Genomic DNA, 123387 nt, shown 5'->3' with positions numbered 1-123387 from the left:
CCGGCCCCGCCGAGGGGGGGTCGGGCCAGGGGGCAGCGGACACGGGCGAGCGGCAGCTCCCCGAGAAGAGGGGATGGCGTTCTGGGGGGAGGATGGCCGGGTTCGGGCGGAGAGGGCGGCAGCGTCCCCGCGCAGGTGACAGCCCCGGCGTGGGGACCTCGGGGGGCAGGGATGGCCCTTTGATGGGGACACTCAGACCAGAACTGCCACCGAGCTCCGTGCCCCGGTGCTGTTTGATTTGGGGGGTTTTAGGAGCAGGGCAAACCTCCCTTGTGGGGAAAGGCGGATCTGGAGTGTGTGACAGCACCAGGCTGCAGCTCTGAGACCCCATCATTCTGTTTTCTTTCGCGGGGGCACAGTCACGACCCACGATGTGGCTCCCCAAAGTCCCCCAGCTATTCCAGGGTGATGCCAAAAGGACCAGGGCGGTGTCCTTGGGAAGACAAAGAAAGGGCCGTGAGGCAGGAGAAGCAGTGCTGAGCTCAGCAGAGGTGTTTCCTATTCTCCTGTGAAAGGTGACAAGCACAAAAAGCCTCCAAAAAGTTGGGGCTTAAAGGAGCCAAGTGTGGACGGAGCCCAGAGACGCCCATTTCCAAGGGCAGCCAGGATGGGTGCACCCCACTGGGGGTGAGGGAAGGGATGCAGCACCCCAGGGTGGCTGAGCCCAGAATGGCTGGAAGGACAACGCTGTCCCCCATGTGCACTCTTGGCCAGGCTACAGGACAGGGCCAGCCTGTGGTGCCAGCAGGGTCCCCTCATGCCACGCTGGCCCCATGGCTGGCTGTCCCTCTTTGCACTGGATACCACCATGGGTACCATAAAACAGGGTGACACTGGGGAACAGCTGTCCCTTGCCTTCCCCATGGTGGGATGCTCTCCCCTCAGCTTTTCTCCATCCCATCTTCCTCCAGAGAGAGAAACCTCCCTCCAGCCCCACCTGCCTGGCCTGGCTTAGTGATCTGCTCCTCAAGTGCTGAGCAATTCCAGCACCAGCCACTCACCCCTCCACAAACTAACCTGGAATGTGCACTATCCCAGGGTGTTCCCGTGGGGCTGATGAAGAGGAAGATGCTGCATTTCCACAGCATCCCAGATGTTCAAACTTCTTCCTTCTGCCCAGTGGAAACCAGGAGTGGCCTTGGTCAGCAAAGCTCCAGGGACCATAAGCTGCAACAGCACCAGCCACAAGCGAGCTCAGAGACAGCAGCTGGAAATCTACCCCAAACCAGAGTTTTTCCTCATAAAACAGCACTTTTTTTCCAAGCAGAAGTGACAGGCAAAACGATAATCTCCAGGACTTCTTAAATGCAGAAAGATTTTTGTGTTCATCCACACTTTTCATGGGCAGGTGACAGGGAAGGAGTCATTGGCACACCAGGCCTGAGGAGGATCACAGCAGGATGTGGCAGACAGATGCACAGACAGGATTTTGCAGGAACTGTGGCTCAGGAGCAGCAGTCAGAGCTGTCAAGCCAAACCCTCAGGTCATCTTGGCAAGGACACCCTGCTCTGAAGCCCATCCAGTGGGGGCCTCATGGACACAGCCAGGCAGCCCCAGTGCATGGACAGACCCCAAACAGCAGCTGGGTGCTCAGTCCCTGCTATTTTAGGTGCAGCTGAGAGCATCTGAAAAAAATCCCCTGGTGTTCTTCACCTGGCCATTGGGCAAGGAGGGGAGCAGCAGCCTAGTGAAGGTGCTCTGGTGACCCTGCTACCCCCATTTCCTGCCTGCTCACTCCATTCCCAGCTCCTGCTGCTCTGACAGCAATTCTTAGTCCTCACCTGAGCTGTAAAACCACCTCAAAATCTGGTGCTGCCCTCCAGAGCCTGGCTCCAGCCGGCAGCAGGAGGCAGAGCCCTTCATTCCAAAAACTTCTATCCAAGATCAGCTCAGCTCCACGGGGCTGGAAACCTTCCTAATGCACACAAACACTGCGTGCAGTGGGTGCTGCAGCAGCCAAGCCTGGTGTGTGCCAGGATCCAGCTGTGCCTTCCCTAGAGCCTGGGAGGGACAGGGAACCACCCCAGAGCAGAGCAGGGGGAGCAGAATCCACTGAGGGGTGAATTCTGTGGGATGGGACCCTCTGACCTGCACAAGGATAACACCAAGGTCCTTCTGTGCATCCCACAAACTCTGGGTTGTGCCAATCCAGCTCTTCCCTGAGGCCAGTGGCAGAGGCTTCCCAGCAGGAAAAGTCTGGGCTGTGGCAAGGCACCACACATTAATTATTTAACAATTAAGGGTGAGTGACATTGAGGGGGAAGGGACCAGGGCAGAGATGGTGCGTTCCCATTCCTCCTTCCAGAGCTGATCCTGGGCTGGAAAATGCCCCTAAGGGATTTGGCTGTTTCTTGGGCAGGTAAAAGGCAGCTCAGCCACCTTGGCTTCCTCCAGGTGCCTCTCGCAGCACTGACTAGGAAATTTAAATTAAATTAAATTAAATTAAAGTATAAATATATAAAATAAATTATAAATTATAAATTATAAATTATAAATTATAAATTATAAATTATAAATTATACATTATACATTATACATTAAAATGAAATGAAATGAAATGAAATAATAAAAAAAAAAATAAAATAAAATAAAATAAAATAAAATAAAATAAAATAAAATAAAATAAAATAAAATAAAATAAAATAAAATAAAATAAAATAAAATAAAATCAAATAAAATCTAGAAATCTGCTCTTGTCAATCTCCATGCCCATCCTGGCAGGGTGCTGGGGTCAGCAGGGAGCAACAGTCAGAGTTAATTCTGTCACTCCCAGTTCCCACCAGGATCAGCCATGCAGGATCCATCACCCCAGGGATGGGAATGTGGCATTCCCCACCCCCCGGGGCCCTCATCCCCGAGGAGAATTGCTGCAGCAGCCAGTCCTTTCCCTGTGTTGCTGCTTGAAACAAAAGCTTAATTAACTACCAGCTCACTGTCTGTTTAGAGGGATAAATGTGAAATCCAAGGATGGTAATAATGCAGTGAATTATCTTCTTCGGCAGCTGAGAAGCAATAGCCCCAAAAATCAATATTCTGAAGTTATACTGCACACACACACACACACACGTTTTTTGTTATTCCAAATTCAGCAGCAGCAAGGAATTGAGAGAACCAACTCAGCAGCCAGCTGGCCCAAAGGAAATCAGTTTTGCACGAGTTGGAGCCCCTGCCCAGCCAGAGGCAGACCTGGAGCATCTCCAGGGCAGGTTCCAGGCTGCCCCTCCACAGCTCTGCCTGTAACTGGGGCAGGGCCAAAGTTCCAGCTCTGACACCAAAGCATCCTCTGGGAGATGGGACTCACTCTGCACCACTGGCCCAGGGTCCTGGTTTAGGGCAAATTTGGGAGGAATCCTCCGAATGGGGTCCCTCTAGAAAGCAAATTCAAGTGGCCCCTCCCCCTCACCACTTTGGGAGACATAAACCTGAGAGAAGAGTGGAAAAAACTGTTTATTTAACAAGCAAAGTACTCACAAAGATGGAAATTGAATAATTTTAAACAATGGAAGATCTTGTTGTTCTGAAGAGATGGCAAATTCAGAAAGTCCTTGTCGTGGGGTGTGGCTCGGATTGTTCAGTCTCTCTCAGTCCCTCCTGAGCTGGAAAATGTGTGTGCCACAGGGGTGAGCTCCCAGAGTTTCCTGGGTTTTCAGTCCAGAGCAGGGCTGATCAGTTCCAATAAAAAGAAATGTCACAGTCCAGAAAACTTCTCTGCTTCAGCTAGCTAAAAAAAAAAAACCTACCTAAAGCAAAGGTGAGCTCTGTCCTGCTGTCTGTCCATGCTGCAGACAGCACAGCCTGGGAGCAGGAATGTGGGGGAGCCAGGGCAGCTTCTTCAGCCCCCCTTTGGTCTCAGAACCAGTCCTAAAGGTGCAGAACTCAATATCCAGCTTAAACAGAGCAGATAATTTGGGATACAAGCAACATAAAGTCACCCCAGGACACCCAGCAAAAGACCTTGGGCATTTTCAACTCATCCTTGGTGGCTGTGCTACCCTGAAGTTCCCTTCCCAGCCATGGCTGCACAGAATGTCATGGTTTGGGTCACCACAGCTCCAGGAAAGGGGCTATGAATGCAGAGGGGCTGTAATCCACCAGAAATAAAGTTTAAAATACATTCCTGCAAAGGTCACAGACAAACACTCATCACTGCTCAGCCTCCAGACAAGCCACAGTGACAGGGTTTGTGCTGGCTTTTGGTGAGCAGTGCCTGTGTGCTGGGGGTCCAAAAGCACCCCAGGACCCTCCAGAGTCCCCACTCCAGCCCAGGACCCTCCTTCAGTGCTTTCCAGAGCCTGGGGGTTGGATCTGCCCATGTTTCATCTTGATCCTCAAGCTACTGGGTCTTCATGAGAAAATAATGATCCCAGAGGGGGAGAAGGGCAGCAAACCGTGGAGCTGAAATGGGCCATGACAAGCCACTTCCTTAAGCTCTCCCCCAGCACAGTGTTGCCCCCGAGATAAGAGAGATAATTTGATTGCAGGAGCTGCAATGCCCAAATGCTTTGGGCATTAGGATCACTTAGTCACCGTAACCTCTCTGTCCCCGCCCCGGCGACACTGGGGACAGGGAGCTCTTTTATTGACATGAAACAACTCTGCTCCACCGCTGGCTCAGCCTCGATTGCTGCATTCACGCCTCTGCCCATCTCTGTAGCAACAAGGCAGAAAGGGCCCGACCTCCTGTGCCTCAGCATCACCAGCCAGGGGCAGCAAAACAAACCCTAAATTTGCTCCTCTGCTGGTGTTTGGAGAGAACACTGGGCAAAGAGCAGGGAGGGGATGGCAGTGTCCTAAAGCCACCTTTGTACACCCAGGCACGGGATGCTCAGGAGCTCCCTGAGGCTGCTGAAAGGGACCAAGAAAGGAACCAGCAAACACCCTGGGCACGTGTTGCTGCCAGAGCAATGTGGGTGCTGAAGATCCATCCACCAGCTTAAAGTCCCTGCAGCCTGCAGAAGGTGCAACATTTCCCTTCCACACTTGAATTCCAGAAACACTGCTCAGCTGACAGGCAGCAGTGAGAGGGCACCTGACACTGCCCCGGGGGGATTTACCAATCATGAGGGTCCCAGAATCTGCTCTCTGCTCCATGGGGCTGCTCTCTGTTCCCCGGGTCTGTTCTCTGGGGCAGTTCTCCACTTCACAGGGCTGTTCTTTGGTCCCTGGAGGTGTTCTCAATGTTTTCTGGTCCCTGGGGATGTTCTCTGGTCCCCAGAGCTGTTCTCTGGTCTCTGGATCTGCTCACTGGTGCTGTTCTCTGCTCCCTGGAGCTCTTCTCTGGTCTCTGGATCTGTTCTTTGGTCCCTGGAGCTGTTCTCAATGTTTTCTGGTCCCTGGGGATATTCTCTGTTCCCTGGAGCTGTTTTCTGGAGCTGTTCTCTGTTCCCTGGAGCTATCTGCATGGCTGAGGTCCCAGTGGGGTGCAAGGTGCCACCAGGCAGACACTGATGTCTGTCCCCTCCTGCCCTGGGACTGGGAGCAGCTGGGAGCAGCTGCAGCCCCCAGTGCTGGCAGTGCAGCCCAGCACACTCAGGTTCCTGCCGGAGGTGCACAGCCAGGTGAGGTGTGAGGTGTAAAATACGGGATTCTCCAGCACAGGGCTGTCAGCTCTGCCTTGCACGGGGACTTTGGGAAGCTCCAGCTCTTCCAGCCTGTCAGCACTGTGAACCCTTCACTTCCATTAGCTGCTAATTCTCTAATTCAGCACAGGAAAATAATCGATGTACGGATCACTCCTCAGCTCCCAATAGGATTATATGTTCTGAGAGCAGCGGGGAAGCTGAATTTCCCTTTCTCTTCCTGCTTAAATAAACTCGTGCATTTTTCTTACTATGTTAATTAAACCCAGCAACGACCCCGGCTTCACCGAGAAGCAAACACAAAAGGTGAAAGGAAAACCTGAACCAGCTTTATCGGTCACGAAGGGCTCCTGGCTGCCCGGCTGCAAAGGGAGATGCCCAGAGGAAACACAAGCAGCAATTAAAAATTAAAGAGAGGGGAAGATGAGTGCAGCAGAGAAGGGAGGTGCGTTTGGATCGCTGCAGCTCCTGAATTCCCTCACGGGGCAGCTCTGCCCAGCTCCATCCAGGCAGGGGAGAGGAAACAAAGAAGGGAGCGAGCCTAGAGTGAAGGAGAGCAGCAGGGCAGGGTGCGAAATGCTGGACCACTGCTCCCGCAGGGGAGAGAGCATCCTTCCTCCATTTGGGTGAGGTTATTTGAGGCTAAACACCCCAGAGAGCCCTCACCGGGAAGGGGGCCAGGAAAAAAGTCAGGGAAAGAGTGAGCCCCGAGGGCTGGATCTGTCCCTTTGCCGGGCAGGCTTCTCCCAGCTGCCAGTTCAGGTTTGCCTCCCCCCGTGCCTCTGTCACACTCAGCTGTGCACATTTCCCAGCCCGGTGCGGTCCCGGGAGGACAATACATTGCTCAGCCATCGGATTAGCACCGAAAGGACAAGAAAAATCCTCTGGAGGAGCCTCCCAGGCTTGTTAGCACGTTATCCTGAGCTCCTGCAGCAAGTGCTGCCTCCCTGGCCCGGGGGAGTCCAGGAGCTCCCCCCCAGCCATGGCAGAGGATGAGGATGGATTTCATCCCCTGTGGAACACGCCTGGTGGCATCACCGTGCACAGGGTGGAGACGTGCTGGAGCTCAAGGTGCTGGGAAGAAGGACTGACCCAGGGCTCACAGCAACATCCCAAAATGAGCCCAGCAGGGCACTCACACCCCTGCAAGGGCCTGGGGAATGCCAGAGCTGGGAGTCACTGCAGTGAGCAGCGAGGTGCTGGAGCACGAGGAAGGTTCAGCCAAATTAAGAGGGACAAGATATATCAAGTTTCGGCTGTAATTAAAGGAAATCAAGTCAGGGGTGAGAAGAGTAAGAGGTCTCCAGCCTTTTAATTAGTGAGGGAGAGGCAAGGCTGCTGCTCAGTGCTCACAGCCCTTCCTGGCAGGGTTTGTGAGGAGTTTGTGCCTCTGCCCTGTGCTTGTCTGTGCTCAGTCAGGACCTGAGCCTCAGCTCCCTGGCTCACCTGCCTTTTGGGGACTCTGGGGACACCTCTGAGGACACACTGGGCACGGCAGGGTCAGACCCCAGGCTGTGTTTGGACACAGCCAGGAGAAGAACAGGGGAGCCCAGCAAAGGCCAGGGCTGCTGTGAGGATATTGAGAGGCATCCCTGCCTCCTGCTGGGCTCCCTGCAGCCACCCCTGGCACAGAGCCCTGCCCTGCTCTGGGTGATGCCCAGCCCAGCTGGTGGAACAGATACAGGACCTGGGCACAGGTGGCTTTTGTTACCGAGATCCTGGGAGCCTCCAGCATCTTCCTCACCCTGCCAGCCCCATCCAGAAGGTGATGGCAGCTCCAGGTACAGCCCCAGGAGTTGGTGGTGCTGGGGATTACTGGAGGATGGAGCTACTGGGGGCTGAGGAGGAGACACCAAACCACAGAGCTCTCCAGCTCAAAGCAATTCCTTTGGCTGCCCACCATCCCCAGCTGTGTTAAAAGTTGCTGTATCAGGAGGCTGAAACTGGGAGAAGTCTCATTTTGCAGCCCCATCTCTCCCAAGAGACTTCAAAATTAATCCAGGAAATCCTAAACTATCCTGAGTTATGCAAATTCATGATGAAACAAATGGAAAGCCCCCAGCTATGGGGATCATGAAATTAGACTGTTAGAAAATAAACCTCTGAAACCCTCAGACGTTCAAACCTGAGAGATTACATGAAGAAAAATGTTCACTTTTCACATACAATGAGTGGAAATAATTTTAGATTTTTATTATTATTATTATTATTTTAGAAAGGAAATAAGCATATTTCAATCCAGTCAAGAGTGAAATTGAGTTTAACAACAAAGCAATTTCTATTAGTGGAGACAGAGGGGAAAAATATGGATAAATTGGAAACTCACAAAGAAATGTGTCAGACAATGATGGAATTAGGAATTAAGAGACTGCTTTAGTGCTGATAATATAAGCACATAATGATCTACCTCATCCCTAATGTGCTCCCTTCCTGTAAGAACACTGTAAAATCACAACAGTGGAAAAGATTGGGATTTAATTCAGCCCTCCATCCAGCAGGGGAGGGAAAGGGGTGCTGTGCTTTGTGATCCCCATTAGGGCTGGTCCCCTTCTCCTAAAGAACGGCTCCTCTTCCCATCCTGTTCCTTTTCACCTTCTCCACTCACTGCTGGTGCTTTTGGGGACAAGCAGCATCCAGCTGTCCCCTGTCCCTCCTGAGGGTCCCCATCCCAGACCACAAAGCCACAGCTTGGGTTCTCTCCCACTGCTCCTCATCTGGAATCGTCTCCATTGCCAAGGATCCAGGTCCTTTGGTTAAAAATTTAAAGTTTGAATAGTCTTAACCATCAAATATTAAAGCAATTGCACTGCCCTAAATCTTTATTGGCTTTCAAGATTAACTTTTCATCTCCAACAAGGCAGCTCCACTTGTTCCTGCTCAGCAGGATCACAATTTGAATATGGAGACAAAGGAATATTGATCACACCGTTATATTGCTAAATGGAATTTTTGGTACCTCTTTCCTTCATTTTTCTTTCTTTTCTATAGTTCTCCTACAGACAAACCAGTGAAGGTGAACTGCTGCAGGAGCTGAGGCTGGAGCTGCCAGGTGCTCTGTCACAGAGGCAGGGAGGAATGCAGAACTCAATTTCCAGCAAGTCCTGTTCCCTTTGAAATCAATTAGGCAGCTCCTGAGGCCCTGGGTTGAAAAGAGATGGAAGGAGGCAATCAAGGGGAGCAACAATTGAGTAAAAGAACAGTAAAAGCATCCATCCATCATCCATCCATCATCCATCCATCCATCCATCATCCATCCATCCATCGTCCATCATCCATCCATCATCCATCCATCCATCATCCATCCATCATCCATCCATCCATCCATCATCCATCCATCCATCATCCATCCATCATCCATCATCCATCCATCATCCATCCATCATCCATCATCCATCATCCATCCATCATCATCCATCATCCATCCATCCATCCATCATCATCCATCATCCATCCATCCATCATCCATCCATCATCCATCCATCCATCATCCATCCATCATCCATCCATCATCCATCCATCCATCCATCCATCATCCATCATCCATCCATCCATCCATCATCCATCCATCATCCATCCATGCTGGATCTGCTCTGGTTGACCCCTCAGGAAGAAGAAAACCTCTCCTCCTTGGAGAACCCCCTGTTCCAATGGGGTTTTCCTGACACAGGGTGCTCTGGATGGGACAACCCTAATTACAGGCAGGGACACAAGGGACACTCTTCCCCTGATGGAGCCATTCCCTGAAATGCTGCTCATCCAGAGAGTCTGTGAAGGAAGCCAGGATTTGAACAGCTGGTTTTGTACCAACCCTCCTTCCCAGGGCTGGGACACACTGCCAAAGCCACCCCAGTGCCCTGGGACAGCTGTGACACACGTGGTGGGTTTTCCCTGGGTGGGATCCAGCCCTGGGTTAGGGACCCAGATGTGTCCATTAGGGACCAGACCTCGTTCCCAAAGGACATTTGGTTCCATCATGGGCGATTCCACTCCTTCAGGCTCAGCATCCCCCTGGCACAACAGACATCCAGAAAGTGGCACCACAAGGAGCACATGGTGGCATTTGTGTGACACAGAGGGACCCTGGCAGGGGGAAAAGCCAACAGAGGACAAGCAGTTCCTCAGGGAAGGATGGTTTGGGGTTCTCCCTCTCCATTTCCTTGCTCAGGAGAGAAAAGCACGCTGCTGGCAGAGCTTGTTCCCACATTTACCCACATCAAAGCTCTCAGAGCCTCTGTCTTCTGAATTTCCAAAAGGAAAAGGAGAAAATCAGAATCAGCACACTGAGGAGCAGTTGGAGCTGCACTTGGTCTTAAAGAGGATTGATAAGTCTCCTCCACACCAGTAAATAACCAGACTTTGCTCCTAGCCTAGAGGTGGGAGCATCTCCTCTCCAAACACCTGCAATAAGACACTTGCAATTACTGCTTTGTCTCCTGGAAACTAGTAAATAATTCAAACAACCCTGCTTTTTTTTTTCCTTTCCTTTTGTTTTTCATTTTAATTAATCCACATAGAATTTTGTCCTCCAAATACAATCACAGCAGCCCAGGAACAGCCAGCAGAGGATCTCATTACGCAGCTTCCCAGCCAGATCCTGCAGCCATTATTAATAGAGACTTCACCAAGCAAGGAATTAATAAACCCTGATAGCGAGGGGGAAGGGAAGCACTCCTGGAGCACATCAGCCTCTCCACCTTGTGGCTGGGATGGCTGCTGGGAGGTGCCAGGGGGCTGCCATGCTTTAGGGACAGCCAAATCCTGCCTCCTGCAGCAAAGTGCCACCATCCTCTGTCAGAGCTGGTGGCTCAGGAGATGTTGGGTTCAAACCAAGTGAAGGAGGCAGGAAAGCTGGCACAAGTCACTGCACAGCCTGGTGTGCAGCTGGCAGAGTGCAAGGGTGTGTTTTCACAGAGCTCTGCTAATCCTTCCTCTCTCTGCTCACACCAGGAGCAGCCTGGAATGCTGCCTGGGGAATTGCTCTCACCTGGGGTGGCTTTATGGAGTGCAGACACACAGCCCCCTCCAATCCCTGCCCTGGGAAGACAGAGCAGGATTGTGCCCCCCAGCACCCCAGTGTGGGGTAAAAAAAACCCTATGTCCAGCTGATTTTGGGGGTTTGGATCCTGCCTCAGTGCTCAAATTCACATGGTCCCTGTGCTCATGAGTGTCCTGTGGTGAGCATCCATCCATCCATCCATCCATCCATCCATCCATCCATCCATCCATCCATCCATCCATCCATCCATCCATCCATCCATCCATCCATGCTGGATCTGCTCTGGTTGACCCCTCAGGAAAAAGAAAACCTCTCCTCCTTGGAGAACCCCCTGTTCCAATGGGGTGTTCTTGACACAGGGTGGTCTGGATGGGGCATCACTAATTTAGTTAGGGACACAAAAGGAAACCCTTCTCCTGAGGGTTGCTCCTGTAGGAAAATGCCAGCATCACCTGGAGTAACTCACACAGAGACCAGGCCCAGCCACAGCCTTGTTCTGCTCTGATTTTCCCTATCTGGATTTTTGTGTCCTTGTCCCCCAGCCCCAGGAAGTGCCGTGCTGGCTGTGCAGGCTGCAGGAGGGTGAGATTCACTTCGGCTCCACAGCTTCTCTGCCTTGATCAGCTGCACTTAGATAAACAGCAGTACATCAATAAGCAGCTCTAATTAGAGGTGTTAATAGCACTGGGAGCTGGGGGAAAGCACTTCGAGGCAGGAGGGAGAGCAGTTGGCAATTCGAGGAGAGCAAGGGGAGGAGCTGGGAGACCTGGGATGCTCAGGACTTTCCCTTTCTGCCTTAGGGGGGCTTGGCACACACCCTGCAGGTGAGACAATCAAGCTCCAGGAGCCCCCATGAAATTGCCAGGGAAATATCCCCCATCCTGATTATCTTGAATAATTTATGCAGATGTTGTCATGCATTCATATTTTATGGAAGTCTTGGATATTCACAACCATTCACTTGCTTCTAGAAATGTCTGTCAGTGAGGGGTGCAGGGAGCTGGGGTGGAAATTAAGCCTCAGGGACCTCAGCTCCCTGTGGCACTGGGGACAGGGCACGGAGCTGATCAGGGCAGCCACATTCCCAAGGCTGGGTTGTGCCCCTCCATCCCAGCATCCATCCCCCAGTGCCTCCTGGGGACAACCACCCCAGGACAGAGGGGACAGGGGACACTGGCACGGCAGCACAGCTCCCACCATGACCCCACTGCTGCACCACCACCACCACACTGCCCTCCCCAGCCCTGATTCCCCAAAGCAAAGAGAGACTTGGGAAAGGGTCAGTTCCCACAGCAGCATTCCCTGTGCCCAGGAAGCTGCCACACCGTTTTACTGAGCAGGACAAACGAGCAGGAGCTGCTCCCAGGGGTCCCTCTGTCCCCTGATGGGTGGGATACAGGTGGGGCAGAGGGGCCCCCTTGGCTGCCACTACCTGATGGTGGGCTGGGCATTCCTGCCAGCTCCAGCACTTCCAGTGCCTCCCCAGCTGCTGTCTCCCTGGAAACTGGAAGCAGGAAAGGGCATCACTTCCCTTCAGGAAAAGTGGGTGGACAAGCTGTGCAGCAATTCCTTCCAGGAAGGGGGGTGGATGAGAGGCTGTGGATGCCCAGCTCTGGGTGTGTCAGGCAGGATCTTTCCTGCCCAGGGACCCTCCAGACTGTGGAGGGGCAGGAGCCATTCCCACATCTCCATCTGCTTTGGGGTCAGGAAGGATCAGTGGCTGGATTCAGGGCCACATGGGGGGCTGACAGTCACTGCAAGAAAAGCAAAGGACTTCGTGGAGAGCCAACAGAGCAGGAGGAAGAAGGAGCAGGTGGTGGATAGGGAGGAGAAGAACAGATGGGAGTAAGGGGAAAATTTGAGGAAACCAAGAAGAGGTGTTCAGAATGTGCTGGAGGAGGATGTGGCCTCATGGGAGCCTGCCAGGACCCAGCAGAGCAGAAAGACAATGATATTAAAGCAAAGACGCTGGATATTTTCATTCCCTGCAGCTCCTGCTCCTCAGAGGAGAGAGAGGATATCTGAAACACAGGCAGAAATTCAACCAGAGGCACTTCAGCCTGCTTGTTCAGCCTGTAAAACACTGGGGAGCAGAGCAGAGACATGGCTCAGAGGGGACAGAAGGGACTGGCCCGTGTCCCCAGGCAGCCCCTGTGTCACACACCCCCACGCTCTGGTTGCTTTCCCTTCGGGGACACCCCAGGAAACATTTGCTCAAGCCCAGCTGCCTCTGCCTGCAGCAACTCCCATCTCTCTCAATTAGTGAACTTTCCCCAAAAGTGGAGCAGAGGCCTCAGCTCCTGTGACAAACAGCCCCTGGCAGGCTCGGGGCAGCTGCTCTGAGCCTCATCCATCACTGACCGTGGGCAGGTCCAGCTAAATCAGGTTTGGCCTCTGCCAGCAGCATCTCAGCCCAGGGAAGGAGCAGGCAGCAAATGCAAAGGCAAGCAGGAGCCTGGGGGCTCACCCAGAGCCCAGCTCCCTCCAGGAGTCACACCCAGCTCAGTTAGAGCACTGGTGAATTATCAGGAGAGCTCCTCCTGGGAGCAGCTGTGAGGTGCAGAACAGGCATCTGCTGCACCAGGAGATTTTGGGGCACAAGCTGCTGGTTTAGCTCTGGGTGTTCAGCACAGGGTCACTCTCAGGACTGCAAAGGAGGCTGCAAGCCCTGCTGGTGAGAAACAGGGGTAGGGAGACCACAGCTCAGCTCCAAACCCACAAATGAGCCTCTCTTTTTTATTCTTTTCCAGGGAAATGGTTTCTCCAGTTTTTGTCTGGAACAGCCAATCAAACCCAAGGAGTTGCATCCAACTGTGAGGGGAAAAAAGAAATCCAGGTCTATTAAAATTATGAAAGACACCTTGACAGTGTCCCTTTAATGTAATTAAAAACCTATTTAAAGGCATGCCAAATGTTTACTAATTAAACAAGCACTTCATTCTGTAGCCATAATGAAAAAAGTAATTGGGATACTTTGAGCAAATCCCAGGTTTTTAAAGAAATAATTACTTTATAGAAAATTAGTTACTAAATTAAACCATTCTTTACCTGCTGTTACTTTGGCTCTTTTTCTCATTTCTGTGCGGTTGAATCCTGAAATTACCTGGGACAGATTTTTATCCTGAATAATGAATATTTCAAAGGACACAGGAAAAAAGAGGAAAAGTAGGAAATGCTAGCTAAATGTTAATATGGGGCTGGTGGACAAAGCATGGCTTGGTTGGCACAGACTGAAAGGTGCCCTGGTGGCAGATTTCCATCCCACTGCCACCAAGGCCAGCCAGGGCCACCAGCTCGGGTACAAACATGGGCCAGCCCCTGAATGGAGTGAACCCAACCCCTGAGGGGACAGAGGAGGTGTTTGCCATCCTTGGAGATGTCTAAAATGCAGCTGGAATAGTCCTGGGACTCCTGCTGGCCTTGCTGGAGCAGGGGGGTGGAGCAGCAACACCCAGAGCTCCTTTCCAACCTCAGCCCCTCTGGGGTGTCCAGCCTGAGGAGCAGGAGGGATGGAGGGAATGAAAATATCCAGTGTTTGCTTTAATATCACTGAGGGATGGAGGGTTGGTGTTGTAGGACCACAGCACAGCAAACCTGGGCTCCATGCTCAGGTGCCATCCGCAGTCAGGTCACATCTTTGTGCCCTCCTTGCAAAGAAGGGTCCCCAGCCTAGATCACAGACTCCTCCAAGGCAGGACTGTCCCCGTGGTGCCCACCTGCACACCTGGCACACATCCTGAGGGTGTGCATTCCCCAGATAGTGCCGTTCCCAGGGCTCCTCTGTGGACAGACCTGAGGTCAGTGTCCCGGGACAGACTGGCTGGGGCCCTGCCCATGGCAGGAATGAGATGATCTTTAAGGTTCCTTCCAACCCAAATCATTCTGTGATTCAGAGGCAGGGGGAGGAAAACCAAGCACTCCCACCTGTGTCCTTGTTAAAGTTCCATCACAGGACAGGTTCTTTCTGTCTCCTCCTCCTCCTGCAGATTCTCTCCAACACAATCCTGCCCAAGACAAGGCCCTCATTTCCACACTGCAGCACACAGCAATACATTTATTTTATCCATGAACCACCCAGCTCTTGTTTTCCAGCCAAGGTGTGCCTGCCTCAGCCTGCCAGCTTTACCTGGCTCTTCCCAGGGCAGGCACAGGCTCTGAGCATGAGCCCACTAATCTGAGGTGACACCAGGCTGAATGCAGAGAGAGGCACACAGTGACCAAACATCTGTGCAGGAGGCAGCAGGGGCTGGCTCCCAGTTGTGGGGCTGCAGGGGCCTGGAATAGCAGATGGAGAGTCTGATTGCATTTGCTGATAATGGATTAGGAGGCTTTTCTCGGATCTCCACTTTCTCCTGGTTAGCCAGTTCCTTGAGGGGCTCTGCAGGGAGGTGTTGTAAGAGATTTATTAACAAGATGAAGTGCAATGCCAGGAAAAGCTATTCCTGCAGAATGCACTTTCCCTCTCACAGGCTGAAAGCCACCCCATGTGAGAGCACTCAGCATCCTTCCTCCTCCAGCAGATCTGCTCCTTCCCTCCCAGCTGCTGTTTCACCAGAGCGATGGGACAATGCTGCTGTCCTTCCTCAGCCACCCAACAGCCTCCAAAATGTCCTTATGTGCCAACAACAGCAAATATAAGCGCCTCAAAAGCAAGGAAAAAGAACCTGTGGGAGGTGCAGCTTGTCCCCAGGGTGCCCAGCACTGTCACAGCCTTTCCCCAGGGCCAAACTCCTCTTGGCTGCTCTGGCAACAGGGCACAGGCTCCCAGCTCTTCCCAGGGCTGGGGAAGAGACAGTAGCTCCAAAGGAGTCTGTGTAAGGGGAAAGACAGGGTTTGACACCCCCAGGGAGGTGCTGGGGACTGGGTCTGGCTGGCAGGCCAGCCTTTGGCACAGCTTCTGGAGAGGAAATGGATGCTCCCCATTTACCTGACAGCCTCCCCAAATAACTGAGAGCTTCCAGCAGCATGGTCTGCTCCCAGCTGGTCTTCAGGCACAGACACACAGTCCCCTCCTGGTGCAAGGCAGATTATTTGGGCTGCCTGGAGCCAGGGGGCACATCTGGAAGCTCTACCTGGCCCCCAGTAAATCCATCTGCAGCCTAAAGCTGGGCTGCTCCTGCAGGGATCACTCCCAGCCCAGGGAAGGTAAAGGTACTGAAACTGAAGGTACCCATTGCTGGCCAGCAAGTCTGAGTAATCCATTTTTACCTGTTTGCCTTTGGACCTGATCCACCTCACACTGCCCCACACAGGGGCTGTTTTAGCAACAATCCCACCCTGCATGTGGGAGCCAAAACCTGTCCTAAGGCACCTAAGGCCAGCAAAGGAGCCAGGATTAGAAATTCAAAGCTCAGCTCACCTGGACCACACATGGACAGGTGACACTGCTGAGGCCCAAGGTGACACTGCTGAACCTTTGAGCAGAGGTGACCACAGCTCCCTGGCAAGCAGGAGCTACAGGGGAAGGAAGGGTGAGGAAAAAAGAGAGAAACTGAAAGAGGAGGCAGACAAGAAGCAAGGAAAATAAAGGAGAGAGAGAGTAAAGCAGGTGAGCACAGGGGTACAGGAACAGGAGCCTCCTGGTGCATGGTTATGCTTCATTACAAGTGAAATAAATTCGCTTTTTCTGAGAGGAAGGATACAGAGCACAGCATCACCATGTGTGGGAGCCTGGCAGCTCAGAACCCATATCCAGGGACAGCTGAGAGATTCACCAAGTGCTAGGTCAGATCAGAGCAGCTCCCTGAGAACGAACCCCTTGTCTTGTACCCTTATCTCCCTGAGGAGTGGTGTTGGACTGTCTGGTCCCTGCATGCCACTGCCAAACCCCAGCACAGGCAATCCCCAGGAACAGAGCCCAGCCAGCCCTGGATCTCCATCAGCTCATGGGATATCTGCAACAAATGAGGCTGCAGATGGAGGAGTTACACCAGGCTGCACAGGAGCTCTTCCTGTGTCTGCTGTCAGACCTGAGAATGAAAAATGAATTTGGAAACTAAGCCACAATTCATCTCAGCTGGCTGAGGCTGCCTTTGCAGCCCAGATCCAGGCACAGGCACCACTTAGCCTGGCCAATTTCCTGTGCTGATGCTTCACTGAGACCCTGGCAGGGCAGAGCCATTAATTAGAGAGGCTGGAAATGTCTTTCCTGTAGATAAGGGGGAACCAAAGGCAGGTCAGGAGCTGTACGTGCCCAACAGGGGAATGAACTCTGCCAGCAAGTGCTGCTAAAGCCACGGGGTGACACCAGTGCTGTGTGCTCAGCCAGCCCAGCCGTGCTGGGGTCACACCAGTGCCCTGTGCTCAGCCAGCCCAGCCAGGGTCTGCCTTGGCTGGAATACAATTCCTTGGGGAGCAGAGATGCTGCCACACTCAGGATTTAATTGCCAGGAGTAGCCAGTGAGAAGAGGCTTCCCTGCTCTCCCCAGCTCTCTGGAGCTGCTGATCCCCACCCACTCAGCTGCAGGTGCTTTGCAAAGGAGGTGAGGAGCTCCAGAGGCTGGGTGTCCACAGTCAGCCAGCAGTCACAGGGACAGGATCAATGCCCACTGTGCAGCTGTGACATCCCCAAGCAGGGCAGGGAGCTGGGACCTCACCTCCTGCATCCAGGGCCCAGCAGGGCCACTGGAACTCCCTTGCTGCTGTGCTGGCTGTGCATCACACTGGGAGGGTCAAAGGGACACAGAGGTCACACACAATAACCCCAGCCAGGCTTCTGATGATTCACTTAAATACAAAAATAGCACAAAGTGCCTCGTGTTCCACCCAATATCCTCAGAGGATAATGCTTAAGAGACTCACCTTCCTGCACCAGCAGCATGAAGCTGCCACACCACAAAGAGAGGAATTTTCCAGGATGAGCCTCATCCTCAAATGCCCAATCAGACCAGTATTGTGCCCACCTCCCAGCTAGCCATGAACTTCTCACCAGAGCCACAACATCTCCCCATCCTTTCCTGTGTTCTTCTTACACTTCCCCTCTCCACACATGTCCTGCAGAGCTGGGAGGATTTGCTCCAAACTCCAGTCCTTCCCAGCAGAGAGCAGGTCAGCCCCACAGCTCTTCCAGCTCCTCCCTTGGTTTCCCACCCCAGCTGACCCCAAACCCAGGACCTGCAGACCCCACAACCATTCAGCAGCTCTTAGCTGGAGCAAGGAGTTACCTTCACACACCTGGCTGCTGCTGCAGCTGCATTTGCTCCTCACAGAGGCTCCAGCTCCTCTCCCAGCCCAGCAGCAATTCCTGGTCTGAGTCCTGTCACTGTCCTGTTCACACTTAGTGCCTCAAAGCAAACAACATCACTCCTTTCCTTTTGCTCTGTACAAAACACACTACAGAGGGCTCAATTATAAACTAAACCCATTTTCCATCTCTGCTGTGCAACACCAAACAACTTATTAATGAAGAACAACTATCATTATTGACACAGAGGTGACTTCAGAAGTGCCACCAGAGCAGCTCATATTTGGGAGCAGCTGTATCCCACAAAACATCCCACTCTGGGCACTTCAGGAGGATGCAAGACACCCTTTGCACACACACAGGACAACCTGCCTTCACTCAATCCTCTTCTGGTTTCCTGTACCAAGGAATTGGCTCACATCCCTCAGCACAAGGTCTAAGAGCCCTTCTGCTATTTCTGTGGTCGTTAATTATGACAACTGGGTCTCTATCAGGGTTTTACAAGCTGGAAGGTACAACAGCTAATTAACATTGTGCTCTTGGTCCCCACAACCTCCCAGCTGAGCCACAGCTCTGCCAAGAGACTTGCTGGAGAGAGAGGAAAAAAAATATAAAGAAAGACAGAAAATCATCTTGGCTCCCAGCCCAAACCTTTCTGTTTTTAAGATGCATTTCAAGAATCTGCTGGCTGGTAACCTCCCCGAGTTACAAGGGAGGCTGCTTGTCAAGAGCTGACCTGAGCTGGATTTAATTGGGAGCCAGCTGGAACGAGATCCAAAGGGCACCTTGGGGAGGCTCCGTGGAGGGTGGAGAGGATGGGAACAGCCCCCACACGAGCAGAGAGCACCCTCTGCAGCCACAGCCACAGCCTGGAGCTGCTCTGGGCTCGGGCTGGAGAGCCCCGGGCTGTTCACAGCTCCCAGGACAGCGGTGCTGAGTGGGGATTTACAAACTGGATTAGCTGGGAGCAAGCAGATGCTCATCCCAGCTCCTCCTCTGAGGCTGCCTGTTGCCTTAGGCACAACCACTGCCTCCATGCTTGAAAATTCTCCTGTTCTGCAATATTTATTTCCTGCATGAAGTTGTTTTTTGGGGGGAATATATTAATAGAGGAAAAACAAATCAAATATTCTACAGCAGTACTTTCCAGTAGAAAATATTGACTAGTTTCCACATCTAAGTATTATCAATACTCTAAGCCTTTAATTCCACCAGAAACAAAACAAGTCCATTAGAGAGTTTCAGTCAATGACTCGGGAACATTATCATTCTTGCTAAATGTAGCCCCTCAGGAAAATATTGACAATCAAACTGCACTTTCAGCTGTTTAAAACTACCCAGGGCATTCCCACTTCTTTATTCCACAGCCTGAGCACCTGCCACCTTACAGCTTTGTCACCAGCTGAAAAGAAGTTTAATTTTTAATGGAGCAACATGACCTTTCTTTCCCCTCCAAATGAAGTGACACATGTTCACACAGAGGAAAACCAAACCACGACACGCTGTGAGTTCAAAAGGCAGTGAAGACCCAGAGAGCTCTTGGTGTGCTCTGCACAGGGCTGGCTCACAGGTTCATCCTCACAGACAGGCAGAGCCCGAGCTTTGCTGATCCCTCAGTGTTGTTACCTATCAACACATCATCATTTCAGAACTCCTGGCTGCCTGAATATGAAAAATAATCCTCTTGTTTTCCTCCTACATATTTTAGCACTCCCTTCTGCTTCCCACCTGGCTTGTTACCAGCCCCTCCTGACCACATGTTGCTACAGCTTTTGGCTCCCTCACAAACTGAAATTTTTGGCTTTGATCCTGCAGTGAATCCAGACCCAGTGGGGGTGAGCTAGCGTTGGAAAGCCAAGAAAGACCATGTGTATAATTTTTCCCCCACAGTTCAGATTGGGGTGTGTAAAACTGCCCAGTTTATGTCCTCAGAACCTTTTCACCAGCCCAGTCAGCAATGCCAAGCAAAACTTGCCCTGCCTGGTGAAAGAAAAAGCTCCTAGGAGTGGGTAAAAAAAGGGTCTGGTTGTCCATGGCCTCGTGTGAGCCCCAGGAATGCATCCATCAGCCTGGAGTTCCATCCACAGCACAACCTCTGGGCTCCCCAAGCACACCTGGTCACCAAGCCTGAGGCAGTGCCACCCCCAAACAAGCACCTCCACCAACACCATCACAAACACGCCAGGATGGCCCTCAGCACAAAGGTGTTTTATCCAGGAAAGAAGTCTTGAACATGAACTTTTCAGCCTTGAAGCATTTCAAGCCATCCTCCCCTTGCAATCCCTGCCGTGGGTGGTTTCCTGCACAACACCATAAACATTTCCACCAGCTAGCAAACTTAAAATCCAATTGCTTTCTGCATGAAGTGAAGCCCAGTGTGCAGAATTCCCTCTCCCTCCCTTGGAGTCGTTTTCCTTGCCATGTCTGTGGGGCTGGGAGCGTGGGCAGGTGCAGTCCCACGCTGATCCCACGGGGGCTCAGCCCTGTCCCTGCCTGTCCCTGCCAAGGGCAGCGCTTCATGTCTCACTGACACCTCTGAGAATCAGCAGAATTAAGCTCTTGTGAAGCATAATTATTGTAATTATTCATAAATGTCACCAAGACGTGCCTGTGATCGCTGCTCTCTTTCACTTTGCAGAGGGGTAAGGGTGGCAGATGAATGCAAACAATGGAACACTCATTTCTCAGCCTCACTCGTGTCCTATTTTCCCCAGGACTTTCAATTACAGCACAGGTGCCTGTTGAATCCCAGCAGGGAGGAAGAGCAGCCACTTCCATGGCTGGGTCACCTACACACAGAGAAAACTCTGCAATGGAAGCAGCAGCTGAACGTGCTGGGTTTGTCCCGTGTCGAGCTGGGCACAGGAACACACCACAGTGCTCACTTGTATCCTGTACAGATTATTTTATAGGAATAGGTATAATGGGAAGAAAAGCAGTTTAAGAAGTTTCAAATTTTCAATGAGCATTTGGAGAAATTCCAGTGAGGGAAAAGGCAGGGCACTCCCTGCTGTCCTCCACCTGTGCTTTCCTCCATCAGTCACACGTTGGGAACAGAGCAGGGACATTCCAGCAGCTTCTGATTCTCTCCACTGCCTCTGCTTTCAGCCCCCAGAGCTCAGCTCAGAGTATTTCCAAGTGAGGAAATACCTCCTCAGCACCATCACTCAGCTCTGAAGCTGTGAAACACATGCTCTGTCAGCCACGATTTTGTGAGCACAAAACAAATAATGATGTATGGTGGCAAAGCTCCTTTCAACAGCTGATTACACAGATAATAACCTGTTTGGTTTTAGGTGTTTTAGGGGTTTTTTACACAGATTATGAATCATAAACTCAGCAGGTCAGGCATTAGCACAAGATGAGTGGCTCTGACAACAAGCACTGCATTTAAAAAGGATGCTTAATTGAAGCTAATTTCACTAAGTGACCTTAAATAGCAATTTCCTTTTCATATGACAGAATGACTAATTTTATTTTTTTTTTCATTTAAGACACAAACCTTCTATTTTTTCCTCCCCTCATGATTAACTTTGAAGTGCAAACTCCTGCATGTCCTTTTATCCAGGACTCAAAGGACTGTGCACAGCAAGTTAACCTGCAAGGTTCTTTTCCATTTTTTCACACAAAGGATTGTACAGTCAAGTATTGAATACAGATTCTTTCCCTCAGAAATCAGAATGCCAAGGCCATCCAAAGATCACACTGGTGAAATCATAGTGGATTTTGGCCCATCTGCAAATTACTGAATCACGAGTGGAAAATGCAGCAGGCAGAATTCATCTGTGCTATTGTTACCCTGAGAATCTTCACCTCTGCAATTGACTTATTTCATGTATTATCCAGCCAAGTGAGAGGCAGCAGAGCTGCTCCCTCCATTCCCCTCAGCTGCAGGATGGAGCCTGCAGGGAATCCTGACTTTTAGCCCTCCACAGCCACATTTAAATTTAGATAAACAGGACACAAGCACTCCACGATTCTGATTGATTTTTCTGGAGTCTTTCAGAGAAGATCAGTTGAGTTGAAAGGAAAGTAACTGAAATTGTGGGAAAGGATCCTGACAAAGGAAAGCAACAAAAAGCCCCAAACCAATATTTAGACACTTCTCCCAACAACAGCATCGGTTTCCTCAAGGTGGGCTCTCAGACAGGACAAGGGAACAAGCAAAGGCTGGAGCAGACCCCGATTTCCCTGTGACACTTCACTGGTGTGAGTCTAAACCAGAATGAAGCATTTCCAAAGGATTACTTACCTTAAACCAAACGCTTCCATTTCCCTAAGCCGGCTCTTAGAAAGCATTTCCATCAGTTCAGACAGTGCCTCCCTCTCCCAAAACAGTGACAAAGAGCAATCCCGACACCTTAACGAGCCTATTAACAAAAACAATGCCTGTAATTCGCTTTTATTTGCATGGCTGTGAGCATGAAAGGAAGAGTCAGTAAACTCACTTGAAATCAGTTTCCATTAGGGATAATCATTATGGGAGCCTGCTCTCAATTACCACTAATTCCAACCCAAGGACACCTTTTAAAGGTAAAAAAGTTTCCATCATTTAGACTTCTGCAGAGTGTCAAAATGTAAAAAAAAAAAAGAGAAAGGAGAGCTTGGAGGAAGACTTTCAACAGCTGAGATAATCAATTTAACAGAGGCAGTATGAACTAAACATAAATCTCAATTTCCAATGCACAAACTCAACAAAGCACCCCTTTCATGTGCCCACTGAGACTAATTCTCACTTCCAGATTTGCTCTTTATTGCATTTTAAGGATGTTTTCCTCACTCTTATTGGTGCTTCTCCGTGGTACTAACATGACTTCTGAAAAGAAATTTATTCTCAATTTATCCATGAAAACGACAACAGTCTCAATCTTGCTTTTGAACCAGCATGGTCATATCAGAAGGTCAAAGTCCTTGGAAAGCAGCAAACTTCCCAGTTCAGCTCCATCTCTAAATTATCCCATCTTTTATTATTTCTGCCTGCATGTTAGACAGGGATCAAAGAAAACATGGTTATTAACTGCTGCTGCCATTCAATTAACATGTGTGGGTCTACAAGGGAAATAGAGGTGTGGATAAAGCCTTCAAACACACATTTCCCCAGGAAAATTAATGGTTGTATTAATGATTGTAAGGTCGTGCCTTGACTAACACACTTGCCCAATTTGGGTCCAAGGTGGGTACTGTGGCTCCTGACATGATGCTGAACATTGCATTTCCTATTTATACTCAGAGCAAACAATTAATGTTTGTCCTAAAATACAGAATATAGTGCTCTGTTCACACACCTCTCTGTGCATTCTTTACTGGCACTTAGGTTGGAGTGCAGGGAACCACATTCATCAGCTGAAAGAAACTTGAGGAATTCCAAGAAGGTCCAGAGGAATTTTGTCTGCTTAACTGACACGTGGTCCTGAATTTATGCTCTTCCACACTTAAATTATTCTTCCATAAAGTCACAGCAAACCCCACCAGGAAGTTCTCTCTCCAGTATATTTTGAAATGGTCACAAACATTCGAAGATCTTACCAGCACAAGATTTCTTTTTTTTCATAACTGTACCACAGAAGGGTTTCTGCTAAGAAAGGGACCTTGGTTAAGGATTTTTAGGGGTTCTGGTTGTTTGGGACTTTTTTTTTTTAACATCCCTTAAGAGTTTAGCTGTACCTGCAGAAAATTATAGATTTTAATGATTTTTAATTTTTTTTTAATAAATTGTTCTCTTCCTTATTTCAACTCTCTAACATAGATTGTACCTAATTAAATTAACATAATAGAAGTAAAACCACATCATTAATTAGGAAGGAAGTTCACAATTGTAGAAATTCCCAGTTCATGCATCCACGTATCAAAATGAAAACCAACTGGCAAGACAAAATACAGATATGTTTATATGAGATTCATTAAAGACTAATTTGTAGCAGCTTATTTGGCACTCTGTTGACAAGAAAAGCAGTTTTCATTTCCTGTTTAGCATTTGTTTGAGAAGCTTGAGGATGTGGTATGTCAAGATATTAAACCATAGTAACACCCTAAAAGAATGAGGGGAAAGAAATGAAAGAGGAATTTTTAATAAACCAAAGCAATTTCATGTATAATTTTGCTTATAAAGATGAAGAATCGAATATAAAACAAACCCACAGATAAAGCAAAAGCCTTTTTTTTTTCAAATCCCTCTTAATTTAACAATGAGCTTCCAATTCAGATTAACATGAAATTGTTCAAAGGCCACCGAGGTGAAATGAAGGGAGTGCAGCCTCATGGCTGGTAAATGCTGATTAACAGATTAAGAGATGGAATCATAAATGGATGTCAGTGTTACTGTTCTTTATACTGCCACACCGAAAATTTCAACCAAATGAACAACTGTGTACATTGGAGAGGATTTTTCACCTCTTGGCATATTAAAGAAATATGAATAAGTGAAAAGCAATCATATTTCACAGCAGCCTGAATAACAGAGGTCTCTCTCTTCAGATCAAATGTCAAATGCAATACTTATTTAGTTAATAGTAAAAAAGAGTAGCTATCCATGATGCAGCTTGGAGAATGTCATGATTTCTTGTTAAACTTGTCACAGAGCAATACTAATTCCCTTTAATGACCCTATAAATAGTTCTGAGCAGCCTTCTAAGATTATCTGATACTGAGTCAGACCGGAACAGAGAAAAAGAAAAAAAAAGTAAAGCATCAGATTCACAGAGGTGCTGAAAACCCACAAGTCCTTGTTCATTAGTATCCCTCTGAGTTGGTTTCAAAATGCTTTTTGAAACTACATAAACTTAGCACTTTTAATTTCTAATAAAATAGTTCATATAATTCTTATATGATAAATGAACATCACAGAAGTTCATCATTAAAAGGGATCAATTTAAAAAGCAATCTCATGAGAGCCATAACCTACTTACAATTAAATGACATTGTTTAAAAAGCACTTACAAGTTACTCATCACAAGACCCAAGAACGATTTTTTCCCCAAATACACTGTAAGAAAAAACTGCTCCTTGTGAACTTTCAAGTCGTTCTGCTCTCATTAATGTGATGGGGAAAACAGGGCCCCCAAAGGGTTTGGAGGAAAAAAAAAATAATCAGTAATTCCCTATCTGGAATAAAAAGCTCTTTATCCCTTTTGGTACTCTGGAGAAAATAAAAATGTGTAGCATCAAGAGAATTTTAATCACTGGCAGCACCTTTTAATGCACATCTTTGTAGTGCACAGTTTATAAAAGTTGTATGCTTCAAATTGCAGGATAACAGGAGTGGGTGAGAGAGAGGCTTTGCAGTGCTGCTGGTCCCATTAATCACTTATTGATTGAACACTGAATGCTTTTTCAGGCTGCCTGACAGATTGGAATGGCTCTGGTAACTCCTCACTCAAACACATGTTCAGCCTCATTCTCTTTTACATCATTCATTAAATCACCTGGGAATACACACGAGGCTCTCTCTCCAGGTTGTCCTCACAGATTTCTCAGCCTGCTGGATGTTCAGGTGCCCTCTCATCCCCCCATTAACACCTTGCTGATCTCACAGCAAAAACCTGCCCTGAATTTAAAAACCCCTTTCTCTCTCCCCGTAAAAAGATCACCCTGGGCTGTTTGGCTGTGCTCAACCAGGGCTGTGCTCCACGGGAGTTGTGACACTGCTCCTGGAGAGCAAAAGTGACAACAAATGTCACAGGAGATGCCACCCTCCCTCCCCAGGGTCAACTTTGGGAACTCCTACACGGTTACAACACGAGGGAGCTACTGACACGTCACCAGTGGAGTCTTCTTTAACTTGTCTTTAAAGACATTAATATTCTGACTGGGCATAAAAGAAGGTTGGTGAACGGTACTTTTCTAAAAATAGCTCCATGGGGTGTCTAAAAATACCTTCTGTGTTCCATGCCTGCTCTCTGCCCACCAGACAAACACAACTGCAAGTACTTCAGAGTTTTATGCAAGCAAATAAAGTCACTGCCTGTTACTTCATCTATAACAGTTCTGGATTAAAATTTAATTACTATGCCAGTAACCTTGCTTTTCTATTTGTAAAGAGTAAGATTACAGTGATTTTCCCAAAACAGACTGAATAAAACAACTCGGGACAAGTGTTTCAGGTTATGCAGTAGAATAAACACTGCAATATTATTCTGACAGTTCACATTCTGAGACTACTTCTTTCAAAAGTTGTCTTATTCTCCCATCACAGATTTTCATCATTTTATGATGAAAATGTCACTGAACTCAAAAGAGCTATTTGGGATTCTGGGAGGGAAGCCATGGATTATGGTCCTTCATAAAGCACTACCCTGAGGAAGGTTCAGCACCTTTCCCAACACAGTTCAATTCTGAGATGCTGAGCCAGAAGCTGTTTTCCACCATCAATATTTCATAGGCCTTGGGATCCCATTCTTTAGATGGCCAAGGGTGATTTCTTCAAATTCTTGTAAAATCTATCATAAAACAATATAACTTAATTGACTTCCTTACCAAAAAAAAAAAATTAAAAACACCAAACCCAAAAAAGCCCAAAACAGAAAAAAAAAAAACCCCAACCAAACAAAAAACCCCCACGGATCTGACAACTTAAGCACATGGAACGGATTAATAAACAAATGGTTGGGAAACAAGGAGCTGAGGTTTACAGAATAAGGCAACATTTCCCACAGAAATACTTCCTCACATCTAATTGTTGAAAAATTCAATGCCAAATTGATTTCTCAGCTGTGCAGACACGATCTGCAATATAATACACCTTATAAAAATATCACTCATTCAATACAGGAATTCAAATGTCTGTAGAACTAGAATATAGGAAAAATAATTTAAGGGAAAAAACCTCAAACTAATTCTGTAGTGCATGGTAGAGTGAAATTAGGCAATTACATTCTGAAAAGGACATCTCAGAAGAGAATTGTTCAATACATGGGTCCCTACATTTCCTTCCATTTCCAATACCAGATTTTTAACAACACAATACCACGCTCAGATGATCAAAGCAAGGAAAAAAAGCCTTTCAAATGTGACATTTTTTTCCCTCCTGTTTCACATTCAGTTGGACTGAAGTAGCAGCTTCCTCCACCTCAACCTCTGCAGCAATTCGACCTCTTTCACCTTTTCACACCTCCCAAAAAGCATTCCTGTGCTGCTCCTCCTGGCAGAGCAGGGCTGGCACAGGGGTCAGATGCTGCTGTAGTCTGAGCCACGGGCAGCAAGGGCTGCTGCTGCTCCCCACTCCACCGTGAAGAAGGTGATTGTTCCAAAAAAGCCCACGAGCACCATGATCAGCAGCTGCCACTGCAGCACGAAGTAGTTGCTGTAGAAATAGGCAACTGCAGCACAGATGGACTGAGAGGAAAATCAAAGTGAAAAAAGATTATCAGTGGAGATTTCCAGGCTGGTGCTGTTACAGAAGGATTATCAAACTGACACAGACACAGTTTAATATGAAGCTCTCAGAATGCTTTTGTAGTAGACAGAGAATCTCGAGGCTTCATTATACCTCAACATATGTCTTGGCATGTCCCACAACAGATTTCGTTTTTACTTGTTATTTAAACAGCATTCAAGTGTAGAAAATGAAAACACCAAACTCCAAAGTGTTTGTAGCATTGCAAGCTGGTATTTCTAACTGGTAAAAACACTACCAAAATCTCTGGTATTTCAAACCACTTTGTCTAGAAACAACGCAGACAAAGCTTTAAGATCACAGTCCAGGAAACTGTTTCCAGCTTCACAAAATTACTTTCCACCAAAATTCAACATGAAATAATTTGCAGAAACATTTTTCTCAGCTCATTAAAAAGCCCAACCCAGCATTTCAGTAATATCCCAACAATCCTACTTCCAAAAGGCTGTGTTAGGCAATACCTGAACAAACTTAAAGATGGCAAAGGCAGGAGCACTGTCCTCTGAATACAGGAATCCCAAAATACTGAGGAGCTGGGTGTTGAAGCAGCTGTCCCCCAGCCCCAGCAGGAAGCTGCAGAGCATGGCCACCTCTTTGCTGAAGGAGAAAGCAATTCCAATTTAAAAACCATTCATTTAAACAGCTCACACATCTATAAACTGTTTCTGGCAGATTTATTTGGAAACTGCAAATAGAAGAAAGTTATCACACTTTTTATTTCCCTAGAAAAGAACTGGGAATGCCTGACTTGGCAAAAGGAGTCATTTCATCAGCTTTAATTTCTTGAATGCCAAGACTTCTGTTACTGTTACCTGCAGTCAACTCTATACTGAATTAGAATCACTAAAATATCTCATTTTAGTGCTTGGAGCTACAAAACCTACACAGCAGTGATTAAAAGCTGAGGCACATGGTGAGTTCACAAAATCTGCAGGAATGTTAGAGAAATACCAATTCACTTGGCAGAAAAATACTCCAGCTAAGACCAGTCACCTGCACAGGCACAAATGCTTGGAATTGCAAGTTAGCAGCTGGGTCTGCAAAACTGACAGTACAGGATTTTCACACAAACTGGTAAAAATTCAGCCCAAAAGAAAGTTGTAAGGATGAGATAAGAAAGCTTTCTATATTCTTCCCCCTAATACTGAGTGCTGCAAGGGGCAGGCTGCAGTCAGAGCAAGTGGAATTTGACAATCAGCACTGGAAGGCTTTGGAAACCACTGCAACAGGGCAAGGCTGGTGCTCCCTGGTGTAAAACTGAGCACAAGACTGTTTTAAAATAAACTGAATTTTTAACAGCTACTACAATAGATGGTGGTCTTGCAATTGTGCTACATGTCAGAAACATCAGTTGTCAAGTGACACAACTGCCATTATTCATCCCCAGGCTTTTTATTCTTATGCCATTCAAGCTCCTAAATTGAGTGCACACTGGTGGAATATCTACCTTTAATAAAAACAGAATTCCTGAAAGCTTTTCCTAGGGAGTTAGTCACCACACAGAAAGAAAACTCAAGAAATTTTCTGTAGAGAAACAAGCTGTTTATGCACATCCTGAGCTACAGCAGCCAAAGGCAAAAAAATCCCACATACCTTGGAATCATATAAGCAACTTGATCTGTTCCTTCCATGGGAGCAATGGGGGCATCATTTGGCATGTTGAAAAAAATTAAATAAAAGGCTATAAAGTGTACAAGGATGCCCAGCATCACCACTGGGTTCCTGCCAGAGCGACTCTTCTTGCTCAGCAAGCCAAAGATTCCTCCCCCTGCAGGAGCAGGAAAGAGGAGAGAATTGAATTAAAAGTGAAGATTTCAATACTGACAATTTAAATTATAAACGTTCTCACACTGGATAACAAAGATTGACTGACATGCAAACAGCCCCAAGGAGTTTGCCAGGGAAATGGGGCAGGAGATTGATCAGATGGCTGCTGATGAACATATTTCACCTTTTGGCAAGTCTTTAAGCAGCAGCCAGTTTCCTTCAGTATTGCAACAGCACTAAGTGAAAATGGACAGCCTTGTGCTTAGCTCTTAATTGTAAAAACATGCAACTCAACGGATCTGAGCTGCTAATGAATAGTGGTTTTTTGTTAAACACCTCAGTACTTGAGTCTACAGAAAAAAGGAAATATTTACTTAATGAATATTAACTGTATCCAAATTTATTCAAATATCACATCTCATTTAACACAAGCAAACTTTTTAAAGAAAGAAATCCTTAATGTAAGCATTGATTCAAAAATTTTAAAATTATATCACTCAGGAAGTAATAAAAATGCAAACATAATATTGTTTCAAAATAGCATTTAGAATAGTAAAATGGTGCCAATTCCCTAATAACACTGCAGCCCACTGCTTCTCACATTTGAAGTCTGTGTATTCCTCCACATTAATCCAAAGAGAATGCAGAATATTAGAATTGGTCTACATCCCCTTCACACACTGTAAGGTATAACTCACAGTGCAGTAAGGAACCACAGTGCCCATTATATTGCTACTATTGCATTTTGTGTTCACATTGTTATAGCTGGAAGCTCAAAACACACTATTGAGTTAAACACAAAAAAATCATTTTGAATAACTACATCCCCCTCATCCTTTCTGTTGTCAAAAGGTAGCAAATTTAGACTCACCCAAGATTTCTCCAACACCAATAAAAATACCAGAGAGACCAATCAGGCTTTTCTCTTCACTGCCAAACCGATTCACAGCACCAATGCACGTCCCATACACTCCAGAAAAGAATGTTAACACCAAACCTTGGAAGGAAACCAAACAGAACTGATAGATGCACTCTCATAAAAGTAATGAAAAAAATCTTTATGTCCAAAGGCTGTTTTCCCCTCAGGTATCTTTCCAATCATATATTTAAATGAGATGTGGGTAATAAAAGCAAAGAGGGAATTTTAAACTATGTAATTATTATATTCTTCTATACCAAAAGCCACACTAACTGGTGTCACAGGCACTCAGGTTCAGTGCTGCTACTCTTGACCCAACACCTAAATACACAGTTTATATTTCTATTTCTCAAGAACTTTGGAATTTCATCAAATGAAAAATGCCACGTCAAATAACTCAAAGCAACTGAAGAAATAAAGCACGATTTCATTTAAGGATTCCCCCCTCTTCAAGTTATGGCATTCCTAAAAGTCCCTGCAGCCCCAAATAACAATAAGGAGCAAAGAATCCTAAAATGAACTTTCTTATATATACATAATGAATTTAAGCTGAGAAAGAACAGCTGCTATTTGTTTTAAATCCTCTTTCTTTCTATTGCCATTAGTGTGAGGAAAGGTAACACCACTGGCCCAGCTAATCCGACCATGAGCAACCATTAGTATAAAAATATCAATAAAAAAGTGTACTGTAAACAACACAAAATGTTATTCCTAAACAGGGAAAAACAGCTTAAAATAAAACTTTCTAATTTATATCCTTTGCTTTTTGGCTGCAGCCAAACCCTGGTACAGCACACCCTGCCCTGGATGAACTTCAAAAACAGGCTGGACTTGGAGCATCTTAACCTGACCAGCAATTTTGGAATAAAAGCCCTTGTTGGCCTTAAGGAATTTTCTGTTTTCCTACTGAAAGTAGCAACACCAACCCAGATCCAGAAGATGGCAGCAGATATTTTTTTCCCCAGTCTAGACTGATTTATTTTCATGCCACCTGTAAACCCAAATTTCAGGATATTCAGGCAAAACCTGACTGACTCCCTTCCCTTGTTACCTTGCTCCACATTCCCAGCCCCAGAGGAATTCCTGTGAGTTAATCTGGGTTAACACAACACTGGAGATGCTGTGGTGTAATTTGTAACTCAGATTAGTGGCTGGAGCAACCCAACTCCAGAGCTACTTGGGCTATTTCTCTATCAGGAGCTGCTCTAAACTGCAATGTTTATATTTTGTTTACAGCTATTTTTTTCTTTTCACATAACAATAATTTTTCCTAACGGTCACTCAGAGCTTAGGTTCTGAAAGTGCATCTATTTTATAAAAAAACCTAATTTGATCATGAACAAAACTACATCTGAAGCCAAATAAGGAGCAAGAAACCCCTCAAAAAACAACTCAAGCATTTTATAGGGCTTTTTTTTGTGGAAGAATCACTAAAATGACAAAAATATATTTTTATAACTCATACATTGGTCTCAAGGATGGCAGACCAAGTTTACCTAAAAGTTGTTAAAAAGAGTGAGAACCCTTGCCACAGCAAATCCTATTGATAAAAACAGTTGAAAATTACTAAGCTGGCTCCTAATAAAACCAAGACTAAAATGAAGAGCATGAGGAACCTCCCACACCTTAATGAAGGTGTGATGTACAAACATTCCTTTAATTCAAATGCAATACAACTGCATTAAACAATCTCCAAATTATTGATAGTGCAATATCAAACCCCATAAAAGCCAGCTCTGTAAATTTTGCACTTGCAGATTTGGATGCACCTCTCCTCCTGTACAGAAACACTTCCCAGGACACAGAAACATCACGAGTAACCCAAAATTAATTAATTAAAATATCCAAATAATGGTTGCAGAGATATGGGTTAAAATTCCAGTCTGGGGTTAAAATTCCAAACAATGCCCTGCCCCTGCTCCATGGTGAAACTCTGCTGGCTCCATACCTGTGTAGGCTGTGGTAACACTGAGAAGCAGCATCTCTTTGGTAAAGCTCAGTGTAATAGATTTCTCTGTAAAGAAATAAAAAAGAAAATCAATAAAATTTCTGGAAATACTACTAAGATAATCTACACTTACTTTTGCTCTTTGCTTAAAGCAAAAATTGGTTATTAAACAAACTGTTTATAATAACAGTTAAAGTTTTATTTACTGTTTATTACAGCAGAGTGCTAAATAAACCAACCTTGACCTGCCATCTAGGAGAAACGTGCCATCCAAAAATTGTATTTTTTAAGAAGTGCAGTGGGGGAAATATTAAAGAGGAGATGCACAGTTTTCAATTATCAGACAATTTTCTGCTCTATTTTTGTACTCTCAGTTCATGGCAATTGTCTCTTGAAAGGATAAACAGATTTTGAGAAGATCCCCAAATCCTCACAACAAACTTAACAGTCTCAGGCAGAACACATCAAGCTTCAAAGTGGACTGCAGATGCTTCAGTTCTAAATGGTTAACTAGGTGACAATATCAAACAGCCTATGACTTCTTTTTATCTTCATTTGTTTGTTGATTTTTCTTTTTCAATCCCACTGCCTTTCCCAGGTAGTAACCTGCTCCTTTTGTGCTCATCTGTCCAAGGACGCTGTTGTAAAGCAGTTTGGATGTGAAATCACATCAAAGGAGGAACACTCCAAGTCTCTCCTGGACTACTCAGGTATGTGATTGAAGTGGTTTGTACATGATCATATCATCAGCACCAACACAGGGAGCTGGCAAGGAGATGGCAGGTTTTGCTGAAGCAACTCTGATGTGAAATTGTACTTACTGAAGGCAGCCACTGCTCTCATCATTTTGTTTCGTGCAGACCTGGATAAACAAATTACTTGGTCAAATTGGAAGAGAATAACCACATTTTATTGCTGTGCTGGAAGGCACCTTCATCTTTCAAACCTTCTGTACATTTTCTAGCCCTGCACTATATATTGGAATATGCCAGTGTATTTTTAAAAGTTTCTGAGATCTAAAGTAACCGCAAAATCTATCTGCTGCCTGCACTAGTGAATGCTTGCTTAACAGAACCGTTCTTTTGAACATTTTAAGCTTTCAACATTTTTTCCACAGGCATACTCACTGATGTTTTTCTAACATTTTCATTGTTCTTTAAATAAAGCAAAAATATTTAAGCTGATGCCTCAGGCAAAACCGCACTGAATCAGTGTAACTGTGCATTTCTAATGTATTTATCAGGGTGGCAGACATATTTAGAGAAGACAGGAAAAACATGTTCCAGTTTGTAAAACAATCTATAAAAAATGAGTATTTTCTGTTTATTTCAGCCTTTCAAATGGGCTGATGAGGGCAAGATAAAACATTAAAGTATTTAATAACAATCACTGGAGAAGAGGTGAAGGGCATCTTTTGCAAGGCACTTGCTTATCAAAGGAAAAACTTCATGTGCAGTACTGAACTTCACCCTTGAGAATATTCCATATCAAGAACATTATTTCTCATATATTCTCATTGTTAAAATACAGACACTTTTCTGTTAAATCTGTGAATCCTCCAGGTTGCTGATAACATTCACGTTTCCAGCACAGAGGGAAGTGAATGCACAATGCTCCTGTGCAACAAGGAGATGTGACAATATGTTATTGCCATCAACACTTACGAGCTTTCCCCCAGGATTTCATTAGTGGAATCATCATCCCCTGGAGCTTTTGTGTCCTCTTGTTTCCTAATCAGAAAGAACAGAACTGTGCCCACAAGACTGATAACAGTCAGAGCAATGAAGACAGTTCTGCGATCGCTCTCTGTGGAAAAACAAACAAGAGCCATGACCAGATGTGCAGAAGAGATTCAAACCAATCCAGCTACCTTCAAACAACTAACACACACATGCTACAGTGTTGAACACAAACTAATTTTCTAGCTTACCTTCCACATGGAGCTGCTGGCAAACTCCTGTCTCAGTTTTATGGTGCTAATAAAATATCGGCAAATTAAAGAGGTCCCTCGCATTCTCTGCCATGCAAAGGCTTTGACCAAGGAGCAGCCAATTAAAGGAAGTGCATAAATTATTAGCAGAAGGAAGTACATCTTGGAAGACTTATATAATTCAGAGTGGACACAAACTGCCCCAAACCCCTTGAGATTTCTAAGAGAATCTCTTGACCAGCATCAGAACCACGAGCACCATGAGATCATAAACTGTAGGCTGGGGAACTACAAAGGCATTAAAGCCACCAAAACCTCAGTAACTGTCACAGCAGCTGGAGGGGGCAACTCTGCTGAACCAGCTGGGTACTGCAGCAGAGCACAGACACATCCAACACAAAAGCCACTCCCATTTACCAGTACTAAGCAGGGAAAAAAGTAACAGCAAACAGTTATGACTGAACTAATGCATGACCCTGAGGATATTACCCATGCTTGTATTTACTTCCCCCTTAGCTCAACAACAAATGCAAACTTGTCTTAAAAATAACTCGTGCACCATCACAGATCCAAAAAGAGATGTGCTTCACAGCTTGAAATGCTTGTGCTATTTCTATATAGGTAGTAAAATAAGATTTGATTTTTAAATGCTGTTATGGTTTGATATAAAATTTTGTAATAAAGAGGAATCTCAAGACATTTAAGATGGAGGGAAATGTAACAGCAGAACTGCCTCACAGTTAATTGCTCTATTCTGTGGTTAGCAGAGCAGTGATATTTGGAATGCACAGAATTTGAGACTCCCCCCAGGTTCAAAGTGTCTCAAATATTTCCAATAACACTCAAACCTTTGTGTTACAGGTGAGGGAATGCAGAAAATGACCTTTAAATTTAGCCAGTGTTTCATTACCAAACCTGATCTGTGGTTTGAGAACCTGAAAAAATGGAGCTAACAGAAACAAGAAGTGAACTGTTCCTTCTGCTCTGTTATTTCTGAAGCCTGATAATTATAATTTAAAAGACAACATCTTATTCCTGATTGACTAGAGCAGCATTAAATCATCTGTTAAAGGTTAAAAGAATTGACCATTCTAGTAGATATTCTAAATAAGGAAAATTATCAGCAATTATAGAGCAGGAAAATCAAACTTATCTGTTTACAGAGCACTGATTTTCTAGCAGCATTCATTTTTGGTTATTAAAATCTGTTTTCACCACTTTTCTTAGTGAATCCACCCCCCTACTTTTCCTGGCTTAAAAAGCTGACAGAAATCTTTCCTTTAAAAAGAGAATCTCAACAGTGTCTAGTTCAAGAACATGAATAAAGTCCTGAAAAAGAACAAGTCCTGTCAAGAACATGAATAAAGCAGGAACTGTTTTCCAGTTCCTGCTCTTTGCCAGTCTAGCACAACATCAAATGGAAAAAATACAGCATTAATTACAATCCCATCAGGAAGTTCATCTCATAGTCTATGCCAAGAAAGGAAGAAAGTTCTTTCTCCACTCTGCCAGCAGTGCTGCCCCACCTCAGCCTCTGCCTCCTACACTGCTTTGTGCCAGCACAATTAATGCAGACATGAAGCAAACTGGGATGGATTTCCTTTCTTTTCCTTTATTTCATATTTCATTTCACCCACTTTATCAATCTCCATTATGATTTAGAAGAACACTCCACACCAGGAGCTTACTTTGGAATAGGATAGTGTGTCTAATATTACACATACAGCCAGAAGACCTTCCCCCCAAATAGGTGTATTTTGGCATAAATGTGCCTGCACAGGGAAAATCCCACAGTAGCTATTGTGAAAAATCTCCAAGAAGAGACTATCTACAATAAACTGGGGAAAAAAAAAAAGTCTGCTTTTGTGTAAGCTTCCTGCCACTTTGGAGTTCATTATTTTATCTGTTAATTCTTGCTACTATATTTAAAGGTTGGCCATATAAACAAGCAGTACTCACCTGATATGTGAGTTTTTCCTTGCCAAGCAAAGTATATATACATATTTCCAAAAATCAAGCTGCAAACAAAAAGAACAAAAAAAAGGTCAAAAATACATTCAATGAAAAAATTAGGGTTGTAGCACCACAGTAGTACTATTCTATTAAAAAAAAAATTCCAAGGCTGTGCAATCATGAAAGAAATAAAGATATGAGTTACTCTCCATGGCAGCTGCTTCTATATGAAACCCAAAATTTTAAGATTCTGCCTCAAAATGCTGGCTATTCATTTTCATAAATCAAGACACAAGGTGATGGCAAAAATTAGGAAATCTGCATCTAAGTTGCTTCTGATTTTGGAAGGGTATAGGTTAGAAAGCTGACATATTTCTGGAGGTGATTTTGTAATACTTCCTGTGCAGGGTCATGTGTCTTGTCTGAAGTATTGCTTCAGCTCAAGTAAATTCTGTGTCCCTAACTACTATTTCTCAAAATACAGTCATTCTGAATTAATGATTTAAAGCAGTTTTAGAGCCAATTTTCCTCTTACTGACCCTTGTATTTTACTCACTGTAAAATACACAATCAGCTGCTTTGTGGAAATTGCTGTTCTGATACCATACTGAGGGGTTAATTGTGGAAGTGAAAACTTTACAAACACAAGCATGCCCCTGGTTCAGGCTGCTGTTCTCCCAGCCCAGGATCCCATTCCCACAGCAGCATTAGCAATGCAGGCTCAGCACCCTAAGCATTTCTGCAATTCATTCCCCTGGTTATCTCCCAGATATAAATTCTGGCAGAATATTCAGAACTGCTGTATTAGAGGTGATGAAAGGATATCTCTTCAGGAACCATTTGTGCACCTGTCTCCCATGAATTTGTCTGATTCCTTTTCAATTCTGCTCACACCATCCAACTCCACACACTCCCATGGCTGCAAGTTCCAAAAGTTTAATCACCCACTGCACAAAGAATTTTATCTGTTCCAAACCAGTTCTCCTTATTCTCACCCAGTGACCCCAGCTCCAGCACAGCAGCATTTGGCGAGCAACAGCTCTACAATCAGCTCCTCTGCTGCCATAATTTTGGGTAACACATTGGTATAATCCCTCTCAGCTGCTGTTCCTCCACAGGAAAGAGTCCCAACCTTTTCAGTCTCTCTTCAAGCCATCAGCTCTATCTTCTTGCATAATTTCATTATTTTTCTCTATACACTAATTGCATTACATTCTCATGAGAGGCATTAACTATCTCTGCACAAAACACTTAATGGCCACAACACAGCATTCACTGCCTTGTTGTCACTGATGCTGAGCCTTTTGTGGATTTTTTTTCGAGCAGCACTCAAAGTTTAATATCAGAGAACCATCAAAAACAAGATTTCTTTTCTGACTGCCAGGTCCAACTTCAGTATGTTCACCCTGGCAGTGAGAACCACCTTCTCCCTCGATAAAGGACACAAATTGGCACAGCCCTCCACAGCCACCAAGATTGCTGTTACATCCCTCAAATGCCCCCCTAACAGAAATGTATCTTTTAACAGCTCAAGAGCTGAGATTGCAATGTTCAACTTTCTTTCATTCCCTGTTCTGTAATGCATAACACCAATAAAAACGTTGCCTCCATCTCTCCTTCCCACTGACTGCAAGGTCCCTGGGGAGAATTTTTCAATCCAGTCTCCTATTTATAAAAAGATGTAAAAAGCAGAATGTGTACACAACCAAGAAAAAAGAAATTAACAAATAAAGCTTACCTGAACTGTAGGAGTGCCCAAAATATTCCACTGTTCCTTCCAATGGTGTTTTCATCCGAATTTTCAGTCAAGCAATTTCCCTGGGCTGTCCAGAGGACTGAAACAGACAGAATACATTGCTCAGGAAATAAAAATATTTTAAAGGCATATTCAAATCTCATAAAAACCAGCAGAATAAGAGCAATGCTTACCAGCAGCTGCAATGCCAATAAGCACAGAGGCAGTGTAGAAAGCCCATGTAGCTGGCTGGATAAAGACTGCAATGTATAGGCTAGAACAGAACAGATCAGTTCATTGAATACTGACCTAAAGTGAACAGTGTCTTTAACAATCAAATGCCTCACTTAGGTGCTTCTAAATCAGATACTCTCTCCTAAGGGATGTTGAAAAATGGGTTGTATGTGAAAAATGTTTTTACCCTTCTAAGCATATAGAATGTTTTTTTATATAGTTATTAATCTGAGACCATAACCTCAATTCCACAGTCAGCAAAGTCTGGAAATGCTTGGAAAAAAAATGTGCTGTTTCCAGTAGGCTGAAGTACTCTGCAGTTACACCCCTGCAGTATCTCTGTGAGAGGCTTTTCTTAGCCAGTACAATTTCATGTATGGCACAGGAGCCTGAGACGTGAAACAACTAAAAAAATATTTCCAAGGAAGCAGGCAAAACCTCAAAATTAATACTTACCTATAAAACACACCACTAACAACCATGGAGAATTGAGGACCCACTACTGCAACCAATGAAGGTGATATAAGATTTGATGCAGACAATACTCCATAAATAATGGACATGCTACAGAAATAAAAAACAAAAACAATTAAATACATGAAATAAAATATAGGCTATCACTGCAACTGGTTTAAAAGTGATCACTGGATTTCAAAATATCCAGTTAAGTACATACACAACTTAACAGCACAACTTTGATGGCCAAAAACATTTCCCTATTTTCTTCTGTTCCCTTCACCCATAGCACTCCACATGGGAATACAGGAGTGTACAGTATTCCCTGGATTGCTGAATGGAGTCCCAAACTATTGTAGGCAATGACATCTTGTAATTCACAGCATGCATTTGTCAAACTGCCTGAACAGCAGTTATTGTATTTTGTACCCTCTACACCTAGAGGAGAATGTTCTAGAACCTCATTTATCTGTCAGTGAGGTTTTCATCTTATCCCAAATACACCATAGAAATTTTACAGACACATTTTGTGCCAGTGGCATTTTTAGTTTAAATTAAGACAGCAAAGCCTTCAAAGGAGCAGTCAGGTTTTCCCACATGACAGATTAATTTGGCATGCAAAAGGTCCCTGGTCATGTGTGACGAGTTTGACTCTGCCAGTGCAACCAAGAGAGTGGCTTTTTGTGGTTTTGCTTGTCTTTCTGACTGCTCCTTTCACATTTATGTTTTATTTCCTGAGAGCTGATCCACACCACCTGTCCTACACAAACACAGTGTACAAAGGCAAACAACCAAGGCCTGAGTTAGCAGTTTTATTATTTTTAAACTTCCACCTCTTCACCTCCTAAGGTAAAATGTTGAGAACGTGATGATAGTGGCTTTTCTCCCTACAAAGAAAACATGTAAACCAGATATGTAGTTCAGCTGCAAATAATTCAGAGCAGAACTGTGAGAAGCCTGTTTTAAACTGCTTTAAGTGTGTCAATAAATTGTGAAGTCAGCAGAACACTGTAATCTCTTGAGAGTGTCTCTCTACTGGATGAAACTGTAACTAAGATCACCCTGCAAGGAGCAAAGTAAGAAGAAAATCTGTGTAATTACCTCGTGTAGCCACTGCCATGAAAGTCTGTGTTGTTTAAATTCGTGATAACAGTTTGCTGTGAGAAGATCACACATTGTAATATGTTAGAATCTATCTTGTATTTTGAGAACACCTGCATCAGTTTGAAGTCAGTATTAAGCACTAGAATTCGTCATCAATAGACACTTCGAAGTACTTAAAAGAATTTAAAATGTTAATTACAACTCACACCATCTCCACAACAAAGATGCAGGAGATATTTGGCAGGGAAACATCTATGTTTGAAGAAGATATTAGTACTTTATTATTAAATCATGATTTCATAAGAGACCTAAAATACTTCACAAAACTTTTGTTTCACTTAAGACCTCTCTTACGTAGATAGGTATGACTATCTTAATTTTAAAAGTGGGGGAAAAGGAGAAGTTTCAGAAATATTTTAACTTGACCTAACTATGAATCTCTGATAAGAATTTCCATTCTTTTCAGCTTCCCGTTATTTTCCTGTTTCCTTTTTTTCCCCTTGAATCAGCTTTAGTGGTCATGAGACCATGAAGTTAGTTGGACTGGCAGGCAGACCTGACTGAAACTCACACGTAAAGACTTTTATGACAATGAATTACATGATTGCATGATCACAAAGTCCAATCTGGTGAGGTGCTGAATTCATTGCAGAATTTCTGAGATCGCTGGGCTGCACTTAAGAGCTCACAGAAAGCATCACACTGCATTAGGACTTACAAGAACTACCCCAAGTATTTATTTCCATAATGCAGTGAAGGACATTTATCAGTCTGAACCCAGCAAGGATTCTTCTTGTGTGCAAGAAAAGAGCTGTAAGAGCTGTGGGCTCAACGGGGATGTTGAAATCTAACTGCCCTGCAGGAACAGAACTAATAACACTGCAAGCAGCTCAGAAAGTTAAAGGGCTAAACCTGGCAGTAGCAAGAGTCTAAAAATTTAAATAGTAACAGTAAATTTGGATTATGCTGTGCTAAATTTTTGCTCTGCAAAAAGATACCAAATAGCAGCAAATAACTTCAGCTGGAAGGTGACTTGGCAGTTTAGCAATTGTAGAAATCTGTTTGTCAGGTGTTATCCTCATACTCCCCCTCAATGTTTAGTTTGTTAGATTATGAAAATCTAGTTAATAATAGCATGGTTAATAATAACTTAGGCAAATATTTTGAAAGGGACTACACAGAATATAGAATATGCAAGGTTCAGTGTAATTCAATTGTCCAACATGACAAGTGTCAAAGTAGACACTATTTTAAAGTTCAAACATTTTATAATGTTTTTCTACTTTCTAAGCAATCATGCTCAGTTTTCTACTATGCTATGCTATCTTAAAGAAATAACTTGCTGAGTTATTTGGTTAAACACGTAAATCTACTTAAAACTAAACCCAAAGAAGTTAAATGTCAAAGTATCTTGCACATTAGAAAATCCCAAATAAAGCAACATTAGAGCACACAAAAGACAAGCCAGGATAAATAACTGAGATAAAAACGTGGCACATTTTGAAAGTCACACCTACCGCGATATTTCCACAGGATTGGAAAGCAGTGAATATAAACATAAATGAGACCCCCAAAATAATGATGTTGAAAAGCTTTTTTCCTTCCGAAGACATTTTGTGTATTCTTCCCAAGTCCACAACTTCAGTCTGGAAAAACTCTTTTTTCTTTTAAAAGTTTCCTCTTAATCTCTGTTAAAAAAAAAAAAATTAAAATAAAAAAAGAAGAAGCAAAAAGAATAAAAGAAAGTAAGCTTCGAAAATAATGATTACTTAAGGCTACTTATTAGCTGCTAGAAAATATCAATTAAGCCAGAGTGCCGGTAACCCCTTTAAATAATGTGCAACAAAATCGGTAACTTGGGAAAAAAAACAAGGTCTGTACAAAAGGTAAAGGCCAAGATTTCCTCTACCTGTTCCCATGAAGTTTGCAGGGCTGACTGCAGGGTGTTATTTCATGACATCCCTTTGTCCCAAAGGTGCAGCTTTCCCAATTTTGAGCAGGTTAATCGGCTCAGCTCCTCGGCATTGTAGAAATCAGAACTGCGCTCCCCGGCCTCTCAATCACCTGACGAAGGGAAGATGAGCCACTCGTACATTTCCATGCACTGCACAGGAAATAAAGAACATTTCGGTGTCTCGATCAGCTGACCCAGCCCTGAAAGCCCTTGTGCACTATGGGAAATGCAGTTTTAGCAAGGCAACCTTCTCCTATTTAAAGCGGTGAAAATCTCTCGGTCCTTAAAATATCGTTATTTGTACAATTTGTAGAATTGTAATTTCTAGCCACTAAATAACACCTGGCAAGATTTAAAAATAAAAATAAAAAAATATATAAATATATATTTTAAAAAACAAACACACACACAAAACAAACCCCCACTCATACAAAAAACCCTCAAAAAATAAAAACCACTCACAGTTACAGAACATGGAATCACAGAATGGTTCTGATTGAAAGGGACCTTAAAGCCCATCTCATCCCCTCCCTGCCATGGGCAGGGACATCTTCCACTAGACCAGGTTGCTCCAAGACCCCTCCAACCTGGCCTTGGACACCTCCAGGGATGGAAGTGATATCATTAATCTTCTACTTCACCGTATTTCTAAATAATAAATTTAAGACCAATTGATCTTCGAGTCATGAACATCTCTGCTAAAATATCAGCAAAACTGAGGGAGGATCAGACATTGACCAAATGGGCACTTTTTCCTGTTACCATCCTTTGTCTGTTCTGTTGGGCCTCTGGGATTGGAGAATTCAACTAAATCTGTTCTACTTTAATGCTGGCCAAAAGGAAAGAGAAGGAAATGCAGAATTGATTGTAGTAAATGACAAATCACCACATTTTACATCTGCTGTCTACAGTAAAGGGTTTAAAGAAACAGAGGAGAAAGGATATTAGCACAGGAGTTAGAAAGGCTCATTGAGAGTTTAGATGTGAAGTGGGATGAGGTTTGCTTGAGGAACCTGATCGGCTTCTATGATGAAACAACTGCATGGATGGACGAGGGGAGGGCAGTGGATATTGTCCATCTTGACTCCAGCAAGGTTTTCAACACTGTGTTTCACAACACCCTCCTGGGGAAACTCGGGATGTGTGTGGGTGGGACGAGTGGGCAGTGAGGTGATTGAGAACTGCCTGTATGGAAAATCCCATCCATAATCTGTGGCACTGGGTCTGTTTGGAGGCCTCTCACTGGTGTCCCCAAGGGTTGTTTAACTTCCTCATCAATGACTTGGCTGAGAGGTTGATTCCTCCTCAGCAAATTCGCTGATGGCACAAGGCTGGGAGGGGTGGCCAATAGCCCAGAGTGCTGTGAGCCCTTCAGAGGGACCTGGACAGGCTGGGGTGAAGGGCAGACAGGAATTGTCTGAAGTTCAACAAAGGCAAGTGCAGGGTCCTTCACCTGCAGAGGAACAACCCCAGCACCAGCACAGGCCGGGACTGACCGGCTGGAAAAGCAGCTCTGTGGGGACGGAGCTGGGGGTCCTGGTGGACAATGAGCTGTCCATGACCAGCACTGTGCCCGAGGGGACGAGAAGGGCACTGGTGTCCCGGGGAGCGTTAGGAAGAGCATTTCCAGCAGGTCAGGGAGTGATGCTGCCCCTCTGCTCAGCCCTGGCGAAGCCTCCCCTGGAGCAGTGTCCAGTTCTGGGCTGCTCGGGATGAGAGAGACACGGAGCTCCTGGAGGGGTCCTGTGGAGGGCCCCAGAGATGATCTGGGGACTGGGGAAGGCTGAGGGTGCTGGGGCTGAGAGGGGCCCTCACCCCTGTCTGTCCCTGTCTGCAGGGAGGGGCAGAGCAGGGCCCAGGCTCTGCCCAGGGGGCCCAGCAATGGCACCAGAGGCCGGGGACACAAAGTGATGCCCAGGAAATTCCACCTGGACAGATTGTCCAGAGAGGGCGTGGAGTGTCCCTCACTGGAGATATTCCAGAGCCATCTGGACACAATCACGTTCCATACGCTCTAGGATGACCCTGCTGGAGCACAAGGTGGGACCAGATTAACCCCACTGTGGGTTAACCTGACCCACCCTGTAGTTCTGTGAAATAAAATCCGCACCCCAGCTATAGTTACATATATATAATACAAGCATTACGTCCTTTTATAGTTCCCAAACTGCTTTTTTAGTTCCCAAACTGTATTTTTAATAAATATCAGTGTTTTTCAAACACAGCGTGTAATTTTCATTTGTGGAGGAAAGTCAGTGTGATTATTCAGAGGCTGCTTTACAAAGATGCAATTAAAATATCAAGGTGAGGGGTCTTAACACAAGGAAAGCTCTCTTCTTCCTTGTTAATATTATTAATTTATAGTAGCAGAATTTTAACATCCTCTCTCTCACTCACGTCTTTTCTCCCTTGTGCCAGTACAAGCTTCCATCCTGCTGCACAGCAAACTGGGCTGGTGGGCTGGAACAATTCCTTTGGCAACAGCAGCAAGGTGTTGAAGTGACTGAAACTCGGAGGAAGGGGCATAGGAAACTTCCTCTCTCATTTTAGGGAAATCACTGTAAAGATAAACTCCAAGTTTCACCAAATTTTTAAATCAAAATTCTCTAGTGAAAAAATAGAACAAACACGAAGCAATAAAAAATGTCAAATTGGTTTATTTTATTCTGAAGTCATTTGTAACAGAAAGCAAACTGTTGCTTCTGGATTTGTATCCATGTCACTGCTTATTTCTTATACTTCTTCAGTGCAAAAAAAAACCATTAAACACAATTATAGTAAAACCAAGAGTTTAAATTCTAATACCGAAATAATTTTTCGTATCGATACTGTCATTGGATTAAACAGATCGGTAGAAAATAGTCTCATTCGTATTCTTTTTTTAAGAGTGTTATGGAACAGCTGGGTAGAAACTTTCAATATTGTTTTGAGATGAGAACCAGGTATTACAGTTCAGGAGTTTGGGCATTTTTTTAGTGCCTGAGGAGACACAGCAATAACTTCTGGGGTGGGAGAGCAGCTTTCACGGAATTTCCTGGACTCTGAGAAGTTGCTTGTCAGCCTTATACAAGGGCTGTGCAAATCTTCTCCCACGTTCCTGCTACAGCACGAACTTGCAGAGCGGGCCGGTGCGAGGATGATTTTAATATTTCCCTGCTCGGCTCTCACAGGCACCGAGGAGCGGATCCATCGCGGCACATCCAGAGCTGGCGGCTTCCCGGGGCAGCGCTGCCCGCAGGGATGGACGAGAGCCCGCGGAGAGCCCGCTCCGGGCTGCCCGGCCCCTCAGAGCCGCCACACGCACACAGCGGAGCGCGGGCAGGAAAGGCACCGAGCTCCCACAGCAGCTGCTCCGGGAGAACCGCTCTGGCAGACCCCGGGCCGAGCGCCAGCTCCCTCACGGAACTCCGGCCCCATTCCCCTCATGGCTCTCCCTGCGCGTCCGCCATTTTAAACCGTCCCCGCCCGCCCGCGCCACAAGACATTCACTTCACCGTCGCTTTTTTTTCCCGCGGCGGGGGTTTGTCGTCCCTCTCCGTTCCCCCCACACACTGCTCTGCCTTAATTTCTTTTTTTTTTTTTTTTCAATTGTTATTGCTATTGTTTGGGGTTTTTTAACGTTTTTCAACACACATTGTTCAAAAATTTCCCCGCCTCCACCGAGCCCTTCCGGGTCACGGCGGCGGCGTTTTAACAGCCACTTTCCAAACACAGAACAAATTATTAATTTAGAGGGGGATTCCCCACGCTCCCTCTGGGACCACCTCGGGGAAAAGTAGGAAAAAAGGATCGGGGGTCGCTCCCGCGGAGCGGCGGGCGGGGCGGTGCCACGTTCCCTTCCGGGGCACCGCCGGCCATTTTGTGGCGTTAAGCCGCGCGCGCGGGCGGTTCCCCCTCATTTCCTCGTCGCGGCGGGACGGGGCGGCCGCTCCTGGCGCTTCGCTCCGGCCTCGGGCCGCCCCTCGGACCCTGAGGTGGGTGCTGCTCCCTGCCGACCCCGCGGCTTTCCCCTATGCGCTGTAGCTCTCCTCCTTTTGGGATTCGCCCTGCGCTGTGAGGCGCGTTGCCCTCAGGGCCGCGCCGGCTGCTGACCCCCTTCAACCCCTCAGGTTTTTTCTCTTCGGCCGCCGCCGCCCCTCAGGGGCTTCTGCCCACCATGAGCTACGGCCGCCCGCCGCCCGATGTGGAGGGCATGACGTCCCTCAAGGTGGACAACCTGACCTACCGCACCTCCCCGGACACCCTCCGGAGGGTCTTTGAGAAGTACGGCCGGGTAGGCGACGTCTACATCCCCCGGGACCGCTACACCAAGGAGAGCCGCGGCTTCGCCTTCGTGCGCTTCCACGACAAGCGGGACGCGGAGGATGCGATGGACGCGATGGACGGGGCGGTTCTGGACGGCCGGGAGCTCCGCGTGCAGATGGCCCGCTACGGCCGCCCGCCCGACTCGCACCACAGCCGCCGCGGGCCGCCGCCCCGCCGGTACAGCAGCAGCGGCTACGGCCGCCGCAGCCGCAGGTGAGCGCCGCGGAACGGGTAGCGGAGTTCGGGCAGTAAATGAGATGAACCTTAGCTGTGCGCCTGTGCGGTGGGACCCGTTTGTTTTCATGTCGGTTGCCTAGAGAGGTAGTGAGGTCTCCGTCACTGAACCGTATGGACGTAGAGTTGAGCCGTGTGCTCTAGGCCGACCCTGCTTAAGCAGGGAGGTTGGATGACCCACTGATGCCCCTTCTAACCGGACCGATTCTGGGATTCTGTGTCTATTTCTCTATGAGTTTCGCGGTGGAGCTGGGAAGAGGAAGTAGAGTTTTACTAGCAAAGGCACGTGGGGTTCACTCGGAGTGGAAGGATTTCGCCCTGTGGTAGATTTAGCCCCCGGCCACTCGCTCTGAACAATGGCGCCCTCTTAACACTCATTTTCTTGCCCACGTGCGTCCTGTTCCGCCTTCCCTGTCCCGCAGCTCCAGTCCGCGCGTCACCCGTGAGCAACTTTTAACGCGCCCTTTTTTTTTTCTTTCCTTTTTTTCTCCTGGTGTGTTTTAGCCCTAGAAGACGCCGTCGCAGCCGATCTAGAAGCAGGAGCCGCTCTAGGTCTCGCAGTCGGTCCCGCTACAGTCGATCCAAATCTCGGTCTCGCACACGTTCTCGGTCTCGTTCCACCTCCAAGTCCAGATCTGCCAGGAGATCCAAGTCAAAGTCCTCATCTGTCTCCAGATCTCGGTCCAGATCAAGATCCCGTTCCAGATCTAGAAGCCCTCCCCCTGCCTCAAAGAGGGAATCCAACTCCAGATCCAGGTCTAAGAGCCCTCCCAAGTCTCCGGAAGAAGAAGGAGCTGTATCCTCCTAGGAACATGGTAATGTACCTCGGGATCAGCACAGGATGCATGTTACTTTATTTTATAGCACTTAGGTGGGATGTTGGGTAGTTCTTGGAACATTAATAGCCTGAACCAAGTGGATCCTAGTGGGGCACATTGTTAGTTGTTGGTTTTGGTATTTTTTTTTCTTGAGCAGTGGTTTTTTGGTTATTGATTTAGGGAAATAATTACTGAAGGGTTTTCTACGGAGAAATATTTTTTTAAACGGAGAAAATGTTTTATTGCAAGATTAATGCCTTGGTTTTAATAAAATATTGTATGAGACGCAACCTATGATGAAAATGACTATTTCTTACTGTATTTATCCAACATCTGCATTTTCCCCTTTAAAGCTGCGGTCTCCTGTTTGCTAAAAGAATATTGGCCAGTATTGCAGATTTTAACTGATTTGGCTGATCCTCCAGGGACCAGTTTCTGTGGGCGTGTGTTGGAGCAGGTTTGTCTTACACTGTTAAAGATACACTATCCTTTTAGAACGGAAGATCGGTTCAGTGGCCGTTATACTGACTGGAGGTAATAACTGTCCTAGAAAAGTGGCAAATTCCTTGCAACGAGAAAACCACGGAAACTAGTTTTTCCTCAAGTCGACATCTTGAAGAGGCATCTAAGGATACAAGGGGTGGGGAAAGGATAGTGTGTCTTTAACCCTTCAAACTGTTTGGTCCTGTTTTTTAAAAGGAAAGGGCCTCAGCTAGCTCTGGAGTTAGATAATTGTAGCAAAATTAGTCACATTTTCGGTTTTGAATGCTAATTAGAGCTTAGTTAAGTCTTTATGAAGAAGTATTAGTTCTGTAACTTTTATAGAACTTTGAATTATTGAGTGGTGAACAGGCTGAATTGAAGTTAATGGTGGCTTGATCTACAGCCTGATGCTTATTCTCCTTTGTAACTAAATATTTTGACCGAATTTTACATTTGGCCTCTGAAGTAAAGCAACACGGGGGGGGAGGTGGAACACCGTGGAAATTCCTAAAGCTTAATTAAATTAGGCAAAGCCAGTTGAAACACAACTAGAAGTATCCTTGAAGTCATCCACACCCATAATAGACAAGGTAGAAACCTGGCTGAACTTTTCTCTCTTCAAACCTAGATGCTTCAGCTAAATGAGAACCCACATAAAGGACGCCTTTTGGGGGAAAAGATCGCTTGAGTCTTCAGCCCATTGGAGAGACCCTGGCCGAGCAACCAGCTGTTGAAAAGGTTATTTTGTAACATTTTGTCTAACTTTTTACTTGTTTAAGTTGCGCCTCAAGTGGCAGATTTTACATTTTATGTGCCATTTTGTTGCTGTTATTCAAATTTCTTGTAATTTAGTGAAGTGAACGACTACCGATTTCATTATTGGCTTGGATATTTGAGGTAAAACTTCATTTTTGTTTATATAGTGCTGACTTCTATTGGAAATTAAAATCGATGGTAACTTGCTGCCTCCAGTTTCATACTGAGGAATCATGCAGCCATTATATGCTGATAGCTAACTGTCAAAAAGTACTCTCAATTTTACCTTGATTTCTTAAATACAAGTCCACAAAACTTCAACTTGAAACTTACTGTAAATGCTTTTTTTTTTAAAAAAAGAAAGAAAAACTTTGAATTAAAATAGCATCTTCAAATTCAAATTGGTAGAAATCTTTTCAGGTGACAGTTGATATTTGCAAGGATTGTTTTATCAGACTCAATTCTAATCTCTTCTCTTATGTATTTTTGTGCACTAGGCGCAGTTGTGTAGCAGTTGAGTAATGCTGGTTAGCTGTTAAGGTGGCGTGTTGCAGTGCAGAGTGCTTGGCTGTTTCCTGTTGTCTCCTGATTGCTCCTGTGTAACGATGCCTTGTCGTGCAGAAACAAATGGCTGTCCAGTTAATTAAAATGCCTGACAACTGCACTTCCAGTCACCCGGGCCTTGCGTAAAAAAAATGGAGCATACAGTGAGCACATCTAGCTGATGATATACACACCTTATTTTTTCCAGAATGGTAAAGCTTACCAACGTACATATATGAACTTACATATGAGAATTGTAATGTTAAGCAAAGAAATGGTTCATTCCTTTGTAAGTACTGATTGGTGTATCTTTTGCTTAAGACATTCTGTACTATATCCACTGTCTCTGTAGTTAATATTAAACATTTTTTTCTGTGTTAACTTTTCTCAACTTAATGTCTTGGGTCAGCTTATTTTTAGCTTGAAAAGATTTCTGCAATTATACTGTCAATGTTTAACTTCTATATAGTAACTACGAATGCATTCTACTGCTTAAAAATTTTATCCACTGGGGTTGCTTTTAAATTACTATGGGCAAACTTTAATTAGTATTGTTACTAACCCAATGTTGTGTGGCAAGTGGTAACACACCAGGCCACGAACACAGAACCAGCCAGGTCCTGGGATGGTGTTGTGGGAGATCCACACCGAGCAGTACTAATAATTGCATTGCTGTGTGCTTGCCCTGGCTCACCAGGCTGCTGCTTGACAGGGGCTGATCTTTACAGTGATGATTTCTCTTGATTTGGTACCAAATGACTTGTAACTTCAAACATCCTGTGTCAAGGGTTATTGTAATGCATTGTTTTATCTTATGCATGTATGTTAAATGGGAATGGAAACATCTGAACACTGGCAGTATGGCTCTGTTGAGGATTAAAAGTACTTTTTTACAAACTGAGGAGTTTGTATGTTCCAGGTTAGCATAGTCTCCACACACTCATTTACCAACAGAGGGGCTGGCTTTTGTATGTGGATCTTTGGGAAGGGTTCTCAGTCCTGGGAAAGGGACCTTACAGGGATGTTTTTTTAAGAGTGCAGTTACCTTTTCATAGCTGAAGTTGTGGATTTAGGTTGGATCTTGTGGATTTCCAGGTTATTAAACTCTGTTGTGCAGTGGCTTACATGATGGAATTGAGGCTCTGAACTATTCCACGGACTTGGGGGAGGAACACAAATTTCTCAAAAGCCAGAGCTAGAAAACCAAACAGCTTTATTTTTACACTGCATGTTTTGAGAATTGCTGCTTCCCCAAAATATCCATGAGGTTTGCTGTAACCAGGACTGTTCTCTGCAGCTCTGTGCTGCAGTGAACAGCCGAGTATCACCTTGTACTGAAATCTAAAGTGGAATAAACTGAAGTGCCCTCTGAGTGTGCTAGTGAGATGATCATCATTTCGATTGTGTGTCTTCCTGGCATAGAGGAGCTGGCCAAGTGCTCTTTGTCTGCACCAAAGGAATGCAGAGGAACGTGGGTGCTCTTCAGCTTCCATTTGTAGAGCAGAGCCTCGATAGACCAGTCAGCACTGAGGGGAGGAAACGAGTGAAAACCTAGCCCAGGGTTATCACTGCTACAGAAAAACGAGCAGGCTGTCACCAAACTGGTACAACATAGCCGGGTTTCTAACAGCAAATTGGTGATTCTTGGATTGTTTTTAGATTTTATTACCTCCAGGGTTTACTGGGCAAATAGCAGCCTGACTCACAATAAAGAGCTTTTCTGAGTCACAGTGGTGGTGCTACAGAGGAGCTAATGCTCATCCACAGCTGAGACTAGAGTTAAAATTTGACTTTTAAATACATAAAAATTTACCTTCGGACTTGGTAAGTTGTCCAGAATTGAGCCTGTGGGTTCTTCTCCAACAAGAAGTAAATTGTAGTTAAAATATCTTCAAAGTCTGTGGAGTTTGGGGGGATAAAGCAGTCTGGGTTAGTCTCTGGATTCCAGCTGTGGATAAAGGCCTGGTTCTATGTAATGGTGATTACAAATCAATGCAAGCACAGTGACTGTGTGAGAGACCCAAGCATGGCATGAAGGGACTTGGTTATTTATTTCATCTTCTATTCCCACAGCCTCAGCTGCATTTATGACAGCTCTAAACTAGAATTACCCTGGAGTAACAAGGTCAGTAGCACAGTGCCACCTGATCTATTGACACAGTTCCCAGCACTACTTGGACACGAACTCCTTGCAGTCACAAACCAAAGATACCTAAGAGCATTAACGTACCTTTGGGGTCAAAAAAGACATCTGAGCCTAAAATAATGTCTATGGGCGCTAGAGAGAGCAGCTCTGGTGACACGCGGCCCCAGGTGAGGCCGAGGACGGGTACGTGCGGCAGGCGGTTCATGATGCAGCTGCTGCGACAGCTCTGCAGGCACTGGGGCAGCTCCTCGCTGTCCGACAGGATCACCTGGGCACCGCACCTAGCGGCCACCACGCCGGGGAGACTCACACCGGCACCGATCTGAAAGCACAGCGTGTTCGTGAAGCCCGGGGGTCACGAAAGCGGGTTCCGGGCGGGGAGCGGGCAGTACCTCCAGCACTCGCTTGCCGGGCAGGCTCCGCCTGTGTGCCCACACGTATTGGGCCAGGACCACGGCGCAGGGCCACACGTACATGCCGTACTGCGAGTCCAGCACCTGCAAGACACGGGCCGAGGCGCTGTGCCAGGGTCCCGGGAGCTCCCGCCATTCCCCATGTCCCGGCTGCCCCCGGTACCTCGGGCACGCGCACGGCCAGCGCCGCCGGACCCTCCTCGAAACGGTACCGCCGCGCGCGCTGCCGCCGCGGCTCCGCCATGGACCAATCGCAAGCGGACACGTGTCGGGGCCAGGCCGCGCCGGCCAATCGGCGCCTCCTCCCGGCGTGACGTCACTCGGGGCGCCGCCGCGGGCGCTGATGGCGAAGAGCGGCTCACCTAGCCGCGGCCTCCCCCGGGGGGCGCGGTTAAACCGGGCCGCTCCCGCCCGCGCCGCTGCCCCGCCGGGGCGGGGCGGGCGCCTTCGCGGGCCGCTTCCTGGAGAAGGAAGGAAACCGGGTGACGCGCGGTCGGCCCACCACTGTCAGGGGAGCAGCAAGAGCAGAGCGCGGGTCCGCCGCGGGGAGGGCGGCGGTGGGTTCCCCGAGCGGCCGCGGGATTACGCGGCCAAGGGCGCCCGGCGCCCCCGCTGCCTCCGTGCCGCCCGCTCTGCCCTTCCTCAACATGGCGGCGCGGGGGCGCCGCTTCCCCAGTCTCGGCCAATCAGCGCCGAGGCGTGGCGGAAGCCGAGGTGCAGCCGGCCAATGGGAGTGCGGCGGGGGAGGGCCCGCGGCGGCAGCGGCGGCACGGGGTGAAATTTCTGGAAGGTGCGGCCGGAGCGGGACCGGGATCGGGATTGGGATCAGGGTCGGGCCGGGAGCGGCGGGCGGTGACGGCCCCCAGCGCCGCCGCCATGAATCACAAGAGCAAGAAGCGCATCCGTGAGGCGAAGCGCAGCGCCCGGCCCGAGCTGAAGGACTCGCTGGACTGGACCCGTCACAACTACTGCGAGACCTTCCCCCTCAGCCCCACCGCGTGCAAGGTGCGCCGGGCGGAGGGGAAAGAAGGGGATGAGGAACGAAAGGGTGGGAAGGGGGAATGGAGAGGGGCGCGGCTGAGCGAGTCCTGCGGGGAACGGGAGAAGGACCTGAGGGGAACGGGGTGGGGGGGCTGAGGGAAGTGGGGTGGGGACACGACTGGCACAGGAGAGCCCTGAGGGGACAGGGATGGAGGAGGCGATTGAGGAGATTGGGAATGCCTGAGGTGAAGGGGGAGCTGCGGGACGTCTGATGGGAAGCGGGAAGGGGCCTTTTCCTGAGGCTGGGGTTGCCTCAGAGCTGTCGGGAGGGAGAGGTTCGGTGAGGGACGGGACTTTCTTCCCTCCACGTGGCGAGGCGTGTGGGAAGGTCGGGGCCCGCCGGGGTGGAGCGGGCATCCGCGTAATTCCCAGGAGCGCTTCCCGGTGTCCCGACGGAGCGAAATGCAGCAGGGATGTGTCAGCCGAAAGGGCAGGGTGGCCTCGCTGCCCGGGGAGCCGCCTCGGTGCGGAGCAGTGCCAAAGGCTTCGAGCGGCCGGTGTCACTGATGTGTGCAGGGAGCGGGCCAGGAGAAACGGGGCTGCAGCCTCGGGGAGCTTAAAATAGCGCAGAGGCAGCTCCATACCCTCGTGGTGTGTGGAGCAAAGGATATGTGTGAAGCTCCCCCACAGGCAAGCGCAGTCCTAGGACGTCAGTCTGTCCTCATATCTGTCCTGCTTTCCTCCCTTGGTTTCACAGGATAACGTGGAGAGGGCAGATGCACTCCAGTTAACAGTGGAGGAGTTTGTTGAGCGATATGAAAAGCCTTACAAGCCCGTGGTGTTGCTGAACGCTCAGGTGGGCTGGTCTGCCCAGGAGAAGTGGACGCTGGAGCGGCTGAAACGCAAGTACAGGAACCAGAAGTTCAAATGTGGGGAGGACAACGATGGTTACTCTGTGAAGATGAAGATGAAATATTATATCGAGTACATGGAAACCACGCGTGATGACAGCCCCCTCTACATCTTTGACAGCAGCTATGGAGAGCATCCCAAGCGAAGGAAGCTCCTGGAGGACTACAAAGTCCCCAAATTCTTCACTGATGATCTCTTTCAGTATGCAGGGGAGAAACGGAGGCCGCCCTACAGGTAGAGTGACTGGCGAGGCAAAACTGCGTATTTTCCAGCTCATTGGTCGTTCCTAAATACCTGGGATTGTCTCACATAAAAAAGAGATGGTTTTACATCATCTCTGAAGTGAGTCTACATCTGTAATCCTGTAGGAGAGAAGGGCAGATCTATATCATAATTTCTCCTTCTGCCACCAGTGTTGCTACAGGTTTATGGTGTAGGAGTTCTTTTAAATTTGTTCTACTAAGTCAGTTTACATCACTTCTTAGGTTTTTTTCAAAAATTGCATAGTTACTGAGAGCTATAAGGATCAGTTTCTTCCTGTGTATGCCTTCTAGGGTTCAAATTTTAAATACCTCAGGAACAGCTCCTGGGTTTTGCACCAGTGGCTTATGTACAGTGTGGAATTGTGTTTCATTACGAGCCACTCCTTTTAAAGTAAAGATCTTGAGTTAGATTAGGATCTAATGTGGGCACTAGTTCTTAGCTCCCCTTCAAATGATTTTGAGAGAGAACAATATTTCACATCTCTGTAGCCTTTTCAAGTCTTAATTTATTTTTGCTTCACTTTGGAAGAGGGTGGAATGACATTTAATTCATAAATGCAAATGCAGCAACCTTGTATTTGGGCTTCTCGATAAAAAAGCCATTTTTATCTATGTTACTATGGCACTTCATAGCAGTATGAGCTGAAGTTGAACCCTCCCAAGTAATTAAAGTCTTTACAGTGGCATTATAATTGTCAGACAATGCCCATTGCCCTTTGAGTGACATGAGGCTCTGATGTGGTTTATTTAAATAAAATTGAGCAAGAGCTCATGAGTAATGGCACTTTCCTCTGCACTCTCTCATGTGTCTGTAGTCCAGTTGTGCTTTTGCAGGAATGAAACAAGAACCTGGTTCCATTTGAGATCGAGGTGTTTTTGCAGTGCTTTTCATAATTCTCTTCTAAGAACATACAACACTGTGATCGAACACAAAACCACACTGGGTATAGTAGAAACTGCATACACTTAATGAACTAGAGAGCATTTACCCAAGTTAGAGGTGAATGAGAGAATCTGGTACTGATTCATTTATTTTGCTCTCTTTTCCCCCACACCCTCCCCACCTACAGGCACATGCTGAGCTCCTTGCTTGTGATCGTGGTATCCAACTTCTTGGATTTTTTTCTGGGAAATGTGGATATTTTTCAGGCTGTTGAGGTCTTTTGAGAGCTGAGTGATGCACGAGAGCACAGTAATGTCTCCTGGAGTTAGAGGGTTCATCTAGGTACAGAAATAAGTGTGCAGTACTTTTAGAGCATAATTGAAAATCTGACAGAAAGTGGAGTTAATTGTATGAGGAGGATATGACCTGTACAGGTTGATTTCTGGATTGAGAGGTGTGTGACAGTGTGGAGACCTTAAAAGAAAAGCTGGTGCTGTTTAGGACATTTTTATTTGCATTGTTCCTCTTTATTTTAAAGACAGTCATTTTTGGAAGCCATTTACTGAAGCAGCTATTTTAATTTGGGGAAGGGGCCTGGGGTTTGCTTTCACATTGAATTTAGGAGTTGTGAAGTGTTTAATGGTAAATTTAATGTCTTGAGGCAAACTGCGTTTTGTTCATTGTAAGTTAAATATTTGGAGGAAGGTGCTGGCAAATGACAGTGTTGCTTAATAAGGGTTTTAAAGCCTTCTTTGTGTGTGTATATTCAGGTTATTGTCAGAAAAAGGGTATTTGAACAGTACACATGTCTGTACCAGACAGACCTTCATGTGTATAATTTTTTCTGATTTCTTAATGAAAGCCTTGACTGTTCTACCTGTAGTTGAATCAGCTTTCTAAGCATAATATAAATCTAAACAGTGAATTGGCACTCGAAATGGCAAACACCTGCTTATTTACAGCTCCTTTGTGAAGCAGGAACAAAGGAGCTTGATAATCAAACTTTACTGTCCTACAATTGATGCTGACCAATCATCCTTCAAAAGCAGCTTGATTTACACCTGCACTGGAAAGGGGAGATGGAGAACTTGCTGTATTTTCTGAACCTTTGCATTCCTCTTGCTGGGCATCTCCTGGCTGTCACTGCACCATGGAGGGAGTGTGTTGGTTCTTTAGTTTCTGCACTCTCTGCTGCCAGTGAAACAATTATTGTCATTTTTTCCTCTTCATGCCTGGTATGAAGTCACCTCACAGTGCTTTTTCTGGTGTAGTTGGTCTTACTGCTCTGTTCCAGGGAAATGAGCAGTTGAAGGTGCTGCTGCAGTTAAACACGTACAGTGGATAAAGTTCTCCACTGGGAGAAATAAACCTTGTAAATGGGCAGGGGGAATATAAACCTCAAATCCTGAGTGGTCACTGGAGAATAAGCTCCATGTAGTTAAGTGTTGGAATGAAAAGCCTCTTGTGAATGAACAGAAGGCACAGAGAGAGGCTGGAGTTGCATAACTTGTTCTGTTCCTTGTTGGTGCCTTTTGTTCCTCATTGTTCTGCAGTTCTGATCTGTTTGAGCAGCAAGTTTTAGAAAACTGTAGGAGAATCTTCCTGCCTAGGAAGCGTCCCAGCATGGGCTGTTGGGACTTAATCATGCTCATAAACTGTGAAATCACCATTTTACTAAAGAATTGTTTAAAACAAAATACAGTTATGACATATGAAAAAGTAATCTCTTACTTATCCCACAGTCATTCCTGTCCCGATTGATATTGGTTTTTAAGTTAAATTCCTGTTATGTCCTTTTGCTGCAGTGTGAACTTAACAAAATCAAGAATGTAAATGAAGGAACTGTAGTTACTTTAATTTCTAACTGAATGTGCAATGAACTGCTGTAATTCTCTGTCTAACATGAAGAAAGGGAGTTACCTGCCTGCTCTATGACTAAAACATTTTTCTTCCCCCCCCCCCCCCCCCCATGCAGATGGTTTGTGATGGGCCCACCTCGTTCTGGAACAGGAATTCACATCGATCCCTTGGGAACTAGTGCATGGAATGCCTTAGTCCAGGGACATAAGCGTTGGTGCCTGTTCCCAACCAGCACTCCCAGAGAGCTGATCAAAGTGACACGGGAAGAGGGAGGGAACCAGCAGGACGAGGCCATCACCTGGTTCAATGTCATCTATCCTCGCACACAGCTTCCCACCTGGCCCCCCGAGTTCAAACCCCTGGAAGTCTTACAGAAGCCAGGAGAGACAGTCTTTGTGCCAGGTATGTGCAAATCTCTCCAGGAAGGAAATCTGGGAGAAAAAAAAGCATATTTGTAACATTCCTGTGTAATAGAGATGAAGGGAACATTTCCCCTTTCTCTTATATGGCCCATTTCTTACAAACCAAACTGAGCTCATTTTGAGACTATTCAGTTACTTCCTGAATGTCACAAAACGTGTATGACCTGTGACATGGGATTGCATGTGATACAGATGGCAAAACAAGTGGGATTTGCATTGCAGCATCACAGGAATGTAATCTGAACTAAATTGCAGTAATAGAAAGCTGTCAGGGCATAAAATAATAGAGGTATTTGAGCCCCAGTAACTCTAAACAAAAATATTTGAGTTTATACATGCTGGAGCAAATTCGTGGCTGAATTTTGGATATGAATTTTTCTTAGCTGTGGGAAACGAAGTAATTAAAGGCACTGACACCTTCCACCCACCTCTCTGTGATTATGCTTCATCTTGCATTTGAAATCAAAAGCTAAATAAAGCTTTGCTTAAGATGCCCTTCCCTCTGAGTGGCTGCATACTGTGTGCTCATTTTCAGTGGGGGTGAGGTGAGTTCAGTACCAGATCATAACCTCAGAGTCTTGCATCATTTATGTGCAGCACAGCCCATAGTTTCTGTCCACATTGCTTGTCTCTAACATCCAGCTGACTTGGTGTGTGAAGGGTGCCTTGTGATTGTCTTGGCACTTATTAGTGACTCCTGAGTGTACCTTCTGTTAAGAGTTTGTAGCTGTCGGGTTCCATTAAACTGTTCCCTCAGTCTTTTCTGAGGCTCTGAGTGGGTTGTAAGAACTCCACTATTTTTATCCTGTGTGGAGAAACAATTTTGCATCTATTTTTAAATGAAAGGTTAGTCTGTAGTCATAAGAACTTTGCAAAATCAGCGTGGAAAGTGTTCTGCAGCTGAACAGAAAGGGCTCTGTGCTGTCTGGGTTACAATGGCTGCTGCTGTTAAATAAACTGTCAGCAGCCAGCGTGGTGCTGTCAGGTCACATCTTCAGTCCCGTGTGTGAGCTGGGTAATTTGGTCAGAGCATGGAGCTGCCTTCTGTAACAAGAACCTGTCAGGCACTGGGGTGGAAGCTGAAGTAAGACAGGAAAGATGATGTGTTGGAAAACTCACCTGGGCTTGGGAGATAAGGTCCAGTTCCACCTGCACTGTGGGAGAGGTGTTCTTGGCTGTTGTTGAACTTGCTCTCTGCCATGCAGCCACCAATGATCACTGGTGTTGTGTTTTAGGTGGCTGGTGGCACGTAGTTCTCAATCTTGACACAACTATTGCCATCACACAAAACTTTGCCAGCTGTACCAACTTCCCAGTGGTGTGGCACAAGACAGTAAGAGGGAGACCTAAACTGTCACGGAAATGGTACAGGTAAGAGATTCAGTAGCTCTCTTTGTATATTCTCCATTGAAAACAAAACCTACAAATATTCACTAATGTGCAGTGTTACAATTCAAAGGCTAACCCTGGAATTTCAACTGTATTTAGGATCCTAAAGCAGGAACATCCTGAATTGGCAGCCTTGGCTGATTCAGTTGACCTGCAGGAATCTACTGGTATTGCTTCTGACAGTTCTAGTGATTCTTCCAGTTCATCAAGTTCCAGCTCCTCCGACTCTGATTCAGAGGTAATGCTTTCTACTGCAATAGGTGATCCATGTTCTGCTATTACATTGTTTTTCCATATCTGATCATGTGTGCCTTCATCCTTATATTCATGCCATATGGAATAAATTAAAGGAAAGCAGCTAAACCAATCTGCATGGTGGAGGAGCCTGTGATCTTAGCAGGTTCTGTTTGCTGGAGCCTCTCTTCACATTGCTAAATGTATTCATTCTGTTTGATCCATGTCTGCCTATATATAAATCTGTCACTCATTTAGCTTGTTGAAAATGGCTGCAGAATGAATGTTCTAAAACTTGGGAGAGGGAAAAAAAAATCCAGAACAGGCCAGTTATGACACAGGACTCTTCTCAACACCTAAATCCTTCAGAAACCAGAGTCTTCTATTGGAAGATGAGGTCCCTCTAGGAACACATTCATTGTCTTGCCTCAAGTCACCTTTAGCCAGTCATGAAATCCAAGAACGTTTCTGTTCCTGATTTTTCAATGCTTAATTTAAAATTTCCTTGTTGTGTCAAACCTAAAACAGCACATTCTTTGAGCTCAGGGTTGCTCTGAATTGTGGTTTCATCTTTCCATCCTTCAGTGTGACTCTGGCTCCGAGACAGAGGGGATGATGCACCGCAGGAAGAAGCGGAGGACGTGCGGGATGATGGGCAACGGGGACACGACTTCCCAGGACGACTGCGTGAGCAAAGAGCGCAGCTCCTCCAGGTGACCCCGGGCAGCCGTTGCTTTTAAACAAGCACAGGACAATACAAGGGAAAGCTGGCACACTTCAGATAGGGGATTCCACGGCAGAGAGGGATGGAGAGCAAGGGATTCCTTACAGTTGACCAGTGGTATCTTCCCTCCATGACTTATTTTAATTGTTCCAAACAGAAAACTAAGATTATTGATTTTTTTTTAATCAGGGGTTTTATTTAATAAACAGTCTTATTACTTTTCCTAGTTGTCTCTTTTAATAGATGAAAGGATTTGATTTTATCTTTGTTTAATGGGAGAGGTGGGATGTTTTAACTGCTCTTCAGAGAGCTTAAATTAATAGTGAACAGTTAAAGATGAAAAATGATCAGGCAACACTTGGGTTTCAATGTCTTGTTCAAACAGAAAACCTTCAAGTAGTTGTACAGTTTCTCTTACTGCTGCCTTGTCTATTTTAGTTTGTTCCACTGCTTTATCTGTTAAAGGCAAAATTCATCCCAATTTCCAAATGTCTGTATTTACATTTAAAATAAATAAATACATAAATATTGAGCAAGTTTCAGTGTGGAAGGAGGCAACATGAAAATTGCAAAATCAAGGATAGATATTCTTAGGGTAAAGTTGCTGAGGAAAGCAGTTCTCTGGACAGGCCAGGTTAAAAACAGTGGAACACTGGGAATCTGAGAGTATACTGCAGGGAAGAACTTAAACATTCTTTGCTAAATGAAGCATTTTTCTCATATAACAGAGGCTTGCCAAAATTCTTAAGCAAATTCCTTGCAGCTTGGTTAACCAGTGCTGCTGGATTGGCTGCCTGCCTGCATTAGAGTGCTGGCCAGCTCTTGAGCTCTTGGATGCTCCAGGTTTGGCATGGATGCAACTGCTGTGGTGGCTTAGTATGTGGCTTGCTAAAGAAGGTGTGCAGCAGTCATTTACCTGAGGAAGTCCATATTCCAGCATGATTCCAGCCTGACTTCCCAGTGTGAGGACTGCCTGAAGACCTGTGTGCTCCTGTAGATTGCTCTCTTATTTCCAGCAGTTGTTCATAACTGAATACAATTGAATTACAAGTACAGAGCATCATTAAAGGTTGGGGAGAGCTGTACTAACTGCTTATTTTGCCCTGGAGGTTTCCGCAATTTGCTTGTTATGACATTGTCAAATGCCATTTTGACAGCCAGTGTGACTTCAGGCAGGGAATGAGCAGCAGGAAAGAACAAACCTTAATGCAGATCCTGGTTTTAAAAGAAAGCTGTAAAAATGCAGATCACGATGCAGATCTATTCTTCTGAAAAAAACGTGCATTTTTAAATTATTTGCCATTCAAATTTCGAAATGAATACCCTAAATATTCAAAATTAGCACCTTCCCTAGAACATTTACTTTCTGGGTTTCACTGTTCTTCCTCCTGTATGTTGATTGTTTTACTCTGTGAGGGTGGGTGAGCGTTCTGTTCCAGCTGTGTGATGGCTTAGTTGCTAGAAACGCTTCCAAACATGAAATCTTAACCCTGCTTGTACAATGCTGGAGGAAAAATGAGCCTGAGATTAATCTGCATGTTGGGATCTTGTGCCCTGATACAAGGGGAATGCTCAAAGGCAGTTGTACTTTTTTTGACAGGATTAGGGAATCTTGTGGAGGCCGCAGCTACCCGTGAGGGATAGCACCACCTGCCCAGAGGCAGCTGCCCATCGAAGCTCCGTTAGCAGCCAGCCAGCTCTGTTCTACCCCCTCCTGCTTCCATTCTCATGCTCCTTAAGTTTGTGTCACTCTTCCTCGATCCAGACACCTTCGTTACGTGCTGTCCGAGGTTGGCTCCTGAATAACCTGTAGGGGAATGCCCCGACTGTGCCCTTTGTGCAATGCTTTGTCCCCTCTGCGCCCCGGGTGAGTGCACTAGAACCCAGCTGTGGGTAAGGACATGCCAAGTATTTAATGGGTCACGGAACTGGCAAGGAAGACAACGGTCAGTTTTTAAAGAACTCTTTTTAAAACCAGCAGGTAAATGTAAAAGCCTGCCTTGCTTTGACACTGTCATATGTTTACATGTTGTCCTGTACACTTGAGGAAAGGAACGCCGGCCCTTTTGGCCTGTCGGAACGTCCGGTGGATCTCACACCAGAATTTTGGGAAGAACAAGGAAGAAATGAGCTTCTGCAAGAACTGAGCTGTGGAAAATGAGTCCTTGGATCTTACCTTGCTGCAGAAGAACATTGCTGTCAGGGCTGGTGCTTCCAAGAATGTGTCTCATACAGTACTGGAGTACAGGCACTTGGAAAGAATCCATCAGGATCATCAAGTTCAACTCCTGGCCCTGCACAGAAACCAAGAACCCCACCCTGTGCCCAAGAGCATTGTCCAAACACTTCATGAACTCAGACAGGCTCAGTGCTGTGACCATTGCCCTGGGGAGGCTGTTCCAATGCCCAGCCACCCTCTGGGTGAAAAACTTCGTGATATCCAGCCTAAACCTGCTCTCACTCAGCTCCAGCCATTTCCTTGTCACAAGAGTGAAGAGATCAGTACCTGCCCCTCTGCTGTCCTTCGTGAGGATGCTGAAGACCCAGATGAGGCCTGACTTCAGTCTCCTCCAGGCTGAACAAACCAAGTGACCTCAGCCACTCCTCATACAGCTTCTCCTCAAGAGCCTTCACCATCCTCGTGGCCTCCTTTGGGCACTCTCCAGTGGCTTCATATCTGTTAGATGTTGTGGTTCCCAAAACTGCCCCCAGCACTGAAGGTGAGGCTGCCCCAGTGCAGAGCAGAGCAGGACAATCCCCTCCCCTGCCTGGCTGGCAGTGCTGGGCCCAATGCCCCAAGGACACGGTTTGCCCTCTGGGCTCCAGGGCAGTGCTGTCTCAGATCCAGCTTGCCACCAACCCGGACCCCCAGGTCCCTTTCCACAGCTCTGCTCTCCAGCCTCTCGTTCCCCAGCCTGTCCACACAACCAGGAGTGCCTGGATCCCAGTGCAGAATCCAGCCCTTGCCCTTGTTAAAACTCCACACAGTTGGTGATTGCCCATCTCTAATTTGTTGGGGCCTCTCTACCCTTGAGGGAGTTGACAGCTCCTGCCAATTTAGTGTTGTTGGCGAACTTAATATTCCAGTCCTGCATCCAGGTCATTAGTGAGGATGTTGAAGAGCACAGGGGTGAGGATGGAGTCCTGCAGAAGCCCACTAGTGACCAGTGCCAGCCTGGTGTCACCTCAGGCACTGTCACCCTTTGCGTCCAACATGTGAGCCAGTTGCTCACCCATCATGTAACACAGGTAATACCTGCGGGCTGGGCAGTTTGTCCAGAAGGTCACTGGGAGAGACAAGATCCACAGCTTTGCTGAAGTCCAAAAGGTGACATCTACTGGCTTTCCTGGATCAGCCAGGTGTTTTTCAGTACTTCCCAGAATCATCTTTTCCATGATTTGGCTGGGCACTGAAGTGAGACTGACAGGCCTCTGGCTTCCAGGGTCCTCCTTGTTCTTGAAGACTGGGACATTTGTCAGCTTCCAGTCACCTGGAACCCCTCTGGATTCCCAAGACTGCTCAAAAATCATTGAGAGGTTTTGCAACGACATCAGCAGCATCTTGAAGATTCTCAGTTGAATCCCGTGAGGCCCCATGGATTTGTAGGCATCCATCTGGAGGTTTGGGGTTGACTAGGAGTTGAACATTGTCACAGTCCTCCAGCTCAGGGCACTGAGACCCCCTGGGTCCTTCATCTGTGCTGAAGACAGAGGCAAAGAAACATTCAACACCTCTGCCATGTCCCTGATTGTGAGGTGACCATCCTCATCCTGGAATGGATCAGTGTTATTTCTAATTTGCCTTTTGCCATTAATATATTTGAAAAAACTTTTTTTATTTCCCCCATAGTTCTGGCCAGTTTTGTCTCTAGTTGAGCTTTGGCCATGTGAATTTTCTTCCTACAGTGGCAGCAGCATTTCTGTATTCTTCCCATGTTACCTGATCTTGCTTCCACTGGGCAAACACCTTCCTTTTTCATCTTATTTGCAAGAGAAGATCCCTGTTCAGCCAAGGAAGGGAAGGTGGTGTGAATACTCCCAAGTACTGAAGCAACTTCAAGAGAGGTGACCACCGACCTGAAGCATCTTTTGTGATCTGAATCTGCATGCTCCACGCACACACCTGAGGTGCAACACCTGAACCAGCAACAGTCCATCTGCTTCCACTCTGTGTCTGTCATAGTGACAGGTAACAAAGCTGCACTAGCACCTTGTGATGGAAAGCTTGATGGAGCAAGAGAGTCCTGGAGTTTCTTGCACAGCAAAAACTGTGGTGGCAAAAAAGTCAGCATTTGCCAGTAATTCCAGTCCTTTAGGTGCAGGTGTGATGTTTAGCACAAGGCAACTGCTGACAAAATCTGACTCTGGCAGGATCACATTTGCTGGGCTTGAAACACCAAACAGTTCTGGGGCCATGGGCTTGCTCAGCCCAGTGCAGATCACATCCCTAAATAACTTTTCTTTGAGGTTATATGTTCAGACCTTTCTGAAAGTTGCAGTGCCAATTTTAAAGGATTGAGGAGGGGGTACATGTTGTTGTTTTATGCTTTTTAAAAATGCAGTGTGTTGCTTAAGTCTGTGTAGGTGCATTTGTATTATGCCAGGTAAAGCTCTCGTCCCCAAGGGATCTTTTGGAGCTGCTGGTTTGTTATATTAGCAGGGGCTTGTGCTGGTGGTGTCTCTGTGTGGCTGAAGGTGCTGCCAGGAAATCTGAACTTCCCATGGGCTGCTTCAGTGGGTGCTCTTCTGAGCCCTAGGAGGTGGGTACAGAACTCACTTCAGCCGTTCTTTGGGAAACTACAGAAATGCTGTGCATGTAGTAAACACACAGCAATACCCAGGCACTGATGAAAGAGCAAATTAAAGAGAGATTAAATCCTCAACTGTGACTTTCTTAAAAGTGTTGAGTTTGGTGGAACCTGGAGTGTTGCTTTTCTGGGTTCTCTGGTCCGTTTTTAACCTTGTCTCTTCCTTATTTAAACACTCCTGGGCCATATCCTTTTGTACAAAGGAATCCTAAATATGTTTGTCGGGATCTCTGTTTTTCACTCTTTTGTGCCAGTCAGTTTGTGTAAGAGCAGTGTGGTGGTGGGGAAATGGAGACAGGGAAGGTTTATTCATACATTCTTTAGCTGTCCAGACTCCCAAAATTTCCTGTGATAGATAGCCAGGCAGAAGCAAGCACACTTGCTCTGTAGCCACTGCAGATTCTTTCACAAGGTTATTTAAAAAAACCTCCAACTTCTCCAACTCTTGGCATTTCTGGCTGAGTCTGAACATCCTGGAAGCCTGCACAGTCTGTGTGTGTCCTCAGAGAAGGCTGCAGCTGTGGCCTTTTGGAAGAATGTGGGGCCTGGAGAGACAAAGGCTCACAAGACTCAGCTCTGTCATGGTGAGGGGAGTCCTTGGAGAGCTGTCCCTGCCCTCTCTGGTAGCTGGGCAGCACCTCAGTGACATACAGCTGCATTTGGCACGTGTGGTTCAGTTTGCACAGTCTTAAAATCTAATGTGAAAGCCTGATTGCTGTGCTGGGAATGCCACACCTCTGCCTCTAGAAGCACAGTGGGAAGATGCAGCTCTTCCACGGTGGGAAATAAAGTAAGTCCAGGTGAAGTCTGTGTTGGTGTGACACCCCTGACAGAAAAGCAGTTTACAATGGACTGCAGACACCATGATACCAGCAACCCTCTCCTGACTGCTCCACAGGGCATTCCTGCTGTGAAACAGTGTCTGTGCAGGCTACCTGGGCATCAGGACTCTGGGATCTCCAGTTCTTCCACTTCTGGCTTTTGCCTCAGCCACCTTGGTGAGTCTTTGTTTGAGCAGTGAGGAAAATCCCTACCTCGAAGGGCTGCTGTGAGGCTGAACTGTAATTGCTGTGCAAGATGCTTTGAAGCCATCCACCCAAAAACGGTGTTCATTCATCCTGAGCAACCTGAGACTTCCGAGCCTGGTGGGAGCTTTTTGTAGCAGAAAACATTGGGGATGTTGTTCAACACTCTTGGCCACGTGGTGTTCTGTGGTGGCCCTTGCAGAACTGCAGTGTGGTACATAAATTACAGCAGAACAAGACTTCCTGTTTTCACCAGAGGAACTGTTACTGTTTCATGGCCTGCTCTAAACAGGAGGTGCTGTTAGAGCAGGATCTGTTTTTAAATAGGACTAGATGCAATTCTCTCATCAGGGAGTCAGCTTCACTGGCCTTACAGGAATGGGGGCAGCTGGTGCTTCCCAGGCCCTCGTTCCAGGCTGGGTGAGTGAGGAACAGTTACAAACTGTGCTCCCTTTGTGCCTCTCTCCGTGCTTGTGGGAAGCTGGCTGGGGAGAGTGGGCTCTGCTCTCATTTCTCCAGGCTTGTGCTTCTTGGGACATCCTTTTCTCTTGTTCCAACTCTGCTGCTTTTGTACTCTGGAGGCCCTGGATGCAGCTGGTCCAGCACCCTGTGGGCCCCTCATTTCCTTGAGCCCCAGAGCAGCAGCACAGCTTTGCCTCACCTCTCTGGGGCTGTGGGGGCTGCCCTGTTCCCCAGGGATGGGCAGAGAGCCTCGGGCTGGGTGTCATTGTCACAGTCCTGCCTGCTCTGGGAAAGGTGATGGGATTTGGGAGCTCTGGCTGTGCTTTAGAGCCTAGTGATGGACACAGGCTGTGAGAGTTCAGGAGGAAACAACCCAACACTCCATCAGAACCACACATGTGGACGAGAGGCACCAGTCCCAGCACCTGTTCTCTGCACAAGTGCTGTGGGAGCAGGTGACACCGAGGAGCCTCTGGCAGACTTCCTCCCCTTCCCAGCTCGAGTGTGCTAGCTCCAGTCTGTATTCTCAGTTACATGAAACCTCTCCAAATGCTTTAAGGAACAATAGCACCCTCTTTCATAGTTAACTTCTTCTCTCCTCCCTGAGTCCCCAGCCATTGTGGGCTGGGAAGTGAAATGTTGGCTGAATCCAGTCTGAAATGCCTGTGTGGGTACATTGTAACGGGAGGTTTTTGGCATCCCCCATGCAAAGGGGGGAAGGAAAGTGTTACCCATTCGTGTGACAGTCCCACTGTCAGCTCCAAGCCCTGCCACTGCCCTTAGCTGCTTTTATCACCCATCCAGCAGAGCTGGGATACTTGTCTTGTTTGGATGATTGTGGTTTTGCTTTTTATTTTAAATAAAATCAATTATTTTGCATTATCCTGTCACTTCCTTTCATACTGTGATCTGAAAAAACCTTACAGGCGTGCACCTCTGTTTCCCAAACATGCTAAATGTGTCAGGAACAACTCTGGGGGTGCTTAACAGTTTGCCCATCTGTGCTGAGGTGTGGTTTGGAAGCTGCTGGGGTTGCTCTGGCTTTGGGAGGTGAGTTTTGGTGGTAGGTTTGTTACCAGACTGCCCCACCTGCTCTTTGGCTCTGCCCTGGCCTCCCCAGTCTGTGTCACAAGAGGTTTCTGTGTTGTGTTTCTGCTGCCACCTTGCACTGGCAAAGGGGTTTCATCTTCCAGGTGTTGTGTGCTGCTTTGGGAGGGCCACCATGGTAATCAGAGGGATGGAGCACTTCTCCCGTGAGGAAAGGCTGAGAGAAATGAGATTGTTCAGCCTGGAGAAGAGAAGCCTCCAGGGTGATTTAACTGCAGCCTTCTGCTCCCTGGAGAGAGCCTACAAGAAAGATGGAGAGAGGCATTTTACAAGGGCCTGGAGTGACAGGACAAGGGGGCATGGCCTCAAGCTGACAGGGAGTAGGTTTAGCTTGGATATTAGGATGAAATTCTTCCCTGTGAGGTTGGTGGCACAGGTTACCCAGAGAAGCTGTGGCTGCCTCAACCCTGGAAATGTCCCAGGCCAGGGTGGATGGGGCTTGGAGCTGCCTGGGATCATGGAACAAGATGAGCTTTAAGGTCCCTTCCAACCCAACCCAACTCACTCTGTGATTCCATGATTCTAAATAAGCCCCACAGTGCAGAGAGGTTCTGTGGAAGGGCTGCACTCCAAGCAGAGGGGCTTGGTGCAGAGCTGCCTCAAGGAGCCTGGCTGTGAGGTGGAACAAGGACTAAGAAGGTGGAAAAACTTGTATATTTTGTCAGTGAGCATTGTTGAAACCAGTAATTGTAGATAAATAAGCTGGAACAGAGTGTATGGACAGCAGCCCTGAGGCTTTTGAAATATTTATAGCAATATATTGTAAAATGAAACACCTTGAGGAGTAAATAGCTTTGTGGCAGCAGACAGGCAGTTCACTCATTTCCACATAAACCTCTGTCCTCCCCTTCACAGACATTGCTGGAAACATCCTTCTTCTTTAGTGTCACCTATAAAGCTTTTTTTTTTCTCCTTCCCAGTGGCCCTTCAGCAGCTCTCCCCATGCCCAGCTCACCTCCCCTGCTGGATGCAGAATTAGCAAATGAGCCCCTCCTCTCCTGTGGATGATCCGGGTGTGTCCCTGCCTGGCATTTAACAAGCCTCAATTCCAGAAAATGCTCTGAGTTAATGGTGGCTGAAAACTGTGTACAGGCACTGTAGAAATGCTTTTATAACTCATCTCTCTTGCATTTGAGTCTGGAGAGGCAATTTAGGTGCTTCAAGACAACCTCACCATTCTTCCTCATTTGCAGGTATTGCTGGTACCTCCTGCAGTCCCTCTGTGGCCTTGCAATCAGGACTTGATTTATTTTTATTCCTCTTGATTTATCTGCACATCTTCCTTTTTGTGACGGTTGCAATTTCATTTCAACAAAGAGGATGACACACTGATGCTTTTATTACTGCTGGGGAGCCTGTGCTGCACCTTTGCCAGTGTTCCTGCTCCTTTCCTCCAGTCTGATGCAGAAGCAAATAACTCCTGCTTTTTCTTCTGTGGCAGCTGGAAAGCAAGTCATGGAGCAAGGCTCCACATCTCCTGTCTCCAGTCCCTCCTGCAGTGCCAGGCAGGGCACTGAGCAGCTTAAGACTGGTTTGGAGTTGAATGAACAGGTTTGCAGCACATTTTTTTTCTTCAAAGCACATAAAAACTCCTCTGTGGGGCTTTACCTCCTCTGGTTCTGGAGAAGTGTGGATCGAGGCAGGTAGAGCTGGTTGGGAATGTGTTCAGAGGGAAATAATCATTCCATGTCCCTTCCGGTCTGAGAGCTGGTGGCTCCCACCTGTGTGTGCTGCCTGTGACCATGTCTGTCCTGTCCTTCAGCAGAGGGGCCTGAACTGGGGCTGCCATGGGAACAAATCCTGCTCGGAGCAGGAGGAGGGGCAGGGCAGCTGGAGCAGCAGTGAATCCTGCCTGTCCCAGCTGTGCTGACAGGGAGAGGTGGACCAGGCTTTTCTGCTGCAGCACTGCCTTGTTTAGACCCAAGGCTGTGTCATTTCTCAGCTGCTCCACTGCAGCTGGGGCTGGAATGGCTGCCAGTATCCAGGAGCTTTTGGGATATCAGCTTGTATCAGTGGGTTGTCAAGGGCAAGGCGAGTTGTACTGGTTTAAGACTTTGAAGTTCTCAACAGTAACTCAGAGCCTGCCCTGGGTCAGGGATTAGATTGTAAAATTAATTAAGTTGTTGGAAGAGCTATGTGGGTGAGAGCAGAGGCCTCACAAGCAGAGGGGGTAGTGATAGGAGTTTAGGGAACTAAGGTCTAGAAACAAATAGGAGAGCTCCAGGAGAGCTCTTGGGTTGGATCATTTCTTTCGGTGGAAGCCAGGTACAGCCATCCCCAGCCCTGGGCTGAGCTCTGCCATTTGTGGATTGAACACAAATATCGCTGAGCCAGCACACAGCCAAATGTCAGAAGGGCGAATGAGAAGCCAGCCAGGTAGGGGAGTGACCTCCAAGCCTGAAGAAACAGGCTTCTCATTTCTGGCATCAAGACAGAGAGGGCTGTGTTCTTGGCAAGGATAAAGTGTATCCATGACTCAGAGCGTGACTGGAGCTTGCAGAAATAATCCGAGTTTGGAGCAGTTATAAGACTGGTGTGTGCTCAAACTTTATGCGAGGGAAAATGGGTTCTGAGAGGATCTGGGAACAAAAAATCCTGTCTTTTCCCCTTGAAAACCAGCAATTATCTGCACACCTCACTGCACAGGGGCTTGTGGAGCCTCACCTGGGTTATAGCTGGGATGCAGAGGTGGGTGTTGGAGCTCAGTGACCTCCTTGCTTTGTGTGGGAGGGAAGCAGAGGACCTCGGAACAGCAGCTGCCTGTACATGTCACAGGCTGCCGGACACTGAGAACGTGTCATGTGTTCGATCAGATCTTTTTTGTGCCTGTAGAAGGCTCTCCCGTTGGTCCTACCCCATTCCTGCACCCTGGGAGCGCTGCCACCCGCAGTGTCCCGGGCCCAGCAGCCAGCCCGGCTCAGTCCCTCCCGCAGGCACATTTGCAGCGCAGCGTTTTCCGTGCCGGGGCTGTTTCCTGGAGCAGTTGTCACCGCAGCTCTCCTGAATCCCGCTTTGTTGGCAAAGCTCGTCAGCTGCTGCCGCCCTTGGCTCCCCGGCTGCGGTTCGGAGCTGGCGGCCGTGTGAAAGCAGCTTCTGTGCGGGGCCGGGGCTCTGGGGACCGTACCCAGCCATCCCCTACCTGTCCCGGGGCTCTTGGGGCCTAAACCTTGCTCAGCCGGGGCTCTCAGGGACTGTCCCCAGCCGTCCCCTGTTCTCCCTGCTCTGCCGGGGCTCACGGGGGCTGTCCCCAGCCGTCCCCTGCTCTCCCTGCTCTGCAGGGCGGTTCTCCTCCCGAGAGAGGGCAGCGCGCTCCAGCTGCTGCAGCTGCTGCTGCCCCGCTCCGTCTCAGCCCAAGCCTGGGCTGGGGCTGGGGCTGGGGCTAGGCCGGGGCTGCCGTGCCCAGGCGAACCCCTCCCCGAGCCCCCCTGCCAGCAGATTCCAATCTCGTCTCTCCTGGGGCTGGCGAGCAGATCCAGGGCAGAGATCCCTGGCTGGGAGCCTGCCTGCCTGAGACAGTGTGTGAATCCATCCTCTCCTGTCCTGCAACGTGCATAAAGCCAGAGGCATCAATCGTGCCTTGTAAGTTGATAAGGGAACCCCGGAGATACCTCTGTGCCTCTCAGTGAGAGCTCTGGCTGGGGACCAGGCCGAGTTTCCTCCATAACTTCCCTCTGGAGAGCCATGGAGGGGACAAGTCGGCATCACATGGGACCTGCTGGGTCCAGATCCCCACCGGATTACGTTCTGCAGGAGCTCTCACCCCAAGTCTGGACATAGGGAGCTGAGCTCTGTTGCTGATCCTGTCACCTCGTTACTGCATGAGTTTGGCTCAGGTTGTGGCTCTTCTGGCAGACGTGTCCTTGCTGCTCTGGGTTGTTGCTCTCAAGACTAGGAGTGTTGTTTTTCACAGACATCCAAACCCTGCAGCTCTCACAACTCCTGTGAGTTCCACAGGTTCCAGCAATCTGAGAGGGAATCGCTGCAGGTCCAGAGCCAGGAGCTTCTGCTTCTGAAGCTCCTGTTGATTCCCTTGGCAGGAACTCCAACCTCAGGAGAAGCTGTCAGGACCAGCTTCTCTTATTTTAAGGCAGTGATAAATCCTGCTTCGGGAGGGTGCTGGCTGAAGTGCTCTGTCTCCTTTCTGGTTAATGCAAGCCACATGCTGCTGCATTCCTAAGCGGGCAAACACCCTCCAACACACTTCCAACCAAGAGCCATGGAAAATTTATACTGCCAGGGAGAAAGAGCAGGAGGTGTCCTGGGTGTTGGCAGTAATCAAAAGCACTGTGACAGCTAGAAATATGTCACCCCATGTCACCTTATTAGCAGCTCCCAGTGGCCAGTTTCTCTGTCTCACCCAGAATTCCTCTTTGCGCCCAAAACTGACAGTCCACGTGAGCACAGGAGCAAAGACCCAGACCCTGGAACTTTTCCACCCTGCTTCTGTCTCTGGCCATGAGCAATTTCCAGGGCTCAGAAGAAGCCTCCGAAAGCAAGTGATGCACTGGACTCGGGATGATGCCTTCGTGGCTACTGGGATTAGGGCAACTAGGGGGAAGAAGGGACCAAATACACACCGAGCAAGCTGCTGAGCCAAAGAGCGCTGTGATGCTGCCAATCTCCGGGTGATTTGGCTGAGCTCTAGAGCAGCTCTGAAATGGGACCCAGGAAATGCAAAGCTCTGCGGGAGAAGGGGAGATAAGTACCGTGGTTGGTTGTTGCTAAGAATACAATTATCCATACGCTAACGATTGCCTGCCTGATAGGATTACCAATAAAGACAAACGCAGTGAGGATCATGGCTTCACTTCCTTCCTCCCACCCGGGGATTTAATCCCATCTTTGTTTGAGTTTTGTCTTTGGTCAGTCAGTAAAAAAAACCTGATCCTGGTTTTTCCCTTGAATGCCTTTTCTCTGGAAGAAACTTTCCGGGGTGAATTCCCATGTCTTCTCCACTCGCATGCATCCTGCTCCCGTGCTGGTTTCACCCTGGCAGGAATAGTTTAGTAAATTCAGTGTGCTTTGTAAAAGGTTGGCTAGTCCTCCCAGCAGTCTCGAGGGGCAGGAAATCCTCAGTGGCAGATTCTGGAGGGACCTGACAACTCTTTGGCCACTCTGCTTGCCAGTTTGTGATGGCTTTTGGGCACATCCTGGTTTTTGAGTCTCCTGTTTTTCAGATCTCTCAGCAGCAAAATGCTCGGGGGGAGGCTGTGGCAGCCCAGCTGCTCTCGGCACCAACTTTCCCTGGTGGGTATAACAGCAGTTTATGGCAATGATATCCCCTGCAGCTCCCGGGGAAGGTGGAGTGATGCTCTGGATGCTCTGACGCTTGGCATGGATGTGCTGCCAGCTGCTGCTCACCCAGGGGAGTCAGGACAGCCTTCCTGGCCCTGCCAGCCCCTCCGTTACCCAGCCAAGGGCTAACAAGGTGTAAATGCTCATTAAACACTGCCCGGAGTCCAGCCGATACACTGGGGTGTGTCGGAGCTCGCCAAGCCCTGGTACCTGCGCGAGGACCATCCCGGGAGACTGACACCTTCCTATTGTTCGAATGGGATCCGTTAACGAGTGACAGGACAAGAGGAAATGTCCTCAAGTTGCGCCAGGGAGGTTTAGATTGGGCATTTGGAACAATTTCTTCAGTGAAAGGGGTTATGATCTTAGAAGTCTTTTCCAATGTAGATGATTCTAGGACTTGATGCAAGCCACTGCCGAGCAGTTTGGGAATGACTTTGTGGTTATAAGGCAGTGTCTAATGAAAGATGCCCTTGTCCCAAGCTGGACTCTCGCATCAGGCAGAGCCGGGTTGCTCGCAGCCCAGGCTTTCCTGTCCCGGTCGCCCCTTCCCAAATCCCACCCCTGGGTGCGGGTGGATGTGGGCGCGCATCCCCGGCGGGCGGGGAGCGGGGCCTGGCTCTGGCTGCCGGCTCGGAAGGGGAGGTGGGTGCCGGGGCCGGGGGGGCCGGGGCGGTGGGCAGGGCCGGCGGATGACGCCGGGTAAAGCCAGCCGAGAGCCGGCCCAGCCCCGCCGCCGGCCGAGCGCTGCCCGCGCACCCCCGCGGCCGCGCAGTCGGGTCGGGCGGGCTCCGGCGGCAGGGCAGGATGGACCTGGCCGTGGACTTGTACCTGGCCGTCCCGCTGCTCTTCACCGTCCTGGCCCTCGTCCTCGCCTCCGTCTTCCTAAGGCTGCGGGGAGGCGGCGGCGAGCGGCCACGGGAGCCCGCGGCGGAGCCGGCTCGGGAGGGCGGCCCCGAGGGCGAAGCGGCGGCTGCGGGGCCGGAGGACGAGGGGAGCCGGGTGCCGGTGGAGGAGGTCGGGGTGGGTGACGAGGGGAAGGAGGCGGTCGCCGAGCAGCGGGACGCGGCGGCGGAGCCGGGCCCAGCGGCCGAGCCCAGCCCCCCGGCGGCCGAGAGCATCCCCAGGCAGCCGCCCGAGGAGCCCCGGCAGCCGCCCCAGGAGCCCCGGCAGCCGCCCGAGGAACCCCGGCAGCCGCCCCAGGAGCCCCGGCAGCCGCCCCAGGAGCCCCGGCAGCCGCCCCAGGAGCCCCGGCAGCCCGGGCACCGGGAGGATGCGGAGAGCAAGGTAAGGCCGGCTCCCCCAGGAGCCTCACCCGGGACCTCTGGCGTCCCCACAGCCAGGGTCCTCCCAGCCTCCCCGCGGTGTCCCTTCTCCATCCCTCCGTCCCCGCGGGTGGCGGGGAGGGAGCAGCGCTCGAGGTTTTCCCCTAAAATAACAGCGGTCCCGGCAAAACCCGTGTTTTGTCTTCGAACGGAAACAAGCCCGTTGTCCCCGGGGGAGGCAGCGGTTTGGGGAGGTGTTTCTGGCTCCTTTCCTCCCCCGTCCCCCAAGGAATGATCCTAAAACTAATCAAGAAAGTGAAGATTTAAGGGAAGAGAAGCATGTATCGGTGTGAGCCTCTCCTGTGTGCACGTCTAACCCCTGGGAGTCTTTTCCTTTCCCCAAGAGCTTATCCAGGTGCTGGGGTATGTGCAGGTGTTTATTCTTCTCGTCCGCATCCCTTTTCTGTGGCTTACAGGAACTGTCCCCGTGCCAGCGCGGGTTCGTCGCGCTGTCCCTGCCTGCCCCAGGGAAGGGACCGCCCCACTCATTCCCAGCCCCAGCAGGATGCTGGCCCCAAGCTCTGACCCCTGGCTGAACTGGGGGGGCTGGGGGCGGCAGTGATGCCTATAAATGCCCGATAAATCCTCCTCCTCCACCGGATCTTGTTTAAAAATAAAAGGGCGACCCCGTGTCTATGGGAAGATCTTGTTCTGCTCTTGTCCAGCCTGGATGGGACTCGGTGACAACCTGAGGTGCCTGAACTCCTTGGTGACTTTCTCCCATGCCGGAATGTCGCCGTGTGCCGGCAGCGTGTTTGGGCCGGGGCGTGCAGGGCTGGGGCCCAGTCGCCTCCTGGCTATTATTAGCAGTATTTGTAATCCTCAGCAACTGTCTCCAGGCTGCCGGGCAGTGCGTAGACAGCCCTTGCCTTGGAAAGCATCTTCACTGACTCACCGGATAGCCTTGGGCAGGTCCCGGGGGCTTGGACACTCTGCTCTGTGCTGTGATGCTCGGCAACACCCAGGGGTGAGCTGCTCTCGTGGCTGGGATGTGGCTCTGCCTCCTTGTGCTCCTCAGCACCTCCCTTGGTGGTTTTTGAGCCTCAGAGCTCTCCCTCTCCACTTCCTGGTGCCCCTTGCCCATGGATACAGCTCTCGAGCAGTCCTGTCCCTTTCCCAGCGTCTGTGTCTCTGTCGTGTGATTTATCAGTGCCTTTGAGTACCAGGATCTCTGGAGAGCTCCCGGGCCTCTGTTAGCCAGCTGGGTCCTGGCTGGGCCAGCTCAGCACCAAAGTTGTCCATTTGGTTGGAGCTGCTCTCTGGTCAGGTGCAGCACCCATCAGGACAGATGGCTGGATCCAGGGCTGCCAGAGCCCACAGGTTCCTCTGCTACTAGCTCACATCTTGGGAATGTTTTCCTCCCCTCTGGCTGCCCTTCAGCTCTGATTTCTTTGAACAGGCACTGCTGCGATGCCTGTTGCCTTCAGAGAAGGGTTCAACTCCTTTATCCCCACTCAGCACAGGTGCAGTAACAGGATTTTGTGTGCCTGGAATGAAATGGGGAGTTCTGTGTCTTCCAGAAGCCTGGCTGGTCTCTGTGGGACTGGGGCTCCTCACTGCCCTCAGCCCTTCTTACAGTAAAGGGAGCACTGGAGCTGCATGGGGTCCTGGCCAGCTTTTCCTCCTGGGAAATTGTTCCCTCACTGTGTGAGCAAGGCAGAACAAGTCACCCTGGGCCTGAGCAGCATCCCTTTGGGAAGGACAGGGACCAGGCACGTGTGATCTGGCTGCTGGTGGGGGGCAGTGGAAGGGGGAGCGATGCTTCTCCCTGCTGAGTAAGTGTTTGGGAGCTGTGGCCCGTGCATGACCCCATGGCTGCCAGCACCAGGCTGGGTGGCACAGCCGAGGGACTACGTGCACTTCGAGCAGGCACCACACACGTGTGGCACTGCCCAGTCTGCTGAGCCAAGGCTTGGTCCTGTGGCCAGAGTGGGAGAGCCCATCCACAGCTCTGTAGAATCTCCCTTGATTCCCTGGTTTTGCTCCCCACGAACATCCTCAAAGTTGCTTCATCCTTGCCCTCCTCCAGCACCACTCAGACCCAAGCCCAGCAGTTATTCCAGGCAGGGATGGGACGAGCCCTGGGCCGAGCAGCGAGTGCTGCTGATGGAATCGTTCCCTTTGCAGCCTGACTTGGCTCGGCCGAGGGCTGCGGTCCCCGATGTGACTCAGCAGACGAGGCTCCCCGAGGCTCCAGACCCTGTCCCGCTGCTGGCTCCTGCAGGCTCAGGGCTTCTCAGTACATCAGCAGGGAGAGGGCTGTGCTCGGCACTCGGAGACCTTTCTTTCCTTATTTATTTTCTTGCCTTATTTTCTCCCCCTCCTGTTTGCTTAGCACGCACTGTGCCAGGCTGGCTCGGATTGCCCGCAGCCATTAACCACTCGACCAAAATGCTGATGGATGAACCCGCCCAGGGAGAGCAGGCTCGGTGTGTTAATGATGGGCTGGAGCCGTGCATCCCTCTGTCTCCTCCTTCCCTGCTCCCTGCCTGAGCAAACTGGGATCCACAGGGACAGGAAAAATCGCTAAAATTAAAGCCTCCCTGCCCCTCTCTGCCGTGACCAGTTCATTGCAGCATCGTGCTCGAAGCTACAAAATGAACCAGTGGCAGAGCAGGGAAAGGAGCCCAGGAGTCCTTGTTTCCCTTAACTGCTGGTAGTGGTTCCCCTTGTCTCTGCTGGCTCCCATCACTGAAAAAAAAAGCTTAATTAGTCTGTCGTTGTCTGTTCTCATCCCCATCCCCAGCTCGTTAATGGATGAGGCAGTGCTGTCAAAGCAATCCCCTAATGAAAAGCTGCTGGGTGGGAACGGCAGCGACGCTGGGGCTGTGGAGCGTGGTTCTTGTGAGAAACGGTCAGAAACTTCAACTCTCTAATGAGCCATTCTGTCCTGGAAGTGGCAGGTGGCAGGGACCAGGCAGGGTTTTCAGTGTTGGACCAGAGCCACTGCCGGGATGCCATCCTGGCCAAAATATTCTGAAGATGGGGAGGGTGAATGGGCAGTGCCATCACAGCAGCCTGGCTGGTTTGCCAAGGGTTAATTGCAGCTGAGTTTCAAACAGAGCAGGGGCAATGTGTGACAGTGGGGAGAGGGGACATGAAAACTCTTCCTGAGCGGGGCAGCCTGTGAGGTTGTCACCTGGATAGCAGAGGCACAGAGGCTTCATCTGTCTCTTCTGCCAAGCTCCTGGTGCATTTTCCCTGTGCCCCCCACCCCAATCGGGGGGGCTCCCGGTGCTTCTGGACACACCAGGCAGCACAAACCACCCAGCTCCCACCAGGAGCCCTCTTTACATTTAAAAAGTCATCATCCCTCTCTAATACCTCCTGCCTGCCCTCCCTGGGCTGGAGTGGAGAGGGTGTCTAATTAAGCCTGGCTGTAATTGGCAGCTGTTCAGGCTGTGTCTGCACCGCCAGCGGGCTGGGGCAGGAGCTCCAGTGTCCCACAGTGCACTGAGGAGGGATGAGGTGATGTGCTACCCCGTCACAGCCTTGGCAGCAGCACTGCCAGGGAATGCAGGGCTCCCCACCCACATCCCTGACTGCTCAGATGTGCCCAGCTCTCACCCAGAGCAGCCTGTGCCAGGGACAAATGCATCATCTCTTGCAGTGGCTGGAAACTGGGGAGTGAGACAGGACGTGTGTCACCCCTCAGGGAGCCTGGGCCGTGCCCGCCCTCAGTCCCAGCCACAGGGCTGGTTCTGGCACGTGGGGTGGGGCACGGTGGCATTGGGGTCTGCCTTGTGTTCCCTACACGGCTCCAGGAGGTTGGGCTGCTGCCCGGGGCTCTGTGGGCTGGGCAAAGCCTGGGAGCTGGAGCAGAGGCCACGAGGACTCTTTGCCCCCTGAAGTGCCCACTTGTGTGAAGGGCTGCCAGGGGAGGGCCAGCTTTGCCTGCCACTGCTCCCAAGGATGCCACCCATCTCATCTGGGCATCAAGGGACCTCCTGGAGTGTGGTGTTTGCTTTCCAGGGGCTGTAGCAAAAAGGGAATGAGCTGGCTGGATGTGATCCTGGGGGAGCCAGGCTGGGATGTGATGGCTCCTGCAGGGATGGGTGCTGCTGAGCTGGGCTCCTCACCCTGTGTGAGACACACCAGTGTTTTCCTCACCAGCCCTGGCACTGCCTGATCCTCATTAAGGGCTGGATGGTCCCGGAGCTTCAGAAATTATCTGCTCACTCTGTCACTTGTCCTTTCCCAGTGACAGGGGAAGTGGCAGGAGCAGATGCTCCCACACTTTGTGGGGCTCATGAGGCTCATGTGTCCGTCCACATGAGGGACATCCTCTCCAGGCACCCCAGAGCTGGCAGGACCATCACCAGGGCTGGAAAAGTGCTCTTGTTCTGCAGCTGCTTCTCTGGCCAGTGGGAGGATGGAGAGCCCCAGTGGTGGGTGAAGGGGAGCTTCTGATAGAGCAGCTGCTTTGCACTGCTAAACTCTGCCCAACATTATTATTATTTAGTCTTTTTTTTTTGTTTAGGTTTCTTCCTTCCCCTTTTCTTCTGGCTCTTCTCCTTCTGGCTGGCTCGCTCCTGTCTGCTTTCTTTCTTTCTTGCAAAGTCTTGCATCAGGCTTGGAGCAGAAAGTGCAGCCATAAATGGCAACACACAGGGCCCAGGAGTTTAATCCAAGATAATTTTCTCCCCTTGCTTTGCAGCCTGGGATCTTCCTTTTTCCTGAAGCTGGAGCAGAGCACTTATTTGTCCCCAGCCTGCCCATAAGTGTCAGGGCAGTTCCTGAAGAAAGGGTGAGGGACACACCACCCCCAAAATCTCCTCTTGTCCTTTCTGAGAAAGAAGCCCATTGCTCAGAGGGGTTTGCACTGGGGATGGAGGAAGTGGGGAGGAAATGGCCAGAAATGAGCTGAAAACCAGATGATGCTGTAGTGGGAAGCCTGGCTCCCATCTCCCATGGGCTGGGAGAGGGTTCAGTGGTGGCAGAGCCTTGAGAGGACATTTCGGGGTCACGATGCCAAATCTGAGCCGTCCTCCCCTGGGAGACTCAGGGCTGTCAATGGGAAGTACTGGCTGTGTCCAAAATGTCCCTGAAGCCTTGTCCTTGCTCTGCTTTGGTCCAAACCTCGCTGCCAGAGCCAGCTTCACGCTCGTGGCCGTGGAGCTAAAGGGCAACAGCACATTTGTGATGATCCAACAAATGCTCCGGCTCTGCAGCCAGGAGCTGCCAGGCAGATGGATCGCTGCCTTGTTATTTAAGGTGCATGACTTGCTGGATTTTAACCCTGGGCTTTCCGGAGCCCCGGGCAAGCTGTGCCCAGGTATGATTCAGATGTGCTGCGGCTGGGCTGGGTCCGTGCAGGATGGGCAGGGAGCGCTCCCAGCCCTGGTGGCCCCGGGGCCCGGCAGCTGCGTCCCCTCTGCTCGGCAATGAGATCTTTGTTTGCCGCAGCAGCTGCTCGGGCCGGCCCGTGTCAAGTCTCCTCCAGATGCTCCTGGATAATGACGTGCACGGCTCCCTGCAGCGCTGCTTCTCGCCTTTTTTTTTTTTTTTTCTTTTTTTCTCTCCTGCGGGGAGGTTTTCGTGGCCGCCGTGTACCAGAGATGCTGATTTGTGGGCTGTTGCACAGAGCGCTCAGGTTCTTTCTTCTCCAGTTGTTCCTTCCTCACTCCCAGCTGCTCTAAACTCTCCCTGCATTCCCCCTGGGCTGTGCTTCCTACAGAAGAGCAGCTCCTGGGGTGCCATGGTGTCCTCTGTGGTGCCCAAATCTCCCAGTGTTGTCCCAACGCCTTCCCCCTCCCTGCTTTGGCTGCAGGATGGCAGCACCCACTGGCTGTGGCAGGGCTGAGAGCTCTGAAATTCGGGGCTGCTCCAGGCAGGAGGGCTCTCCCCTCCTCTCTGGCTCGCAGGGACTGTAGGCACAGCCAGGCTCCAGGTGGGGCTTTGTCCCTGCTGGCATTTCCAGCCAGCCCAGAGGCTGCTCCCAGCAGCTGGTATTTCACTGCAAGGCCAAGGGACACGGTGTCCCTGCTCCCTGCCCACGCAGATCCTCCTCCACAGCCCTGCAGGCACGGCAGGGAAACTTTAATCTGTGAAGGTTTCGGACAGGGAAAGCTGTCTGTGCACGGGGGTCGAGGCCATCCACAGCTGCTATGGGGCTGAGAGGGATGGGAAGCCCCAGCCCCAGGATTGCAGGATGGGATGGGGAGGTTTCCAGGGGGTATCTGCCTGTGATGGAGAAGGCAGCTGGCAGAGCATTAACAAACTGAGCATGTCCTCTCCCTTCCTGCTCGTCCTGAGCTGCTGCATCAGCATCCTGGGAAGCTGCCTGAGCCCTGCCAGGACACACGGGCAGCCCAGCCCGGTGCTGGCACGGCCAGCCCCCCTCGCTGATGCTCCTTGCACTGCTCCCATCCCACGGGCTGGGGCTGCCACAAAGAGCTCCTAATCGTGAGCACCAAATCCTGGCTGCAGGGCTGGGCATTGGAGGTCTCTGGTGTTCCTCCCTCCAGCCTTGTCATGGCTTGGCACACGGATCAGAAGCAGCACAGGCTCGGGCATGGGGCAATGTGGACTATTGGCCACGTTCAGGATTTGTCTGAAGCTGCCAGGGCTGGTTGGCTGAGCACAGCGAGGGCTCAGGGGTGTTTGTGCTCAAAGCTTTTGCCCTTTTGCAGATACCACCGGTGGGTGCCTCGCCTGGATCCAGCCTCGGGCACACAGGACAAGCAGAGGACACGAGTGGCCACGCAGCACTTTCCAGCCATGCAGAGGTGTGTGGGAGGGAGGGTGACACGGAACACAGTGTGCCAGTGCCCCTGCACGGGTGGGACATTGTCCCAGGGTGGCAGTGGCATGGGGAGGGGGACAAAGCCCACCTGCTCTTCTCCCCTGATAGGGTTGGTGGCCTCTTAATGACTCAGCCCATTTAAACCAGAAAGAAATGGTGTTCCAGGTGCAGGTTGGCACCTCCAGGGATGGGGGTCAGTGGGGCACGTTTGATGGGAGCAGAGAGGGAGCAGCCCCAGGAAGGCAGAGGGACGGGGATGTGGAGTCTGGGGTCACAGCCTGGGGGGAAGGGAGGTGCTGGCATCTGCCTCCAAGGCATCCAAGCAGAAAAGTTGTGCTGTAGGGAGCTCCTGGCTGCCACGAGCAGGGGTTCCCAGATGGCCCCGGCACGCTGCTGTCGTCTGCCAGCCTGGCATCCCTGCCTGCTCCCTCTCTGCTCCCATCAAATGTCTCTTCCTCTGTGCTGGAGCAGATCTCTTTTCCTTCCTTGGAGGTTTGCCACCCAAATTTCCTGCTTGCTCTCATTGTTAAGTGCTCAGTTCCTAATGCCCAGGCAAGGAACAAGCTAAAATCTCCCTCCTTGTGTCTGCTCCTGGAGAGTTGGGTCTCCCAGGGGATGTCCCAGCTCACAGGGAGAGGTGGATGTGGATGTGATGGGGACTGGTGCCCTCCCCGAGGCCACTTCTTTGGGAGCCTCCCCAGGCATCCTCAGGGGAAGTCCGTGTGTCCAATGGGAAGTGCCCATGTTTGGAAGCGTGGTCCAAAATAGCCGTGGCTGCAGCGGGTGGGGGTCCCAGTGGCATCTCCTTCTGGGGAACAGAGTGGCCAGAGGAAGCCAAGTGGCTGTGAATAATGCACATTCCTCCCTGATGACAAACTAACCCAGTTTTGTGCCGGGGCTGTGCTCCAGCAGCTCCTCCAAAGCTCTGCACTGCACAGCCAGCCCTCGACTCTGTGCTTGGTCCTTCTTGGGTCAGCATCCTTCCCCTTGGGTCTCCTTCACCCCAGCTTTTCCCGTGTGTCCCTTGACAATGAGGGGCTTGGCAGCCTCCCTCCATGCTCCTCCCCTTCCTGCCAGGTGCTTTGCCCTTTTGCCACCCGTGGGATGCACGGGGCCAGGGTTTGCACAGGGCTGGAGGAAATCACTCATGCAGGGGCTCTGCCATGTGTTCTTGTCTTATCTCCAGAGCTGGAATGCTCCCCACTCTCCCTGCTTGGAATTTCTGTACAGAACAAGGAATCTGGGCTTTATGAGGGAACCCCAAAACTTCCAAAATTGCTTTGCCTTTAAAAAAAACCCAAAATGTGCTGTTGCTGTTCCTGCCTGTGCTCCAGACACCAGCTGTGGATGGCTCCTGGAGGGGTCTCAGTGCTGCCTTCAGCCCCCAGGCCCCACTGATGAATGCTCCTGTGCTTCAGGGCAGCTGCGAGGTGGCTTTAGCTGGGGATCCACCTGTTCCTAATCCAGGACAGTCTGTCCAAGCCTGGCCTGGGGGCACACAGAAGTCGCCGTGGCTCTTGGCTCAGTCCCCTGCCTGTCCCTGGGCAGTAGGGGTGGCAGGGGTGCAGCTGGCAGGAGGCTGCTCAGGCACAAAGCTCTTCTTAAAATCCTTAATATCTCTGATTATGGGGAGATACTTGCATTTCACAGCCTTTGGGTGGGCCAGGTCACTGTGACTGACTAGTGAGAGGAAAGCAGACTAATAAACATCAGTTATTAGTGAGCAGCCTTTTGTCCTGTTCCTTGGAGAAAGCAGGGAAGGGGTGTCCAGCCCTCTCACTGGAGCTCCAGGCTCTGCATCCCAGCCCTGAGATCCCAACCAAACGTGAATTATTCAGCACAGCACCTTCTCCTCATGGCTGTTCTGTTTTTAACTCCTCCAGGAGGAAGAGGTGGACTCAGAAAATGAGAAGCTGGTGGTGAGAGAGCCAGAGGATGAAGATGGTGAGTGCCAAGCAAGCCAGAACTCTGCAGAGAGATTGTGGACAGGTCTGGAGCCCTGAGTGCTTGGGGATGGTCTCCTTCCTCCAGGAAATTCCTACCCCATCCCCACATGCCCTTGGGCTGTTTGCCATGGGGTAGCTTTGTGATGCAGCTGCTCCAAAAGCTCCTTGCTCACATCCAGGACAATCTCCAGGGGCTTTAGTCAGAGCCACGTTTAACTGATTAGCCAATTAGTTGATTGGAAAATGATTAATTGACTAATTGGGGTGACAACTGCTGCGCTCCAAAGAAAATGAAACAGATGGTGCTGAAATGTGTGTCTGAAGGGGACTCTGCTCTCCTGGGCAGCCCTGGAGATGCTGGGATGTCCCCAGGAGTCCTGGCTTGGGGTGACTGGGGACAGCTGGGGCAGCAGGAGGCCTTGGGGTGTTCTCCCTTCCCTGCCCCACTTTCTGCCTGGCTGTTTGAAGGTGCTGTGTGGCAATCCCCTGGCTCGGGAGGATTATGCCTAATGCCACAGAGAATCAAATTTTAATCCTGGGGCCATTCCTGCAAGGCGGGGGAAGCATCTTTGGAGACGGGGTTCCCAAAATACCCTCATCCCACCCCGTTAGGCTTCCTTGCAGCACTGGTGGCTGGGGACGGCACCCTGGGGGGCTGTGGGAGCTCTGCTTTGAGGATTGATGGGTGTATCCTGCCAAATGGATGCTCAGTAACGCTGCTCTGCTTCTGTGGGCTCAGCTCTGTTTCAGGGCTGCCCTGGCACTGCAGGGCATCATTCCAAAGTGGCTGTGACTTGGGATTGGGAGAAAGTGATGGCCCCTGGCTGTGAGTCCTGGCTAGCACTGAGTCCTCCCTCAGCACTTCCTGCAGGCAGCCCCTGGCTCCTCTCCTGAATTATTCCCATTTTCTGCAGTATTTTATAATGGGGCTGGGCAAAGCAATGGCCCAGGCTGATGGGGAGACAGTGGGAGGCAGCAGGGAATACCAGCAGTGCCCTGGGATCAGCCCTGCTCCTTCCTTCACTGTCTCCCGAGTATCCTGGCCCCAACCCACGAGCAGAGATTCCCCTGGGGCATGTGGGGATCCTGCAGGCATCTGTCACCGGCCTGGGATGCTGCCCTGTGACCAAAACCACTGGAACAGCCTTCCCTCCACTTGAGGCAGGGATAATGTGGATCACACCAGAGCCAGCATGTTCAGGGCAGAGGTGCTCTCTTGGGGCTGCTCTCACCCTGCCAGCTCAGGGTCACAGCACTGGCAATGCAAGGGCAGAGAGATGAAAGACAAATGTTTTCTTTAATATGAACTCATGGAGGCTCTCAGTAAGTAGGTCACCTCCTATTCCTGTAGTGTTTTCCCTGTCTACATGAAAACCCAGCCTCCCCTTTTCTGTGTGTTTCCTGAAGTTTGTTTTCGATCTGCAAAGAAAGTTCCTGAGCTCAAAAAACAGCCAGAGGTTTCCAAAACCACACACTATCTCCTTTTTTTTAATCACACCATGTGAGCAAGGAGACTGGCACCTTCCTTGCCTCCATCCTCCCTTCTTTTCTGGTGAGGTGGCAACTAAACTGCTTTTTGGGCCAGTCTAAATCCCAAATCTCACTTGATTTGGCAGAAAACCACGTGAGGGAAACAATTGTCCTTGAAATCAGTCAAGCTTTACAAAGGTAATGAACAGCTCCTGCTCTGCACCAGCATAAGGAACAGGATGTTACACCCTCTTTTTAATTTCTTTTTCTCTCTCCTAATATTTCCCAAAACAGCAGCCAGCTGAATTTTTTTTTTCCATGCACTATTATGGTCACCCAAAGTGCTGATAAGCTGCAGCATTACTGCTTGTTTCCAGCTGGCCAGGTTTGTTTGTTTGTTTGCCCATGGGGAGGGTTTCCCACTGGGAAGTGGAACATGGCCAAGCTGAATGTTTGGGGCTGCAGACCAGAGCTTTGGGCTGCTTGTGTTCAGACATTTGTGACAAAGCTGGATAAAGGGTTTGCATCCCCTGGGAGCCCCGATGGCATTTAGGGATTAGAGAAATACTCCAGATCAGTAATTGAGCAGCAATCCACCAGGAAGCTCCCCAAGATTGGGAACCTGGAGATGTAAAGGGATGAGGGAGTGTGGGCACTAGCAGGGGACAGGTCTCCGTGAAATTCCCATCCCACTCCCATTGCTCCAGGCACAGTCACTCCAGTGAAGCCTTGCTCTGCTTGTTTCTGAGCTCTCTGGTTTCTCCACCTACAAAATCAGGCTCTGACTCACCCTTTACGAGGGGGTCCCCAAGGTCTGGCAGCAGCTGAATGTGGGCACAAGCTCGGGGTTGGAGAAATCCCAAAATCAAAGTATTGGACACGAGGAGAAAAATCCTTAAGGGGCAGTATTGATTGGAAAACAGAGGGAAGCTGATACTGAATCCTGTGTGTGAGGAAGGGAGGGGAGGGGCTGTGAGGAGTTTTTTATTTGGGCAGGTGGAGCAGGAGACACAATCATGAATATGGCCACAACAGCAGTGGAGAGTATGGGAAGGGGTTTGCTGTGTTCCTGGGGACACAGGATGCATCCATGTGTTATGTACAAGCTGGGGCTTTCTCTCCTGCCAGGGCAGTTTCACACCTTTAAGGGTCGGGCTGGGACTGGTTGGTGCCATCCTGGACACTGGTGTGTGGAGGATGTGCATTTTTTCAGGGCCATGCTGATAATGAAGTAACATCTTCCTTTTGTGCACCCCTTGGAAGCACCCCCCGGGCTCCGAGGGTCGGGGGAAGCAGCAGATGTTTCTGGGAATGTGGAAACTGCAGTGCTGGGTGGTTGGATGTGATGTGAGCAGCCAAGCCCTGCAGTCCTTGGGAGATAAAGGCTGTCAGATAAGCAGCTCACAGATAACCACAAAGGGGACTACCCAGAGCAGCAGCTCCTCCTGGGCCACCTTTAGGATTGACCTCTCCTCCTGTTGTTTTCTCCCATCTGTAGGAAGATAAAGCATGGGAGAGGTTTTTAAAAGCAAACAGTGCTCGAACAAAATCCGATTGGAAAAGGATCGGCTTTGGCTCAGACTCTGAGCTTTGGTGCTCTAATTAGCACAGGGCTGAGGCTGGTGAGCCGGGTGGGAGAGCACCCAGGAGAAGGAGACCTTGGGCTGGTGACAGGGGCACTTGGACCCGGCTGTGTTGGAGCTCCTGGGGCTGCCTTGGCTCAGGGCTGTTCGCAGCCCTGGGATTTGCCGTGTGGCATCTTTTCACAAGCTTTGTCAAGGGCTGTGTGGCCTGGGACAGCTCTGCTTGTGGCACCATCCATGAGCCCCCAGCTTGGGAAAGGGCCCCTGGATGAGGAGAGGTCAGGGAGTGGGGGAGAGAAGGAATGCAAGTCTGGAGAGGAGAAGCGGAAAATGCTGCGAGTTAATCAGGGCAGGATTAGCATGTCCTGATAAGCCAAGATGGGCCTGCAAGGCTTTGAATCCAGGGAGAACAATGGCATATGGTTCCTGTGCTGTAGGATTTACTCAGATCTGCTTCCAGCAGGCTGCTCCTCGCTGCTCCCAGTGCTGGCTGTGGCCGGGCTCCTGCCATCCCCTGGCCAGCAGAACCTTGGCTCTCCTCTGGGACCCACACTGCCCCCTGACAGTGCCCAGGCTTTCTGGAGACTGGAGCTGACTCAGGAAATGTGCTGGGGTGGCCAGAGCATTTGGGGTGCAGGAGCAGAGGTCAGAGAGCACCCCGAGGGAACAGCCCCATGCTGTTAGTTATGGCTCTCAGGAGGTCTCTGGTTCACAGATCTCTTGCTCTTTTTTGTCTCCCCTCTCCAGCTGCAGATGAGACATTTTCTTTTAAATACAGTCCTGGAAAACTAAGGGGAAACCAGTACAAGTCAATGATGTCCAAAGAAGAACTAGAGGAAGAACAAAGGTAAGTTGAGCTTCCTTTTTCTTCTTGCCCAAGCCCACCTGGCTGACACGCCCTTGGAGCAGGCTGGGTGTGCTCAGACCTCTCTGTCCCCACACTGCCCTCAGCATCTCACTGCTCCAGAGTTCCAGACCTCTCCACCCAGGAAGATATGGGAACAAATAAAGTCACACTGATTTAGGAGATGGAGGCACTGTGGCCCTAAACACCTTTGGAGCTCCTCTGGATGCTTAGACCAAATTTTCCAGCAGATGCAGCTGGTGTATTTGCCCTGATCCCATTAGTTGTGTGCTGACCTCTCTGTTGGAGCTGATCTTTGGTCACTTCCCCTGCCTTGGCCCTGTGGATGGTGTCCCAACCGAGGACATGGGCATAGCTCACAAACACTGGGGCTCAGAGGGGGGGTGTGAGGAGCTCACTGAGATGGGGCTGACCCTGCAGTGTCCATGCCCAGGGCTGGCTCCTCAGCTGGACGTGGTGGGCATTTACCAAGCAGTGTGCCTGGTAGAGATGGGGAATTGTCCATCTTGCACTTTTTGCTGAAGTATCCCCCTGAGCTCTGCATGAAGAAAGGTTGAACCTGTCCTGTCACTTAAAACAAGCTTTCTTTGAGATTCCCCAGCCTATACAAGGAATAACCCTACAGCTGAGGGCTCTGCTCCCTCACAAGTGTCTGCAGCTTACACCCCTTCCCTGAAGGTGAGCTCCAAGGAACTGATTTCCCTGTGGTCTCAACAAGCCTGGGAGATGGTGTTCTCTCCACTGCTGTCCCAAGGGCTGTGAGACTCAATTCTCCACCCAGAGGTCTGCAGAGAGTGATTTAGGGGCATTTGTCACCCCTTGCCTGTCGAATCTTGGTCTAACTACCACCACAGCTGGCCTGGTGTAAAGAACCAAGCAGAAACTTGAGCACAGCAAGGAAGGCAGGGATGGGGGGATCACACTTCACCACTGGCTCAGGCATCTCCTGCTGGAAAACCTTGCCTTGAGGCTCTTGGGCAGCATCTTTGTGATGCCACCAGCTGGGCTGGCTGAGGTTTATCTGTGTGAGGTGAGCAGGACACTGAGGTAGGCAGAGTAAATCCAGAGATGTGCCCTGCTCTGGGGTCAGCAATAGAAATGAGCTCTGGTTTCCTCTGGGGTTGATTCCTCACTGGTGGCATTAGGAAAAAAATGTTTGCTTTCTTCTTTTCCATGTATCTTTGTTGTGCCTGAAGCCCCCACCCTGTACACTGCTGAGCAGGGCTGTGAGTGTCACTGTGTTTTTCACTTGGGGAGGGTGGTGGGGGGATGAACTGAGTGAATGTCAGGGACACCCATGGGGCTAGATGGGATTTGCTTTTCAGAATCCTGCTAAACACCAATGCAAAAATCTACCTGCAGCTGGCAAATTCAAACCCTTTGCACCAGCAGCTCCATCCAAACCAGCTGAGCAATCACAGTTCAGGTTTTCATGGCCAGGAGTCCTGTGTGGCAAAAAATGCCCTTGTCATCTGGGGACACTGAGGGGGCATTGCCTGAGGACAGCAGTGGGATGGGGGTTTTGTACTCAGGACTGTAAAAGAGGCTCCAGGGGGTGATGAACCTGTCCTGGGCACAGGGCACCGCTCAGGCACTGCTGCTCTTGTCTGTCTAGACCAGTCCCAGGGCAGGACAGTGCACCCAGAACTGATGGACTTCGTGTCCTTTGGAGGCTCTCAGCAGCCTTCCCCACTGATGGCCACTGGCAGATGTGTTTTTCCTACTGCTCCTTTATTTCCTTCTCTTCCATATTTGTGTTGTTCATTTCTTTAAGGCAGCTTTGTGAATTTTTTTTTTTTTGTCTTGCTTTGTCGCTGGCTTACTTTTCCCCCCCTCAAATCTTCGGCATCAGCAGCTTTTCATTGCAGGCCTCGCAGGTGGTGCAAGGGGGCAGGGCTGCTGCCAGGTAAGCTGGGCGAGCTGAGCACAGCACCTCAGCCTTGTCCTGCATCCTTCTCCTTGCCCTTCCACCCTTCTCCCCTCTCCATGCACCCTGACCGTGCTGCTGACCTGCTGTGACCCGGGTTTGCCACCTTTATGTTGCAGGATTGAGCTGACCTCTGATCTCACATCTCTGTAGCGAGTACCTTAGGTCCTCGGCCACAAACATTCTTGCAAATCTTTTTGGTAAGGACACGCTGCTGCTTAGAGGTAGTGGTACCACTCATAACACCTGCTCGTGTCTTGGGTTATTTTGCTTTTGGGTTATTTTCCAGTTGGTTGCCTGTCCCACCTCCCTCCCCTTCCCTCCTCATAACAGATTAATGAGTCCACTCCCCTCTGCCTCCATCTCATTTTCCATGAGCACTCCAGGGCAGATGAGGGCCTCTCATCACCTCTTCCATCTCGGATGCCTGAAGCTGGACATCCCACTTTGTACTGATTTGGGAAACTGGGGCTGCTGCAGAGTGGGTGCTTAGTCCTAAGGTGTGTTATCAAAACTGAGACAGGTTTAGTGTTCACTTTTAGCCCTGTCACTCCTCCAGCTTTCCCATGGACCAGCAGTTTCCCACATGAAGCAGTTGGTAAGAAACATCCCAAAAATGCAAATGGGTCCTCAGAGGCTGCTTGTTGTGTAGTTCACAAGTTTGAATATTGGGACTCCTTGATTTTGAAGATGCCATTGAAAATACTCCTTGCCTGTTCCAGGAGGAGCTGTAGGTCCTCAGACAGGAGAGTACAGGCATGCAATAGATTTGGTTGTTTCAGCAAAAAAAACACTTCTGTTTTAACCTGCATCCCTGCAGAAGCTGTGGTTGTCCTGCCTACAATTCACTTGAGTCTTGTGGCTTCCAACTGGTGCTAAATCTGGACTAAAAGGGGAAGGAATGTGACCTTCACCGAGTGATGCAACTTCCTGCTTCTGGTGACTTCAGCCTTAAAAATTAGAGTGCTCACTGAGGGAGGAGGACAATAAACCCTGTTGGCAAATGCATCTGCTGGGCTGGTGGCTGTGCTTGATCACACCTGGTGGGTCACAAGTCCTTCTGGGGCAGAAGCACGTAGCCTTTGCCCCCCTGGGGGAGAAAAACAGCCTGGGCAGGAAGGGGAAGAGTGCAGGGGAAGGATGCAGCCCTTGGTCCAGCCAGCAGAGCTTATTCCCAAATCCTTGTCTTCTGCACCTGAGGCTTTTGGCCATCTGTTGCCAGCTGTAGCTGCCACAGTGCAAAGCTGGAGCTCAGGAAATGTGAATCGTGGTGGTGCAGCTGCCCCTGCTCTGACAGGGCTGAGGTGTGTGGGTGTGACACAGACTGAGAGGTGCTGCTGTCCTGGCTGGGCAGCTCCTGTGGAGGAGAGAGGAGGAGCTCCCCAGTGTGCCTGCACTCATGGATGGCTTGCAGTGTGGTTTCTGCCAGATGTTCTTCAAACCTCCCTTAAGGTTGAAAGAGGTTAGTGGGGATTTTTTTCTGTTAGAAATGAGTATGGCCGGGACTCTGCTGAGTGTTGACAGCTGCAGCAAGGCTCCACTCCTAATAAAAGAGAAAACAATAGGAGAAATGCCCCCCTTGGGTCTCTGCTTTCAGTTCTCTCTTTCCATGAGACAAAGCAGGTCCCAGCCAAGCCTTGCTTGGCCTCAGTGCTGTCAAGGGGTTGAGCTCTCTGTGTTCTCTCTTTGTCATTCTTGGCTAGGTGTGTTGGTGGGAGAAAGGAGAGCAGATCCCATCTGACAGGCTCTAGAAAGGTCTCTCCTCTCTGTCCTCTGTCTGGGATTGAGGAAGAGCCAGAAGCTGCCCCATGGCAGACCCACTGAACAGGGTCTGATGAATGACACCAAACTGCTGTTGGCAGGGGCACTCCTGGATGGAGCAGGAGATCCCCCAGACCACTGTCAGCCTCTGGAAGAATGCAGGGAAGATAAGGACAGCTGCCCAGCTTCCCTGGCTAATGGGCTCAGTCCCCATAGCCAGGTAACCCTTTCAAGGAGCAAACTCTCCTCCTGCCTCTCAATCCTCTCTCACCTCCTGGCCAGCCACGGATGGGTTGAGGTGACACTGTTTGAATACAGACTGCATTTAAGCCTAAGGCTCAACTGCAAATTGGAATTCATGCAAGGGGAATTAGATGGCTGTAAATATCAAGCCCAGCCTTTTTTTTTTGTGGTAATTTAGCAAAGGAAACCTGCCACCTCCCCAGCTGGGTTCAGAGTGCCTCTTGGTTATAGGGCATGGAAAAAATCTGGGCTTGCACCCTGGAATTTCAGCAAGGCAGGGTAGACCCTGGTTCTAGGGAATGTCAGAGAGAAGAGACCTTTCCCTGCTCTACAAGGCATCCTGAATGGAAAGTGGCATGCAGCTGTGGCTTGAGGGACAACTGTGCTGAAGTTTGAATTTTGAATGAGGCAGTGCTGGTGATGACAACTCTGGAGCACGCGAGGGCAGGAAGCAGCTGCAGAGGTTTAATGACTGTGTTGACAGACCTTGGCCTATTTCAAACATCTCCACTAGTAGCCCTCCAAAAATAGGTGGGTGGACAGAGCTGGGGGAGGCTGCATTTTGGGAGAGCTGTCCATTGGCATCTGTCCCTGTCCACCCCCTGCATTGCCATCACATAACCCCGGCTTGCCTGCTCGCTCTCCTCTCCATACAGCATGGGGCTTCTTTCTCCTCCCTGTCTTTTGCTAACCTTCCCCCACCCAGTGGCTTTGCTGTCCTGTCCTGTCCTGTCCTGTCCTGTTCAGCATGGTGCTTCTTTTGGAAGCTGGTAAGTTTGGCCTTTTTTTGGGGGAGGTGGGAGAGGTGTTATTATTTGTTTGCTTCTCATCTTCTGCAGCACGGTAGTCGTCCTGGGCTGAGGGAGGAGAAGTAGCAGGAGGGGTGGAGCCCAGGGCCATGGCACTCTGCAGGACAGGGTGGCCACTGCTTTACTGCAGCCACAAGCCACAGGGATGGCACCAACCATGGGCAAGGTGGCTTTCAGCTGCCAAACACCCAGGGCATGAGGTGTGTTTGCTTCCCACCTGTGTCTTGTAGTAAAGGGCACTGAATGTTTGGGGATCCCTGCTGAGCTCCTCCCCATGCTGACTCTGTAGGTGCCCAACTCCCCTTGGATGAGGAGGGAGGCTGCTGCTGGCCTGGTGCTGTTCCCTGCCTCCATATCCCTGGGGAGAATCCTCTGACCTATGAGATGTCAGTGGACTGGAGCCCTGGCCCTATTTATAGTCATGATTGAGTCATGAATCCCCAAAAGGTTTAAAACCAGAGTAACTCAGGATGCCTCCCACAGAAAGCCAGGGAAAGAGAGGCCAGGAAGCCCCTTCCCATCTCCTCCTCTCCCATCTCAGAGAGGAAACCCTTGCAAACTCCCCCATAGCCTTTGCAGGGTGTGAGTCTCTGACCCTGCCTTGGCATGAGATTTTAGTTCAGACTGCAACTCTGCTTCAGCTCCTGGGTTTGGCTTTTTTTTTGCTCAGGTCTTGAATTGTCCTGGCTTGTGGCTGCTTCTCTGTGTCTCCCTCACCCAGCGCTCATGACTTGTCTTCATCTGCTTCTGCTTAACCTTGTGCAGCATGGGCAGCTGGCTGTTCTCTGCCTGCTAACTCCCTGGGAGCCCTGCTCTGCCCATCCTGGGCTCTCCTGCTGCTGGGTGAAATCCAGGGATGCAAGGAATTGGGGCACCTCACCAGGCTGGGAGCAAACTGGTGTTGAGTGAACTGGAGGACAAACACTGAGGGATGGAGGAAAGCACAGCCCAGCCTGTTCCCAGCTTTTCCCACTGCTGTGGTGTTGGCTGGGGTGGTCAGGAATGAGTGTGCCAGGGAATGGGCACACGACTGGGGGATGAGCTGCTCAGGAGCCCAAGCCACCTTCCTGGCTGTGCTCTGGCCTTGTCAGCTGTTGCTGCTCTGGCTGGGAAATGTGGGAAGCTTCTGCCCCAAAACAGTTGTGGGCAAGGTCTGCTGGGGTGATACAGCCCCTGATCCCACTGACTCCTCACCAGCCCCTGTCCTAAAGCCAATGAGACTTGTGCTCCCTGGTCACACTGGTTCTGGCAGCCTCGAGGCATAGTAGGTATTTCCCAAAGCCCAGTGCACCTTTCAACTTCTCTGTCCCGGTGGAGGAATTTCAGATTTGTGTTGATGAAGCTCCTTTTGGCACCTCTCACTCAATCTCTTTTCTCTGTTCTAAGCACTGTCTCCCTGTTCTACATTTAAGTCCTCTCTGTGTGTTGCTGATTGGCTGAAGCAACTGGCTCACAGTTTTGGGACCACCAGGAAAGCTTAGAATTAGTCTGTCATTCCTCATATTCTTCCTGCAATACCTCAAGACTGGGTTATAGTCACACCAGAAAGGAGATGGTTGCTGCTCCCATGGTAAAGAAACAGGGACCATCCTCAGCAGTGAGATGGGAGGGAACTTCCAGGGGAGATCTCAGGCACTCATTCCCAGGTCTACCCAGCACTAAGGGCTTTTATTCCCTGCTCTTCCTCCTCAAGGGTTAATCCTAGTTTGAAGTGAGAAGAGTCTGGAGCCAGGTTACTGTGCACCTTCCTTGCCAGGATTTCAGTGCAGAGGACTGATGGTCCTGACAAGGTCCTGAGCCAGGGAAAAGAGCTGGGAATGCTCTGTGCTTCTGAAAATAATTTTTTGAGAGAAACTGTTCCTGAAAAGGGCACACGCAGTTACCACACATGGTCACAGTAGGATGCTCTGGGCTCTCCTTAGAGTGAGTCAGGATTCCTTTGGAAAGCTGAAGCCTATGAATGGGCTACAGATTTCCTGACCTGCTGCGGATTTTTGCACATGTGAGAGAGAGATGCTCATGGGAATGCCAGTAACCCCTCAGCTTTTCAGAGCTGAGGTGCTGTCTTCTCTCAAAAGCAAGAAGCCTCGTGTCAGTGCTGGGGGTGAACTGGAGTGAAGGAATTGCTCCTGAGGCCACCAGAGGGACAGGCAGTTTCCATGCTTTGAGACTTCAGTTCCTGAGCTGCCCTCATATTCCAGGACCTGCTTTTATCCGGGCTCCTTGTTCTCCAGCTTTTCCTTGCACAGAACCATGTCCAGCTGAGAAATCAGGTGATTCAGTGACTTGGCCATTGGCTTGGGCAGGAAAAGAAATGCCTGGATAATCTTTATCTGAAGAAAGGATACAGCTTCTGGCAAAAGATGACCCTAACCTGGTTTGGTTGATGAACTGCTGGGGAGTTCCAAGGAGACTGGAAAGGAGGGAAGAGCCAAGGATAAGCAGTGGTTCAGATCTCTGGGCCTTCATCCCAAGCTAATTAAGACTTTCAAGTTCCGTGTCTGAAATGCCAGAGCTTCTCAGCCTGGGGGTTGGCCCCAAAGTCCCAGAGAGAGACTGTCTCATGCTCTTTAGTCCAATTCCCCTCACAGCTTGCTCCAGGAGCAGAAAGGGCTATCCCTCTTGTGCAGATGGGAATTTCTGGCTCTGATGTACATCCTCCATTAGAGTCATGCTGGTTTTGAGATCTCACGCCAGCTGTCATCCTGGCCCTGTGGAGATGAGCATCCCTGTGAGGGACTCATCCACCCTCCCCGTGTCCCCCATCCCTCCCCACTCCAACTGTGCCACACTGGAGGGGCCCTCCCCTCCTGGGCCCCCATGGCAACGAGCTTATGCCCTCACACGTGAAATCTGATTATGCTTGCGTGACTTGAGCGGGATGATCCTCTCCTGAGCACCGCGAATCCCGCACGGTGATTATCCACCCCGGAAAATTTCCTTTCTTTGTCCTAACGGGGTGGCCACTGAGCCTTGGAACGTCTCTCCAGTAACCCCAGTCCCTCGTGATGCTTCCCCAGCACCTCCCACCCGCGATCCGGGTCACTGGTCCAGGGCTGCTGGAGAAGGCAAGATTTTGCAGAAGAGCGATTAAGAAATGAGGCTGTTCCTCACCCTGGCAGGAGTAGGGGACTTCCAAATGTGGCTCAGGTGTTATGAACCCTATTGAATCCGGGAGCAATGAGGCTGGGGGTGCCTCTATGTGTTTGTAGGGTAGGTGATGTGTGTTGTAGCTTCCCTCTACTGCAGTGCAGGTCTCAGTGTCCATGGGCAGCTGTCCAGCCTTCTGTTGGGTGTTTCCTGATGTGGATGGTTCACTCATGAGAGATGCTGGGCCAGTATGGGCAGACTGTCTGGAAGAACAAGGAATCACATTTTTTAGACCCTGGCTCTGCTAACGAGATGTGGAGGGAGTGCCTGGATGTCCCCACACATTAAACACATCTCACTCTCCTTCCTTGGGACACTGGGAGACCTTTCCTTCAAAAAGGAAGTGACCTGAAGGGATTTTTCCTCCTTCCCTCGAACAGACTCATCTGTAGAAAGACTGAGAATGGTCAAGCAGTTCAGGCACACCACCCTGTTAAATCAGGCATTGTTCCTGTCTCATCTGCCTACAGGTGGGAAAAGGAATCTGGGCTGCCAGATTCAAGGGTGCCAGCAGCCCCCGGGGGCTCTGCACAGGACACTGAGGCAGTAACCCCTGGAGTTAATTAGTTTGGCTTCTCCACTATTTATTAGTAGCTCAGAAGAGTTGTAACTTAGCTTGGTGCCAGACAAGAGGATTTGCACTTCCTATTGGGTTTCGACTATCCTGCTGCAATAGATGAAGCAAAGTCCTACTTAGAGGCATGAGGATTGCAAACAGCAGCTTGTCCTGCCCTGAGGGGGAAGCTGCCTTGCCTTCCCCCCAACACTCACACTGAGAGCTCTCCCTGCTCGTTTATGTGAATAATAATGAACCAAGCTGAGGGGTGAAATGACTGAAATGATTTCTCTCCCTGTTTCTCTTTGCAGACCTGAAGACTATATGAAGTTGTCCCTAGCCTCCTCCTAAAGGCATCCCTTGGCATCATTAAAGGCTTGAGAGAAATACCAAAACCAACCAAACACACCCATAAGAGAAATCCATAAACCCTCAAAACTTGGGATCCCCTCTTGGTCTGAAGTTGAGTTCTTCAAAAACTCCTGTCAAGTTTGAGGATATCCTGTTGTGTGGCTCCATGGACTGGGGCTGGGCCCAAGCAGTGACCTGAGTTGTGTTTGGGGGACTGGGAAGAACCTTCCTCCCTCTCCCCCAAACAAAACCCAAAGTGAACACTGAATATGCAATGAGTCTATTAGTTGTGTTTGTTACATATATTAGGCCATGAAATTCACATTGTTCCTTTCCTGGGGTGGGCAAACCATAGCTCTGCTCTCAGACCAGCTGGGACCTTGTAGCAGAATCTCAAGTTGTTTTGTCCTGGGGCCAAATGCCTCTTTATTGCTGGGGGGTGGTAACTGCCTGTGATTTCCAGTGCTGTACAAAGCTGCTTTACTCCGAGGGGTGGAGGGGACAAAGTGGGGTCCGTGTGAGGGATGGCAGACCATGGCTGGGCTGACTCAAATCTTGCTTCTGTAGTCATTTTAGCAGAGAGCTGATTCTGTAGGTAGACAGGAGGCTCAAGAAGTGATGAAGTTTGATTGTTTAGCTGTTCTGCTTGCAGTGGAGAGACCACACTTTGGCTGCTGTTATTATCTGCATCCTCACTTTTCCCTACTCCAGCTCCCAAGAGGAGAGACCCAAGGAGGCAGCTCTGGCATCAGGGGCTCCCTCTGGCTCAGGATGAGGTCCTGGAGGTCCTGGGAGGGGCACACTCCCCATTCCTCTGCCTGTTTGCTGTTCCAGTGCTGGTCCATGGGAGCCAGAGCTCAGTGCTGCCCCTCGGCTCTGTCACACAGAGCAGATTAATTTGGCTGGGCACATACTCGGTTTTAAGTCAAACCCAGCTGGTTTTTGAGAGAGAGAAAAGGGTCCAAGTCCTTTAGTGATGTTATAGAAACACCAGGCTGGGTGGGGATGTGTCCTCCAAAGCTTCTCTGTCACTGCCTCTTGGCTAATGCTGCAAACATATCAGGAACCCAACTGGCTGCTTTTTTTCCTCCCTTTGAATTCCTATGCAGACAATACTTGAAACCTTGTACACAGTTGTCCTTTCCAGCGCCTGGGGTTGGCAATTCTTCATAAACAGGCTCATTTAAAGAACAGCAGGAGGCTTCAGCTTTAGAAGAGGCTGGGCTGCCCCTTCCCAGCCGACAACTGCAAGCGTGTTCAGTGGTTTGCATATGAATTTAGGCACATCTGGACCCTCTGCTTCAACATCCCGCTGGTACAGCCGCTGTCCCCCCTCGGTGCTGGCTGGCTGACTGTGTCCCAAGCACCCAACTATGCAAAGAATGCCTTATATCCGTTGTGTTTAAGTTACATGGCAATATGTACATCCAGCAAAGTCAGTAGTTAAGTCCAGATTTTTGCTAGTGGCAGCAAGTCAAACTCTTTCTTCAACTCAAATGGCTGTCTGGGTATTTTTTACTTTTGTTTGTTTTTGTTTGTTTTGTATCTGATGGTGGCTCTTATACAAAGGACTGTAATTCTAGTGGCTTGAATCTGTAAAAATTGCCTTTGTTGGTCCAATAAACCTTTGAATAGTTTGTTTGGTTTGTGCTTGTTCTCCCTACCTCCAGCAGCTTTTAACTTCTTCCTCAAGAGATTTGTGTTGAAAATCTGGATTTTAGGTTAAAGGTACATTCTGCCCTCTGTAACTTTTATCCCATAAATGATTACATTCCCATAAATGATCAGAGGGAAAATCAGGGATATTCCCCTTTTTCTGATGAAGCAACACAGAGTTGCAGCAGGATCCTGGTTTGGCTGCAGAGCAATTAACAACATTCCCAATGCAGAGCTCTGCCCAGGATTTCAGCTGCTGTGGACACGGGTGCTTAGCAGTTCCTAAACCCCAGATCTCTAACATACCTATGGCTCACTGCCCCAGGCCTCCAGCTAACTGTAAAAGTCTTGGACTGAAATGTCTAAAAAGAGCCTAAGGGAGCTAAGTATGCAAATGTAATTGTCTATGAAGAAGAATTAGGCTGCTTCGAAAATCCTTAATTAATCTATTTTGTTAGCAATAAGTAAAATCCTGCTTGACCTCCAGAATCAAAGTAGTTTTGATGACAGCATTTATGAGAAGAGAGAATGATTTTATTTGTGAATGGGGAATGTTTGATCTGAACTCATCCAAAAAAATCCCCAAAACCCAAACCGAGCTGGAGCACTACAAGGTTGTTTAGCAAGGTCACCTCTGATAGGAGAAGCTCCTCTTCAAAGACACTTTCATGTTTGTGGTGCCTTACTCTTCCTTCCCAGGCTCTTTTCTCTCTTTATCTTTGTTTTGCTGTCCCTTTGTAGCAGATTATGTAGTGCAGAGAAGTAACAGCTCTTTTTTCTATTTTCCAAGTGCACAGTCATAATATTTAAAGTTGAGGGGAGAGCCAAAATGCATTGATGTTGTGCTTCAGAAAAAGAGAGTGAATATTGTCTGTGATCCTGATTTTGGAGACAAGAAAATGGGCCTTTGGGGAGGTTTCAGCAGCGCTGATGTCTGTGAAATAAGGAGTGAGGGATGCAGACCTGTGTGAGCACTCCCAGCTGGGATGCACTGCAGACACACGAGGCCAAGCTGTGTATTGAATTTCTCCACACCAGACTGGCAACGTGCCCTCTGGTGCCCAGTGGTGATCTAAAATAAAATATTGATCACTCATGACCCTGCTCTTCCCATCCTCTCGTCTGGAAAGGGCAGCTGGATGCTCTTCCTGTGAGCATAAACCATTACAGAAGAGACAGACAAATCCAGGCTTCCACAGGCGAAAGATCCCACATCATTATCAGGATGTTTGGCTGTAGGACCATTGCATTTTAATTGCAATACAAAGGAACTGGCAAATGAGCTTGCTTTAGCCAGGATCTGCTTTTTTTCCTGCTCTATTTGCTTCAGCAGTGCTGAGAGGACAGGCTGCTGTTCGTGCTTCTACTGGGGCTTAGCTCAGGAGAGGGGAAAATGCAGAGCAGGAGCTCAGGAGCACGGGAAGAAGGTTCCGCTGCTCCTTCCTGACTATCTTCCTCTGGTCTTGTTCGTGGTGTGGAGGCTGCTGGTGGGTTGATGCTGTCCTTTCTTTCAAGCAAGTTTTGTGCCCTGTTTTTGCCTGTCAATAGTTATTACTGCCCCTCCTGTTACTGGAATAGCTGATAGCTCATCCATACAGGCCTTGCAGGAAGACTACCCCAGGTTATTCAGTGGCTTGCATTTAAATGGATTAATTAAATGGTTTAAAGTCCTGTGTGGGAAGCTGCTTGTGGCAGGAAAGAGGACTCCTGACAGGGAGTAAAAGGCAGATTCTGTGGTTTTAGCCCACGGGAGGTCTAAGGGTGCTGGACAAGCAGGAGGAGCTGGGATTGTGGCAGGTCTGTGCTCTGAGCTGTCACTGAGTTCCAGCCTCACATTCATGCAGGGACAAAATGAGCCTTGAAGTACCAGGAACTACATCTGCCTTGTTAGAGCCATAAAGCACCATTATAAATCCCCATTAGTTCTTTCCATGTCCCACATGTCAGAATGAGATGTGCTAGGCAATAGAGCAGCCTGATCCCAGTCAGGTTGGAGTCTGGCACTGGGAACATTCCATCCCTCAGCCAGCCCTGCCTGGAGCCACGTGCATATTCATCTTGCCCCAAAAGGGAATTTTGCAGAGTTATCAGTTCATGAGCTACCTGCAAACAAATGGCACTCCTGTGCTGCCCACCCCCCTGTATCCCTCAGCGATGAGCAGTGTAAGTCCTGCTATAAATAAAGCCCTGTCACAGATACCAATCTTCATGGGATGTACAATGGTTAACTGGTTCAGGGTAGGGAAAAATCAAGATATCTTCTGTTAGGGGGAGAAGGGTGTTAATCATCTACTGTGGAACTGCCTGGGGATTAAAAATCTGAGCTAGATCGTCCACTGGTCAGCCTCTGCCTACACAGGGACCACCTCACTGCTGGACTGGCTACCTGAGTCTATCTCACCAGTGGACATTGGCAGACAAACTCGAATCAAAGCAAATTCCTATCCATGATCTTATCTTCCAGTGGCTGATTAAAGTCATGTCCATGCTGGGAGGCAGCCTGCTCTCTAGTTTTAAGTTAGGATATGCATTTAAAATTTAATAGCTATTCCTGAATTACTATGTATCTACATCCTCATATTACAGAAGGAAAGCACACTGGGCTGTTGAATCTTAATCCAGGTTCGTTATGGACTCTGATAAATTGGGACATGTTGGTCTTATAGAATTCCACATGTTGAGTTATCTTGAAAGTTTGAGCAGAGATAAGCCCTAAGGAGCTCCAAAGCCAGTGTAAAAGCAGGCTGGTTTATCTCCACGTTTAGGGAGCTGCAGAGAGACGTGCAGGAGGATGGGATAGAGGGGAAGGGGGAGGAAGGAGAACCAGAGGCTGTCTCTGCCTTATCTCACAGGCACAGATTTCCTGCAGCCAGTAAGGTTTGTACAGTGACCTGCCTTTGGCTCTGTGTTTCATTTGACAGTGGTTCTTGCTCCTGGACCGGCTATTCCTACTTCTCCTTTTCTTCTTGACAGGGTTCAGAGAGAGCAGCTGGCTGCCATCTTCAGACTGATGAAGGAAAAAAGTGACACGTTTGGAGAGATGTCTGAAGGAGACATGAAGGAGCAGCTCAGACTCTATGATATATAACCTGCAGCCAGGGCAGGCTGTGCCCAAAAGCCATCTTGGCGCTTGTTCTGCAGGACACTGGAGGCTGTAGTGCTTGAAAAGTGTCTCAGTAGTTATTTTGCAGTTTCAGTTTGTTTTGCAAACACATATAGGCCTGTGATATGTATTTCAAAAGACTTGTAATTGCTCAGCCTTTTAATAATTTTTCTTTGCAGAGCTATCATCTCGTACAGCGATTTTTTTACTTCTTTCTGGCTGGGTCCTATGTCTCAGTCCTACAAAGCAGTTAAACTCACTTTTTTTTTTCTGGCCATGCTTTATGCAAATTAACTTTCAAGCCTAGTCTTTCTCAGTTTGATATCTGAAGAAAGCCAAAGATGATAAGTGTAAAATGGATGAAAATAATAGAATAACTCAGGTTGAAGGGTCTTATAGTCCAATCTGCTGCTAAAAGCAGCATCAGCTGTGGGACCAAGGTGGGTTACTCAGGGCTTTATCCTGTTAGGTCTTGAAAAGCTCCAAAGATGGAGACTGCACAACCTCTCTTGGCAGGGAGGCTTCCAACCCTACAGTTAGAAAACAAAGAGCCCAAAGGCAAAGCATCAGTGCTCTGATCAGGGGCATGTTGCCCCTCATCTCCCTGGAAAGAACACTTCATCCTCCTTCATGCTGGCTTTTGAAACCAATCCAAGCTGGTTCCGGCTGACCTCACTGAGATCATCCTCACGCCTGAGGAAGCAGCAGCAAACTCCAACCTGGAAACACAAACATCTCCTGACACTGAAAGGACCACAGAAAGGCTGCTGGGTTTATCACAAAGCTGGTTGTGTCCACCTCAGATCCTGCTCTTCTCATACGAAATTATGTGGGAAACTACATACTTGGGAGATCTTTGTGATTTTATCAAGTATTTTGAACAGTCTTGACCAGCCCTTGGTGGTTTGAATAGAGTAAATCAATGAGTATTCCTAATTATAACTTAATGTCTTCTGGTGTGCTTATCTCTCCTATGAAATCCTGTTAAATACTTCCTTATCAGGAAGGATTTTCTTGGTTTTAGTAACTGCTCACAAAGGGAGGCAGCATTTTCTGACCCACTTTTAGGGAATGATCACTTAAAAAATTAGTTTTGCTTTATTTTGTGTAATCCTCTTCAGTTCGAGAAACCTAATATCTTGTTATCTGGTCGCTGTTTCCCAGTATAATGTGTTCTGTAACATCAGACACTTATATTTTTAAGAATCATTTTATCTTCTAATCATTTTCACTTAGGTCAAGGCATATTTATGATGAGATCAAGCTGGTTTTACTACCAATCATGATTTAATTTATATTTAATGTCTGAAAATTACTCTTCTTATTCAACATGAACAAATTAAGTGGGAAAAGTAGTCCCATGATGTGAAATATCATTTAACTTGCTGTGTCCCTAGGATTCAGTTTCTCTTGTCAAGCTGTGCAAAGGAATGTAGAAAATTTGTATATGGGGCTTGTCCCTAGCTCAAAACTGAAATCAGGATCTTTTCCAAAACTCTTCATGAAAGCAAGTAAAGGAGAGATAAAGTGTAGTTGATTTTTAGTCTTTGTTTTGCAGACTTCAGAGTTTATTTCCAAAATATTTTTATGTTTTTTATGTTATGGTTGAGTCTTCTCTGAATAGGAACATTTCTGGGGCAGAACGAAAAAAATCCTCAAATCCTTCAGCCTCAGAGTATGGCAGCAGTGATAACACTGTACAAGGGACAGCAGCTGGAATTAACCCTGTCCTGACCAGACCAGCTCTGAACATCCTCACCCAAATGTCCAGATGCTATTGATAACAGGATAGTGGTGAAAAACCTGTTATTTGCTAGGCTGAAATTTAAGAAAGAAATGAAGACAAATAAAAAAGCCTCTGCATAAGGCATGAAACGAAGGGGTGTCAAGATGGAAAACCCACGAGTTTTGAGCGGTGCATTCCTCCATGTGCACTGGCAAGGCTGTAATAAAGAGGGACCTGCAGCCATGGGGCATGTCCTGGTTTGGCTGGGCAGCTTCTGAGGTGCTTCTCATCAATATTTATACAGGAAATTTCACCAGATGCTATGGCGGGATGTCCCTTTATACAGGAAATTTCACCAGCTGCTGCAGCAGCATCTCCCCTTCTGGGTATTGTCCTCTTAATAATTGCAGAACCACCAATCCATCACACACTCATTTGTGTTGAAACGACCTTAGAGGGGATCTAGTGCCACCCCAAACAGGGATGGTGGCACTGGGGGATCCTTTTCAGGGGCAAAGGCACTGGGGGTCCTCAGGAGAGAATGGCAGCACTGGGGGCCCCTCATGAAGGGATGGCGGTACCGGGGGGTCCCCGGGAGAGAATGGCAGCACTAAGGGGTCCCTCATGAAGGGATGGCGGTACCGGGGGGTCCCCTTGACAGGATAATGGCACTGAGGGGTCCCCGTGAGGGGACAGCGGTACTGGGATCTCCCCACGGCCGCAGGCGCCCACTGCCATGGCAACAAGTAACGATCGCCATTGGACTGACGTGACCCCATTGGGCTCCCGTACGGCAACGCGGAACGGGCTTGGATTGGCCCTGTGGAACCTCCGTACCCTGCCGGGGCGGGGGCGGGGCTGGCTGTGGATGTGCCGTGACGGCCGTTAGCGGCAGTGCGCGTGCGCGACTCATGACGTCGCACGCTGTGACGTCACTCCGGCGCTGCCTGAGGCGTGGGCGGTCTCACCGTCACAGCGATGGCGGCGCTGAGGGAGCTGATGGCCCTGAGGGCTCCGATCTTCGGAGTTCTCTAATCACAGACACAGAGTGCGCCTGAGGAGGGGCACGTTGTTTATTCTGCCCAGAGCGCACCAATCAAACCGCCCAAGGAGTGAAAAGTCACCTCTTTTATGTAGTAAAATTCACATGAGTTCACCTATCTAATATATTTATTTGGGTGCTTGATCGTGGAACACAAAAGTTACTCTGTTCATTAAGCAGCTTCTATTGTAGAAGTTGTCTGATGACATCAGATTTACAAGAAGTGAGAAGATTCAGCCCGGGGACAGATAATTCAATTTGAAGATACCAAGGAGACACTGTTTATTGTGCACAGAGGGGACAAAAAGTTACCTCTTCTATGCAATAAAATTAATGTGAACCCACCTATCGAATTCATATTCACTGCCTACCTAATGCATGTTTATTTGGGTGATGTAATTTTACTCAATGCTTTCTTTGGGTGAGTCTTAGAGGACGAGAAGCAAAAGTTTGCCTTTTCTTTATTGGGCATCTTCTGTTGTAGAACTTTCCAGAAGTTACCTGATGACATCAGTTATGTTTACAAAAGGTGAGAAAATTCAGCCTGGGGAGAGATAATTCCACTTAAAAACATGATCCACATCCATCAGAGATCCAGGTTAAAAATAAATAAATCTGGAATGATTTGATAAAGGAATTTTAATAGGTGAGGGAGGTGAAGGCAGGAGAAGATAAAAATGAGCAAAATTCCCTTCTGGCTGTACAGGTAGCTTTGATAGGGATCTCAGATTTCTTTACAGATTGTTTAAATTGCTTCTGGAATTGATGAACTTTGTGCTCCATGATGTGACTGCAGGTGTTTCCCCTTCTCAAGCTGGTGTCAGTTCTGGGAGTTTGGCTCGTCCCAGCACATCCTTGCTGTTAAAGTCTCTGCAAGAGAAGAGGTGGGTTTGCACTGTCCTTTTCCTGGAAAAAAAAAAAAAAAGAGAATATTTAGAGATGGGAAAGAGTGTGCCCCCGCAGGTTATTTTCCACCTTGTGTTGCCTCCTGTGCTGTTCACGGGCATTCTGGGATTTTTTGCAAACTATGTCAAATAGTTTGAATAAATTCCTCAAGGGCATTTCTCAGAATGAACCAAAGGCAAAATTCTTCACTAATACACACCGGAAGAGAGCAAGCAGGAGTTTCCAGACCAGCTTTGGAGTTAGAACACTAAAAAACACCCCACTGCTTCTTTCCTGCCTCACCCTTCCAGTCCCTCATGTTTCTTAATCACTGTTGCCAGACAGGGAATTAATTTAAAATAGTCGGGATTTACCTCCATAAGAACAAAGGAACAAAATTCAAAAAATATGTGGGTAACAATCCATTTTAGATGATATAATTTCTCTTGGAAGGTAAAATAACTTATCCTGAAAGTTTTTGTACCTGGTGCCTATGAGGAATTTGGGCAGTAATCAAGCAGTGAGTGTGGGGCACAAACAGCTCCTATTTTAAGAAAGCAGCTTCACCTTTATTGCCTTTACTTTTGTTGGTGAATCACATTTTGATATAAGGGCTGTATAAAAAGTAACCCCCCCAGCACTGAAGCCTTTTCTACCTGCATTTCTCTGGAAGTTTTCTGACCAACATAACCTCAGAGGTGGTGAAAAATAGACAGTGGTACCTTCTACCTTCTGGTTGTGGCAACTGAGTGGTATTTTGGGTTTTTAATTCTTTCTCTATTATATGACTAAAGTTATTCTCATAAAAGTGAGTGTTCATAGGGATTTTGACATGTCCTAGGAATCATTTTTCTTGTGAGTCCTCTCTGAATATCAAATGAAGCAGCAGAGGTTGCAAGTTCTGGAAGCAGCAGTAGATGATAAGAATTCATAAAGGTAGGCTCAGGAGATGGGATGGAATGCCAGTGCCATAGATTTAAATCTGACTTTGTGTTAGGACAGGGACAGAGCAAAACATGGAAGACCCTGTGGTTTTTTTGTTGTTTCGTTTTTTAAATTTGGAATAGATGTTAGCTCATCCAGTCACTGGATCTCAGCCAACACTTCTGGAATAGCTGTAAGACAGGTTTTTGGTTTTGGTGTTTTTTTGGTTTGTTTTTGTTTTCGTTTTTGGGGTTTTTTTTAACCTAAAGGGGAAATTCTCCTGTCTGAAATGCTTTCTTAATTTCCAAAGTAGTTCAGGAATGCAGCCATTGAGGTTTGTGCTGCCGTGAGTCATGATGTGCTCAGCTGTTGGGAATGCTCCCGTTTGTCAACTGCTAAATTGCACTGGGAACAATAAACACCAAGTGGAAGTATTTCATAGTTTGTTTTGTCTTAATTTGTCTCAAAGGAACGGGATAATTGATTTTTGTTTTCCACGAGAAGCTGGTGCCAAACCTGCTGTGGGAATTGCGACTTTTCAGGCATTGAAGCAAGTCGTTAGGGATGCTGCTGCAGGGAGAGATGAGCCAGGCAGCTGCCATCAGCCTGGGGAAGCACAAACAGCCTGAGCACATCTCCAAAATCGGCAGTGGGACTGGAGAGTGGCAGGGAGGCTGCGAGCCTCCCCCCGTGCCCCTGGGGACTCACCGCACCACCACTGCCTGTGCTGTGATAAATCAGGGTGAGGGATGATGAGTCCTCACAGTGCAATCAGATTTTCCTGCTCTACACCGGTGAAGAGACTGCAGCCCTGCAGGAAGGAACACCTGGACGGAGATGGTGCTGCCTGGCACTGGGAATTTGGGTTCTTTCTGGAAATCTTTGTTCTTGCCCTCCTGCAGAGGCTCCCGTTTGTTTACCCAAGGGTAACCTGAACCCTGCAGTGCTCCCAGTTGGAATAATGCTCATATCCTGCAGACGTGGGGAAAGGGAACGTGGTGGGAGAGGCAGAGCCAGCAGTGTTTATCCTCTGGATGGTGCTGTTGTGTTGTTCAAACAGCAGAGACGGCCCGCAGAGCTCCGACTGAACATTTCAGGTGCTGTTTGTTCCGGGGAGGGTTAAGGATGTGCTCAGTCCTTTTCTATTCGCAAATCTTTCACAAATCCCCTATGTTGTGATCCACCTGTTCTCCAGCATTCCTGAGACTGGCTAAACTTAGCTAATGACTACTGATGAGAAAACTCATATTTACTGAGCACTTCCTCCTGGTCAGCATGTTATTTAAAGCTCCATTTAGCACCTTATTTAAAACTTCCCTCGATCACCCAGCCGCCAAGAGTTAAGCTCTGTTTCACCTGTGGGAGGAGTATTTGTTGTTTCGAGGGAGTGCACTGAGCTGGCTGGAGTCACAGGGAAAAAATGCTTGGTTTTAGTCTTGATTAAACTTCACTGTAGGGGAAGAGAAGGTACATGCCTCTGAGGAAGGTGACGTTCCAGGGTCCAGGACTCTGGTATTTGAATGTTGTTTGTCTTCATAGCTCCAGATAATATCTAAAATAGTTATTTCCTACTGTAATGTGTGTGACCTTTCTCTAATGGTCTTGGAACTTCATTGTTTTGTTTTATAACTCTGTCATAAAGATATAACTGCAATCCTTATGGTGGAGAGGACGTTGTGGATCATTGCCTCTGTCATTTGTCTTCTTTGTCAACACTGTTATAACCCTTTTATCAGAGAGAAAACCAGCAGCCTGTGTGGTGTAAGATATTGTTTTGTGACTGCCTGTGACCCAATTCTACTCCTGATAATTGATGGAGGTTGAAAACAACTCAAAATGCTTTTTTTATGGAAACGGGAGGGTGGTAAAGGAGTGGTGGAAGTGTTTAGTTTGTAGTAAATAAGGAAGATCTCACTGACTCGGTAACTCCTGAAAGGTGGTGCTTTGACTTTGTAGTGTCTTCCAGCATCAGAGAATTTACTGTCAGCTTCTTTCTTTACAGCTGCCCCAAACTGTGGTAGCAGAGCAAAGCACAGCCCTCCTGTCATCCTGAATTCCCTTTAGCTGCCATTCTCTTTATGTGGAGCGTGTCCTTTCTTGTCAGCAAGGACCACTGAAAAATCCAGCTGTTTAACTTTGGAGGAGAAACATCCCAGCAGCTAATGGAGATGACTGTGACCTTTGGTGGGAAGAGGCACTTAGTAAAGATGGGACTGGAGGGATAAACCAGACTGCCTGAGGAAACAGATTTGCAAGGAGATGGAATGACTGACTGCTCAGGCTTGTCCCAGCATCTGACTCTTTACTAAAAGTTAGAGCTAAAATAGAAGAGTTCTAGTTTCTGGATACTTACAAGATGTGGTCAGAATGGCTGGGAGGGAGACTCACACCTGCTGATTTCTGAACTTTCTGTTTGCTTTGGCTTTTTGACATAAAGCTCTCTGTGTGCTTACGTATTTCAGTTTTGAAGAGCCTGACCAGATGTTGTCAGTTCCTCTTCCATGTTCTTTGTTCTGTTTGTTTTTTCACTGTGTTGTGAAGTCTGTGGATAATTTACATAGGGTGTTATCTGTATAGCAGCAGTAGAAACACTAGCAGAAACCAAAGAGAGAAAATAGAAACCCCAGCTTTCCTCTGTACAGACTACGTTGAAATTTTCACACCCACACACTTAAATCAACTTTGCAGTGGTGAAGTTTGACTTTTGGCATGAACAAGAAAACTTCTATTTCAGGCAGCACTACATGAAAATTTTAGGTTGGGTTCGCCAATTCATTCTCATCTGTGGTCTGTGTTTTTGTCCTGCACTAAAGAATTCCTGTGCCTCATCTGCTGTCTTTGTGGCAGGGAAGAGCTGTATGACCTCAGTGAAGAAGGGGAGTGTCACCATGTCTGAACCCAGTGACCTTGAGATAAGAGCAGAGGGATTCTGAAAACTTGTTTTTAGGGAGGAAGGTTATCTTCTACCTATTTTCAAGCTGCCCATGAACAGCCAAGAGTGTTGGGCCTCATTTTTGTGTGTAAACCATGACAGTTTCAATAGCCCTACAGTGTCACTGTTAAATCGGTAGTGCTGTGAGTGGGTTGATGGGATGGTTCCCTAAATTTCCTGAGGAAATGACACTCCTTTGCTTTTTAAAAACTGCTGGCAGCACAGCTGAGGTGAGAAGTGGCTCCTCAGGGGAGTGGTCACAGCCCCAAGGCTGCCAGAGTTCAAGCAGTTTTGGACAATGATTTCAGGCACAGAGTGGGATTTCTGGAGCTGTCCTGTGCAGGGCCAGGAGTTGCACTTGATGATCCTTGTGGGTTGTATTGGGTTTGCATAGCCAGGTTTTGGTAGCAGGGTGGCTACAGGGGTGGCTTCTGTGAGAAGCTGCCAGAAGTTTCTTCCATGTCCAGCAGAGCCAACACCAGCTGGCTGCAGGGTGGACCTGCCACTGTGCAGTGCAGAACCAGTCAGTGATGGCAGTAACACCTCTGTGATGACATATCTAAGAAGGAATTAAAAGTTATTGCACTCAGAGAAGAGAGGGATCAGAATGTGTGAGAGAAAGAATCCTGCAGACAGCAAGGTCAGTGGAGAAGGAGGGGGAGGACACACTCCAGGCACTGGGGTGAGGTTCCCCTGCAGCCTGTGGTGCAGAGCATGGTGAGGCAGCTGGGCCCCTGCAGCCCATGGAGGTTCATGTGGGTGCAGAGATCCACCTGCAGCTCCTGCAGGAGCCCACGCTGGAGCAGGGGGATGCCTGAAAGAAGGCTGTGAACTCCTGGGAAGCCTGAGCCTGAGCGTGAGCAGGGTCCTGGCAGGGACCTGTGGTGAGAGGAGCCCGTGCTGGAGCATGTGACCTTGTGGGGATGCACACTAGAGCAGCCTGTTCATAAAATGTTTGAATACTCAGGCAGAGAAGATAGTGAGCCTGCATCCATCTGTGTTCTTTATGTAGGTGTCCATCAGCAGCGCTGTCTTGGATGGCTCCTCCATTCCCAGGCTGCTTCATAGCAAAAGTCTGGCTTTGCCAGCCAGCCAGCTCCTCCTATGGCCTTTTGCAGCAAATGGTTTCTTCCTAAAGGGTGGATTATCCTTGTTTGTACGTGGATATACTGTACCCAGGAGTGATCTCCGTTGTGCATGACAGTTTGGTGATATTTGTACTGAAAAGCCTGTGATGGTGGGGCTGATGTCCCTGCTCACCTTGCTGCAACAAGAAATGAGGCAGAGAGCCCCAAAAGGGTGTGAGCTTGATCCTACTCTCTGCACTCACAGTGGCTGACTCAGCTGAGGAAAAGTGATTGTTGCAGTGTCTTTGGGGGCACAGACATGCCAGCCTTGGGGCTGGGATCTGGGAGGACTCAGCCACCCTGTTGTGAGGTAGGAAAGTACATGGTGATGGTAACAGCACGGTTCTGTCCCAGCAGCCTAGGGATCATCAGCAGGTGGCATTATCCAAGACAAACCTTCTTTCTTTAAACAAACCTACCAGAGGACAGGAGAGCTTATTCTTTCTCTGTCAGTGCAAAACAGGACAAAATTATCCATACGTACCTACTTTTGGAGAAACAGTTGGCTGGGGTACTGAGTGTCCACAGTTACTTACCGTGGTTATTTACAGTCATGTTTAGGTGCAGGTAGGAAGGGATGGTGTAAGGGTGATCTGCTTGTCTCTTCTCCAGGTATGAATTCCACTTGCCAGCTGCAGTGTTGAAACAAAATTTGATCACCTTGGCTCTGCTCTGAGTCAAACCAGGTTAATAAAACTGGTGACCAAGTGTCTGCAGGCATGAATGTGTCTCAGGAAGCCCTGGCAGTGTTGGTGACCACCAAGTCCTTTTTAATGAAGCATGCACTGATAAATGGAACTGCAGGCTTCTGGTTTGCTTGAAGTTGTCAGATGTTGGTATTAATGGAAGCACAAGGCTGTCTTGAATACAGTATTGTACAGGAAACAGTAAACAACTCAAGGCAGTGGCCTTCTAGGAATACTGACCTTCAATTCAGCTGCAATCTCTAGACAAGAAATTGTTTCACAGGATAACACCAAACCCAAAGACTAACCACATGACAAGACAGAAAGTTTTTATTCCCGGTTAGATTTAGATAGCAAACCATGTGAAATTCCAGAAGTAAGATGCCACGTATTTATCTTCAAAGAGGAAGAGACAAATCTACATTTTGTAGATGTGAGGTAAAGCTAATTCTCAAATCAAATTGTATATGAACTTCCATCCATCAAACAGTGCAGTTATTTCAATGTGTTTGTAGGGCACTTGACATATCAATGTGTTTTTAATAGATTGGTCTCCTGAACAATGGTGAAATATTTTGACAGTGGCAGAATAAATAACCCACCTTTGACTTGTGGGCTGCTGGAGCCTGGTGGCTTCAGCCATCAGGGCTCTGAGAATGCTGTAGTGGAGCCACGAAAGATAAAACCTGACAGATAAAGCTGAAAGCAAAAAGATACCCATGTAGTTTTGGGTACAAGCAGAACTGTTGGCACCATCCTGGTTAAATTCTGATGTGATTAACTGCCTTTACTGCTCTGTCTCCTTTCTGTTTATTTCAGAGGTCTGTCTGGAAAAGTGTCTGGTGCAGTAGGATGGCTCCTCATCCTCCTGGCAGCCAGGACTGCCTTTCAACATCAACTGAACGACCCACAATAAGGTAATTTGCAAGTGCTTTACGGTAAATTACACTAAGTTTGTCAACCTAAGGACTTGTTATTTCTCGGAGATTCTCAGAGCACTTTTACCATATAGCACACACAGTTAAATAACCAGCAGAATAACTTGTCATAGTTCTCATTTTAATACAGAGCAATGTCTCTTCTTGCTCTTCATTGTTTTATTAATTTAAGATGTTATTTCAGTAAACTGAGCTTGTGTTTATTTATGGTTACCATATCAGGGGGTAAATATGAACTTAGATAGTGAGCAAGCTGCCGTATGGGGTGGAGCACAGGGGATCAGCAGAGTGTGATGCAGTGGTGCAGATTGCTTAGGGAGAGGGAGGAAAGCTCAGGCACTCAAAGACAGGACCCAGCTGACATCTGCTTGGAATCATGGGCTTGGTAATGGCAGGTTAACAGAGATTAACACGAGGGCTGCACAGCACCCACATTTGACATGGTGTGTAAACAACACTGCTTCTGTTGTAGGCCTGATCATTCTCAGTTGATAACTGCAAATGGGGAGCCAAGGCTTGAGGTGCAAGCTGCAGAGCTAGGAGGATCCACACTCAGTGTGTGTCCTGCCTGACTTCTCCGTGGCACATGTTTGGAAGTACAGCTCATGGAGGACATGATGAATGTCATTGCACATCATTAGTAGAAACAGGCTGGCTCATCCTCTTGGCTCTGGCTGAGACTGCAATAGAGGTGTCCTTCCTGGAATCTTTGAGATAAACCCGGATTAAACAGATACTAAAGAGCTCCCAGGAATCAGGAGAGAATGTGTGGCCCTTCCTGAGCACCAGGATCTCACATTTTCACTACAATAGCACAGTGCTCCTCTCCTGCCCAACAATTACTTTGCCTGGGGATTTCCAAATATGAGATTGATAGGTGCTGTGCATCTGCTATGGCAAAGGTTTCCCTTTTCTCCATGGCTGACAAAAGGATGGAGATAAGGAGCACCAGGTATGTGTCTAAATAAAACAGGAGAATAACAGTTACAGAGAAGACAATTCACAAAGGGGAGAGAAGGGAAGAGAAGCATCTGATTTTCACAACTCCTCACAGGACCCTGCAGCTGTCCCACTCCTGCAGCTAAAAATGTGACTGCATTTCTCTGGTGCTCCTGTCAGTCAGGAACAGAGAGGAAAGCTAAACAGATTTTCCCAAGTGTAAGACAGGAACAGGATGATTTATGCCACTCTAGAAGCAGGCTTATGTCTTGCGTTCCCTGCAGCACTTTTCACCCCGAAGGATGCCAAATGGCACATTTGTCCTGCCAGAGATGTCAAGATGGTTTCTGATGTTAAGAGTGATTCTGATGGGAAGAGTATTGGAAAGAGCTTTACCAAGAAATATTTCACTTCTGGCTCTAAAATTAGTGGATCCCCACGGAGATGTGATTCTGTAATTCATATCTGTGCAGAGCCACAGTTTCTCTTCCAGATGTGATGTGCTGAGATTATATGCCTGCATTTTTTTTTTTTTGCCAGGGGTATGGAGAGGAATTTGGCCTTTGTGATTCTTGTGTTTCTTTGGAGCAGTGGAGAGTCCTTGAATGCTCCCTATTCCTGGCAGCTGTCAGGGACAGGAGCTGGAGAAGCTGCTTTTCTGATGGGAGGCTAACTAGCCATGAGTTTAAGAAATTACCTCTTCACCTGTTTGCAGTGCTGCCCTGCTCCTTGGAGGATGTTATGGATGAGCAATGTGATGGTTGGCTCTCACAATTAAAGGCTGAATATTGTGTGTATGTTAAGATAAGTTTTGTGGATTTATAATTCTGTTATTGTAATATATCCTCCCATAGTCCTCTTTCCCCTCCCCCTTGTATTGTTGTCACAAGATTGTTTAGGTAGTCGGGGCATTTGGGGAGGGCCGGCTTGTTCCTACACCTGACCTCCAATCAGGGTGTAAGGAAGTAATCACCAACAGACGGCAAAGAAGGGGTTAACCAACAAGACTTTGGGAGAGTCTAGGGGTATAAAAGGCAGAGCAGCCATTCTGTAGGTAAGCACATGGCAGTTTAGTCCTGTGCTCCCACTGCTGATTTTTTTCTCCTTATACAGTCTTCTGTTGTATTTTTTTGCTAAGGTTTAATAAACCTTTGAAATTTAAAAAAAAAAGTGGGTGTTGTTTCTCACAGAGGACCAGCTCTCTGAGAGGTTCTTAGTCAAGGTACAGATTTTTTTTTTCTTTCTTTCCATCAAATAGATTTTAAAAGAGGGGGGAAAACTACACAACCCAGCTTGGCCCTGAAGTGGTGTCAGTTTGTCTGTCTGTCTGTCAGCTCTGGGATGATGTGCTAGGCTTCCTGCTGGGATGGCACAAACAAAAGGCTGCTGAGGGAGGCATTTGGATAAAGGATCCCTGGTTCTTTCCAGCCTGTGTTACTCCAGATGATGTTTCCAGCCATTGTTGCTGGGAGTGCATTTTTCTGCGGTTTTTTAAAATTCTCACAAATGAAGAGGCTCATCAGTCTTCTCAGCATTGTGTGTCTGAGAAAGGAATGCTGGGAGCAGAGCATTTCAGTGGGATGGGGTGAATGTGAGGAGCTGGAGGAGCAGAAAGGCTGTGTGATGGCAGACTTGGTCTGTTCCACTCTGTTCAGGGAGGTTAATTATGACCCAGAGCTGTGGCCATAGGGAACAGCTCAAAATCTGAGTCCTCACTGCTTACAGGAAAAACTAAAACAAGTTCCAGCAACCAGAGGCTGTAATAGAGCCAGATCCAGAGCACTTACCCCCCCATCTCCAGTGATTTCTCCAGGCAAGGACATTCCATGGTGTGTGGGCACTGGCTGGAGGAACCTGCCCATGGTCCCATTACCAAGTAGGAAAGGGGGAAATACTCTAGGTTAGAGCCATATCATCTGCTGTCCCTACACAGATCCAAGGCAGTTTCTTCATGGAGGCATGAGCTGGCTGGGCTGGACACCAAGCACACAAATCAGTGCTAATGAAAACCTGACAGGATTTGCAATCTCTGCAGCTCTGCTCTGTGGACACTGAGCAGCCACTTGCTCATTCCACCATCAAAACCACTGTGTCTTTCCCTCCTGGAGCATTTCAGCCCATGGAGAACACAGACCAGTTGGCTCACTAAGCTGTTCCCTCTCTCCTGCCACAGTTCACTGGCTTTGCTCTGTGACAGAACTCTGGGTATTCTTGAAAGTGCCACTGTATAAGATGTGGGGGCTTTGCTTCAACAAATGCTGCTGCCTCTGGCTGCTTGTTTAGTTTTTGAGAGAAGGTTTGGTGCAGAAGGGAAGGAACTAGCTGGAAAATGGCCAGTGAGTGTGGAATTATGGCAAGCTTGGGAGTTTCTGGGCTATCAGTTTCAATTGGTGAAAGCAAGACAAACAGCTGTGCAGAGTTTGCTCTTGTAATTTCTTCCTCTCCGTTTTCCCAGCCTGAAAGCGTTTGCTTCTGAAGATGACTGCTGAACAGGGAGGGAAAAAACAAGAACCTAAGGGTGCCAAGCCTTTGCTAGCCTCAAGGCATGATCACTGAGCAGTTGCATGCTGCAGACAATGTCATTCTTTTTCTCCCCCACTCATAACTCTGTTCATATATCATCAAATAATACTGTGAACACATCCAAACATCCCCAGCTTCTTTAGCAGCTTTATTCCACTGGCTTCCAGACAAACACTGGCTTTGGGAGGTTGTAGATGTCACTGAAAGACAAGTTTGTCCTGCAGCAAAGATGAATCAATATGTAGAACAGTTCTGTTCTTAGAGCACATCTTGTAATGTTCAGTTCTGTAGACCAGAGACACGGGAGAGCAGAAAGCACACAGAACACAAGCAAGTAAACAGGATTTGATACACAGCCCTGTGAAGAACGTGCACACAGATAAGTTTATGGCACAGTTCAAGTGCCAGCTGACACCCTTAACACACACAGTGTAAGATCTAGTGACAATCCTGTTTGTTTATGAATTAAAAAAAAAAAAAAATCAGCCAAATCTGCCTTTTATATGTCCAGGATGTAATTAAGGATGTAGTGAAGTAGAATTAAATGGACTATTGAAGATCAAAAAGGGCTGACAGAAAACCATCTTCACTTTATGATCCCAGGTGCTGTTTGCTTAAATTAAAAAAGTCATCTTGTTTTTACAGTACTGAAGAATAGAAGAACTTCTGTTGTGGGCATTGATGCTGAGACTGGACACACCAGCAGTGCTGCCTTGGAGTCTCTACACCATAAATGAAGCAGCATTTCCTGGGATTGCAGGTGGGCTTGCAGGTAGGACTGCAGAGAAACATGCATTTGGAAAAGGATGCTGTGGCCCTTGAGAGGCCAGGCCCTGTGCATTGTGCAGTCTTTGCTTTGTATCTTCCTGCCTGTGGGCAGTCCTATGTATCCCAAAAATCTTACTCCTTACAGAGCTGTTTAAGAGACCAGCTCTGCTCTTGGCCTCAGTTTTCACCAGGTCATCCCTGGAGAGTTCCAACACATCCCCATTTCCCAATCTGACCTCATGTTTGAGCAAACCAGTGTCAGTTCTGACAGACTGATCTCAGCACTGGATGGTGAGGAAATGATGCTCCAAGGAAGTGAAAGTCTGTACTCTGACAGGGAGGTTAGGTTTTCTTTTCTTACACCAAGAAGGTGAAAAGCCCAGTTTTTGCATATGGCAAGCCTGCTTTTGGCTAATGTGCTTGCCAGAGATTTGGATATTGCCCCAAGCACATTCCCTCCTGAACAGAGAGTTCAATCTCCACAATCACCAGTGCAGATCCTTAAAAGTAAAGAAATCCATATTTTTCTGCTTATAGGAATTTTTCTGTCTCTTGTGGCTTTTTGGTTTTGCAGTAATGTTACATGGAGGAGATTGAAGGAAAATGTTTCCTGCCTCCAGAATTTCCCTTTGGGACCCCTATTAACAAAAAAAGTCTTGTAGTTGTGAAACCTGTTGACTGGCTTTGCTGTGACATAAAACAGGCACTTTCAGTTCTCTGGGTATTCAATAACAGTGTGAGTGATTCTGAGATTTGAGATACTGTCAACAAAAGCTTTTTTTATATCTGAGCTTCATTTTTTTATATGAGCTGTGCAAAAGTAGCCCATGCATAAGAAGCAATATGGCCATCTCCCCTTGAACTTTCAGGGTTCTTGTTTAGCAACTAAAAAAGTTAAAATAGTCCTTTGCTGTAAAACTACATCCCTGGTAGAAGTAAACATTTCTCTGCCTGGAGTGTCCATCTTTGCAAATCTTTCCCTCTGCTGGTGGGGTGATGTACTCTGGGCTGCCAAAGATCGATTTCATACTGACTAGAGATTTTCATAACATAGATTCTTCTTTTCTGTGGTTGATTTACACCAAATTTGCATTTTACTTTGATTTGTTTCAAACCAACCACGAGGTACTATGGATGTGTATCTAGCCATCTGCATTTGGGGGGCAGGGATTGATTCTGGATCAGAGGTGCAAGCAATTATTGCATGAAGAATATATATTTGTGGTTATATCTAAAACCCTGGGCAGGTGTTGGTATGAAATTCCTGGATTGTAACTATGGCCACTTACGTAGTTCACATGCACTCCCAGTGGTGCTTCTTCCAGGCTAGAGGCAAAGGGTTTCTGTTTTAGGGTAGACCAGTGTCATTAAGAACAATATGGGAAACTGTTGGGAAGGATGAATTAGGGAAACCTTATAAATACGAGTGCCTAGCAAAAGACTGAGAATATGGAAAATATAAGCGAAATAGAAATTATAGCAATTTTCGACTGTGTGGCTGAAAGCAACTGAATGCCTGCAGGCCCCTTTGTTTAGACAATGTTAGATGCTGCCAATACCAAAAAGCAAACAGACATCCTCCCCAGGCATGGCAGGAAGGGTCCCAGATAAAATTTAGAGATAAGAAAAGCAGTAAAACATGGTAATATAGTGATTCCTGTAGGTTGCATACAAATGTGGTTTACTGCACTGAAAAGAGAGAGAAAGAACAGCAACACACACGGAGCTCTTTGGGGAAAAAGGGCCAACTTTATTGTACAGACAGCCCGGATTTAAAGTGTGTTAGTGCAGCCAGGACAGGACAGTATTCACTGGACAATTGGGAAAAACATCCTTGGGACAGCACCTCAGGATGTATCCCACGGAAAAGACACCAGGGGTTAATCTTTATTATGAATTCCACTCTTTTTTTTCACCATATTATCACCTTGGGAGACTTCCTCCCTAACGGAAGCTGCAGTCAGCTTGTCAGCCTGGGAATGGAGCTGAGAGTCAGGAGAAATCCAGGCCTGAAAAGAATTTCTAAGCTGTAATTCCCTAGCTCTCTAAAAGTGTGTGTCCACATGCAAATGTTAGAGAATTTGTATCTTGTATTAGATTGGTTAGTGGAAATTAGAATATTCAACATAGAAGGAGATTTATTGTATTGTAAATGGGAAAATTTCTCTCTTACGCTCTTATGCTCTCTTTGCTCTTGCTTTCTTACTCTCTCCTCTGACTCTTGCTCTGAGCTGTGGCTGCAGTTCCTATCAGGGCCTCATATATACCCACACCCTACGAAATAAACTGTAAACTTTAAGACCAGAATAAAAGGAGCGCCTGAGTTTGTCCCGACCGTTCCAACGCAGCGATTCCCACAGGAAACTTCCATTGTTTGCAGTAAGAAGAGTTCCTTTCCCCGCTCTTTGTTAAATAAGCTTCTGGTAATAGACAGGAACAGTACAAAACTGATAATCTTGCCTGAGAAATCGGAGCTGTGTGCAGAATGTCTGGGAATGCTGGGAGACAGGGTGTACACATTGTTCCGGGCAAATCCAGAGGGAAGACCAGCCCAGTCCTTCCGCAGACCTTGGTGAGGCAGTGCCTGGCGAGCGCCTCGGGGCAGTGGCAGCAGCTCCTCTGACACTCACGGCTATCTCACCATGGACTGTTCCAGGATGAGGCTCCTGAAAATTGTCAAAGCCCTGATTTGCCTGGTTGTTGTAACTCAGTTCTGCCTCTTCGTTGTCAATTCCAGCTCCTTGTTTGACTTGGCAAAGTTAAAGATTTTCAGGTAAGGGATTTGTTCCTTCGTGGCATGCACTGTCTGGTGTGGTGCTTGTGCTCGCTTTCTCTCTCTGTCTCTCTGTCTTTTTTTACCCTGAAACTTGTACTTTTGATCTGAGTTAGGTCTTTACTTTAGCAGAGCATGGTGTTGGAAGATCCACAGTCAAAAACCTGCTTCTCTTGGCTCCCTATTTTCCAGGGGCTTCCCTTTGTAGCTGTCTAAAACTGTTTTTGGGTCACTAATCCTACCTGTTTTCACACTTTGGCACTGCACAGTATTTGCTTTTCCTGTTGGCTCCCCAGAAGAACCTTATTGAACCCTAATCCAGATTGCATTGCTGGACAGTGAATTTGTTGGGATGGCTTTGAATTTATGGCAGTTCAGCAGCTGATTCCTAACACAAAATCTTAGGAATTATTCCTAACACAAAATGTTTCATACTGGGACATCAATGTCATCCAGCCATGGTATCCTGATACCTATTTTATATAAATGGTCAAGTAAATCCTACGGGAATGGGTGTGGAGGGAATTGCAGTGAAATGTCATCAGCATCAGTGGCAAGGGAGCACTGCTCCTTGCATGAGCCCTTGCAGACACCTGAGCCTTTCCCAGTACAGGTATGGCTTGTGGATGTGTTGATGCTGTGTATAGGAGGCACCACTCCCCAGCCTCCCCACCACCCTCACCTGGTCCCAGCTCTCCCAGTGAGCTCATCTGGCTTGCCTTGGTTGGGTTGGTTCTCAGCTGATGTCTGGGCTGATGCTGTGGGGGCAGGCAGGAGTGAGGCTGGGAACATCTGCAGCTCTTCTGGAGGTGATGAGTTCAACTCAGCTCTAGAAGCTTGAGACCACGCTTTGAGGACAGCTGTCAATTTGGAGAGGTTGGAATGTGCACAAGGGACGTGGGAGGGAAAGGAGAGGAGGAGGAGGTGTAGAGAAGTGAAGTGAGTTGTCCTTGATCCCAGAGCCCATCAGTGGCAGAGCTGGAACAAGAAGTGGCTCTCCATGTTCAGCTGCTTGAAGCCATTTCCTTCTACTGTAGTTTCAGAGAATGAAAATGCCTATATTTATACAACTTAGGTAAATCACAACAAGGTATGAGCTGTGTGTAGTTGTTTGTGTGGCAGTGCTATTTCTGTACCTTGTATGCCACGTAGAACACACAAAGCAGCATTTTCATGGCTTTATCCTCTCTTTATCCTTGGGCTTTGTAAAAGGGGAGGAAAATGACAGTAAATGTCATTGAGCTTCTGCAGTTGTTTGCCAGCTGGACTCTAGAGCCTGAAATTCATCGAGCTGCTTTGACAATTTGTCTGGATTTAAAATGCTGGTCAGGAAAGCAGAGCCCTGTGAAAGCAGGAGTGCCTGGCCACGTGGGCCTGACTGCAGGGAGCAAGCTTTGGGGTGTGAAGAGCCCTCACTTTTACACTTACTCTCTGGCACAGCATCTGAAGTTAAAGTGTTATAGACTGAGGTGGAATCCACCATGCAAGACAGCACATAGGGAAAGCCTGGGGTGGGGGATGGTTTCTCAACTCCTGTTTCATTTGTTCTCTGCACTTTAATTTCAAAGTTTTAAACATCATCTTAAAAATGCAACAGAAATTCATCGAGGGATTTAAGATCTGTCTGAGTTACCTTACCAAATTTCTCTTTATTTAGAGTGTCCCTATAAAATCTTTCCTCCTTTTGGGCAGTAAACAGTAAGTTTATACATGAAGCACTCTGATAGAAAGCACATGCTGCACACTTGGTTGAAACTGGCTAATGATTAGGAGAGAGGCAGAGCTGATAGGCCATTTGCTACAACCTCTCTTTCTTAGCCTTGCACGGATTTATCTGATATGAATAATTTTTAATAGCCTCCTTAGTCAATAATTTCCTGAACACTTTCAGAGTGGTATGACTCCATCAAATTTCAGCAGTAACTGAGCTGCTATCTGCAGCCTGTTATCTGCAGAAGTGTTTTTTCTCCCATTTTTCACTTCGGAAGCAATCCACAGTGTTCTGAAACAAGTGTGTCATGCAAAGGCTGAGCATGAGTGTGGAATCAGACTGCCACAACCATGCTGGTTTATCCCGAAAAGCTTTGCTGTACATAGAAGCTCAGCTGTGGATATTGTTCACCTTCCTTTTTCCTGTCCTACCCTCCAGCCATGTGCAGAGAAGAGGGAATGTTTAGGACAAAACCCCACCACTTCTGCCTTGATTTTTTTTTCCCCTGTGTTTCAGCACAGTCTTGTTGCAGGTGGCTCTTCTGCTGTTGGCAGATGTGTCCTCCTGTCATAACCTTGTACCTGCCTGTGCCTCTGAATCAGGCAACAAGGCAGCCGCAATATTAGAGGCAAGTGCTAAAAATGTAGAGATTTTGCATTTTAATAGCTTCACAGTGTCTGCCTTCAGACACAGGTGCCTGGTGAGTGCTGTGTGATGCCCTTGCATTACCTGACCAAGGAGGAGAGAAAGAAGCGCCCTGTGGCCCCAAAAGCTCAAGAGGTGATGTAGGGTAAAGAAGTGACTTTCACTTCTTCTTAGACTTCCCTTCCTGAATTCTGGAAGATCCTCCTGCTCTGTTGCTGAAGCACAGGGCTCTGCTGGCAGAGGAGAGAGGCAGATGGCTGCCTCCATGCCTCCATGGTGTGTGCCATGTCCTGAGCCCAGGATCTCCAAACCAACCCCGCAGTGCTCCGGGGACATTGCCAGGGTCCCTGCCCAGTGCGTGGCAAAGCTGGGCTGTACTGGGTGGCTGTTACTGCCAGTGTGAATGCTTCGTGTGCCAAGTGCTGAGGAGAGAATGTGTGCCTCTGGGATTTGCCTGGTGGGGAGATAAGCAATATTCAGGCTAGAATGGTGTAGGAAGTTGAATAACATTTTGGCAAAGTTTAAAATGAAATTGCTCTAAAGCACAGAGAGAGGCTCAGAGTCAAGAGCACTAGAAATTGGCTGAAGGGTGTTCAGTGTTAAGTGTGTGTGATGTATCTGCTTTTCCTTTGATGGCATTCAGGAAATTGAGCATTTTCCAACATGCCCCAGAGACACCAGAAGTGGACACCCAAGAGCAACAGGGTTTAAACTATTCTGATAATGGGAACTCCAGGAGCGTTTTAAAGGTGGCTTTGGGAGGACACATCACAAGACTCAAAGATGTGGTGGAGAAGACAGTAAGAGAGAAAGGAAAGGAGGAGGAGAAGGAAACAATGAAACCATTTATGGGGGTTGAGGAAGCCAAGGAGAGTGTGTCTGTGAAACCAGCACCGCAGTTGGAGGGAATCAAGAAGACAACAGTGGAAACAACCCCTATGGTGCAGGAAAACAAGGGGAAAACAACAGTGGGGCCATCTCCATGGCTGGAAGAAGCCAAGGAAAAGACAACAATGAAACCACTTCCCAGGGAGATGGGAGGCAACGAGAAGGCAACAGTGAAACCATCCCCTGGGGTGAAGGGAGCACATGAGAACAACACATCCCAAGATCAAGCAAAACCCAAAGCATCTCCTGCATCAATGAAAACTGTAAGACCTACTCCTCAGGCTGCTGCAGTGACACAGAAGAGGAACCTGAGTGCTGCTAACTTCCCATCTGAGCCGCATTGGGATTTTGAGGACGAGTACCTGCTGGATAACTCATCCCCGCCCTCGGTAGGTGGGATGGTGCAGATGGTCACCACGAATGTGCCTCCCCATTGACCTCCTTGTCTGCTGGCCCCTGGGCATGTGTGCTCTTTGCAGCTGGGGATGATTTCAGAGCTGGTAGGTCACTCATGGGTATATGCAGATGCTGGTGGGACTCAGACAGGAAGACCTCTATATACAACATCTGCATTCACATGAAAACTCAGGTTCATTAAATTTGAGCATCTCATGATTACTAATGTCCAGGAACCTCTAGGAAAGTAGTAAACTACAGCAAAGTTAGGACAGCTTGTGGTGTCTCCTACTGTCTCTGTCCCCATCCTATGCTGGTAACTCTTTGTAAAACTTACCCAGAGCAGTTTTCCCTGGCACTCCTGTTTTGGGAAGGCTTGGAACAGGTGGCTCACCTTCTCACATGTTGTGTCTCACTCTCAAACCTGATCTGTAATTCTGCAGAGAGAGGGAGTTGCCAGAAACACTCCCTCCTCTTTAATTTCCTGCATGGTCAGAGTTTTCCCTTGTTCCTCTGGTATTGATCCAGTCTAGCTCTGGAGGCACAGGTACCAAGCCTTGGACAGTACCTGCTTGAGCAGGAAGGGAGTGTCCCTGTTTCTGGACATGAAATATGCTGTGAGTGAAATGATGCCACCATGAAACCCGTGACAATGTAGTCCTCAGTGCACTCTGGTGACAGGCAGAATGAGGGCTGTCTCCTCAGGCTGTGGCAGGGTTGTCATCCCCATCCACTGCAGAGAACACAGCTCAGCCATGGAGCACTCAGCAAGGCTTTGGCAACACAGCCATTTCTGGGGATTTGAGCTGGGCTTGAGGGTCCATTTGTTCTCTGTTTTGTCTTTCAGTAGGTGTTTGGGGAAGGTGTCTAGGAAAGAAAAGCCCAAATTGACTCAGCAGAAAATTCAGTGTAGTGGAGCTGTTTGCTTTCCATCTGCACACCCAGCCTCACTCTTGCCAGCTGCAGTGAGACCCCCCCTTGTAGGATAAACTGGCTTGGATTCCTCTCTCAGCTGCACATTTCACTGATTTATTTATGACATTGAACAAGTTGTTGCACATTTTTCTTACCCTTAAAGGGAGTGGCAATGGTGATCTGATTTCATTTGTTTTCAAGTGTTTCCTCAGGTGCACTCTTTGGACCTTGAGAGGCGTGTTCCCAAAAGGGGCTGTTCATTATAGCATGTATATGTTATTGCAGCATATTCTTAGTGCTTACAGCCTTTTTTGATGCATTTAGGTTAGACCTATTACAAATGTTAATTTGCATCAGCTAATGAGGCCCAAAGCCAGTAAAACATTTAAACATGACAGGCCCGTTGTTCCGAAGAGGAAAAGTCTCAGAGACTTAGAGTCATCCTGGCTCCCTTGTAGGTGACTTTTCACCAGCTGGTTATGGATGTAGTGCTAAAATTGTGCTTCATGTTCCTGGTGATGGGGATCGTGAGGGGAATGTATGAGGTACCACTGGAGCTTCTGTGTTTCTCTTTGGTCCTGCCATAGACAGGCTCACAAGCACTGGCACTCAGTCATGTTTGTCACCTCTGCTCATCAGTCAGTATTGTTTGCTTTTTGTTTTTCAAGACCTGCTCTGAATCAGTGAGGGCCAGGGCTGCCAAGTCTGACTGGCTGCGGGATCTTTTCCTGCCCAACATCACACTCTTCATAGACAAGAGATACTTCAATGACAGTGAATGGAACCGCCTGGAGCATTTTATACCCCCCTTTGGCTTCATGGACCTGAATTACTCACGTGAGTCCCTCAGGGCTTGTCAGGATGGGACTTTCAGGCTCCTAACAGGAAGCTTATGCTGAGTAAGCTGGAGGTTTGCAGCATCTTCCCATCAAAGGCATCAGTCTAGGAGGATCTCACGGTGGAAACTCTGGTGGTTTCACTGTGTCCATCCCAAAGACTCTTGATACTCACCACTGTGTTTGCTTTACAGAGGTAAAGAAGGTCATATCCCTGCTGCCCCCAAAGCCCCACCAGCAGCTGCTCCTGGCCAACCATGACAGCAGCGTGCCCACGTGCATCAGCTGTGCTGTGGTGGGGAATGGAGGAATACTGAATAACTCTGGGATGGGCCAGGAGATTGACTCCCATGACTATGTCTTCAGGTAAGGCAGCCTCCCTTCTCAGAAGATGCACAGCTAGCTTATTGTGGCTAGCCCCTAACTGTGGCTGGATCACTTCATTTCTTCTACTATTCCACTTATTCCCAAGTGCCAAAGTGATGGATGGCAGGAGATAAAAAGTCCAAAAGTAATTGGACAGTTACTAAATATCCAAAGCCTGTGATCACAAATGAGCCATAAAGAGCCATCTCCACAAGAGGCTCTCCTGCAGATCAGGGTGCCAATCAGCATGGGCCTAGTCTTCCCTTCCTCCAGCCTAACACTGTCTTTTCCTATTAGGAATGTGCATGTGAGGGGTTTCAGTGGTCACCTAACTCTGCTCTTCTGTTTGATTTCCTTGGCCAGGGTGAGCGGGGCTGTAATCAAGGGCTATGAAAAAGATGTGGGAACAAAAACCTCCTTTTATGGATTCACAGCCTACTCCCTGGTTTCCTCTCTTCAGATCTTGGGACACAGAGGGTTCAGCAACATCCCATGGGATAAAGTAAGTGATGTTCCTGCTGTGTGCATGCACAGCTTTGACAGGATGCTGTTTGTCTGTGTGCTTCAGTTCTGCTCTTGCCTTGAGGAGCAGTGGGGCTGAGGCAGCCCTTTAGCATTACCCTCAGTGAGGGAACCTGCACTGCCTTGGCTCAGAGTGAGTGTTTGCAGTGGCAAGCTGTGTCAAAGCCACTCCAGCCTTGTGGTATGTAGAAGGAGCTGCACATCAGATGTTATCTCCATTCTGCTACTGTGAGCTGCAGACTGAAGATGTGTGTCCAGAAACTCAGTCTGCTTGCATTTTTTTCCAAGTGCCATTCACTAATGCTCACTTGTTTTCTTAGCATGTCAGATACATTCACTTCATGGAGGGAGCAAGAGACTATGAGTGGCTGGAGGCTCTTCTGTTCAACAAGAACATCAGGAAAGGATTCTTGAACCTAGGGTAAAACAAACTCCTCTACCCCTCCAGTGACGAGCTCTCTGTTGTGCTCTTTTCCTCTCCCAGTGCTCAACCCTGTGGAGGACCAGGCCAGGGTAAAGCCAGGGGAAAGCCTCCCTCCCCTGGTAGACTTGCAGGCCGAAATCTCTCATTTCCTCCACAGCTCTGAGCACTGCTCAAGTCAATACACCTCCTTCCCAGAGGTAGCTGATTTCAACGATGTGTGGCCAGGGCTTAGAGAAAGCTTTGTGGCTTTTGGGGGTGAACACATGCTGCTGGCTGGTCTGGTGCCTGTTTATGGATGAATGTCTGGTTTCACCAATTTTTGCCTATACAAACACATGTTTCTGATATTCCTGTCTCCTTTTGTTGCCTCTCCTCCCTGGTCTCTTCCTCTGCAATGCACATAGGCTATGGAGGCTTTGTCATAATGTGGGAAATGTTACAGAATATCTTCACAGTGTTTGTGGTTCTTTTCTTACCATCAAGTGCATCAGGGCTGATCCTTTCTAGCTGTGATGAGGTGCAGGAGCTTGTCTTGAATTTCCCAATTCCTGTCTTTAGGCAGAAGCCCCGGCAGAAATTCGATGAAGATTTCACAATGGACAAATACCTGGTGGTTCACCCTGATTTCCTCAGATACATGAAAAACAGGTGAGCTGTGGGTTGTGTGCTCTACCAGGCTTGCTTTTCCTGGCCAGCACCATCTCTCTTTGTCTCTGGT

General features: G+C 48.1%; 6 protein-coding genes across 16 annotated transcripts in view; 4 read left to right on the top strand and 2 right to left on the bottom strand.

The window, feature by feature from the left end:
- Window positions 1-25852: 25852 nt before the first annotated feature.
- Window positions 25853-41324, bottom strand: MFSD11 (major facilitator superfamily domain containing 11). 2 transcript variants are annotated; one of them, XM_014889200.2, is made up of 14 exons: window positions 41106-41324; window positions 40714-40884; window positions 39194-39249; window positions 38093-38200; window positions 37597-37676; window positions 37406-37502; window positions 35674-35732; window positions 33449-33590; window positions 32606-32646; window positions 31785-31850; window positions 29789-29914; window positions 28744-28918; window positions 27612-27747; window positions 25853-27089 (listed from the first exon to the last, which is right to left on the bottom strand). In XM_014889200.2, exons 2-14 carry the CDS (start codon window positions 40807-40809, stop codon window positions 26922-26924), a joined length of 1350 nt encoding a protein of 449 aa, XP_014744686.1. In that variant the 5' UTR covers window positions 40810-40884; window positions 41106-41324; the 3' UTR covers window positions 25853-26921. The 2 variants fall into 2 exon arrangements, with proteins under 2 accessions (XP_014744686.1, XP_088032853.1); XM_088176727.1 differs by lacking the exons at window positions 39194-39249; window positions 41106-41324 and having other exon boundaries at window positions 40714-40837.
- Window positions 41325-44984: 3660 nt separating this feature from the next.
- On the top strand, window positions 44985-49186 carry SRSF2 (serine and arginine rich splicing factor 2). Of its 4 annotated transcripts, XR_001404034.2 has the most exons (5): window positions 44985-45124; window positions 45260-45668; window positions 46194-46504; window positions 47619-47728; window positions 48244-48680. XR_001404034.2 is itself a non-coding variant. In XM_088176726.1 (4 exons), the coding sequence occupies exons 2-3, from the start codon at window positions 45307-45309 to the stop codon at window positions 46495-46497; spliced, it is 666 nt and encodes a 221-aa protein (XP_088032852.1). In that variant the 5' UTR covers window positions 44985-45124; window positions 45260-45306; the 3' UTR covers window positions 46498-46504; window positions 47619-49186. The 4 variants fall into 4 exon arrangements, 2 of the variants coding, with proteins under 2 accessions (XP_088032852.1, XP_014744660.1); XR_015807849.1 differs by having other exon boundaries at window positions 46194-47728; XM_088176726.1 differs by having other exon boundaries at window positions 47619-49186.
- Window positions 49187-49485: 299 nt separating this feature from the next.
- METTL23 (methyltransferase 23, arginine) lies at window positions 49486-51482 on the bottom strand. The gene is made up of 5 exons (XM_014889177.2): window positions 51012-51482; window positions 50828-50932; window positions 50520-50757; window positions 50103-50187; window positions 49486-49815 (listed from the first exon to the last, which is right to left on the bottom strand). Exons 1-5 carry the CDS (start codon window positions 51090-51092, stop codon window positions 49614-49616), a joined length of 711 nt encoding a protein of 236 aa, XP_014744663.2. The 5' UTR covers window positions 51093-51482; the 3' UTR covers window positions 49486-49613.
- Window positions 51483-51627: 145 nt separating this feature from the next.
- JMJD6 (jumonji domain containing 6, arginine demethylase and lysine hydroxylase) lies at window positions 51628-63399 on the top strand. The gene is made up of 7 exons (XM_014889178.2): window positions 51628-51853; window positions 52587-52975; window positions 55863-56149; window positions 57405-57540; window positions 57658-57796; window positions 58378-58505; window positions 60117-63399. The coding sequence occupies exons 1-7, from the start codon at window positions 51725-51727 to the stop codon at window positions 60151-60153; spliced, it is 1245 nt and encodes a 414-aa protein (XP_014744664.1). The 5' UTR covers window positions 51628-51724; the 3' UTR covers window positions 60154-63399.
- An 8559-nt stretch (window positions 63400-71958) lies between these two features.
- On the top strand, window positions 71959-100235 carry MXRA7 (matrix remodeling associated 7). 6 transcript variants are annotated; one of them, XR_015807742.1, is made up of 7 exons: window positions 71959-72500; window positions 79171-79266; window positions 81167-81227; window positions 85030-85129; window positions 87016-87053; window positions 87194-87274; window positions 93905-95582. XR_015807742.1 is itself a non-coding variant. In XM_088176350.1 (7 exons), the coding sequence occupies exons 1-6, from the start codon at window positions 72021-72023 to the stop codon at window positions 87225-87227; spliced, it is 822 nt and encodes a 273-aa protein (XP_088032476.1). In that variant the 5' UTR covers window positions 71959-72020; the 3' UTR covers window positions 87228-87274; window positions 93905-95582. The 6 variants fall into 6 exon arrangements, 5 of the variants coding, with proteins under 5 accessions (XP_088032476.1, XP_088032475.1, XP_088032478.1 ...); XM_088176350.1 differs by having other exon boundaries at window positions 87003-87053; XM_088176349.1 differs by having other exon boundaries at window positions 87000-87053.
- Window positions 100236-115545: 15310 nt separating this feature from the next.
- ST6GALNAC1 (ST6 N-acetylgalactosaminide alpha-2,6-sialyltransferase 1) overlaps window positions 115546-123387 on the top strand; it is a 10649-nt gene continuing 2807 nt past the window's right edge. The window contains exons 1-7 of one of the 2 annotated variants that reach the window (XR_015807845.1): window positions 115546-115966; window positions 118966-119599; window positions 121190-121358; window positions 121552-121723; window positions 122087-122225; window positions 122566-122666; window positions 123228-123317. Coding sequence is in view for 1 of the 2 variants with exons in the window: in XM_014889191.2 (XP_014744677.2) it covers window positions 115836-115966; window positions 118966-119599; window positions 121190-121358; window positions 121552-121723; window positions 122087-122225; window positions 122566-122666; window positions 123228-123317 (1436 nt within the window). In the remaining variant the exon portion in view is untranslated. The remainder of the gene's footprint in view (window positions 115967-118965; window positions 119600-121189; window positions 121359-121551; window positions 121724-122086; window positions 122226-122565; window positions 122667-123227; window positions 123318-123387) is intronic. The other variant, XM_014889191.2, reaches the window with a different exon arrangement.

This window comes from Sturnus vulgaris, chromosome 20 (assembly GCF_052056855.1).
Source record: "Sturnus vulgaris isolate bStuVul1 chromosome 20, bStuVul1.hap1, whole genome shotgun sequence".
Lineage (NCBI taxonomy): Eukaryota > Metazoa > Chordata > Aves > Passeriformes > Sturnidae > Sturnus > Sturnus vulgaris.
Note: the sequence above shows the minus strand (reverse complement) of the source record. Positions and strands in the feature narration are given on the sequence as shown.

What these genes read in the sequence shown, in the direction of transcription:
- MFSD11 (XM_014889200.2), bottom strand. Translation starts at nt 40,809, where the DNA reads ATGTCTTCGGAAGGAAAAAAGCTTTTCAACATCATTATTTTGGGGGTC. An exon ending in AATCCTGTGGAAATATCGCG is followed by an intron (nt 39,250 to 40,713) that starts GTAGGTGTGACT and finishes ATCTTCTCACAG; the next exon opens with CAAACTGTTATCACGAATTT. An exon ending in GAGAGCAGTGGCTGCCTTCA is followed by an intron (nt 31,851 to 32,605) that starts GTAAGTACAATT and finishes ATTTCTTTACAG; the next exon opens with AGAAATCTATTACACTGAGC.
- SRSF2 (XM_088176726.1), top strand. Translation starts at nt 45,307, where the DNA reads ATGAGCTACGGCCGCCCGCCGCCCGATGTGGAGGGCATGACGTCCCTC. An exon ending in TACGGCCGCCGCAGCCGCAG is followed by an intron (nt 45,669 to 46,193) that starts GTGAGCGCCGCG and finishes GGTGTGTTTTAG; the next exon opens with CCCTAGAAGACGCCGTCGCA.
- METTL23 (XM_014889177.2), bottom strand. Translation starts at nt 51,092, where the DNA reads ATGGCGGAGCCGCGGCGGCAGCGCGCGCGGCGGTACCGTTTCGAGGAG. An exon ending in TGGCCGTGCGCGTGCCCGAG is followed by an intron (nt 50,933 to 51,011) that starts GTACCGGGGGCA and finishes CGTGTCTTGCAG; the next exon opens with GTGCTGGACTCGCAGTACGG. An exon ending in TGTCTTTTTTGACCCCAAAG is followed by an intron (nt 50,188 to 50,519) that starts GTACGTTAATGC and finishes CAAACTCCACAG; the next exon opens with ACTTTGAAGATATTTTAACT.
- JMJD6 (XM_014889178.2), top strand. Translation starts at nt 51,725, where the DNA reads ATGAATCACAAGAGCAAGAAGCGCATCCGTGAGGCGAAGCGCAGCGCC. An exon ending in CTGTCACGGAAATGGTACAG is followed by an intron (nt 57,541 to 57,657) that starts GTAAGAGATTCA and finishes AACTGTATTTAG; the next exon opens with GATCCTAAAGCAGGAACATC. An exon ending in CCTCCGACTCTGATTCAGAG is followed by an intron (nt 57,797 to 58,377) that starts GTAATGCTTTCT and finishes TCCATCCTTCAG; the next exon opens with TGTGACTCTGGCTCCGAGAC.
- MXRA7 (XM_014889192.2), top strand. Translation starts at nt 72,021, where the DNA reads ATGGACCTGGCCGTGGACTTGTACCTGGCCGTCCCGCTGCTCTTCACC. An exon ending in AGAGCCAGAGGATGAAGATG is followed by an intron (nt 81,228 to 85,029) that starts GTGAGTGCCAAG and finishes TCCCCTCTCCAG; the next exon opens with CTGCAGATGAGACATTTTCT. An exon ending in GAACTAGAGGAAGAACAAAG is followed by an intron (nt 85,130 to 98,573) that starts GTAAGTTGAGCT and finishes TCTTCTTGACAG; the next exon opens with GGTTCAGAGAGAGCAGCTGG.